This window comes from Urocampus carinirostris, chromosome 15, assembly GCF_059441175.1.
Source record: "Urocampus carinirostris isolate Australia breed hairy pipefish chromosome 15, RoL_Ucar_1.0, whole genome shotgun sequence".
Lineage (NCBI taxonomy): Eukaryota > Metazoa > Chordata > Actinopteri > Syngnathiformes > Syngnathidae > Urocampus > Urocampus carinirostris.
The window spans coordinates 9,853,655-9,997,833 of record NC_142363.1 but is presented as its reverse complement, the minus strand read 5'-3'; the positions used below and the strand labels follow the sequence as shown (position 1 = coordinate 9,997,833).

The 144,179-nt window shown below is 41.0% G+C and overlaps 3 protein-coding genes, 1 long non-coding RNA gene and 1 pseudogene across 5 annotated transcripts; 4 read left to right on the top strand and 1 right to left on the bottom strand.

Moving 5' to 3' along the window:
- Positions 1-67,289: 67,289 nt before the first annotated feature.
- On the top strand, positions 67,290-84,380 carry LOC148351515 (nardilysin-like). The gene is given in 29 exon segments (XM_088355247.1): positions 67,290-67,487; positions 68,296-68,518; positions 68,708-68,789; positions 69,123-69,276; positions 69,553-69,626; positions 69,706-69,801; positions 69,867-69,989; positions 70,630-70,687; positions 70,832-70,905; positions 70,993-71,062; positions 71,128-71,205; positions 71,335-71,577; positions 71,771-71,825; positions 71,898-72,002; positions 72,090-72,213; positions 72,286-72,372; positions 73,068-73,187; positions 73,261-73,312; positions 73,381-73,531; positions 74,400-74,527; positions 74,597-74,759; positions 74,893-74,924; positions 78,925-79,063; positions 79,134-79,181; positions 80,904-80,956; positions 81,046-81,129; positions 81,968-82,058; positions 83,342-83,458; positions 84,064-84,380. Coding segments are annotated over 29 exon segments (3,198 nt in total). The 5' UTR covers positions 67,290-67,368; the 3' UTR covers positions 84,319-84,380.
- On the bottom strand, positions 83,998-86,364 carry LOC148351514 (uncharacterized). Its single transcript, XR_015852961.1, has 2 exons — positions 86,265-86,364; positions 83,998-84,330 (listed from the first exon to the last, which is right to left on the bottom strand). It is a non-coding gene; the product is annotated as an uncharacterized LOC148351514 (long non-coding RNA).
- Positions 86,365-86,812: 448 nt separating this feature from the next.
- shprh (SNF2 histone linker PHD RING helicase) lies at positions 86,813-120,396 on the top strand. Of its 2 annotated transcripts, none has more exons than XM_088355246.1 (29): positions 86,813-88,017; positions 90,436-90,565; positions 91,953-92,171; positions 92,764-92,842; positions 93,921-94,071; positions 94,148-94,250; positions 95,836-96,098; positions 96,220-96,300; positions 97,756-98,136; positions 100,466-100,796; positions 100,908-101,071; positions 101,805-102,061; positions 102,581-102,702; positions 102,767-102,855; positions 103,741-103,833; positions 103,894-104,001; positions 105,754-105,896; positions 105,961-106,134; positions 106,198-106,260; positions 107,734-107,959; positions 108,027-108,164; positions 111,140-111,241; positions 111,311-111,376; positions 113,747-113,935; positions 114,008-114,100; positions 114,174-114,260; positions 116,874-117,052; positions 118,576-118,656; positions 120,082-120,396. In XM_088355246.1, exons 1-29 carry the CDS (start codon positions 87,508-87,510, stop codon positions 120,185-120,187), a joined length of 4,728 nt encoding a protein of 1,575 aa, XP_088211372.1. In that variant the 5' UTR covers positions 86,813-87,507; the 3' UTR covers positions 120,188-120,396. The 2 variants fall into 2 exon arrangements, with proteins under 2 accessions (XP_088211372.1, XP_088211371.1); XM_088355245.1 differs by having other exon boundaries at positions 111,305-111,376.
- On the top strand, positions 110,736-110,861 carry LOC148351513 (U2 spliceosomal RNA; annotated as a pseudogene).
- Positions 120,397-125,317: 4,921 nt separating the features above from the next.
- On the top strand, positions 125,318-139,499 carry LOC148351511 (pancreatic secretory granule membrane major glycoprotein GP2). Its single transcript, XM_088354435.1, has 8 exons — positions 125,318-125,401; positions 126,548-126,652; positions 127,430-127,590; positions 129,640-129,775; positions 131,084-131,178; positions 133,418-133,586; positions 133,658-133,760; positions 137,878-139,499. The coding sequence occupies exons 1-8, from the start codon at positions 125,327-125,329 to the stop codon at positions 138,057-138,059; spliced, it is 1,026 nt and encodes a 341-aa protein (XP_088210561.1). The 5' UTR covers positions 125,318-125,326; the 3' UTR covers positions 138,060-139,499.
- Positions 139,500-144,179: the final 4,680 nt, after the last annotated feature.

Genomic DNA, 144,179 nt, shown 5'->3' with positions numbered 1-144,179 from the left:
TCTATTCTAATTTTACTGACATTTTAAACTTTTTCCCAACTTCATTGGAATTGACTTTTGTAATATGTAAACAAATGTAGTAAAACTGAAGGACAAAAGACTAACAGTAATATAATTAAAATTTACAAAAATTAAGTCACTGTAATTAGTTATTTGTACTACCTCCAGATCTATGGCTGCCACAGATTACGAACTCTTCTCCTTACTTATTTGATCGGAACAACGTTTTATTTTACTTTTTTGTTTTTTTTTTAATATGTGGTGTTCCTAGAGTGTGCCCGGGATAAAAAATGCTGGATAAATACTGCATCGTATTATTCTAAAATATTTGTTTTAGAAAATCAGCTTTGCTCATTAAGGCAGGAAAAAAATGGTACCAACTATTTTTATTGTAAATTTGTGTAACGCACCCTATTGGAAAATCAGTGTTCCAAGAGTAGCAAGTTAGCATTAACTTGTTACCAGGATTTTAAACAACCCACAATTTTGGCGTAGTCAATTCAGGTATTTAAGCTTGAGCGAGCCCTCGTAAGGGGAAAGCTATCTTTATTGTTGCATTTCAGTACAAATCTCATCTCATCTCATCTCATTAGCCGTACCGCTTATCCTCATTAGGGTCGCGGGGGGGCTGGAGCCCATCCCAGCCATCTCCGGGCAGTGGGCAGGGGACACCCTGAACTGGTTGCCAGCCAATCGCAGGGCACACAGGGACAGACAACTCATTCGTTCATTCACACCTAGGGACAATTTTGGACCGGCCAATTCACCTGAAATGCATGTTTTTGGAACGTGGGAGGAAACCGGAGTGCCCGGAGGAAACCCACGCAAGCACGGGGAGAACATACAAACTCCGCACAGGAAGTCTGGAGCTGGATTTGAACCCACGACAGGTTCCCATGACATGAACTGTGCCGCGCAAGCGCTAACCACTGCGCCGCCGTGCTGTCAGTACAAATCATTACCGTTAAAATGAATACAAATGGTCTACAGCAGACAAGGTATAAAACAACATCACATGACACCCCATACATAGAGAATATTATCGGCCCACTCCATCAACCATCTATCCATCCATTATCTGCACTGCTTATCCTCAATAGGGTTGCGGGGGTGCTGGAGCCCATCCCAGCTGTCTTCGGGCAGCGGGCAGGGGACACCCTGATCTGGTTGCCAGCCAGTTGCAGGGCACACAGAGACATACAACTCACTCGCTCGTTCACACCAATTTGGACCAGCCAATTAACCTAGCATGCATGTTTCTGGTATGTGGAAGGAAACCGGAGAGGCTGGAGGAAACCCACACAGGCCTGGGGAGAACATGCAAACCCCACACGGGGAGGTTACGATAGCTGGACTTGAACCCTGAACCTCTGCACTGTAGGGCTGCGCGCTAACCACCCATCCGCCGTGTCGCTATTTCATCTAGCACTCGGCCAAAAATGTTCACATTTTGTGATAGAAGGTGAAAGTGAAAATGCCAAATTTGATTCCAGTTTAAAAAAATATCCTATTTGAGATGGTGCTAGCTCTATTGGATGGTGAAGGGTCACTGCGAAAAATATTTTCACACTTCGGTATTTTTTGTGTATTTGCAAATTGCTTAAGAATGTAGAATGCTCTTCTCGCTGAGATTCAATCTGCAACCTCAGTAGAACTGTTTAAATCTAGGCTAAAAACATATTTCCATTCTATAGCAGATGAATAACCTATATTTTGTGTTGAAAATATCTGTATATTATTTGTTATTGCAACATCCATTGCAGCCTGGTCCTCCTAGAAGGGGGATTACCTTATGTGCAGTCCCTTCTCAAGGTTTCCTCATGTTGAGGTTTTTGAGTTTTTCCTTGCACTCATGTAGATTTTAGATCAGGGGATGGTGTAATTATAGTCTGTGGTTTTCAATAATCAGTGGTCTGTACAGCCCTTTGAGACTCTTTATGATTAAGGGCTATGCAAATAAGCATGACTTGACTTGACTTGACTGAAGCAAGTCCCGGCATGTTCCGGGCTAGGTTTAACAGATTGATTTGCATATCTGTTGTGAATGAGCTATCAAATGTCAACACTCAACAGTTAAGGGTCCCGAAAAAGAAAATGGATCAGTGGTTTAGAGGGAAACAGATGGTTTATTTACTCAACTCTGACAATTTGAAAGCAGGGACTGACAAATGTTCCTTAGCTGCCTCTTTGCCAATTTTGACTTGTTGACCCCTCTTATCCCGCCCCGCCACTCGTATCTCCAGGCAGGAAGGAAACTGTTGTTGAGAAACGCTCGACCGTTTTCTCCTGTCCATCTTCTGGTGGGAGAACAGAAGTAACGATTTTTTTCCCCCTTCAAACTTCCCAAAAGTGTCCAATTTGATCAATAGAGAAATTAATTCATTTTCACAGCTTTTTAAGGTAATTACATTTTATAGTATTATATTCTGTACTTGTTTCCATTTCAATGAAAAACATATGAAAATCTTAAGGAATAGTTTTTGAATCACGATCACTTTGAAGCAATTATGTGTTTATGGCCTGGTGCCCAGGGGCTTGCTACTTTGAGCAAACATAAAGCAGTGGTGATCCTGAATGGCTGACATTTGATGCAGTTTGACTTTTTGGAGTGTCACTCTAACATGAACTTTCAAATAGCTGCTTTTGAGGACTTTTGGCGTGCCCGGCTCAAAGCCCGAGCTATGTGTGGCTCTAAACCCAAGGGGAACATTATCGCATTAATCACAAAAACAGACATTCAACATTTTTTGGTTTTCATTCAAAACCTTGTACCAACCTTGAAGAAACAGATTACTCTTTTGAGTAACAAAAATGACTTGACTTGACTTGACTAACATTTTCTTGAGTACCATCAGTAGCATAATTATGTACTTATTACAAGCGAAGCGCAATTACATTTATACATAAATAAACCTACATGTTATTCATCATTTTGTTTGGCAGCGCAATAAATATATAGACCGTTGCTTACAAACAACCATTTTTTGTCTTACCTTATCTTAAAAATGAATTCTATTTACTACTCATTTTAAAAAAAAGTATCACTAGACAGATAATCCCCATCAAAGAAAATAAGTCCATACGGAGAGAAATCAATGACTTAATTTATTTGCTTGCTGGTAGCACGCTAATACTATCACTAATTCTATTACTTGGGGCTGAGATGTGTGCCAAATTAGAATTCTCGCCCTCTGCTATGAAGCAAGAAACATGGTGCCTCACTCTGCATCTTCAGACACTTAGCGCAGTAATACATTACATACTAGTTTTGCTGATAATATTCATAACGTGAAAATTATGCGATTTTGAAAAAAAAAACCTAAAAATAAGTAAAGTTAATTGAGAAAAAACTTTAACACTGAATACTCTGAGGCAGGTGAGGCCGTTGGTCACTTAAGGCTCTGTAGTTTGTAATCTTCCTTGTTTTTAGTAGCACTTGTTTTTGGTTGCATAAAACAATACAGCGACATGCGTAGGTTAAGTACTACCCAGTGTCCCTCTAAGACCCTGTCAAATGAAACCAAAGTGTTGCTATAAGTAATTACTTGTATTGTTTGACATATCAGTTATTATACTTTTGTACGTCCGCCATTTTAAATATTCTGGGGTCTTATTAAAATTCAGGTTTGAAATACAAACTGAGACTGCGCATTCTCAGGCAACATTTCAGAGAACATTTTAACAAACCACTGTTAAAAATGTTGGTCTCCAGTTAATGGTTCTCTATTCACGCAGGTGACCAGACACAACAAGCAAAACACTCATGTTGAACACGTAGGAAATACAGACGCTAACCTACTTACGACCGTTCGACTTACGTAAAACGGTAGATACGATCATTTTTTTTCGGGATGTCGGGACATTGCTGTAATCTAAATATTATATTGTGTGCAACTTTTTCAGAGTAGAGGACAGTGCTGTAGTGCTTCTTTCGACCGTGTGGCGCTGTGAGAGGTCACCCAGCATCCACCCACTTCCTGGTTTGCGTGTAATCATACCAATGTGTACTGTATAGCTAGCGCGCTAACAATTTTGATGTTTTTATCGTTCAATATCTCGTGCGTCCATTCAATATGGTTGGTCTAAAGCACGGATGTCAAACAGGCGGCCTGCGGGCCAGATCAGACCCGTTAAAGGGATTGAATCTGGCCCGCGAGACAACACTCAGAGAAGCGCAAGGGAAAAACAAGCTGCAGGTTGAAATATGTCAACTTGATGTTGCCAAAGCCAGGTGCCTCTCACAAAGACACTGTACTTGTATTTATTTCTCTCTCTCTCTCTCTCTTTTTTCCACCCCTTTTTTACCACTCTATCTCTTTCACTCTCTGTGTCTCTCTTTTTCTCTTCCTTTGTTTCTTTTTCTCTCTCTGTCTTTTAACCGCTTTTGCTCTAACTTCCTTTTTTCCTTTTCTTTTCTTTTTCTCTCTTCATACCCTTTGCGCTTTCTTTTCTCCTTTCTCACCTTCTGTCTTTCTATTTCTCTTTGGATTTCTTTCTTCCTCTCCCTTTCTTTTCCCCCTCTCTCATTACTTTTTATTTTTTTGTTTCTCACGCTCTCTCCCTCTCTCTCTTTTTCTTATTTCTTTATCTCTTTTTCTTTCTCTTTAATCTACAAGTCCAGCCCCTGACAGAACGTTTGTTCTATCGTGTGGCCCCGGATTTAAAATGAGTTCGACACCCCTGGTCTAAAGTGTAAAGAAGAGGCGAGTAGTTTCTTTTGGGACGACAGTGGAATAAGAAAGCTTGATGTGGTTGGGAACGCTTTTTTGGGCCACTTTTTACCACGGAAGAGGACCTCTTGAAATGCATCTTTAACAAGTAAGTTAAACTTCATTTTATTTATCTTTATAGACCATATTATTTGATCAAATATTTATTTTTTTCGGACAAAACAATACAGGTTACTTTTACAAGCCTTAAAAATACTTATAAACCTTAAACATACAAAATATGGCACTGAAGCAACTTACGAACAAGTTCAATTTACAAACGATTGTCTGATCGTTCATAATTAGTGCAGCGTCTGTAGAATGTTTTATTAATTTGGAAAAAGCCTTTTACCTATCGTTAACTCCTATATTACTGTCCTGCTTCAATTAAAATGACCTGGAGGAAGACATTGATTCTGATAAACAGTTAATAGGTCTCCATTTTGTTTGCGTCACAGCTAGATTGAATTAGGGAAATTAAACTGAACTCTCAGCATAAGAATCCATATCTGAATAACTTAACGCAGAACTCACTGGTTAAATGTTATTTTGTCTTTCCTTGAGCCTGCAACCGGCAAGTGGTTCGACCGACTCGAGTGAAGATGTTCTCAATGCCAGCACGGAGTATTTTTAACTGCCAGCACTAAATGCCTCATTCAGTCCCAACATATCGAGCCCCCCGCTGCATTCCTCATAACCTCAACCAGAATATCTTCAAGTATGTGTGCACAGCACCTCAGGAAGGCTTGTCGACTGTTTACACGGAAACACACAGTGACACGAACTTGCATAAACACACACCACCACCACCCACACCTACTTTACATATGTATATATTGCTGTATTCCTGTATGTGTAAATATATAGACTTCATTGCTGGATTAGCTTTGCATTAAGTGAGCTGCCACCCTACATCTAATCCATTTCATTATATTTCATTTTTCCATATTTATTTTGAAGGGGACTCTCAGACAGGATGTGATGCCAGATTGGTTCAGTCTAGTGAGACATTCTCATTGATACGTGGGATCATCACCATCCACGCCATCTGCTTTCATTGCTGTGCCTGCGACCCCATTGTCTCTCACAGTTTTAAGTACAGTGGAACCTCGGTTCTCGACCATAATCCGTTCCAGAACCCTGTTCGAAAACCGATTTGTTCAATCACCAAAATCGTTTTTTCCCATTAAAAGTAATGTAAAATCGTTTTAATTCGTTCCAACACCCTCAATGTTTACCACGAACGTAAACATGAAGCTAACCCAGGCTAATCGTACGTTCGCGTTAGCGTAATCTTCCATACGAAAGATTACGCAAACATGAATGTGTAAAAATAAAAAAATCAGGTCGTTTACACGTCATTTAGCACCCGGGTCCCCACAACAAGTGGTGAGCGGTTAAAGAATAAAGAAAAGATGTATGAATAGGATTTCTTACCTTTGTGGTGGTCTGCAGAAGCCATGCTCTATTCCCTCGAAAGAAAGGAAACTCGCACATCTTCTTCATATTTTGCTATTATTTCTTTCTTAAATGCAATAGTTGTACGCACTACTCTTCTTTTTTCACCTGTAGCAACTTTGCTGCTTGCACCGACCTTCTTCCGAGGCATAATTAGGGGTTAAAACGCTCCGTTCACCGATATTAATAACGAAAGCAAAAAGGAGTGCGCGCTCACGTGACAACAGTTCTTCACGAGGGGTGGGGGCAATCTACACCCGTACGCCGCTCAGCATCGCCCCTAGCGTACCGGCGTTCGACTCCGATTTTTTGAACGAAAAGCGAAGCAAGAATTTCTCGAAATTTTGGGTCGAGAATCAATTTGTTCGAACCGGGAGGCGTTCAAAATCCGAGGTTCCACTGTATATCCTTTTGTTGTGTGGTGTCAGACTCACTGTATATTCATTGTATGTTTAAGTTTTACACCGTTTTGGAATAAAGTGGAGCTTGGATGCTAATCTTCACTCAGCGCGTTACTCTAAGATGGGTTTAGCTACTGGTTAATTGTTAATCACAGACACACACAAGGAGAGCAGGACATGGATCATGATGTAGCTATAATCATTACTTTTTAAAGTACTCAATTTAGAAAATAGATTTTAGCTGGCCCTTGAAGATCTTATCTTCTTAGTACTAGTTTACATTACATGAAATAATTTGAATTAGTATGGATTGTAAAATAATAATATTGTAGTTGTTTGAAATAGAGAAAAATGTAACTGTTTTTCCTTGTCAATATTCCTCTGCTGTTTCTTAGCATTATGTAAAGAATTGTTTGGGACATTTTCCGTAGCATGAAATACCTCTTGAAGACCCATGCCCTGAAATGTATCACAAGGGATGGGTCAATAACAAACATTGGGATCTGTGCTTCCATATGTCAACCCTTTTTAAGGTGTAGATTCTTACGATACTAAAATTGATCTGGCCTCTAGTGGTCGGTAAATGATCAGCAATAAGTGTCATAATTTGCGAGTGGACCCAAGTGAAGGGAAGCAGGAACAGAGGCAGGGGTGCTCCAAAAAGGATGACATTTAATTGGGGGATAAAAGGAACAAGTTAACAACAAATAGGGGGTCACAAAAATTAAGTTGTCCAAACAAAAACATAACCTGAAAATATTCAAACTGGAAAATAAAAAACAAATGTAAAAGCAGTGTGCTGCCCGAACAGTCAATATAAAGGCTTGGTGGGGATTGGGATCCAGTTCGTACAGTTCAGCAACCTCCCTCCATGTTGATGCCCGATCCTGAAATTTAGAAAAATATATTTATTTTCATTAAATTTAATTTTAATGAAATATTTTGACAATCACAATGGCAATTATTTAAAAACAGGAGCCATTTTTCCAGGTGAAGAGGAGTTTTACATGTCAATCGTATCTGTTCCTGGTTTTAGTATAGATGACCGCTTATTAGTTGAAAATATGTGGTATTGAGCATCCCTCGTTGTTACCATTTTTATCTGATATGAGATCATACATTATAGCATCATTGCTCCTTTTGTTAATATGTGTGTGTGTGTGTGTGTGTGTGTGTTCGTGTGGGTGCCCGTGTTTGTGTGTGTGTGTGTGTGTGTGTGTGTGTGTGTGTGTGTGTGTGTGTGTGTGTGTGTATTTATTTTCTCCAGGATATCTTTTCATAATACTCTGCCCATTCCTGCGCATCTTTGACTCCTAGATGATTCAGGTCGACCTGAAACCCAAAGAGATGAGTAGTAGATGTAGCATTGTGATACCTGACTTCATCCTCATCAACTGAGCATTCTGAAACAAAAAGCGATAAATATTTTGGGGGCTGAGGTGGTGGGTCTAACAAGCACATGGTCCTCCCCTGATTTGCCAGCTCCATTCTCAGGTTTACTTCCATCTAGACCAGTACCTATCTTCCGAAGAAAACTAGAGAAGGGATCGGAATCAAAATTAGCATAGGCAGATTGTTAGCTATAGATACCAGTATCATCTGAAAAATCTCAAAGGGGATTAGTGTCCCGAATCATGGTATGTGACATTAGAGCATAACATGCTAAAAAAAACACATTGTAGGGTGCACGGCCTAACATGGTAGTATCCCTTTCCACAGCCCCACCCAACCAACTCCCCAAAGCCTGAGTAGCACCCGGGTACGCCAATCCCACCCAAGGCAGCAGCACCCCCCAGAGAGCTGGCCCTTAAAACCTTAAGCTTTAAATTAAGCTAGAATGAGGTTTAAAAAGCAATTGACAGTACATGGAATGAAAGTCATTGTCGACTGATGTGCAAAATTAAAATAAGTGCGGCATTAAAAGTCACTCCAAAAACAATGCAAGTGCTGTCCTAAGTGCATTTCCGAATATAAATCTTCAAGTGGAATCTATGAAAACACAAACTTCCCCAGCACGCATGCAAACATGGTATGATTTGGCTGAGGCCTGTGAAGCCTGTTGACAAATCGGAGGAATGGAATGTCTAAGAAAGCGTGCCCACACATCGAGCTGCCGCCCAAAAAGTTTCAGTCGGCCTTGCACTCAAGAAAACAGCAGGGAGAGGAATGCAGACAAATAACTCATTAAACAACTTTGCTGCAATTAAAAGCGCATTTTCTCACCCACATGGCATTCAAACTCTCCAGTAAGCGCTCGAAGATGACGGCCAATAAATTTTGACAAGATAATGATTATCGCTACGAGCCATTGATGAGTCGATAATATTTATGACTTAATGAATTATTCTCTCACAAGCAGCCACCACACAAGATCTTGAATCTGGACCAGGAGAGTTGGGGTTTTTTTTTTGTCTCCAGGCATTTTTTCAATAGGCACAAACTCAAAGTTTCCCTCGGCTGCTTCAACTTTTCCAAAGGCTAAAATGAAATTTGAATTTGGTTGTCTCACGGAGCCATCAAGGTTTCACCAAGTCTCCTTTTTTGAGATTTTTCAGGGGAGCGTGTCCGTGTCTTGGGAATAATAAATGAGCAAGAGGAGCTTCAATGGGGCTGTTTTGTATTTTTAGCGCCACGCATCTGCGGTCGATCAGGCCCAGCCTATTCAGAGGAGCCACGTTTCCAGCCAAACTGTATTCAGGCCCACACACAACTGCTGACAGACACAGTCCAAGAAAAAGAATGATACTTTCCTTTTGGGAGAAAACCAAATTACGAAAGAACAATTACGTTAAGAGAAGAATCAACACATTTGGCAGATATGATGTTTAAATGTGTGAGTGTGTATATACATGGCGGCAAGAATAGCTGGTGAACTGTTTCAACATGTGTGTATGGGGCAAAGACCATCCATCCTCTTATCCTGAGTGGTTAGCACGTCTCTAGCACAGTTCTTAGGTCATGGGTTCAAATCCAGCTACCAGCCTTCCTGTGTGGAGTTTGCATGTTCTTCCCGTGCCTTCGTGGGTTTCCTCCGGGCACTCCGGTTTCCTCCCACATTCCATAGCAGGTTAATTGGTGACTCCGAAATTGTCCTTAGGTATGACTATGTGTATAAATGGTTGTTAGTCTCCATTTGCCCTGCGAATGGCTGGCAACCAGTTTAGGGTCCCCCCTGCCCACTGCCCAAAGATGACTGTGATGGGCTCCAGCAACCCCAATGACCCTAGTGAGGATAAGCGGGAAGATAAAGAATGATCTGAGACTATCAATTCTAAACATCTTGATTAAACAGGGGAAAAAAAACTAAGAAACTTTAGGATTGTGCATGTAGCAAGGATGTGCGGTAAGGTCATGTCTGGTGAGACACAGTTAGATCTATGATAAAGGGCATATATTTAGTCTTGGCATGAATGGGGACATAGCACATTTTTTGAATGCTCACATAATATTGGTGGAAACAAATCGATGATTGCATGACACGAGGGATTACTGCAGAGGGAGGTTCTCAGATACCTGCTAAGCCTTCTCTGCTGTACGAAAAATATGATCATAAACCATGTGATGTTAATTATATTTTGTCCATGAATACTTATTGAATGATTCCAAATTGTCTGTCAGCTTCCTTTCATTGCTTTTTCCCTGGTTGCACTGCTTCCAGATATCTGCTTTCATATTAAAGCATTTAGTCAATCACACATCAGCCATTACTTGTTGCCAGGGTGAGAGATCTACCGGAGGCCATCACAATCAGCTCTGCAGGCCTTGAGCCATAACATAAGTGACGAGAAAGGTATTGGTTCAGCCAATCAGATTCTGAGTTGGCGAGCCAACACCTGCAAAACGTTACCGGTTTCACAACCAATGATTGACTAATTGGCAGCAACAGAAGTATTACAACGAAATATGAAGAAAAAAAATCCTCGAGTCTATTGCTTCTGTCAAAAGGATTGTCCACCCTAAATCGAAAAAGTTATGTCAGAAACACGACAGGAGGGGTATGACTATAAGGCGCACCCCCCAAAAATCTGTGTTTCTGTACAATGTCACCAATCACTCAAATGCGTCATTACACATATCATTAGGAAGGTAAACTCTTGGGATTCAAGAAATTCCAACCATTTCTTAGTTTCTATTTTATTTTTCGCTGGCAACTGTGTGGACAGCAAAGTAAGAATTTAATTGTGCAGGTAAACATGGTTCTTTACTGTGCATATGACTACACTTTACAATGAATTGAATTAAAAGATGCACTCGTCACAGAAACATCAAGATCAGTCTGAAACAAGATTCCAGGAAAATATAAAGCCGGGGTAGCTCAACAAAGTCGTTTTGCAGCCATCAACTTCAGAAATAATACGCAACCATGGTCCTCTTACATCCGTGAATGTAGTAAATCCAACCGTGTAAAATATTTACTCACTCCAAAACATGGAACAATGACAACAAATATTAGAAATATCCGGGCAGTGGGCAGGGGACACCTTGAACTGGTTTCCAGCCAATCTTGCTAGCTTTCTGTTTAGCCCCAAATACAGACTACAGTAGTGAAAAATGTTTTCTCCAGGTCGTAGAGCAACCTAACTGTGATTCACATTCATCTTTTTCGGCCAATTGCAGGCTTTGTTCTGCCCCGCTTTAGCTTATGCGAGCGTGTAAATGCTAAAAAGAACCTGCCTCCTTTACTCCTTTTCAGACTGCCTGGCTGGTGGTAATACGAAGAAGAAAGACAATTTGAGATGAATCAGTGGACCAGCGTCTCACCTGAAGCATGTCAACGCCTGCACCGACCAGCCGGCAGAGATGGGAAGCTGCGTCGTTGCTGTTATGGAATTTTTGGAATAGTTTACAGGATTGAGGCGTCGTTGCTCTCGTACACTTTCCGGAAAAATTTCAACATGTTACCTAGTGTTCTCTTTTATTGATGTTTACTATGTTTGTGTACTGTGACTCAATGCTAAATCTATTCCACCCTGGTCATCCTGGAAGGGGGATTACCACTTGTGAGGCCCTTTCTCAAGGTTTCTTTTTTCCTCACACTGAGGTTTTGAGATTTTCCTTGCCCGCATGTTGGTTTAAGATCAGGCAATGGTGTCATTGTAATCCTCTGCAGTCCTTTGAGACATTTTTGTGATTAAGGGCTATATAAATAAATATGACTTGACTTGACTTGACCCCCGACTAACTTTAGCCAATAGTGATCGATTCAAATTATGATTGACACATTGGTTAGGAAATGAAACACCAGTACATTTGGCACAGCATACACCGCGAACTACTTCGCCTACGAGGGAAAGATTGATTCGAACATAGTACTACTGAAGGCCTAGTTGAGAAATTCACAGCCTGCCACTGAAAAATAATGTCATAAAAATTCTTACTGTGTCTTAAATATTCTGATAGTGGTTTGTGTCTGTATTAATAGCATTAAAGCTAACCGTTGTCTTATTTATACACCTGACGGGATACTTTTTCATTTGGCTCACCGATTGAGGCGATTTACATGCCCCATGTAACGTGGATACAGCTCTCCGGCTATGAATCCCCCATATTAATATTTAATTGCCATCAAAATGTGTTTTCAAAGTATAGGGTGACACTCGGATCTCCCGCTCCAGTCACAATAGAGCTGATTCCGGAGCGAGTGAGCAGTTCCAGAGAGACGACCCCTCGGTCATTGTATCCCTCCCTTCCCTAGCGGTGACACCTGTAGCGCCCCTGCACCGACAGTAAATCACGTGACCATTTCCTCACAAAGTAATCCTAATCCGTGTGACCAAGAAGCCTCGGGGCGTATTGAAATCCGAGGCGACGGCATTAAGAATTAAAAATGCGAGAAAGTGGTCCCCGCGCGCGCCTTGTTTTGTCATCAGTGTTCCATTAGTGTCACTTTATTCCGCACCTCCTCGCCTCCCTTGCTCGGCAGTATCGGGAATACCAGGAGGGTTTCTGCTCAAATGGTTACAATATATCTTCTTCACGCCTAAGGAGTTGCCCAAGGTTGCTTGAGTGACAGACACTGTGTTGCTATTCCTCTTAAGGGACAAAATTATAGGGATACGTAGATGTGACTGGAAAAAAGATCCTCTTTTAAACCAGTATTTGTGGGGCACATTAGTGTGTTGTGAGACCCTGTCTAGTGTGCTGCAGGTGTCCTGTTTGCGAGGTTGGACTTAAGTGCGGGGAAGCCAGAAGGGAGGCGGGTGCGTTCAACAAAGGATGTATTTATTGGCAAAAACCAGCAACAACAAACAAAAACAAACCAGGTGTTAAAACAACAAGCAAAGTGTACAAGTGTGTTTCATGTTCCTAATTTTTTGTCGATAAATACCATCCTTTTTTTAGCATACCTGCCTCCATTCTGGCTTTCCCGCATTTGGGTCCACCTCTGCAAACACGGCACTGATGGCAGAATGACCCAAACACCAAAGGACCCTTTGAAAATCTTGAAAAAGGATTCGGCCGCTTCTGTATTCTGTCCCCTTGGGAGAAGATCCCTTTACCAGCAGCTAGAAGTCAAGTCCTTGGCTGCTTTTGGCCCTGTTATGGCAGGGACCTCCAGCCATCCCCCCAATCCAGCTTCTCTGCATTTGGCGAAACGTGCCCAATTTTATCATTAAAAAAAAAGCCACAGCTCAATGCTGTGTAATACTGTTGTAGCTTTCATCCATATTGAAATTATAGTGATTAAAGCATGAAGAAATTCACTAAAGTAATTTCAAGTTCAGCACACAAATTGAGTCCTAACTTCATCCGGCAGAGTAGAAACCTATGATGACTGACATCCCACCTTATGACAAATAAATGATTACTTTAGTTTCCATGTTACCTCATCGTTGAACGCCTGTTTATATATCACCGTTGGTTCAAAAAGTTTCCTGGAAGTGACGATAATTACATGCTTTAATGAAAACACATCAGGATTTCCAGTTTGTTTGGAAGTCTAAAATGTACTTCTGAAATAAAAGGGAGCCATCTCATAAAGTGAGAGTCACTGTGGAGCACTATTTTGCAGGCGTTGAGTAAGTTAAAAACCGAATTTAGTATAAAGGAACTTTAAAGCTGTGGTTTTAAACTGGGGGTCAGCAACATGCAGCTCTAGAGCCGCATATGGCTCATTGGTGTTTCCCTAGCAACGACCTGGAGCTGTTTTACAAAATGCCCGGGAATAGAAAAGAAAGACAGAAGTAAATATATATTTTTAAATATGGCAGAAGGTCAAAAACAAAACAAAAATTCTTAAAAGGACACTGTAATATTTGACCACTAGATGTCGCTGTATTGTACTAAAAAGTGCTAGGAAAAATGCAATTACGGAGACTCAGTGTGACCATAAAGCAAAATTTAATGTGTTTTTTTTCTTATGTTTGATGCCTTCCACAGGGTTTTTGTTTTTGGTGGTAACCGTAACAGCAAGTTGGCCAACAATGCTGTCAGTTCCTGCTTAGTGAGCCTCGTGTTATGTCACATAAATATAAAATGGAGAAAAAAAAGAAATAAAAAGAAGAAGAAATGAAATAACAAGAAAAATGAGAGGAAGAAGAAAAAGGTGAATAGAAAGGGAAAGGGGAGAAGGAAAAGACAAAAACGAAAAAAGAAAGAGAAAAGTAGAAAAAGAAGGACAAAGTGGAAAAAAATAACAGAAAAAACTAAAGAAATGAAAAACGAAAGGGAAAAAAGGAAGAAAAAAACGTTCACGTATTTTTGCTTATGATTTAAATAAAAAAAAATTCAGATTTTGTTCTTACCATAAGGAGGCGCTAAGTAATACACAATGTCTCTGTAACATTTAAAAATGTCTCGAATAAATTACAAATTAGTTTTTTATGTATATATCAGCATTTTTATTTTAAAAGGTTTGCATAGGGTTTATTTTTCTATTTGATATTTTTTTCTGCAGCTCCAAAAAGCTTTGTTTTGCTGTTCCAGTCTGTTATGGCTCTTTTGGGTTGCTGGCCTTTTGTTTTACACAATAGAAAGGCTTGGTTTGATTGTAAGCTCAGCCCTGATGCTTGTTCAAAGACAGTGCAAAATTATATTTTTATGTGGCGTTAAAAGCTAACTCTACCTCAATCGTTTTTATTTCTAGTTCAGATTTAAGATTTCTCTAGCTGCTTCCGAGTTAATCCAGTAGTTTCTTTTCCTTTGTTGAGTAATACTTGAAGAAGGGAGTGGTTCTCCACAGCCGCCGCAGACAGCGTAGAACCGCACTGGTCCAGCAGCAGCTGTGCCTGGCCAAAAGACGGAAGGCTTAAACCACAAGTTGCGTTCGAATGTCAACGATCAATGCGTCCTGCAATTCAAATTAGTTATCTTGGCTGGCACAAGCAGAGGGGATATGCCACAATTGGTGGTGACAGTTTGGTTGGGTTGAGCCGGACGTTGCTCCCTTAGTCACCTAATTTTACTTAATTTTCGGGAGTAAAAAGCATGTGTACTATTTCCAATTTTTGTAGAGCGACACACGCTAACGTGTAGTATGTTATACAGTCGGAGTAGAATACAGTGAAAGTTAAAACAGTTCTCCATAAAGAGATGGTTTGGTCTGTGTTCTTTAATGGATGTGTCAAGTTTAATGTTTAGAAAGCACTCAGAATAATGAGAGAAAACATCAATGGATTTTGAAGTTACAAGGAGAACACGCGAGAGAGGTCAAACCTTAGACATGGAATTCACAGCTGTTCTAAAATCCTTTCCAATTCCATTTTTATGAATCGAATCTACTACATCACAAAATTCAGATCCGCCATAAAGGGCGTGGTCATCGAAGAACAGTAACTTGATGTGCCGAAGTGAGAATGATGTAAAGGTGCACCACCTTTTTTGCACGACCATGCAAAAAAGGTGGAGGTGTTGCTCTTATATCGGAAAATAAGTTGAAATTTACTTCTAATACCCCTACTAGTTTTAAAACGTTTGAAGCACTTGTTATGAGGTCCTTAATGTCAACACCAATTTATATAGTTGTTGTGTATCGCCCACCTGGACCATACTCAAATTTTTTGGAAGAATTTTCTGATTTGTTAACAGACTTAGTTACGTATGCGGACAATGTTGTAATTATTGGTGATTTTAATGTTCACATAAACTCCCCATCAAATTCACTTGCAATTGCATTTAAGTCACTGATGGATACATTTGGTTTCAATCAAATAGTTGATGTGCCAACTCATAAAGATGGGAACACTCTAGATCTTGTCCTGACCCGTGGCGTAGTAGCCTCAAATGTTACAGTGTTACCGTATCCTAATGCCATCTCTGATCACTATTTTGTTAAATGTGAGGTGTTGTTTAATGTTTACTGTGATAAGGAAAATATAGGCTTTAGCAGTCGCAATATCCGCCCTAAAACGGTGTTAGCCTTAAAAGAATTATTACCTACGGTAACTGCAGCCTTCCCTTCGTACACTGGGTCTGTTGACTCACTTACAAACAACTTCAATACTGCTTTGGTAAATGTTCTTGATTCTGTGGCGCCCCTAAAGTATAAATTCCGACCCAAGAAGAATACACCTTGGTTTACTGAAGAAACTAGGTTACTCAAACAAAGTTGCAGAAAAATTGAACGAAAATGGCGCACTACTAAGCTGGAGGTTTTTCGACTGGCCTGGTGTGACAGTTTGCTGAAATATAAAGTAGCTCTTGCCTCAGCTAAAGCTTCGTATTTCTCTAAGATTATTGTTGAACATAAGAATAATCCAAAATTTTTATTTGACACAGTGGCGAAACTTACCAGACAACAACTTAACCCAAATGGTTGCACTCATTCTGCTAATGACATTATGGAATTTTTTAATAAAAAGATTCAACTAATCAGGAATGAAATTTTAAAAGAACGCTCTGTTTCCTCCTCCTATATCAAAGATGTGGAGGTGCTAGGTATGGACTGTGTCAGCGGTTGTTTAGAAACATTCTCCAGTTTCAATGAATTGTCCCTTGATAATCTAACACAGATGGTCAGTAGGGCCAAGCAAACTACGTGCCTGCTTGATCCGTTTCCAGCTTCACTGGTGAAGGATCTGTTTGAGATCTTAGGACCATCAGTTTTAAATATTATTAATATATCGCTATCCTCGGGTATTGTTCCTATAGCCTTCAAGTCTGCCGTCATTAAACCCACGCTTAAGCGACCTAACCTTGACCCAGAAAGCCTAGGTAATTATAGGCCAGTGTCAAATCTGCCATTTCTTGCGAAATTACTTGAAAAGGTCGTTGCACAGCAGCTAAATGACTTCATGTCAGAAAATAACCTTTTTGAAACTGTCCAGTCAGCATTTAGAGCAAATCATTCTACAGAGACAGCCCTTGCAAAAGTAACCAATGATCTCCTTTTAACAATAGATTCTGGTGCCTCATCAATGTTACTGCTGCTGGATCTCAGCGCTGCTTTTGATACGGTCGACCACAACATATTATTGATTCGTCTAGAACGCATTGGTATCTCAGGAACTGTACTCTCGTGGTTTAGGTCCTACCTGTCAGACAGGATGCAATGTGTTAACTATGGCAATATGACCTCTAAACAATCTAATGTCCCTTGTGGTGTTCCTCAAGGCTCTGTACTTGGCCCCCTTCTTTTTAGTATTTATATGATCCCGCTTGGTGACATTATCCGCAAGTATAATATTAGTTTCCATTGCTATGCAGATGACACTCAACTGTATGTGCCACTGGAAAAAACTGGACATTTAAGTTTTAGAAATCTGGAGGATTGCCTTACTGAGATTCAAAGATGGATGTCAAATAATTTTTTACGCCTTAATCCAGAAAAAACTGAAATGTTGATTATTGGTCCAGCTCACTGTCGTCATTTGTTTTCAAACATTACCCTGAACCTAGACAAATGTAATATCACCCATAGTGACTCGGTCAAAAATCTAGTTGTTATATTTGATCCTAATCTGTCGTTTCAGTTACATGTGAAAAATATTACTAGAATAGCTTTCTACCACCTCCGTAATATTGCGAAGATTCGTTCAATGCTGTCCCAATCAGATGCAGAGATTTTAATTCATGCGTTTATTACTTCTCGGCTTGATTACTGTAATGTATTGCTTTCTGGTCTCCCGGTGTCTAGCATTAAAAGTTTGCAGCTGGTTCAGAATGCGGCAGCTAGACTTTTGACTAAGACTAAAAAGTTTGAGCATATTACACCTGTATTGGCCAACTTGCACTGGCTCCCAGTCCACTTAAGATGTGACTTTAAGGTTCTCTTATTAACATATAAATGTTTGCATGGGCTTGCACCCTCTTATCTCTCCGATTTGATTTCCCCCTATGTTCCTTCACGGAGTCTGCGCTCGGAAAATGCTGGTCTACTTGTGACTCCGAGAGCCAAGAAGTCTGCGGGCTCGAGAGCGTTCTCCATCCGGGCCCCGGTGTTGTGGAACGCCCTGCCTCTGGAGATAAGATCTGCAACCTCAACGGAAGTTTTTAAATTGAGGCTTAAGACACACTTCTATTCCAAAGCATATGATTGATGCCCACCTCGTATTCTGTTTTGTCCTGTCTTTTTCTGAGGCCTGCCTGGCTGATACGAAGGAGAAGGATGATTTGGGATGGGTCAGCGGACCGGGGTCTGACCTGCAGCATGTCAACCCCTGCATTTACCAGCTGGCGTCGTCGTTGATGTCATGCTCTTTCCGGACATTTTCAACATCTTACCTAGTGTTTACTATTCTGTGTACAGTAATGCTAATTGTAATTCACCCTGTTCAATCCTGGAAGGGGGATTACCACATGTGAGGTCCTTTCTCAAGGTTTCTCTTTTTTCCTCACACTGAGGTTTTTGAGTTTTTCCTTGCCCGCATGCTGGTTTGCTAGTTTAAGATCAGGTAATTGTGTAATTTTGTAACTGTAATCCTGTGCAGTCCTTTGAGACATTTTTGTGATTAAGGGCTATATAAATAAATTTGACTTGAATTTTGACTTGACTTAATAATCAAAACAACAAACAACAGTGGGCAATAATAGTCAAAATAAAGGACTGGCAATCTCAATTGCAGATGTCCAATATTTAAAACAGAATAAACTTATCACTTGGGCACACAAGTGTTCCGGGTGACCTTGTCTAGTGTACCTACCTTGTGTTTGTTCCCTCCGGTCTCGATTACTGTAATGTACTACTCTCCAGTCTCCCGTTGTCTAGCATCAAAATCTTTTACCTGGCCGAAAATATTGACTTTTGACTAAAACAAGAATGTTGATCACATTCCCCCGATTTTAGCTGACATGCACTGGCTCCCTGTCCATTTGAGATGTGATTGTAAGGTTCTGTTGGTATTATACAAAATTTTCCATGGAACTACTCCCTCATATCTTTCTGATTTAATTCCCCCCTATGTTCCTGGTCGGAAATCGCTCGGAAAATGCTGGGCTATCAGTGACACCAAGAGCCAAGAAGAATTCCACAGGGTGAAGAATGTTCTCGATTCGGGCCCTGGTGCTGAGATACAATCTTCAACCTCAGTGGAAGTGTTTAAATTTAGTCTTAAGATACACTTATACTCTATTTTTTATGAGTGACGTTGACCTCATAGGATGAGCCTGGTTGTTGCACGGCGCATGCATTTCGAGCCACCATACCGGCACTTAGACCTGATTTACTCTATCATCTAGAACGTGCTGCATTGGTCAAGATATTTGGGGCAGGTAGCTGTCAACTGGCCATTCTATTTTTAACGATATTTCATAAGGATGATCATTGTGTCTTGTCTGTTGTTTCCCGTAGAACATCCATTGCAGTCTGTGCAGCTCTTTGAGTTTTTTTGTGAATAAGGGCTACACAAATCAACATGACTTGACCTGACTTCAAACATTAGGCAAAAAATACCCGAAAAAGGACACATCTGAGGAAAGAGCTCAAATATATTCATCCATTATCTGCACTGCTTATCCTCAGTAGGGTCCCGGGGGTGCTGGAGCCCATCCCAGCTATCCTTGGGCAGTGGACACCCTGAACTGGTTGCCAGTCAGTCGCAGGGCAGCTGAAATATACAATATCTAAAAAACAAAGAAAACCTGAAACAACTAGTAAAGCTAGCTTATGAAGAGTAGGCACCCAAAAAACAGACAAAAAAACTGAGTTCAGCAGAAGTGAAAGATACATAAATCATTTGATTGCATCAAAAGATCATCTGACAGCAGCGCTTCGGAGCCTTTGGATCTGTATCAATAAATACAAGAAAATCACATTAGCAGTAAGTCCAGCTATACGTACAGCCGTGATCCGACGTGATAGAGTTAGTATCTGTGTTTTAAGGTTAGGCCATTTAGTTGAAATTCTAAGCCGGACGAGGAGTAATTTGGAAACAGGGAAAATTGATTTTGACCATCAGCACTTTCTCATTTTCAAACAGCGCCTGCGGCTAAAAGGGTTAGACTGTTAAACACATTACACAGGTAGCTTCTCCTTTCCTCCCCAATGATTATGTGTCCGACTTGAGCAATTGATATTTCTTGCAAATAAGAAAATTATCATATTCCATGACTGGAAAGTGAAATTAGGGCGTTAGAGAGGAAAGGCTCCGGACCGGAGAGAGAGTGAGTAACCTTTTTCCTTATTCTGTGTTTTTTTAAAGGGTGGGGTGCGTGTATCAGATGTCTTAAATTTTAAGGGAATAGTGGAGCTGTCAAGCTTCATTAAAGGAATAGTACAGCGACCTATCAGTCTGACAGGAGGAAGACTTTAACTCTACTAAAGGCACATAAGGAAAGTATTGTTTCAGCACCAAGGCATGCGTTGTACCCCTAAATCCAAACCAAAATCTCTGCTGATTTTTTTGCACACATCAGACTGATTTGAATAGCATTGTTTATCGCCTGCCAGCGATCGGAGGGTGGTGATGTTTTCCTTTGGGGTTTGAGTTTGTACATCTGTTTGTTTGTTTATTTGTCTACCAAAGAAAAGGGAGAGAGAGTTTAGATCTGACAACCATTTTCACAGGCCGTTAGGTTACCCCAGAAGCGGAGTTTGCCCGAAAAAAGCTCACTCAGCACTTTTGGTTTTGTTGACTAAGCATTTGTCCCAGAAAGACATTCCCAGCTCCAAGGCCAGAACGACATTGAATAAAAACACCATCTTTGTCAGGCAGTCAGGTAGGTAACCCCAGGTGTAAAAATGCTCCAAAAACCTGACTTGGCAATTTAAGGTATTGTTCACTCAGCATTTTCCCCAGAAAGACATTTCCATCTCCCAGGCCAGAACAACATTAACTATCAACACCATCTTTAGCAGGCATTCAGGTTGGTTACCCCAAAGGTAAGAATGCCCCAAAAAACTAACTTGGCATTTTTTTTGTTTTGTAGGCTCTGCATTTTTTTCCAGAAAAGACATTCCCATCTCCCAGGACAGAATAACATTGAATATATACATAACTTTTTACTGGCAGCCAGGTAAGTTACCCAATATGTAAAAATGCCCCAAAAAAGCTTACTTGGGCAGCGAGATGTTTGACTAAGACAAGAATGTTCTACCATATCACTCCTGTATAAGCTAACTTGTACTTGCTTGCAGTTCGCTTAAGATGCGACCTTAAGGTTCTCTTACTACTATACAAATGTTGCATGGACTTGCCGGCTCTTATCTCTCTGATTTGATTCCCCCTATGTTCCTGCATGGAGCCTTTGCTCGGAAAATGCTGATCTACTTGTGACTCCGAGAGCCAAGAAGAAATCTGCAAGTGTTAAAATGTTCTCTATCCAGGACCCGGTGCTGTGGAATGCTCTGCTTCCGGAACTAAGATCTACAACCATGCTGGAAGTGTTTAAATCTAGACTTAAGACACACTTCTATTTTATAGCCTATGATTGATGCCCACCGCATACTTTTCTTTGCCTATTTTTTCCCGCTGCCGGGCTGGTAATGAAATGAGGGAAGGACGTATTAAGATTAGTCAGCTGACCAGGGCCTGGACCTGAAGCTTGTCAACATCTGCATCGAGCACCCAGCAGGAATGTGAAGCTGCGCCATTGCTGTCATGGACTTATCAATTTTAAATATTACCTATGATTTTTTTATTGACTTTCAGTATATTTTGTGTATTGTTATCCAAACTGTTGCACCCTGGTCATCCTGGAAGGGGTAATACCACTTGTGAGGCCCCTTCTCAAGGTTTCTTAGTTTCCTCATTTTTAAGTTTTTGAGACTTGATTTAGCATTTTTCTGGGGGTTTTTTTTTTGACTCAGTAGTTTTTTTAGAATTACATTCCCCTCTTTCAGACCAGAACAACTTTCATTTTTTAACACAATGTCTTGCAAACAGTCAAAACCAGGGATGTCAAATATATGGTCCTTGGGGCGAATCCACCCTGTCAGATGATACAATCAGCCCGCAATTTCTGAGTGTGTAAAAAAAAGTGACTGTAGGTCATTTCTATGAAAAGCTATGATTTATTGAACAAATGCAAACAAAATGCTCTCTGCGGCTGCTAGACAGCAGTGTTGAGTTTATATAGCGTGTTGAGTTGGTTCAGGTGTAAAATCACAATCACTCAACGATTAAAATAAACCAGTTAACACATTTAATTTCTAACATATATTTTTACCTATTGTTTGTGAATAGATGTCAATCCGTGATTATAATACATAGCGTAGATTATTAAGTAGGCTGAATGATAAACCATAAAGCTAACAATTTGGAGTTGACATTTTCTACTGATCAGGCCCACCTGAGAAAAGAAAGTCTAGATACAGCCCCAGAACCAAACTGAGACTGACATCCCTGGTCCGAGGAGAACGCTTGGATTTGAACTAGCATTTTAAAATGCTACCAATCGGCCTAACCCTTCAGATGGCATTTCACTGGCTTCTTTGCAGGTAGTTTGGGTGGAGCATCCTTCTCACTTGTCCATCCTGTATCTTCCCTGGGGGTTTTTGCGGCCAGGGAGCCCTCAAGAGTGGCCGAACGATAAGGAGCATTTACTGCAGGCCTCGGTCGGCACGGGGAACGACGCCAAACACGCTAATGAGAGTGAGACAAAGCCACAGGCCACAAACATCCAGTAAACAGCAGACCGCAGTCCACATGATGGGAGCTCTCTCCTCCATTTGAACATGCAGGTATCGAACATCTAGGCACCACCTTTCTCTCAGAGTTTCTTAGTGCTTTCGCTCAGTTGCGTAATTGACGACAATGGGCTCATATTGGGCCAGTGATGAGTTTGCCCTGAAGGCGGGGGTTGCTGCTCTCTTTCTAATGCATGGAGTTGTAGAGTAGTGAACCCGCTGCATGGAATCTAAACACTTCCTGCTTCAGACAGGACGTCAAAACTTCTTGACTCATGTCCCTCGGATTTTTGGAGTCACTCTTATTGTATCACCTTAATTATTGTGTGTTCTCGACCAAATTAGCGCTTCCACTCAAATCAACGATCCACGAACCAACAAAGAAGTGGAGCAGCCTTTAGAAATAGAAAATCGATTTTTCATTGAGTTTCATCATCTCATACTCAAATGAGTAAAAAACTCAACCCACGAAGTGCCCCCTTTAGAAGTTTGAGAAAATGACATGTGGCACCTCAGATATTCCGATACCCGTGGTCAGCAACCTGCAGCTCTCTAGTCAAATGTGGCCTTTTAGTGCCACTCTAATGGCTCCCTGGCGCTTTTTCAAAAATGCTTGGAATCAGAAAAAGGGGAAGAAGAGAAACATATATTTTCAAAACGGGTTCCTGTATTAAGAAAAACACATAAACAAAAAAAAATAAACATTATTAACGTGTTTCAAGACTGTAAAAAAGTTTTGGAATAAATATAAAAATGATACCTCTTATGCATAAAAATAATGAAAAAGGGATTCTTATTTTGATGGCTCTTTCGGGGGCTCTAGACATTTTAGTTTTTTTTTTAGTCTTTTGTGGCTCTTTCAACATTTTTAATTGCCGATCACTGCCCTATACTATGATCAAATCCAGCTACCATCCTTCCTATATGGAGTTTGCATTTTCTCCCTGTGCTTGCGTGGGTTTCTTCCGGGCACTCCAATTTCCTCCTACATTCCAAAAGCATGCATGTCAGGTTAATTGGCCGGTCCAAAATTGTCCCGAGGTGTGAATGCGTGAGTTGTCTGTCTCTGTATGCTCTGTGACTTGCTGGTAACCAGTCCCGGGTGTCCCCTGCCCACTGCCTTAAGATAACTGGGATGGGCTCCAGCACCCCCGCAACCCAACTGAGAATAAGCGGTGCAGATAATGGATGGACGCCCTATACTATACAGTCATCCCTTCCTGTGTTGCAGTTTACTTATTGGGCTTTCACTACTTTGTAGATTTTCATTGTGCATTTTGTTCTGCATTCTGATTGGCTAAACAGTTGCCCCGCTGTGTTTCTGCCTATGTCTGCCTGTGTCTGCCTATACATTAATGATGTTGCTGTGTGAGTTGCACACACTCGTTAAACAGCTTGACAAACGTACATTACGTATGCAAAAAATATAGGGAGGCCGGGGCCAAAAGGTATAGAAAGATGATCCCATCGTTGACAAAGGTGGACCTCTCTACACACTAAACTTATTTGATAGCCGCATGCATCTGGCACTCCTGGCTGGTCCTTTTTCAAAAATGTTTGATAATGGAAGAATAAATGGTTTCTGGCTTTGGAAAACAGCAAACAAAAATTCTTAACATGTTCCAATACTAGATAGAAACAGGTCCAGAAATCACTGTGTGTGTTTTTGCTACTTTTTCCCTTTTTTATTTCCCTTGTTTTTGTATGCGTTTGTCTTGCTGTCGGTCACCCCTCTCGAGGGATAAGACCAGGCTAGATAGGTAGATATGTGATAGATAGATAGAAACAGCATGTGTTTCTTTTCTTGTAAACCTTATACAGGGCTTTTACTTTTTTTCAGTTACAGACATATTTTTGGGAGATTTTTTTATGTCCAATATGGCTCCTTCAAAATTTTGGGTTGCCAACTTCTGCCTGAAGGAATTTAAAGCAGTTTTCCATAATGTTGACATGATGGCGACAAATTATTATCTTAAGTAAAAACGTAGTGTCCTGAAATAATTTCTTTCTCTAAGGGTAATATATGAAGCAAGATTATTTTCGAAATTATAATTTGACAGTATAGAGGCTATTTATAAAATACAGTACTTGGATTTGTTAAATTAATGTTTCAGCCTGTAATATTTTTCCCTTTGGTTTCGATGTGTAATATGGTATTTAATTAATAGATGAATTAATAAAGTTTTCTGCTTTTTCACTTCCGGCTTCTTGGGCGTGGTGGGGATTTGCCATTACCTGATGTAGAAAAACAGGTTTTGGTTTTGTCATTGCCCGCCTTCCCTGTATAAAAGTGGTTGTCAGCCATACTGTGAATCCTTCAAGCCATTGTCCTGTAGTTCTTTTTGCCCGGAATATTCTGTAATGATAAAATTTCTTAGCTTCAGCGTTTTTGTTTTACCCGTCTAACAACATGGATGTAAATAAACATGAGGAGGAAGACAAAAGCCTACTTTCTTCATTATCTGATACAAGGAGTTTATAGTTGCTTAGATTCTCATATTTTTGACCGCTTGTATATGAGAAGAATAAATCAAATTTTAAACTTCAGACATGGAACAAATCAATTCGACTAAGATCATATCTTTTTGAAATCTTTATTTTTGAAGTTGAAATTTGGAAGTCAAACAGGTTCAGGGAACCAATTGTGATAATTACAGAGGCTCCACTGGGTTTTATATTTAAAACAGAACTGTGATTCAATTAGGAAATGAATGGGCAGTGATCGAGTTTGTGCCAGCTCTTTCTCCAAAGTCCCTGACACGTTTTTCTTTTAGACGACGTGCCTGGCATATGCAGATGTTTTCATTGGGCTTGGGGTCACAAATGTTTTCAGCACACAAATCCTGCCTAGCAATAAGCAGCTGGAATGAGAACAAGAAAATTCAATTGATTATTTATTTCTTTTCTGTGAGTTTTTGTGGTTCAATTTTGATTGCTTAAAATAATAAATCAAGTGGTGAGCCGTAAGGGCCCGCAAGGCCTTCTCTGCTGGCCTAGAACATATCTTAAATGTGATGTTAATCATATTTTGTTCATCAATACTTGTTAAATCATTCAAAATTGCTTTTAATATATCATATAGAGTCTTGTTTACTTTGATTTTGTTACAAAAGAGGGGCTTTTTATGCCTTCGCATGGCGTGGGGCCCTTTGCCACTGTACTGGGTCAGCCCAAATCACTTCTACTCCACCTGGGTCCTCACAAATAAAATAGGAAAATTAACTTCCAAGGGAGGGCTCACAGAGCCGGTTCGCTCGCAAATATCACATCACTAATTCCGACTGGTGTAGGTGTAAACTGTCTGCCACTGAATCAAGTACCATAATATAATAGTGATTTAACTTGATTACTTTCAATTACTCTCGTATTACTCTAATACTAAATATGCATGTACTGTAAAAGACAAAATAAACTAAATATACATAAAAATAAAACATTTTGTTTAAGAAAAATGAACAATGTACCCCTGAAAAAGAAATAGAGGAAACCAAAGTCAGGTAGTTGATTATTGTCCTACAAAGAAAGAGCACAAGTCTTAACCAAGTGGTATAGTCATTAAAATACGCCGTGTTTATGACCCTTATCTCCTTTTGTCTCTCAAATGTCACTGAAATTAGGATACACACAATTTGTCTATCGCTGGATTATGAATTTGAAAATACAGTATATTTTTAAATTAAAGTGTAATCCTGCAATATTGCTTATTTTTATTAACTATACCTGTCATTTGATGTAGTTTTTTTTGTAACTGTAACGGAATACAATTACTTTTTTTGTATCTCAGTTACTTAACGCTGCAACAAGCATTCCCCAAGCTTATTAGTACCCCATTAATTAAAGACACTGCCCTACTTACGAACGTTTCAGACGATCGTTCGTATGTTGAATTTGTTCGTAAGTTGCCTCAGTGCTATATTTTGTATGTTTAAGGTTTATAAAAGAATGTTTAAGGCTTGTATAGGTAACCTGTATTGGTTTTTACTAAAAAATAAACATTTAATAAAATGATATGCTTTAGAAAAATGTGTAAACTTGAGTTTAACTTAGTTCTGGGAGATGCGCTTCAAGCGGTCCTCCTCTGAGGTAAAAAGTGGCCGAAAAATAGCGTTCTGACCATTTTCTCAACCGCATAAAGCTTTCTAATTCCACTTTCATTTCAAAGGACACGGCTCTCCTCTTCTTTGATGCACGAGATATTAAACAAGAAAAATGTTAAAGTTCTAAGCGAGCTGGAGATACAGTATAGGATATTTACCCACGAATTAGGGAGAGGAAGCTGATTTTTTTTCTTCGGGGTGGATGCTGGGTGACCTCTCACAGCGCCACACGCCGGTAGTGGTGGAAAGGAGCACTACAGTACTGTCCTGTACTTGGAAAAAGGTTCACACGATACAAAATCTAACTTACAGCAATGTCCGGATATTTTTAGATATCCTGAAAAAAATGTTCGTATCTACCGTTTTCCGCAAGTCGAATGGTCGCAAGTAGGGGAACGTCTGTAATTTTAAAAAATGGGCAACAGTGGAATAACTTTGTCATTGGCTTCCATTTCCAAAAGTAAAAACTGATGACCAATATTTGATTGGTTAGTCAGGCAATAAGAATAATCCATCTCTGGCTTGTCTAACACGCAGTGCGGCCATGTGCTTCCAGTTACGTCAGTGCTCAGAGGTTAAGTGAAACTACCTGCTGCTTCGTGTTAGGCGATTATGTGCTTTATCCCTGGCGTTTTGAAGTCTTAAGACACTTTCACCCGTGTGTTCTCAAACCTTTGGGGTTAATTATTGTCACGCCCAAATGTGCAGAGGTAGGTAGAGTAAGCAAAAATCTTACTCTAGTAAAAGTACTGTTACTTCAGAATAATGTTACTCAAGTGAAAGTAAAAAGTTGTCAATCAAATAACTGCTTGAGTAGAAGTAAAAAAGTATCTGGTGAAAAAACTACTCATTTGCTTAGTAACTCACTTATTGATTTCAATCAGATCATTCAATCAGATCATTAAATGATCAAAATCCATCCAATCAACAATAAATAGCATCTAATTTAAAAGTAGATTAACATCATCAAAAGAAAATTCAAGTACTTTAATAAACAATTAAATAATAATAGTATAAATTGTAGAAATAAATTCAGAAATAGTAGCACATTTAGAACACCGGCTCTGCAGGTAGAACAACAAGCTAGCCCATGAACTCGAATAAATTGTGTGTGTTTGTGAGAAAAAAGTTGAAAAAGAAGAAAAAAGCTGGGGAGAAAACAACAGGTTTTGTGGGGGCATCTTAATCAGTATATTACCAATAATGATGTAGCATTATGCACAAAATGAAAAAAATGATTTAAAAAACATCTATTATTTTTCTAACTAAACCACAGCAGCATGCATTTCATCTTTTACCACAAGATGTCACTGTGTTGTGTAACTCACTTCAACTTTGAACTTTTTTAATACTAAGCAACTTTAATGTCAACAAAAGCAACTCGGAATCTCTGAAAAACAATTAATAATGCTAATTAAAAACATTGACTATTCAGTGTAACAACAAATATACTATGCTAATTGAGCTGGTTTGTTTGGAAACGGCACAGCACCAATGCACGCCACGAGAGGACTTAAATAATTAAGTAATGTTGCCTAATGAAGCGGAGTAAGAGTACAGTTTCTTCTTCACAAATTTACTCAGGTAAAAGTAAAAATTATAGTGAATTAAGAAATACTCTTAGAAGTACACAATTTCCCAAAACATCCTCAAGTAAATGTAACTCGTTACTACCCACCTCTGAAAACGTGTTTACCGCTTAAGCGCACCTTTTTAATGTAAAAACCCACAGTGGGTTTTTGCTAGCACCGGGCGCTAACATAACGAGCTAAATATCACAATGGCCCTTTTGTAAAACGATGTATTTTCAGCTAAGAAATGGGTTGTGAGTCTGCAAATGATATAGTGCCAAATGAAAAATGAGGGTTCTACTCACAAATGGGATGTGGCATGAAAGCGAACTGGAGGCCTGGATCTGGTTTCCTGTTCGAGCGATCGTTAATTAATGCAGCAGACGAAGGCCATCACTCATTTCTGGTCTGTGGATGCCACAAATAGTTATTGGGTGCTTGCTTGTCCACACACATTGCGTGTCTTCATCCTTCAAGAATCTTTGTCCGTAAGTGGATTTGTTAATCCGTCTAGCGGTCTATTAGGGCAGTGGTACACAAACTTTTTTTTACCACAGACTACGGCCAGGCAGATCCATCCAAATATAGCTTTTATCGAGACTAAGCAAGTACTTTGATAGGATCGATACTACTGTCCTGGGATCGGTACTTCACCCTTTCAACAATATCCTCAAAATGCCACTTCGATATATAGATAGCACAGTCCTTTTCTCTCTCACCAAGCGCCCTCTGACACTCTCACAGTTTATACCTGTTTGTGTGACTGAGAGGTACATTATTATTGCAGGATACAGGAGAACGGCGCTTGTATCAGGGATCGATATCAGATACAGGATACGGTAGAGACTGGATCGATAACGAGCAGGATACCGGATAGGACGGGACAGATGGGATCGATACAGGATACAGGATAACGAGGCTAGGATTAGGGATCAATACCGGATACAGGATACAGGATAACGGGGCTTGGATCAAGTATAGATACAGGATACAGGATACAGGATACGGGACAGACTGGATCGATACCGGATACAGGATACAGGGTGACAGGGTTTGGATCAGGGATAAATACAGGATACTGGACAGAGGGGATCGATACCGGATACCGGATACCAGATACCGGATACCAGATACCGGATACCGGATACCGGATACCGGATACCGGATACCGGATACCGGATACAGGACGTGTTGGGAACAGAACGGGAATCATGGTTAAAAATGCTTGCCTTGCAGGTGCAGAGGTTTGTTGACGGACTGATAAGGAGTGAATGGTTTAATTAGGAAGCAAACCAATCAGGCAACGAGCAACAGCTGGCGCCAAACTAGCGGGCACAAGTGAGGCCAATGGGCAATCATGACATTTTCATCGCAGTAATCAACAAGAAGTGGCTGTCAGAATCATGAAGGCTGTTGACTTCAATCCTAAAATTGTCGCGAGCCCTTTTTTCTACACCACACAGATGCACCAAGAAAACAATGAAGATCAAGGCTTTTTCACCCCCTATTAGTAAAGAGCGCTCGTCCATACTAAAAGGTTTCCAAAGCCGCAAATGATTACTCAACGTCTCTCCGCTTGACTTCATTCGCAAGATCGGCAGATCAAAAAGGCCATGCGGATCCTCTAAGATGATCTATAATCACTCCAGACTTCAGCAACATCATTAAAAACTGTAGCATGGGTGTCTTTGCCCCGGTGCCAGCTCTAAATTTCTGCTCCCTTCGACGGACGCCGCTCATGGGGAAACGTCGGCGCCTCCCAGAGACTGTGATTAAAGTAAATGAACGAAATAAGATACAAGGAAATTGAAATGATTGGTTTTTATAGTAACCGCGACGACTGGCACGGCCCCCAGCGCTTCGGAACAGGAACAGCTGAGCCAATACAGCCGTCGCGTTGGACCGTAAATCCGAGTCGACGAGCGATCGGAGAGGGCATTCACTAATGGCGACTCGGCAACATAAGACAAAAATTACATTCACTGTGCATTCCAGCCCGAGGGTTTCCGTCATGAAATACAGTCGGTTTTCAAACGCTCCGAAAACCCCCCAAACAATGTCTGGTTTTGATCACCGACAGATATTGACATTTCTGTCACGCAGGAATGTTATACCCAGCAAAACATCATTTTGACTTAGATTTCAGTCTGAGGCCGTATGTTTGAAATGAAACTGAAACGCTACTAAAGCTTTAACCCTTGACCATATTTACAGTGGAGAAAAACACACATACGCGCACTGATTGACTTCAGAGTTGTTGTAATTTCCATACGATTTAGTACTTTCCCTGGCAGAATGAAGACAGAACCTACCTGTATCGGAGAGTAAGTAAATGGAAACAGTATGTGAGGGGAAGCTGAAACTGTCTACAACATTGAACTAGCGTCAGGAGAAGTCGGAGATAAATTAAACTGAACGTTGAAACACTAATAATACATTTATTTATTTTTTGGGTGAAATAATTACATTAACTGGGCATCTTGACCAATGAAATGTTTTTATATAATGTGCCTGGTAGTATTTTAGCCTAAAAGGGGCCCTTTCCACTTTCAAACAAAAGCATCTACCCTTACATTTAGTTATATTTTGCATGTTTTGTTGTTTTGTCCACTGGATTGCCAATAAAAGCAAAAGTATGTGCATGTGATTTTACACAATCAAACCATAAAGTCCCAAAATGGGACACAATAGGCCAGGGATGTTAAACTCAGTTGGGCTCTGGGACCGGATCCAGATTTTCTGTTCTCTGGCGTGCAGTGAAAAAAAATTTAAACTCAAAAATCATTTGCTTTGTTTTTCAGTATTATTCTTTATTTTTCAGCCATTATTTGAAACCTACACTACATATTATAATCACTGACGACAACGGGATATTTTGTTAACACATTTATCCACAGACAATGGGGGAAAAAAAATCATGTTTTGGCATTGGGTTAACTGGTTTATTTTAACAGCTGAGTGTATGCCGTTTTACACCTGAACCAACTCACCACGCTATAAAAACTCAACACTGCCCTCCTACGACCATAAAGAGCAATTGGCATTTATTTAAAATCTATAGCGGGCCAAAGGAAATCCATTGGGCCAGATCCGGCCCGCGGGCTTTATGTTTGGCAATAGGCCATAAAGTTTACTATACTACCCTGGCCTTATCAACCTGGTCTCATCGAGAAAAGCCATTGGGATCATTCATGGTGTGTTGTATTGAAAGTTTTTTAAATTCTCGTTTAGTTAGTTAGTTAGTTAGTTAGTTAGTTAGTTAGTTAGTTAGTTAGTTAGTTAGTTAGTTAGTTAGTTAGTTAGTTAGTTAGTTAGTTAGTATATTTACATTCCAGTTTAACATTTTTTTATTTATATTGGATTACTATTGTTTGGTTTGATTTCTGATTTTGGAAAAATACATTTTATTTATTTATTTTTGTATCTATTTATGTGTTTATTTATTCATTTATTTATTTGTTTTTATTTATATTTTCTAAATTTTAATTTATAAATTTTATGTTAAATGTCATATTAATTTATATTTTTTATTGTTTATTTTATTTTTTTATTTTTTTCACATATTTTGGTTTTGCTCAATCTGAATTGTAATCGTGTAAAAAATTCACATAGTATATTTACTTATTGTTTGAATTATTTTTTTGGGGGGGGATCCAGGATTATTTTGACACAGAATTTTAATTACTTGTAGAAAAATATCTATTTAATTATTTAGCTTTTTAATGTATGTATTTGTTAAAGGGACAGTTCGTATTTGACCACTAGCTGACACTGTATTGTCTAGTACAACTGAAAATGAGTGCTAAAAAGCACAAGGAATGATACAAAAAAATGAGAGTTAAGATAATGAAACTGTTTCATTTTTCTTTTCATAATTAAACCTACGCAAGCTTTTTGTTTATTAGGGGAGTACGCGTTCCAGTTTGCATTTGTTTTTCAAATGATTTGAATAAACCCCATTTGACTTTATATCCAAGTATTTTTTATATTTTTCGCACTGCATCGGGTGATTTGTTCATCTGTGTAAGGAAGATAATGTTTCAATATTTACACTGTGTTTGAAATGTTCACAAGCAAAAAGTGTGCCGTGGCTCAAATAAAGTTGAAAAATATTGCTCTATATGGCCATTCTAGACACTTCTGGGCCATAGCTCCTTTTCCACCTTGCATCTGGACTACAAAAGCCGCACTCACACCGAACTACCGGAAGACGGCCTGTGGTGTGAAAGAAAAGTGGGTCCTTTCTGTTTGAATCACAAAAGGAAGAAATGTTAGCACGTGGCCCTCTGAACAGCAATCCAGTAAGTCAAAACATCTGCATGGATGTGCATCTTGCTGTGGGGGCTTTGTGGGATGAAGGAGAGGAAGAAGGAAGGGGTAGGGGGCCAAGCCATCATGGCCAGTTGCCAAGTTGGAAGCTTGAGAGATTCATAAAAGGGCACAAAATGTCGCACGCACTCGTGGCCAAACCAAAACCGCCATGACCGTAGGGGGGAAGTGACATCATTCTCTATGGTTTGGCAGCCAGCTATGATGGCATTATAATCAGAATGGCCTCACACTTGAAAAACCATCCGAAGGTTGGTTAACCGCTGAGGAAAAGACATTGGGCCACAATGAATAAGGTGAATATTGTTTAATCTCTTTGGAGACTGATAGGTCGGCGATCAATATCGGGAAAAGACCAGTTTGGATTATCGGCTCATTTGATGGAGATATTTACAATGGGAAAGCTGTAAACCCTCAATTTCCCTTGTGACACGTTTCATCATACTGGAACAGGATTGTGGTTGTTTCATGGGTTGCGTAAACCCAAATTATTTCGGTGGTCCTTTGGTGCCCACAGGACATCAGGATGAGTATTACTCAATACTGCACCCCAGTGATTAGACATTGTTATTTTCTAGGGAGATCAAACATCATAAAATGTCATATCTGTACTGTGTGTTGAGGAGTTTATTAAAAGGGGCAGGGTTCTCACATGAATGATCAATTCATTATAGTTACAGATGTTATTGTTGAGAGAGTTTTGTGAATATTAATATCAAATAATGGAATCAGGATACCACACATTGATAGTGGTATTAGAATCCCCTTTCGGGGCTTTAAACTTATGGACTAATGAACTGTTTGACTTGAAGGCCAATCAAGATGTCATTCTGTGCATTTTTGAATTACCATAATTTCATACCATTTTAAATTACAGGCTAGGTAGGTAGGTAGGTAGGTAGGTAGGTAGGTAGGTAGGTAGGTAAAACTACTATACTGACTAATACTAATAAGTAGGAAGGTAGGTAGGGTCCTAATACTACTATACTGACTAATACTTATGAGTAGGTAAGTAGGTAGGTAGGTAGGTAGGTAGGTTGGTAGGTAAGTAGGTAGGTAGATAGGTCGGTCGGTATGTAGGTAGGTAGGTAGGTTAGTCGGTATGTAAATGGGTAGGTAGGTAGGTAGGTAGGTAGGTTCCTAATACTACAATACTTTCTAATACTTATAGGTAGGTAGGTAGGTAGGTAGGTAGGTAGGTAGGTAGGTAGGTAGGTTCCTAATACTACAATACTTTCTAATACTTATAGGTAGGTAGGTAGGTAGGTAGGTAGGTAGGTAGGTAGGTAGGTAGGTAGGTAGGTAGGTAGGTAGGTAGGTAGGTAGGTAGGTAGGTATATTATACCTCAAACCACAAACATAGCCACCTCTCTATGTTTTGGAAGAAATAGTCTTAATCTAAAAACTGTGTAATTTCGAAATTTAGCTCTTAAAAATGTAGCTTTTTGAAAATGCTTAACTTTTAGAATTACACTGTTGATTACTGAGGAAATCGTGTGCCCCAATTTTTTCCAAAAGTAGAGCTGCTTTCACCACTAATGTAAGCAAAGTAATAACCAATTGATAAAGAGTTTATTTCAGAAAAATGTAACAATTTTTTTGCACTTGTCAGGTGTATTTTTAGTTGCGATTTTCTTGTGCTATCTTTCCTAATAACTTGCTGGTTCAGACTGCAAATTTCTAGTAGAGGAAGAAGAAAATAATTTAGAAAAATATATTCATCCAACACATCTGTACTCAACATTATTCGTGCAGTACCTAAGAAAGGGGTGAATAAAAAAACTTATCGAATGTTGAATCTTGAAACTGATATACAAAGTCAAGTGAACCGAATTGAACCTACTGAAAAAAAGCAAAAATATATTTCAGCATGATAAGATAAATAAAACAATATTTTCTTTGGCTCTGTCAGTAATTCGGAATTTTCAACAGGCAAAAAATACATTAAAATCCCCATTTTATATTTTAGCAAAAGTGGGCTAATATCTTTTTATAGAAAAAAAAACATAGCAATTTATCATTGTTGTTTGAACCAATGTTTATTGACACTGGGACCCAAAAGTGGGTCGCGTAACTGTTTTCAGTGGTTCGTAGGCCTTGGCAAAAATTTCCTATAAAGAAGAAATATTGTTGATAATAACCTACTCAATCTCTTCTAATTTAACAGTCAATTGGCGCATTTGAGAGGGACCACATTTCATTTTATTGTGAATTTGTTGGTTTTATTTCCTTTTTCTGCCCATAATAATGGGTCCCAAGAAAATTAGTCAGGAGAAGAAAAATTGGAAAACAGTGACAAAAAGAATCGAGTCAAAAAAAGAAACAATTGCAGAAAATTAAAAAAATGTGTTTGAGTGTCTGCCATTGGAACTGCAAATGGTTGGAAAATATTATTATATATTTTATATATATATATATATATATATATATATATATATATATATATATATATATATATATATATATATATATATATATATTTATTATATTTCAAGGCGCGGACAATTTTTTCTGTTTAAAAAAAAAATCCATCTTTCAAATGTCTACCTCTTTTGCTTTGCTGCAACACGTAACATCCATTGCTGGGGTTTTCAAACAAATGCATCTCCTGAAGTATCCCAAATGTGTGTTTACATCCAAGATTCAATATTATTGAGAAGGCAGAGCTCAATCCGATAGATTCCTCCTTTTTCACTTGCGCCTTGGCTGCAACCTGATATGACGATAGGAGACGGGCATAGATCCTTCTTCCTGGAGCAGACTCTTCTAACTTCATCACGGACGTTCAACGGGGCCCGCCAGGGGCCTCCAGAGTCTGAAAACAGCCCGCTCCATTACTCAGGCCGAGCGGCTAACCTGGAGATGGGGTGTTCCCTGGGAGGCTTTTGGCTTTAATGGACTCTGTTAAACACATTCTCTCGCTATATTACTTTTAGGCTTGACCCGTATCTGGTTTCTGGATACTCAAGCTTGCTATGACCCATTATGGGTGTTTTTCTGGTCTTGCCTTAAATAAAATTAATGTATTTTTTTATTTTGTTTCTTATTTTTTGTTTTGTTTTAAAAAGTAGAAAAAAACAGCCAACAACTATGGCCAAGGGTGTTCAAATCATAATAGTGGAAAACTTACTTGTTACATTAGAGCACAAGGTCTTTGCGGATATTTTTTATTTGTATAATTACAATTAAAAGATCAATAATGACGTATAGGAATAATTACACGAGCTGGCTTGGGCTGGAGAGCAGCACCTACATTTTGGGCAAAAGCAACACAAAAGGGAAGGAATGATATGGTGAATAAAGAGGTGGTTAGGCAGAAGGAGGAGCAATATAAGATCAAGGTGCTCAGTAAGGCCAAACAAAGGCATTGAACAACCTGGGAAGGAGTGATCAACAGGACAATCAAATGGTTCGACGTAAAATATTGTATATACATGCATATACATAAAAATATTGTAACATATGCCTCGTTTTTTTATGTTGTGTTGCGAATACAGTTTTTCATATCCTTTCAAAATAATGATTGTTTTTGTTGGTGGGGATAGTAAATTAAGTGTTGTTGCTCAAATTCATAATGCAATTTGTTAATGTATTTGTGAATTCAAATATGATCTGTTTCAATTTTTATTTTATAATTAGAATCATTTTCCAAAATCGTGATCAATGATTTCTGTATGTAAAACCAGTGGCAGGCCGTGCATTTCACACCTAGGCCTTCAATAGGCGGAATCAGTCCAACTTATATACTTTAGTACCTCATATGCAGTAAATTTCCCATTTTTTCATAATTTTTTTACATCATTTTCAACATTTTTATGTTGTTTTTTTTACTATTTTTACATTATGAGATTATTATTTTTTTAAATACTATTATTAATTGAAAGTATGGTATGCGTGAAAATATTGTTACATTTGTAAATATTGTTACATTACAATAATTTATTGTGCATTATTTTTTAAAGCTAATACAGTTTGTTATATCCTGGCAGAAAATTAATGATTGTGGGGGTAGTAAATGAAGTATTTAGGCGCACCTAAAAGCCTTTATTTTTTTCAAAAGCTGACCATGCGCCTTATAATACAATGCGCCTTATTTATTGGATCAACATTAAGTTTTCCAACTAACTTGCAGCCGCCGACTCGATTTTCCCCCGAACGCCAAGTAGTACGCGGTGGACGGTGGGATTTATTTACCGGCGTTTCATTGGCTAACCAATGTGTCAATCATCAGTTGAATCGATCACTATTGGCTAAAGTTATTCGGAGGTCAAGAGGCGGATCCTTCTTATCATTTACAGACTGCCATTGGCTCAAACGGCAAACAAAGCCTGCAATTGGCCGAAAAAGATGTGTCAATCATCAGTTGAATCGATCACTATTGGCTAAAGTTATTCGGAGGTCAAGAGGTGGATCCTTTTTATCATTTACAGACTGCCATTGGCTCAAACGGCAAACAAAGCCTGCAATTGGCCGAAAAAGATGTGTCAATCATCAGTTGAATCGATCACTATTGGCTAAAGTTATTCGGAGGTCAAGAGGCGGATCCTTTTTATCATTTACAGACTGCCATTGGCTCAAACGGCAAACAAAGCCTGCAATTGGCCGAAAAAGATGTGTCAATCATCAGTTGAATCGATCACTATTGGCTAAAGTTATTCGGAGGTCAAGAGGTGGATCCTTTTTATAATGTACAGGCTGCCATTGGCTTAAACAGCGAAACAAAGCCTGCAATTGGCCGAAAAAGATGAATGCGTATAGCATGTGGCCGATGGCATAGAGAAAGCATTTTTTTCTATTCTGTATTTGTAAATATTGTATTCTCCTGGATTTACTACCCTCACGGATATAAGAGGACATTGCCTGCACATTATTATGAACACAATGACTTCGGTGAGCTATTCCCGGTTTTATATTGTCTTGTTTCAGACTGAACTCGATGTTTCTGTGATAAGCGGTGCAGATAATGGATGGAATGGAGTGTCTATTTTTAAATTAAACTCAATTCCAAGTGTTTATTGTCATATGCACAGTAAAGTTGCGAGCGAAAAAGAAAATAGATACGAAGGAATGGTTATCATTTCTTGAATCCCAAGACTTTAACCTTCCGAATGATGGAACGATGCATTTGAGTGACATCTTACGGACACCGCATTCGCACGTGTACTCGACACGTATTTGCGTCTTTGCAAGCTTTGGGAATGTTAAGGGGGTAATCAGTTTGACTGGATCATCTGACTGTTTTGTCCACGTTCCCATTGTAGCGCCTTATAATCCGGTGCGTCTTATATATGTCAAAAATAGGACCAAAAACTATTTTTTCGGGGTGCGCCCTATAACCCGGTGCGCCTTATAGTGCGGAAAATACGGTACATACAAATTGTTGTACAGCTTTATATGATACATTTCTGTGTTTAGTCAAATGTTTAGGTGCTTTCTGATTATCTAAACATTTTAGATGCATTCAGATGTATTTCTTCTCAAGATCATCCTTGCAAGTACACTATGTTTGCCAGAAGCAGTACATTCAAAGTTGATTTCCAGGTTGCCTACAGAATATATTTATAAGTGTTTTACAATTTATAAATCATACTTGACATTATTCCTTAGGTATAAATCCCTCCACCTGGAAAACGGTTGAACATAAATGTTGCGCATCACATAATGTCTTTCTGAAAGGATATAGAAGATCTTTTGAAATCTGAAATAGCTGCAGAGGTCGACCATGCTAACCGCAAAGAAAGGCCTCATTTATCACCGAGACGCTTGGACAGTAATGTTGTTGTTGACGCTTGTTTAAGATGTTTGGCATCGGCTTCCTCATCATCACATTTCAACTCGGAATGTCAGCACCTTAAATTGAACATGAAAGGAGGCTGTATTTATGATCCTTTTTCTTTTTTTTTTACACCAAACAATTCAGTTCTCATCAGACCAGAGTGCTTGCCTTCGGGTATGATTCACTTTTGCGAGTTTTCCTTTTAAGCCACATTTGTTTGAATCGGCTCGTGATAGTTTTTTTTTTTATATATATATACGGAGTCATTTAGCGGGCACTTTGTAGAAGACTGTTGTATTATGCAGCTGTTTGTCCCGGGGTTTTTCAACATTTTTCACCTCCATCAACGGTCTATTGTTTTTTCAACTGACAAAGTCAGCCTAGCAATGGAGGTCATTTAATATTTGACTTCAATTTTGCTTAAGGGAAGTCTGGTGGTTATCATGGGTAATGTTTTGTTTAGTTATTTTGAAGTGCAAAATGCTCAAAGCGTATTTGGATGGTGACTGTTACTTAAGACTTCTGAATTCAAGTCTCAACCATGGTTTGAAGAATTACTTTTTGTACAAGACCTTCCCACGGTTAAACTGTCCAAAACATTATGAGAAGGTCTCCCTCTTGTGGTTCATTTTGTGACTGACCAGCTTAGGTTACTGCTGAGGTTGCTGCTAACTTAGGTTGGTCTCAACTGCACAGGGCACTTCATCGGGTACGTTACATGGACAGTGTGTGTTATTGAATTTTCTAGAGGTAGAAAAAAATTTCGATCATTAAAATGTATATATTTTGATTTAAATAAGATGCAAAATAACATGCACTATCATACTGTATATGGCTTATTACATAATAGTCAAGTCTCCTACTCATGCCGATTCAAGTCATGTTTATTTGTGTAGCCCTTGATCACAAGGAGTCTCAAAGGGCTTTACGGATTACATACTACCATACACCAGCCCTGATCTCAAATCTACATGAGGGCAAGGAAAGACTCAAAAACCTCAGGATGAGGAAAATTAAAAACCTTGAGAGGGGGCCCAGAACAGGAGGTAGTCCCCCTTCCAGGATGACCAGTCCGCAATGGATGTTGCCAGAACATCAACAGACAATCACCGGCATCATCCAAATGAAATATAGGTAATAAAAGAAAGTCGAGTTGACAGCTTCCTGTTCCAACATCTTGACGAATACAGCAGGTTCTAGAATCTAGATGATGGTGTACATCAGGTCTTAATGCCAGTATGATGGACAACCAGAGTCATCCTTTTCCCTCAGAAAGACAAGTGTATAAGGTCAACATCCGTCCTAAGCTATAGAATGTAAGTGTGTTTTAAGCCTAGATTTAAACGCTTCAATTGAGGTTGTAGATCGAATTTCAGAGAGCAGAGCATTTTTCAGTACCAGGGCCAAAATGGAGAATGCTTTTGAACCTGTGGATACCTTGTAAATCATTTGGCTATTAATCCAACATTTTTTTTAAATCTTATTTTTGTCTTTTAATTTTTCATTATGTGCTTATCCTGGTGTGCCAAGTCTAATCTCGCAAACAATGTTCACTATGTTGTCATTAATGACCATAAATACAATTCAAACGTGCATAATTTCAAAATTCTCGAAGGTCAATAAATTTGCATTTATTTTGCATAACATTAGCCTCACCTTGTCAGAACCAGAACAGGAGGAGGACCCAAACGCGTAACGTTTACTCAGAAGTTTATCGAGATCTAGAGGAAAACAAACGCCAGCGATCCGGTGCTCGCTGGACGAGGGAAGCAAGCCGCTCACGGGATCTGAGCGTGTTCGGAATGCCGAAGTGGATCTTGTGGAGCGGGAGATCGTAGCGGTCTCAAACAGGCAAAATGGGTTGTTAGCCGGAGCAGGAGATCAGAGCGTGGTCAAAAGGACAAAACGGGTCGATGCCGGAGACAAACTGAGAATCAGGAACAGACGAGTGGTATACGAATGAAAACGGGACCGATGGGAGCCAGAGTCAAAGTGCTTGCTTTGCGTACCCAGAGGTCCGCTGACGGATTGACAGGGAGAGATTGGCGTACTGGGTATAAATCGGAGAGGAATTAATCAGGCCACAAGCAACAGCTGGCGCCAAATGTGCCGGCACAGGTGAGGGCAATGAGTAATCATGACACACCTAGAGAGAGCTGACATAATTGTCTGTGCTGCAAACCCAACCAAAAAAAACAGAGAAAAACATCACACAAGCCTCGTCAAAAAATTAGACAAGTTTGTATTCTTGTTTGTGCTCTTTAGCACTCGTTTTCGGTTGCAAAATACAATAGAGGGACATATAGTGGTCAAATAATACACAGTAATTCTTTAATTATTACAATTTTTTTCAAATCATAAAGGAATAGATGTGGTAAATGACCCGGTTAATAACAACAACAGCTACAATAATAAATAATAAAACTTGCAATAAAAAGTGCACGTTCCTTTAACAGTCACACATGGCCACCCACGCATAGGAATCATTGAAACTTTTTATTACTGTTCCTAAAGTTAATAATAATAATATTCTGAAGCACGGCGGCAGGGTGGTTAGCCTGCAGCCCCATGGTGCAGAGGTTAAGGGTTTAAGTCCAGGTTCCGCAGCGTCCCTCGTGTGGAGTTTGCATGTTCTCCCAGTGCCTGCGTGGGTTTCCGGCGGGTACTTTTTTTCCCACATTCCAAAAACATGCACGTTAGGTTGATTGGCCAGTTCAAATTGTCCCTAGGTGTGAATGAGTGAGTGAATGGTTGTCTGTCTCTATGTGCCCTGCGTCTGGCTGGCAACCAGTTGGGGGTGTTCCCTGCCCACTGCCCGAAGATGGCTGGGATGGGCTCCCGCGACCCTACTGAGGATAATAGGTGCAGATAATGGATGGAATAATAATACTCAAATGTTTCCCCAAGGATTGTCCCACTGGACCACTCGCTTATTATCGTTCTTTCTTAATTTTTTATCGCTGTCCTTTGAGTTGAAATTGTTGTTGTACTTTTGTTTTGATCAGTAATTATGATCATAAAGTTGGTGGATCATTCCATCAGACGACAACTCAGGAGACATGGATGTGCCCGCAATGTACTAGCTACGTCCCTGCGGTCGCTGCTAGAGGAGAAGCCATAATGGCCTTTAATTGGATGCTTAATTGAGTGCGGTAGAAGAGAAGCATTGGCTACGAAACGTGTGGTATTTGAGTGCATGGATACGTCCATACGAGTGTAATAGGTGTACTTGACGCTCACTGATTTTGACTTCTCCTCTTGAATGGTGATCAGCATTCCTCATTCTAAAAGCACTGTTTTTGAATATCAGAATTGGATCGAATGGTCTTGATTGTCATTGATATCAACATTGTGTAACTGTATGCAACAATATTAGACATGGCACCTGTGTGAGATTTTAAGGAGAAAAAGAAAGAGAAAAAGACTGCCAGCACCCATTTTTAAAGAGATAGTGTGAATAAATAGACCACTATATGTCATTGTATGGTGTAGCCCAAAGGTCGGCAATTCAAAATGTTAAAAGCGCCATATTGGCGCAAAAAACAGGAAATAAATTTGTGTGACGCTGCAAAAAATCTAAAAGCCTTACATAAGTCTTATAATGAATGCACCACCTGCTGCTTTATGTGATTTCATATTACGCTATATTACCCTACTATCCAAATGACTAAGATGCCCCATTTGACTGCTATGTTGTAGTATACCGCCTCAAGTTTAACTTTATTACAATATTGATGCATTACAGTATGTTTCATTACTTTTTTTAAATTAAAGAAATTCAATAAAGGAAACACATTTTGATGTCTTTTTTTTATTTTGAAGATTTGAAAAAGCAAAAACAAAATGGAATGTCCATAAAGTGGCTCTTATTTAGGTAACAAAATGAGTGCTATGAAACACAGCATGCATTTATGAAAATAAAATAGCAGTTTTTTGAAAAGGTAAACTTAATTAAATCACATTAATAATGTTTAAATTTAATCTATTTACAGTTATTGTTCTCTTTTTACCTTCGGGTTTTATGGCCAATCATATAAACTGCCTTGCTTGTGACGCTTACCCTTAAAAAGCAAAGCTTTTTTAAAACGGGACAGCCGAGAAAGTGGAAAACAAATAATAGAAAACAGCCCCGGGGTTTTGCATAGCAGCTAGGTTTCCTAGACAGGAGATCAAGCCTGAAAACCATGATTTCACATCACAATGTGTGGCTTCGCCGTGTTAGAGGTGACAACCAGTATCCCATGTTTTTACAACTCAATACCAGTAAGAAAGCAGCAGTCAAACCTATCACTTCCCACCCGTGAACTTATACCAGCTGATCTTCCTTCCCGTCTCATAGTTACACCTCTAGTTGAAATGCAATATTTCTTCTAAATATTTTTACATCTAAAAACTACTGTCATGTTTGTCCTCCTACTGAAACTATACAAAAATAATAATATATTTCCCTCTTTATCTTTTTTCAATTTGAAAATATTTTTGGAAACGCTCTAGGAAGCCACTCGGTAGCGCATGCGACTATCTCCAACCTCTGGTGCAATAGAAAACAAGTGCTAAAAAGTACAAGGAAGAATACAAACTACAGAGTCTCAAACTTATCAAACTGCACCATTCTTATTTTTTTATTTTTTTAGCCCAGCCTTTTTGAGTATTTTGTGTACCTGTAGAAGAAAGATAGTGGATATTATGTTAACTCCTTTTAGGTGAGGCTCATGTTATGTAAAATAATGATATATATTATTTTTTTTATATATATATAATAGTTCATGTATTTTGCTTATTATTTAAATCAATATAGTTTTTTTTAATTTCATGAATGAAGTCTTTTCACCTCTGGCAGGTTTTACATAATACAAACTGTCTCTTTAGGTGTGAAAATGAGTTAGTTAAGGAGACAGGATCAAGCATACATCAGATTAGTGTTGACACAAAGACGTGTTTGGTGTGAGTCTGTGAGAAGCTAAATGTGGATTACTTTCCTAGTAACTCAGTGATCGTTCTGTGCCCTCTGGAAATGTAGTAGACCAACAGCATCTCACACATCAATAGGATGCATTTGGAATGTAGTAATGTGCTGTGAAAAACGCTTCCAGAAGAAAATGTCTCGGGTGAAAATGAACCACAGATAAGACGATTTCCACTTTCAGTTTTTAACAAATATGTAAACTTAACAATATTAGGCTTTTGAGAGTATTCCACATTTTTCAGACCAAGAACAGCACAAACAGTCAACCTTGTGTCTTCACCAATACTAAACAGAAGTACTACTAGGTGCACCTATCCATATCATTATTGATTTTTTTTAAACTGCAAAAAAAAAAGAGGAATTACATTGTTCCTCTCCTTGCATTTGTGGTCCCTTTTGGTCACAATTATGGACCGCTATCAGAAATCCCAATGGCTTGTTATAGGCTGGTATCGGTACCAATGCCTGGTAGCATTGCTCAATTAACCCTAACTAAGATTTTAATTTGAAGCTAATTGTTGTAGCCTTACAGCAAGCCCAAACAATGTGAAGGTGTTGTCATGATATAATTTGTAAAAAGTGAGTATTGATAGCACATTTTAAATATTCTTAGCACTATACCTGTAGAGATGGTTTTTGGGTGGGAAGTGGGAATGGATGTATTTTCTGAAATCAGTATCTTCTATTAGTAATAATGATGACTCAAGGGCACTTTTGTGAATAACTCCGTCATAAATAATGTGTTATTTTTTTTAGTAACAGGGGCACAAGTTGTGCGTTACTTTGAATACACTGAGACAAGGAGTGTTGGCGTGGACGTGTCACATGCAAGTAAATCATAACATACAGCAGTTAATACATGGCCATTCATAACCCTGCCCCTCCCTAACTCTCCGACCTCCTTCACATTGCCACGCCATCCCGCACCCTCAGATCATCTTCCTCCCTCCATCCCACTATACCCCCTGCCCGCCTCAGCTCCATGAGGAGCAGAGCTTTCAGCCGCTCTGCCCCCCAGGTTTGGAACTCATTGCCAGCTGACCTACGAAATATGGCAACCCTGTCCACCTTCAAATCCGGACTCAAAACTCACCTCTTCAGACTTGCCTTTTCTTGACCATATACCTCACACACCGGCCCTTTTAACTATAATGTGTTTTATTGTCTATTTATTACTTTCTTGTTTTACTCGTTTTAATCTTTGTTTATTGTTGTGTCCTACTCATATGTAGAGCGAGCTTGGGAGTCCTAAAAGGCGCTTCAAAATACAAAGTATTACTATTATCAATAATATTAGGCGACACGCAGAAAATAGCACAGATTTCAACCCAATTGAAAAGTTGTGGTGGAAATTGAAAAAAAATGTCCACAGCAAGGATCAGACCTGCAAAGATGATTTGGCAACTGCAATTAAAGAGAGTTGGCACCAGAATGATGATGAAATGTCACTCATCAAGGCCATGCCTCAGAGACTGCAAGCTGTCATAAAAGCCAAAGGTTGTGCAACTAAATACTAGTAATATGTTTAATTGTTATTTCTTTGTCTGTTTTTCCATCCATTATCTGCACCGCATATCATCAGTAGGGTTGTTGGACTGAGTACTTCATCGCTGCTTGGCCCTGTGGCTAGGACCTTGACTCAGCCTCTTGGCTGTGAGCAAGTGTCTCGGCCTCTTGGCTTTGTAGTATGTTATGATTTGACTGATAACGGATAATGGACAATTGATAAAGAATATAGAACAATAAACCTCTACAAAAAAAAACCTCAGTAGGGGGTTTTATCAACACTTTTAACAGCAATTAAATACATTCACAATTTCATTATATCATATTCTAACAATATGAGGTTTGAACAATTTTTATTGACACTTTTAACAGCAGTTAACCGATGTGTAAAGGGCAGTACTGTTATGCAGGGGCATAGCTCTGTCTTCTCAAGTGGGATTTCTTCCCACCCTCTCAAGAGTCGATAAAAACTCATATTGTTGGGATATGATGCAATGAAATTGTGAATGTGTTGTTCAAACGTCATATATTTAGATATAACGAAATTGTGAATATGCTTAATTGCTGTTAAAAGTGTCGAGAAAAAATGTTCTGGACATTGTTTATTTGCTGTTAATAGTGTCAATAAAATTGTTCAAACCAAAAAAAAAAAATCCTCAGTAGGGGGTCCTAGAGCCCATCCTGGCTATCTTCGGGCAGTGGGCACGGGACACAATGAACTGGTTGCCAGCCAGTCGCATGTCTGTTTTTAATGATTCCATATTTTTTCCTCAGAATGGAGTGATTCCATATTTATTTCCACGCACTTGCACTATAAAAGTAATATTTACTGACCATCGCAATGTTTTGCTTAATTTATTTTAGTGTTTCTGAATGCAAGCATGTTACACTTTGGAATGACCTTACGATTGTTTCATGTTTGTGATTTGATTTTTTTCTACAGAATAAAATGTCTGAGTGAGGGCTTGCCTAAGGGCCCGGTCACACAGCCGTTTGCGTCTGTATCGCGGCTGAATCACGACCAGAAATTTCTGCCCGTGAAGCAGACGCTGTTGCCCGCGTTGAGATCGTGATACAGACGAGATACAGCCGTGCTTTACACGCGGCAAGAAATAAACACGCAGTTTTGCGCTGCTCAAAACTTTTGCGCTGCTCAAAACTTTAGACCACGGGTAACCGCAGGCGGCACACGTGGTACACACGAGGTAATGACGCGGTACGGACGCGGAACGACGTACTACGGCCGCGGCCAGGGCGTGGTTACACGCGGGTAGGAGGCGAAATTTTAGCGGGTAATCGCGGGTGGAGCACGGTCATAGCACGTTTGTTTTGCGTCTGTATCGCGGCTGAATCACGTGAATTAGCGTGTGTAACGCGTGTGACGGTCAAACGCCTTTCTCCGCGTATATTCAGCGCAATTTGCCGAGCACACGTCAGTTGTGCTCGAGACGTCAAGGGGTGAACATGGATCCCCGTCACCGTAGTGACCTCGTCTTAATCCATTTTTATTTCTTGACATTTCTTTTCATTTCATAACAAGATAATAAAGTAAAAATGAAAAACTATTACAATAATAACATATTGGCTTCTTCTTCGGTGCCATAGCTTAAATCTTGATCTTCCCGGGACTGTGTCTTGAGCGGTTATGATTTCTACAGCCCGGCTCGGCAGCTTTTATACCCGTGGTCCACACGCGGAAAGGACCACGTGTGACGCGATGAGGAAGTGGAACAGCCGCCGGCGTCTGTTTCGCGGGCATACCACGGATGAACAGCGGGTTGGCCAATTTTGCGCATTTTCCACCGCGGGCAACAGCGTCTGCTTCACGGGCAGAAAATTTCTGGCCGTGATTCAACCGCGATACAGACGCAAACGGCTGTGTGACCGGGCCCTAAGACTGATGATTCCATTCTTTTTGCCAGGGGTTGTAGGTGAGCTGAATGTTATCTGTTATGTATAAATATCTTGACTTAAGAAGTAATTTAAAATGTGCATGTTTATTTCATAGTTTGTGATGTTTTTGTGCAGTATTCAAACATGTTTTTAATGAATGTGTTTTTTTACCTTTAGGAGGCGCAAATCATCTCCTTTTAAACTAGAAGTCATTGAATGTTGAAACGTAGTGTGAATCTTAATCTGGATATTTTGTTTTTCCTTAAGGTTGTCATTTTGTGAAAAATTGAATTCAAATGTATCACATTTCATGCAACCCTTTCTGTACCACAGATCGGTTTATTATTATCATATATTTTCAGCTCCAAGCCGGGCAGCATTGAACATGTTTTTCCTTTTTCTAAAATGATGAAAACAATAATAGTAACAGCAATCGTTTTAAAAACAGTAATAACAAAATAATGAGCGTGAATCCACAGTGTAGTCATGTGGAAAATATAGATGTCCTCGTATTATCACATCGAAATCACATTTTATTTTCTGAACTGTTTATCCTAACAAGAGTCACCGGGGCGCTGGGCCCATCCCAGCCATGTTTTGAAAGGTGAAAGGAAACTCGAGGGCCCGAGGGCACAGGGAGAACATACAAACTCCACACAAGGAGGTCACTAGCTGGAATTGTACTTTGGACCTCTGAACTGTGAGGCGGACGTGCTAATAGTGACAACGTTTTGGTCACTATCATAACGTTTAACGCAAGACATCATGTCGATCCGCATGCCAAGTCATTAAAAATACAAACTCATTAAATTAACTCAGCGAAAAGCTTTTTGGTGTTATGTGGTCTCTGTGCTGTTCTTCACTTAGAAATCCATGCAGCCTTCAATTCATGTGTAAAAAGATTTTCCATGGAAGCAAGTTTGTTTACATACTAGCATGACGGAGTTGACCACTCACCATACTAATTCGCGTTATGCACAAAAAGTTGGTTTTAATTTATTCTTCACTGTTATCTTTGGTGGATATCCCTGTTTCCAACGTGTCAAATAACTGCGCCCGCCTGTGCAAACCACACTGATTTAAGTTCAAACATACACCCTCAAAGCCAAGGTTAAAAATCAGTCTGAAACATAGCCGTGTCAGTAAAACAACAACGGGTAAAATATAATGGAATTTTTCATCCTGTGTGGCCTGGTACCAAATTACCTACGGCCCGATATTGGACCGTGGCCCAGTGGTTGCCGACCACTTCTGTAAAGTATGTTGCAAGTTACAGTAGCACCTCGTCATAGTAGTCTTTATCAATCCAAGGTTGCCGTTTAGCAGAAAGAGGATGCCAGGTGAAAGATAAACAAATCAACTCGTTCATGCTCCTGATGAAGTTGGTACCATTAGAGGAAAATTCTGGCGTGTTGGAAAACAAGACAGCATCTTTCCGTTCCATTCTCATCTGCTGTGCCTCAGCACCGGTCCCCAAGACTCCCACGCTCACTTTGACAAGTTCACACAAAAGTACGCTGACACAAAGGTACGTTCACACAAAAATACACTCACGCAGCCCCGGCGAGAACTTGTGGTTCCGCTCCAGTGACAAGAGGCTGCAGCCAGGGTGGCGACACTTTGGAGAAGCGTGTTTGCCTTGGCCTGGAATTAATAACTTTTCATTTAGTGCGGAAATGACAGGAATAGTAATTAAGGAAATGGAATGATTTTATTGGCCATGATGTTTATATTAACTTCCAGATGTGAAGCAGCTGCTTGTGCACTAAACAGCCTTAACCCAAACCCCCAGTGTACAATCTGGATCAACTTTTATTGGAGGTTACATATCACTAGGTGCACATTAATTTATATCATTTAAATAGAATTTGATATTATCTATCATGTATTTCCATTTATATTACCAAGTAAAGTCTAGATGGCACCATGGCGTCAGTTTCAAATTCATAAATGTGCCCCTCAAGTGATTTATTTGCAGATATACAGTTACTCTATTTTAGGTGTGTTTTGCTTGACTGGTAAAGTTAATATTGAGAAATGGCTAGTCAGCAATTATGGGTGGCCGCCCCACGCACATGTGAGATGCGTATTATATTGCACTCAAGTTCAGGCAACACTAAACGGCACTGACATTATTGCCGGAGTCCTTACGTTGCCCTGGCACGGAGCCTCTGTGATTTTCTAATTATTATCAAGCCCCTCTCGGCTATGACTTTGGAAGATGTTGTGATATGTTCAAGCTGTAGCTGCAAACGACAGACTGTTTTCACCACAATGTAAATGCCATAGTTGATATTGGATGAAGTCAATCTATACATAAATGTTGTGAGAGTGAGTGAGTGAGTGAGTGAGTGAGTGAGTGAGTGAGTGAGTGAGTGAGTGAGTGAGTGAGTGAGTGAGTGAGTGAGTGAGTGAGTGAGTGAGTGAGTAGCTTCCTAATACTACTATACCGATTAGTATTAATCGGTATAGTAGGTCCCTAATACAACTATACCAACTTATAATAATAGAAGTAGGTAGGTAGGTAAGTGGGTAGGTAGGTAGGTAGGTAGGTAGGTAGGTAGGTAGGTAGGTAGGTAGGTAGGCAGGCTGGTTCCTAATACTAATATACCGACTAATACTAATAGGTACGTAGGTCCCTAATACAACTATACCAACTTATACTAATAGGTAGGTAGGTAGGTAGGTAGGTAGGTAGGTAGGTAGGTAGGTAGGTAGGTAGGTAGGTAGGTAGGTAGGTAGGTAGGTGGGTAGGTTGGTCCAAGTGCTACTTTACTGCCTATACTATTAGGTAGGTAGGTAGGTAGGTAGGTAAGTTCCTAATACTACTATACCGACTTATACTAATAATAATAATAATAATAATAATTTCCTTCGTATTGTCATTCTTTGTAACAATGTACACAGAACGAAATGTCGATACACCTGACCCGTTGTAGCGAGTCGATGCAGCCGCAGCCAACAGAGGGCGCCGCCATTATACCAATTAGGTATGTCTCGGCCGAAGGTAGCTAGGTTGCTAATACAACTATATCGACTAATACTAATAGGTACGTAGGTCCCTAATACAACTATACCAACTTATACTAATAGGTAGGTAGGTAGGTAGGTAGGTAGGTAGGTAGGTAGGTAGGTAGGTAGGTAGGTAGGTAGGTAGGTAGGTAGGTAGGTAGGTAGGTAGGTAGGTAGGTGGGTAGGTAGGTAGGTAGGTAGGTAGGTAGGTAAAAGTTAAACTAAAATTTTTTTACAATCAAAATAAATGCAAATTATAATAATACAACTGGAGATGATTAAAAATTAAATACAAATTATATCTTAAAGAATAAATTCTAATCTTGCATGTTTATAGTATGTGATATTTCATGTTTTTTTTTGGTTACTATTTAAATCAGTATTGTTTTTTTTTTAAAAATATATTTTTTACGACTAAGAAGTGCTGCATAATACACAACGTCTATTTTAATACAGTGGGACCTCGGTTAATGGGGACCTAAACCACCCGCGATAAGTGAAAATCCCCGAAGTAGCGGCGCACATTAAAAAAAACAAAAAAACAAAAACAATGTTTATGTATTAAAAAAAAAAATATTTTTTTGTTTGGGTTTTTTTGGGGGGGTTTTTGTTTTTTTATTTTATTATTATTATTTTCTAGACCCGGTTAATGGTCCCTGGTTAATGGGGACCAAAACCAAAACCACCCGAAAAAAGTGAAAATCTGCGAAGTAGCGACACCCCTTCAAAAATGCTTAAAAAATATATATATATTATTATTTTTCAGGCCTGCAAAGCTCTGAACCCGCAAACATCGAAACGCGAAGTAGCGAGGTCCCACTGTAAAACAATAATAATAATAGTAATAATAATAATAATAATAATTGTAAATACGCCACAGTAAGTGAATAAACTGCTAGTTTTTTCCTAAGTTTTGAATGGAGTGGTTTTTCCTATGATGCAACCAGTTTTTAGATTTTCTTCCAAACCCCGGCAAGGGTACTGGTGTGAAAAAGGTACGAGTGGAATAACTGCACCCGTAGGGAAAAGGCTACTTCGGACACTTCAAAATGCTAGAAGAAATGCATATGATGCAGCTTTTTGGAGGCCTGCCTCACTGAGATAAAAGAGTGGATGTCACTCAATTTCTTGCGTCTTAACTCTGAAAAGACCGAAATGTTAGTCATTGGTCCATCTAAATGCCGTGACTTATTCTCAAAAACTGCTGTGAACATTGACAAATGTCACATCACACAGAGTGACTCAGTTAAAAATTTAGGTGTCATATTTGACCCTAATCTAACCTTTGAGAAGCATGTAAAGAAAATTACTAGAACCGCTTTCTTCCATCTTCGTAACATTGCCAAAATCCGTTCAATACTGTCTCAGTCTGATGCGGAAACTATAATTCATGCATTTGTTACCTCCCGTCTCGATTACTGTAATGCACTACTCTCCGGTCTCCCGAAGTCCAGAATCAAGTCTCTTCAGCTAGTACAAAATGCCGCAGCGAGGCTTTTAACTAGGACAAAAAAGTACGATCACATAACACCGATTTTGGCTAACTTGCACTGGCTCCCAGTTAGCCAAAGATGTGACTTCAAGGTTCTCTTAGTATTGTACAAAATCATACATGGACTTGCTCCCTCTTATCTTTCAGATCTGATCTGCCCCTATGTCCCGGTCCGAAGCCTACGATCTGAGAGTGCCGATCTTCTGGTGATCCCGAGAGCAAAGAAGTGTTCTGCTGGTTCGAGAGCGTTCTCCATCCGGGCACCGGTGCTGTGGAATGCTCTTCCCCCTGAGATCCGATCTGCAACCTCAGTGGAAATGTTTAAATCTAAACTTAAAACTCACTTCTACTCCATTGCATATGAATAATAACCTACTCTTCTTGTCGGCTGAAAAATAGTCTGTGTAACATAGTGTACTAATCTGTGAAGCCCTTAGAGACTTATTGTGATTAAGGGCTATACAAATAAAAATGACTTGACTTGACTTTTCTGTTATTGTTGTGTTACTGCCAAGTAACTGGCCCTTTTGGAAAAAAAAGGGAAAGTATGTTGTCAAAATCTTGGAAACTTTATGTGTTGCGTTTTTATTCTCAATCTCATTTTACAACGTGGGAACCTTGGGGCAGGTAAAGTTCATTTTGTTTGTGTCAAAATGCTTTTTTGTTTACAAAACCCGAGGTACAACTTGTAGTCAAGTGTTTTTAAAAAATTAAACAGTAGTTTTCATTACTTTATTATGATCTCAACTCACAGTTAAGTAAATCTAGCTGTGTTTATCATTTCTAAAGGAATATTTAAATTAAGTTCAGTCTCTTTGTTTTTCACAGTTTTTTCTGAGCGGAAAAGATGGTTGTGATATGCCGCGCATCTGGTTTCCAGGGAAAATGCATCACTCCATTAACGACGCCTCTGATCTCGAAGATGCTTTAATCTAGGACGATAAACTAAATTTAATTACATCCTGCAAAAGAGCTCTAGCAGTGCAAGGTAATCAAAAGCAAATCGCGTCCGTTTGGGAACTTGAATATGATCAAATGGCTTTTGAACGTGTTTACATTCATCAGATTTAAATGTTAGTTGTGTTTTTCAGGCTTTAAGGTACATTGTGTATTATTTGGCACTTCCTACTAGTTAAAATAACATCAGTCATTAAAAAAAACTAGATTGGTTTGAATGACAAGAAAAAATACACAAACTACTATATAACCGTGCTTTTTTATAATACTAGTCAAGAAACAATATTTCATGTTATTTTTATTCAATTTTCATTTACTACACTCATCATTCAAGAAGAAGTATCCATTTTATAACACATCGAGCACACAGAGCAGTGTGTTGAGGATACCATGCCTTGCTCAAGGATACCACAACTCCAGTTAGAAAACAGCTATCATTCTTGCAACAAGTAGTTGACATCATTTTGTGTACTGCCTTCCCAAAGGCCAAGATCTTAAGAGCTGCTGCCAGTCAGTTCACATGTCCAACCAACAATTTACAGCTGGGGGGGTCACATGTTCACGGGCACTAGGCAGCATCCAAAGAGCACATGATGAGCAGGCGTGCTCTAAAAATATATATCATGTTCTAAGTTCTGTAAATAACATGCGGTAGGAAGTAATCATTTGAAATGAGATTTATGGAAGAGTTCCATATGGAGGTTTTTCTAACTTGTGCAATGCAACAGTGGTCGGCAACCGTTTCTTTACCTTGGACAAGTCTAATGCCCAGCCATATAATAATATTAGTAATAATAGCAATATTAATGATTTTAATAAAAACTCCAATGAATCCACTGTGTGTCACGGTTGCACATTGCCCTCACTTGGCCCCGCCCGTTTGGCGCCAGCTGCGGCTCGTTTCCTTATTGGCTACCCTCCTATTTAAACCCAGTGCCCTCATTCCCCCCTTGTCAGCCCGTCAACGAACCTCTGCACCTACAAGACTTGTGTTTTGCTCGTGTATCCAGTATACGATATCAATTTTGTCTGTCTCATCCTGCCCGGTATCTTGCTGCAGCCTCCAGTATCCGGCATTGATCCTGTCTTTCTCCTCCTGTCCTGTATCTTGCTCCAGTCTCAAGTATCCAATATTAATCCGGCGGTCTCGTCCTGTCCGGTATCTTGCTCCAGTCTCCAGTATCCGGTATTGATCCCGTCTGTCTCGTCCTGTCCGGTATCTTGCTCCAGTCTTCTGTATCCGGTATCGGTCCCGTATCTTGCCCCAGTATGCGGTATCGATCCCGTCTGTCCCATCCGGTATCTACCCGTGTGTCCTGTATCGATTCCATCTGCTCTGTCCGGCCTCGATCTTGTCTGCCTCTAACTTCTCTGTCTCACTCCTTCCGCCCAGCGAATGTCGCATCCTTGGCGTTTGTGTTCACGTGCATGACAGCCCCATTCCTGCAAAATAAAGCTTGTGTGAAAACGTTCCGCGTCTGGGTCCTCCGTCTGTGTGGGTTCTGACACTGTGTAAACCCTTCACCATTGGGAAACTATATCATTGGTCCTTAACTGGACTAACTTGAAGAACCACCATCCCACCCTAATGACAAATTGCAAACCAAATCAAGAAAAAAAGTCCACTTCTCAAATTAATCAAATGTAAGAATTCTGCAGTCTATAGCAGATACAGTAAAGGTTATTCCTATATATGCTAACCCAACCCCAAACCAAAACAACTTCAAGTACCCTATGTACTCGCATATATGCATACATTGTATGTCCAGCTCGAAAACTGCTTTAACGTAGCCACACACTAATAGAAATACGTTCCCAAAAGTATTAATGAAAAGAGTAATTACACAATGATACATTTCTAAATAGATAACAGATTGGTATAAAAATATATATTTTTAAAAACTACTTTAAGTACCCAATTACTCCCACATAAGCTCCCTCCCATTGCACACTGTGAAGAACCCGAAACCGAATTTCGGGCTGCGTTCGGCTGCACTTCGGCATTAAACCGTTCATTTAGGGGCTGCGCTTGCAGTGCAAACTTGAATTAAGGTACTCAGCCCCAAGTAAACCCCAAGCTGCTTACTTTCGCGCAGTTAGGTGCTGAAGTTTGTTTACTTTGGCAGCACTTATGGCTCGTTTATCAAATCAAGTTAATCCGTCGGGTTTGGGCGGGTTCGGGTTTTTATACCCACAACTCAGTTTGGGTCGAGCTGAATGTTTTAGGACCGATCTTACCTCCAACACTGTGTAAGCCAAGCCCATATAACTGCTTAAACATAGCCACACGCGAATAGAATTACATACCCAAAAATATGTAGAAAACGTGTAATTAGACAACGATAATTAATGCATTAATGTATCGGTTAAAACAATTATTTTTAAATAAACAAAATGAAACCACTTCAACTCTCTCTCCAACTGTATTCAACATCTTCATGGAGAGGATAATGTCCAAAGCTCTGGAACAACATGAAGGTACATTCAGTATTGGGGGACACAATATTACTACCCTCCGTTTTGCTGATGATATTGCCAGATTGGCAGGAGACGAACAGGAACTTAGAGATCTGGTCAATCGCCTGGACAAAGCATAAACCCAGTATACAGGGAGTGCAGAATTATTAGGCAAGTTGTATTTTTGAGGATTAATTTTATTATTGAACAACAACCATGTTCTTAATGAACCCAAAAGTCTCATTAATATCAAAGCTGAATATTTTGGAAGTTGGAGTGGGGCTTTTTTAGTTTTAGCTATTTTAGGAGGATATCTGTGTGTGCAGGTGACTATTACTGTGCATAATTATTAGGCAACTTAACAAAAAACAAATGTATACCCATTTCAATTATTTATTTTCATCAGGGAAACCAATATAACAGCTCAACATTCACAAATATACATTTCTGACATTCAAAAACAAAACAAAAACAAATCAGTGACCAATATAGCCACCTTTCTTTGCAAGGACACTCAAAAGCCTGCCATCCATGGATTCTGTCAGTGGTTTGATCTGTTCATGATCAACATTGCGTGCAGCAGCAACCACAGCCTCCCAGACACTGTTCAGAGAGGTGTACTGTTTTCCCTCCTTGTAAATCTCACATTTGATGAGGGACCACAGGTTCTCCAAGGGGTTCAGATCAGGTGAACAAGGAGGCCATGTCATTAGTTTTTCTTCTTTTAGACCCTTTCTTGCCAGCCACGCTGTGGAGTACTTGGATGCGTGTGATGGAGCGTTGTCCTGCATGAAAATCATGTTTTTCTTGAAGGATGCGGACTTCTTCCTGTACCACTGCTTGAAGAAAGTGTCTTCCAGAAACTGGCAGTAGGACTGGGAGTTGAGCTTGAGTCCATCCTCAACCCGAAAAGGCCCCACAAGCTCATCTTTGATGATACCAGCCCATACCAGTACCCCACCTCCACCTTGCTGGCGTCTGAGGCGGACTGGAGCTCTCTGCCCTTTACCGATCCAGCCACGGGCCCATCCATCTGGCCCATCAAGACTCACTCTCATTTCATCAGTCCATAAAACCTTAGAAAAATCCGTCTTGAGATTTTTCTTGGCCCAGTCTTGACGTTTCAGCTTGTGTGTCTTGTTCAGTGGTGGTCGTTTTTCAGCCTTTCTTACCTTGGCCATGTCTCTGAGTATTGCACATCTTGTGCTTTTGGGCACTCCAGTGATGTTGCAGCTCTGAAATATGGCAAAACTGGTGGCAAGTGGCATCTTGGCAGCTGTACGCTTGACTTTTCTCAGTTCACGGGCAGTTATTTTGCGCCTTGGTTTTTCTACACGCTTCTTGCGACCTTGTTGACTATTTTGAATGTAACGCTTGATTGTTCGATGATCACGCTTCAGAAGCTTGGCAATTTTAAGAGTGCTGCATCCCTCTGCAAGATATCTCACTATTTTTGACTTTTCAGAGCCTGTCAAGTCCCTGTTCTGACCCATTTTGCCAAAGGAAAGGAAGTTGCCTAATAATTATGCACACCTGATATAGGGTGTTGATGTCATTAGACCACACCCCTTCTCATTACAGAGATGCACATCACCTGATATGCTTAATTGGTAGTAGGCTTTCGAGCCTATACAGCTTGGAGTAAGACAACATGCATAAAGAGGATGATGTGGTCAAAATACTCATTTGCCTAATAATTCTGCACTCCCTGTAGGATGAAATTCAGTACAGAAAAAACAAAAGAAATGACTAACAATCCCCAAGGTATCACCAGAAACATTGCCATCAACCACAGAAAGCTATAACCTGTCACCAAATTTAAATATCTTGAAGCTGTCATATCAGAAAAGTAGTCAGAACCAGAAATCATGGCCAGGATAGCTCGAACCACAGCCGCACTTGCCAGACAAGAACGTAGCAGTGAAATCAAAGATCAGACTCATGCAAGCGCTGGTTACTTCCATCTTCCTTTAGGCTTATGGAGACATGGACTCTCACAGCAAAACCGGAAAAAAATCCAGCCCTTGGAGATGCGAAAACCTCTAGGAAACCTCAGGAAACTTGTAGGCATCATCTTATTGACATATCTGGCAAACGAAACGGGGTGCAACACCATCAGAGGGCACATTGGACCCTACGGAGAACTGTTGTCAACTGTGCGCAAACTTCAGTGGTATGGTCCTGTCACAAGATCATCAGGACTTCCCAAGATAATTCTCCAGGGGACAGTCCAAAGGGGCAAGAGGAAAGGACGACTGAAAAAGAACTTGGCCTGACAACATTGAGCAATGAACTGGTGCCCAATTTGCCACGACCCAACAAAACGCTAGGGACCGACAACAGTGGAGAAGGCTGTCCAGAGTCGCCCACTCATTGGTGCCCCGACGACCCATGTGTTTAAAGGATCCATGAACCGTGATATCGGAAAAAAAGATATTTTTTCAAACATTTTACGACCATTCACCATACCTTTAAGCAGTGCTTCATCGGCGAAACTCCAGTACACCAGTTTAGTATTTATTACTTTTCCACTATTCCTTCCCTTTATCCCTGACTTTCTTGGGACCCATCATTATGGGAATAAAATAAAATAAAATAAAACAAACAAGATCACAATAAAATGTAATATTGTCCCTTTCAAAGACTGTTAGGATTGCGGTGATTGACTGAAGAGAAAAGAGATCAAACAGGGCATTATCTCCATCTACTTTTAAAGAATGTAACTGACCCTCCATTATTTCTTCATTTTAGCATTAATTCCTCAAGGCAAAGGCCCGCAACCCATCAAAAACGGGTTTGCAACCCACCAGTTGAGAAACACTGTACTAGACCATTAGAGATCTATATGATTTAGGAAAAGGCATTCGATTTTATCTAATCATCACACTCGTTTTACTCACAGTACCACATTGGCTGAACTTTTTCACGTAACACGCCATTACAACGTTGTACAACATGGCACCGCGGGTAAAAAGTAGTGTGAGATCAAATCTAATGCCTGTTCCTTTATCCTCTACAATCCTAGTGACCAGGTGGCCGGAATTCGATGGCTTCACCGCTGCAATCCTGGTACGATTCCCACTGCATCCAATGTGAGCAAATTAAGTCAGCGGAGTTTGTCAACTGATCATTCCTTGCTCAAATATGGTGATATACAACCACAAAACCTCGGTTACTGTAATACAAGATAAATACTCCAAGTAACATTTTGTCTTGACATTTAAGTCAACTTTTAAAAAAAGATTATTGATCTAATAATTTTGCTGCATGTCTACGGTAAGCTAACAAAATGAAAGTTATCAGTGAAAGAGCAAAAACCAAATGAATTACCTGTAAAAGCGTACAGACGCTGCCCGACCTACGAACGAGTTAGGTTCCGGATGATCGTTCGTAAGTTGAATTTGTTCGTAAGTTGCTTCAGTGCTATATTTTGTATGTTTAAGATTTATATAAATATTTTTTAAGGCTTGTATGAGTAACCTGTATTGTTTTGTACTAAAAAATAAACATTTCATAAAATGATATGCTCTATAAAAATAAATAAAGTGAATTATTACTTTTGGGAAATGCGCATCAAGATGTCCTCCTCCGTGGTAAAAAGTGGTCGAAAAAAAAGCGTTCAGACCGTTTTCTCAACCGCATCAAGCTTTCTTATTCCACTTTCGTTTCAAAAGAAACGGCTCAGCTCTTCCTTACACTTTACACCAACCATATTGAATGGATGCACGAGGTATTAAATGATAAAAATGTCAAAGTTTTTAGCGCACTGGAGATACAGTACACGTTGTTATGTTTACACATGAACCAGGAAATAGAAGCCGGATTTCTTCTTCTGTGTGGATGCTGGGTGACCTCTCAGAGCGCCACGCAGCGAAAAGAAGCACTAAAGTACTGTCCTCTACTCGGAAAAAAGTGCACACAATATAAAATATATATATACATAGAAAATTATTGTATCTACCGTTTTGCGTAAGTCGGATGTTCGTAAATAGGGGAGCGTCTGTATTAGGATCCAACATTAGGATTTAAATTGAACATATTTTTACTGAGTGGCTTCCAAATAGTTTAAACAGTTCGAATTTTATAATTACGTTAAAATAATTGACAATGATTCTAATTTAAAAATGGATACCATAGTGTGTTCCAAATGTGACTGGAGGAGTTACCATAGAGCTACTATTTCCTACATTTTAAACACTGCGACTTTAAATACATGGCGGCTTGTTAATTCTTTTGGGGTCAGGCGGATGGTGGCAAGGGTGTCAGCAGCGACTTTGCAGGCGCCCAGTGCCCTTCCACAGCTGCGGTGCTAGTCGGGGCCCTTAGCTGGTGCCTAGCAGCTGGCTTAGAACTGGTGCGGACCAGGAAAAAAATCCTCTCCTGTAATATCTTCCTGCATAAATACTTAAAATAAAAACAGCGAGCATACAATTAAGCATAGTATACACCACGGTGACGTCTGTAAATTTTTGTTTAAGAGAAATAGTTCCTTGTTTTCCAACATTATTTCTATAATACTTTATTCAATATTTACATGTAATAAAGATAATGTATTTGAATAGACCTTATGTTTAAGATGACAGAACCCGAACAGACGGTGGACCTAGATGCATAAGGTTTTCTCACAAGCTTTATTTTACGGGAACGGGGCAGTCATGCGCGGGAACACAAACTCAAGCGATTCGGCGATCGCTGGGCAGAAGAGATCGAAACCGGGCAGGACAGACAGGATCGATACCAGATACAGGATACATGAGCAGATACCGGATAAGGCAGGACAGACGGGATCGATATCGGATACTGGAGCAAGATACCGGACAGGCTGAGACAGGCGGGATCGATACCGGATACTGGATATCCGAGCAGGATACCGGACAGGACGGGATGAACAGGATTGATACTGGATACTGGAGCAAGATACCGGACAGGCCGAGACAGACGGGATCGATACCGGCTACTGAAGACTGGAGAAAGAAACCGGAAAGGACGAAAGAGGCGGGATCGATGCCGGATACTGGATACACGAGCAGGATACCGGACAGAGACAAGATACAAGTCTTGCAAGTACAGAGGTTCGTTGACGGACTGATAAGGAGTGAATGAGAGCACTGAGTTTAAACAGGAGGGAAGCCAATCAGGCAACGAGCAGCAGCTGGCGCCAAACGGGCAGGCCCAAGTGAGGGCAATGGGCAACCGTGACATATGAGGCTTTGGCAACTATTATACCTCGAATACTTGTGACAAAATCTACAGGAGAACTTATGATAATGTATCCCATCTAGCTAAGGTTATGCTGAGCCCAGGTAGGCAGTTTTAAAGGCTGACCAAGCAGAAGTAGCCATACATGCAAAACTATAAACAAAACCAAGAAGAACGGTGAGTAAATGTCCAATATTTGCATTTGTTTGATTAAAAAAAGTGAGGGAAATGACCTGTGGCCATTGTTGTTGTTTTTTTTGTATAAAAAAAGGCTCATGAGAATGATATACGAGCACATATCTGCAATTACGACCATATCTAGTCCAACAAAATCAATCTTAAGCACTTTGCTCGCAACCAATCGCCTTAACATTCATCCCATCACATGTGCACAAAGTACATCTTATACATGAACCCCAAATTTGCCTTGCGGACAGTTTCAACCAAATCGTGCTCTGTCATTTCAAGAATGTAAACTCAGAATCTCTGGTAAGCACACAAAGGTCAAGCAAGCGCCCGCAGGGTTGCCTTGCCTTGAAATGTTGCAGCGAGCAAGCGTGAAGGATGCACCGGCACATTTCGCCCTGAGCCGCGCTCTTGTCTTTCACAGAAATGACCAAATTCACAATAGCGGTACAAAGAAGTCGGTTGTAGTATGCTAAAATGCTGATTGGCTACAGTTACGGATGTCCAATTCCATACACTCTTTCCCCCGCAGCGGTGAGGAACTCTACCCGATATCCAATAGCCTGATCCACGGCACCCACGTCCCTTCCGAGGTGGGCATCGATCGCATGGTGGAAGATGTCGAGAGACAGTAAGCGAGAAGATGACGAGATAGAGACATCCTCTAAAACGACAGGGAAGTCAGTTAACTAATCAACTAATTCGATTCACTTAAATCAATCTTTGTTCTCTTTTGGGACTGTCTCCTGGATCAGACACTCCTGGGGGATAAATGAAGCTTCATGAAGCACTTGAGAATATCGTTTGACTTTTTTGTGATGTGTAAAATAAATTATGCATCTAACTAACCCAATAACACAACACTTTTTGGATATCAAAACAAAAAGTACTGTATTTTCCGGACTATAGTGGACTGGATTATAAAGCGCACCTTCAAAAGATAGCCTATTGATAAGAAATTGTCATGAACCAGAACTGGATCAGGACCCAGACGCGTGACATTCTCACACAAGACATCTATTTTACGGGAAATGGGGAGTCATACACGTTAGGCAGTGGTCTGGCGCGGAAAGACAGGAAGCCAGAGATCGACAAGCTTGATACCAATTGTCCGACCAGATATCAGACGGATGGGGTCGATACCGGACAGGACGGGACAGACAGGATAGATGTTGGAACAGGATTTCCAAATTAAAAAGGCAAACTAGACGGGAACGAAACCTAGAGAGAATAATAAACTGGACAAAAATAGACGGGAACGAAACTGAAAACCGATATTAAACAGGACAAAATATCCATACCAGACAGGAAATACCAACAGGAAAACAGGACCGAGTCAGAACCCACGTCTTGCGGGGCAGAGGTACGTTGACGGACCGACAAAGTAAGAGAAACCGCATTGAGCTTAAAAAGATGGAAAGCCAATCTGTAAATGAGCCGCAGCTGGCGCCACACGGGCGGGGCCAATTGGGCGCCATGGCAACTGTGACAAAAATATTTCACATATAAGCATGCATGAAAATCTATTACCTTTAAGAGAGAGGTATTGAAGTCAACTATGGTGACCTACATAAATTGTATGGCTCCGAGGAAAATAGGTTTTGAGGTGAACAACACGGTATTGCAAGATATCCCAGAGTGTATCGGGCATTTGAGGTGGTGCCTTCGGTTGTATTTTGAGAAGGCAAAAATACTGTAATTATTCAGGTGAAACACCTATTCATTTTATCTTATGATCACACTATTTTTATTTATGGTACTACAGACAAATGCTAGAGAATGAAGAAAGTCATTCTGAAAAATAGAAATGGAAAAAAGCACGATGAGGTAAAAAACTCTTAGGTGTATCTGATGATGAAGATTTCAATTAATTTCATCTGAATCTTGTTTTAAACATAGCATAGAAATTCATAGCGTTATCCAAGCAAGTGGCCAAAAATGTGCGCGAGGGTGAAACTTTGCAATTACTTTAAAAATACGTCAGTGGCTTTTTGCTTCGGTTAGCCACACACCAAATTGCATAACACTCTTTCCAGATTGATTAGTTCAGTATTTACTTTGTTTGGGTGGGGGTCATGCAACCTTGCACAACCACTGTACAGGCTATCCAAACATAACGAAGACTGTTCAATTGAGTTTACAGGAAAACTTTTGAAGTGATGTTCAAGAGAGTTTGCTTGATTCAGTTAGCGCGCTAAACTACCCTGTGAACAAGATCACAGAGTGATTTGTGGGCTAAACCGCTAAAGCTGCTGTCTTTTTAATCGCACAGGATCAAAATTCTGGCCAAATACAGCCGACGGAGGGCCTACAACAACGACGTGGAACTCAATTTCTTTAACGAGAGAAATGCCAAGTTTAACAAAAAGGCCGAGCGCTTCTCTGCAAATATACAGCTGAGATCAAACAGAACTTGGAAAGAGTTATCGCTGTCTGAGTTCATTTTTCATTCATCAATCTTTTTTATCTATGAATTGTTTAGGAATAAAATGTCATGATTACTGATTAGCATCACCTGTGCCCGCTCATTTGGCGCCAGCCGCTGCGGGCTACCTGATTGGTTCCCTGCCCCTTTTTAAACCCAGTCGTTTCCCTCTCCGGTTGTCAGTCTGTCAGCGAACCTCTGTTGTTACAAAGCAAGCATTTTTTACCCTGACTCCCGCCTGTCCCGTTTTTGCTCCCGTTTTTCTACCTGTCCGTTCTGATCTCCCCGTTTGTCGCCAGCTTGAACCCGTTTTTGATCCCGACCACGTCTGCTTTCCCGTCCCAGCTTCCGACCCATTTTTGATCCTGACCACATTTTTGCTCTCCTGTGCCGGCTTTCGACCTGTTTTTCCGTCCTTGACTCCGCCGTCTCCTGCTACGGAAGATCCACTTCCGTATTCGGATCACGATTTGATTGCATGAGCGGCTTGCTTCCCGCGTCCATTGCGCACCAGATCGCGGGCGCTGCCCTTCCTCTTTCTATCAACGAACTTGTGGTTAATGCTACATAGTGACATAGAATGTTTGTATGGTTTATAGAGACATTTAGTGTCACCTGTGGCGTTACGCAGGGCTCCGTACTTGGTCCCCTTCTTTTTAGTTTTTATATGGTTCCGCTAAGTGATATTATTTGGAAGCATAATCTCAGTTTCTGTTGCCATGCAGAAGACACTCAACTGTATCTGCCAATGGAAGGAACTTGTGCATGTACTTGCCCCCTCATATCATTCTAACAGCATTGCCTTGTGTGTTCCTGTTTGGAGCCTCTCAGAAAATGTGCGTCTCCTATTGATTCCAAGAGCCAAAAAGAAATTCACAGTTTGAATAGCATTCCTCATTTGGGCCCTGGTGCTGTGGAATGCCCTTCCCTCTGAGATACAAACTGCAACCTCAGTTGAAGCGTGTAAAGCGATGCGTAAGACACACTTATGTTCTATAGCTTAAGAGTTGGTTCTTCTTGACCTTGAGGGAGAAGGACGAGCCTGGATGTTGCAGGGTGCATGCATTCTGAGTCATCGTACTGGTATTTAGGCCTGATGTATGCCATTATCTAGAACCTGTTGCATCAGTCAAGATGTTCAGGTAGGAAGATGTCAACTGGACATTCTGTTATTACCTATATTGAATGTTAATGATGTCTGGGTATATTCTGTTGATGCCCTTGCAACATCCATTGCACCCTGGTCATCTTGGAAGGGGGATTACCTCATGTGTACCCCCTTCTCAAGGTTTTTCATTTTCTTCATTCCGAGGTTTTTGAGTTTTACCATGCCCTTATGTTGGTTTCAGATTGTGGGATGTTGTAGTGGTGGTCTCTGCAGACCCTTGAGACTTTTTTGTGATGAAGAGCTATACAAATAAACATGACTTGATTTTAAGAATATCTCTTTGAGTAATCTCGGCCTTATTTTTAAATAAACCCCTTTTAGTGATGCTTGGAGAACACAAGTTGGTTGTTTCGTTTTTTTGCCAGTGCGTGTAGGTGGTCTCATGACAGTGACATTTTGGAGCGTGAGAATTAACGATCATCAAGAAACTTGGAGCCTCGAGGATGCTTGGCCGGCAAACGCGGTCTGACAAATGTGTTTGATGTAGGTGCACAGTGGTACGGAGCAACAAGAGCATAATTCAATTCATTATTATCTAGCCCATCTCTGTCTCACCAACTTGCCTGAAGCAGCATCAGAGAAGAGGAGCCTTGTGACTGGCGAGGAGATTAATTGCAGGCCATTCCCATGCACAACACTTCCCTTTTCTCCTCTGAGTTTGAGCGATGGTGCAGTGCCCTCTACAGGAGTGCAGTATAATTGCCTGAAATCAGGTTATATTATGAGGTTATATGCGGTTATAATTACATTATTAATCCGCCCTCAGACATCTATTATGTACTTCAATCCCCCTGCTAACTTTGAATGAGACACTGTGTATACCGTAATTATTATAAGCGCCTCCTGGTGGTAAAATTACGTCATTTTATATCAATTTTGATAATAAGCAAAAGTCAAGTCAAGTCATTTTTATTTGTATAGCCCTAAATCACGAAGAGTCTCAAAGGGCTTCACAGATTATTACACTATATTACACAGACTATTTTCCAGCCGACAATGAACCCATAATAAAAAAAAAAATATATTGCATGTAAAAAAATGTAACTTCTTCATGTACAGTAAATTATATGTTATCCATTATTTAAGTCATAAACATTACAATAGCTTTGAAAAAAAGTCGCTATGCATACATAATACGTTATGCTGTTTATACTCAGTGACACCTCTACATAAAGGCTACTTGAGCTACGAGAAATTCGACGTACAAGATGTCTTTTAAGTAAATGTTTTGCCCGATCTATGAGAGAAAATGCAAGTTACGAGAATTTCCAGACGTTACCGCGAGAGACCGGGGCTTTAAAGTCATTAATTCTTTTATGGCTGTATTTTTATGTGTAATTGACATTTAATTACGTCTTTACTATCAGGAAGATGTGTTTTATGACTATTTGGGATGCTTTTTGAAAGGCCATAAATCAATGATTGTTTTTTATTTGTTTTTGAATCCTGAAAAAGTGTGACAGTGAAGTTTAGATACGAGTGTGATTTGGAAATCAAATTCATCTCTTATAGATTTAGCACTGTATAACAAAATAAAATCTTCTTGGACATTTTTAAGATAAATTATCTATTAATTCCACTCATTGGCATCAATATGGAATCACAGCATTGTATCTGCCGCCGAGCAGTCAAATTGCGCTTGCCGTAGTCGACAGACATTGTTTTTGTTGTAGCTCAGACCTTTTAAGCTCTCGCGGGCCACAAAAAATGATGTGGCGGGCCACATTTGGCCCAGGAGTCCTAAGTTTGACACATTTGATTTAACCAATTCAGCATTTTTGCCTTTGTGAGATTTCCATTCTTTTTGTGTCAACCTGATCCTTGGATTCTTCTCTTTTTGTTGGTTTTTCCATGTTTCCTTTCACAAATGTAACGCACAAATTTGACTTAAATACATAGAAACGGATATAGGGTGACACGCATGCGTATATCACGCTTTATCGACAAGGGCGCAATACACACGAAAAATGAATTGATCAAATGTAACATTTGCTATTGTACCGCGACAATATTTGCAATCTATAACGATGGTTGCCGTCTGCTACCAGTGACCGAGACCGGATTAGAGCTGGAATGGACAAGACTAGTCAACAAAAAACGCACAAAAAGTGTTATATGTCGAAGATAATTTGAAATGATGATAAAACGTATCAAATATGCGGGAAACATGTAATTTGACAGGTATGCTTACTCATAGGAGTAAGATGGCGGACAATTATGTGGGCTCCCTCCAAGTGAGGATCATGTTATGTATAATAAATGCAAATGTCTCGACTTAGTATTTTAGAAAACGCACGTTTATATGATAGTTTTTACTTATTATCTAAGTAAATAACATTTTATACCTCTATGAGGCACTAGGTAATAAACGAAGTTCTTTGGAACGTGTGGTCAGGTGCTCTGCTTGGGCACATATCTTATGAAGTGCCTATTTTACGCAAAAGTACAGTAATTAGACCAGTATGTAGTATAGGTTGGTCTCCTTTGTTTTCAGATACCTGGAAGAGCAAATAATGATGTGGCACCGCCACCTGAATCTTTGTTGTAATTTTAATGTTGTCCACCTTTCTCATATACAGTATACACCATGTTTAGTGAGCACTCACATACCACTATTGTTAGGCAGAAAACATATTACTACAAAAGCACAGCATGGTAACTCAAATATTGTTACAAAGTGCATTGTAAAAGTGACTTTTCGTGAATTCATAAAAACGTGCAACAATGTCTTCCCAATCAATTCCTAAAGTGACTGTGTGTATTTTTTAGCCCCTCCTATTCGTAATTACATCCATCCATTATCTGCATCGCTTATCCTCAGTAGGGTCACGGGGGTGCTGGAGCCCATCACAGCTACCCTCGGGCAGTGGGCAGGGGACACCCTAAACCGGTTGTAGCCAGTAGCAGGGCACACAGAGACAGACAACTCACTTGCTCATTCACACCTAGGGACAATTTTGGACCGACCAATTAACCTGACATGCATGTTTTTGGAATGTGGGAGGAAAGCAGAGTGTCCGGAGGAAACCCACACAAGTACAGGGAGAACATGCAAACTCCACACAGGAAGGTTCGATCTCATGACCTCAGAATTGTGCCGCACACGCGCTAACCACTGCCCTCGTAAATACATGTCATTCATAAAAACTAAACAATATTGAGTTGAGTAAAAAGCACTAATACATGAACCATCACATCATTAGCATTTTACCAACCATTTATCTTTTGAATGCTGAACAGAAAAATCATTCCCGTCAGTTAAACGATTCATTGTCATTCTGTTATTGTCTGCTATCGTTCTGTTTAGTTCACCAATCTGAAATGCCCCACATCTAAACATGGTGACTATTGTTGGTTGATCTGTACCTCATCACGTTATGAAACATGTCAGGCCAGATCCGTGTCTGGGCTCGGACTCCAAACTTAGCCTTAGAGGTCCAAACGTCCTTTTAGCTATTACTTTGGCAGTGTCGGCTCCAGTGGCTTTGGACAACACTTCTCTCCTCCTTTGTGCTCGCGTAGCGGCTGGCAAACCAGACATTCGCCGGCTCGCATTCTTTTTGTTTGCTTTGCTTTTGTTTCAGCGGATGTAAAGCTTAGTCGGCGAAAATGCCACAGAGCTGTAAACGCATTGTGGAGCAGACCGCTGCCCATTTGGGCTTTTCAGTTGTTACGAGCCATCACCCAAGCTTTTGTCTAAACACACACGGCAACAGCTTCCCTTGCCTCTCGTTTTTCTTCCAACGGCAAGGAAGACCACATCATGCCCGCCAAATCACGAGCGGCAATGTCGCCACCCAAGAGGGATGAGCGAGATGCCGGACGGGACAATCAAGGTGATCCTGACATCGTCAAATCTCCCAGTGACCACAAACAATACCGGTAAGATCCTATCAATCTCATTCCGGGTTTGCCCCCGTACACACCATATCCTATCCAGCAACGGGCCTGAACAACCAAAAGCTTATCACTAGCGCAGTGACGTTACCGTAAGGCCCCTGCCCTGGAACCGGGGAGTTTCGGGTTTGATTCTTGACCAGGTCATCCCTGAAACCTACATCATTGGCACACATTGCCTCCCTGCTTGGTGCTCGGCATTGGGAGTTGGAATTCAGTAGGGATGGTCCATATTCAGAGAAACAATGGCATTGCGTGCTGTGATGTGTACTACAGAATTTATATGCCACCAGACAGGCCTCAGCTCTCCGTCCCACGTGGGCCATGTGCCCCTGGGTTGAGTCCTGGATGTTGTAATGAGTGAATGAATGCATGCTTGCGTTGGAGTTGTCCATTGATTTTGGTCAGCCATGGTGCAACCTGGTCAGGTCAGGCCACCATTTCAAGGTCAACTCCAGTTGCCATTTAAATAGAGTTTCGCAAACGGTTCTCTCTGCCCCTGTCAGGGGTACCCACATACCATCCACAGCATCTGTATCTAGGACGGTTCAGACCAAAATGACTGCATTGGAAAAAAACAGAACTGTGACATAAAAATGTAACAGCTTTTCGGGGGGTTCTACTAACATGGGTTGACAGCGAGGGTTATTCTTATCTGCGCCTCACACTTCAACCTGTATTCTTTATCCTCTCCTGCTAAAACAGAGGAATGAATTTGAGGTGAATTGTCAGAGGTGCCCCTGCCGAACTTCACTGATAGCTCCTAGTCCTAAATGAACTTTTCTCTCTTCAGCTACGTGGTACTGGAAAATGGCCTGCGCGCTCTACTCATCTCAGACTGGGAAGGCGAGGAGGACGAGGAAGAAGAGGAGGAGGACGACCAAATGGAGGACGAAGAAGAGGAGGAGGAAGACGAGAACGCTGGCAATGATTCGACAGACAAGTCAGAAGAAGGTAGCATTGACGAGGACGACGACCGTGAGGAAACTAAGAAGAGGTCCAGCGTAGACAAGCAGGTGCGCTGACTTTTATTGGATCTTTTCTATTTCCGGTTTTATGGCACACACAGAGGAAAAATGGGGGCCTGCGATCCGACCCTGCGGCAGTCGAAAAACGGCCAGGGAAGTAGTCGAATAGGAAGCTCACCAAAATAAGGTTGGGGCTGGCTGTGATCCGAGCTCTGTGGCTGTGTCGGTGTTTGTCAGTCTGCAGCTGGCCTGTGTGTGGGTGTGGGCAGCTTCAGTGACCCAGAAGACCTTCCTGGCCTCGCCCATTTTCTGGAACACAGTGAGTAATGACGCTCATTTCAGGCAAAAGATGGGAGTGACTGCCTTTGTGTGCCGTGGGTCGCATTTCGAAAGGTAATTGAGGAGACTTCTCTGTGATTGGTCATCACAGATTAATCGTTCACAACACGTTGACATCCCAGGTTCCTGAAAAGCATCTTAAGGGACTTCCTCAGGTTTCACCGTGAAGCAAGCAGTCGCGAAAAAAAAAACAATAATTTTTGTTCAGGAAAACCATTATTCCGCAAAAAAATAATTTCAGAGAAAGGCGGTGCACCGAGGGGTGTGGGGAGGTTGACGAGCCTTATCTGTCTTTGTTCCCACACCACTTCAGTGGTCTTCATGGGCAGCGAGAAGTACCCCGCAGAGAACGGCTTTGACGCATTCCTCAAAAAGCACGGTGGCAGCGACAATGCCTCTACTGACTGCGAGAGGACTGTCTTTCAGTTTGACGTGCAGAGGAAACACTTCCATGAGGCGCTCGACAGGTAAGCGCTTGGGGGATGGTCTTTATCAACAGGGGCAACCACTTCCGATGCACATTATTACACTTCCTGGGTAATGTTGGCTGCTCCAAAGAGAAACATGCGGCAAACCCTGGATTTGGCTTGGAAATGATGTAAGAAGAGTGGGAGCTCTTCAACTCGCAGTTCAAGTGGGAGCAGTGTTCGCGTTTTAAAGCCTGATAGAAAAATGCACAGATGGACGTCAAGCAATTGGATGACAGGCATCACCAACGGCAATATTTTTTACCTCTGTTTTAGGTGGGCCCAGTTCTTCATCTGCCCTCTGATGATCCCAGACGCTATGGACAGGGAAGTAGAGGCAATTGACGGCGGTGAGTGGGACGGGGCGATTGTCGTTACTACTGCCGGCGCCCTGGTCCTTCTTGAGCTGGTCCTTCTGTTGCCCGGCAGAATTCGAGTTGGCCAGGCCGTCTGATTCGCACAGAAAGGAGATGCTGTTCGGCAGCCTGGCCAAAGCAGGACACCCTATGGGCAAGTTCTGCTGGGGTGAGTTCTGCTGCCTATCTCTCCCTCAATTTGCCAATGCCTCTATCCTCATAACCACTCGGCAGGAAACGCGGAGACTCTTAAGCGAGAGCCCGAGAAGCTGAAGATCAGTGTCCATCAGCGGCTGCGAGCCTTCTGGAAGCGTCACTACTCAGCGCATTATATGACCCTGGCCGTCCAGTCCAGAGGTGAGTCAAGCTTGACTTCCTGCCACTCAGGTGATGGGCAGGGGCCTGTTCTCATCTCGTCCCCAGACTTCTCCCAATATTTTCAGAAGGTACAGTAAATAACAGCTGACTGTCTTGAAGGGGGGGCAGCACGGCAGCGCAGTGGTTAGCGCTTGTGCGGCACAGTTCATGTCATGGGAACCTGTCGTGGGTTCAAATCCAGCTCCAGACTTCCTGTGCGTAGTTTGTATGTTCTCCCCGTGCTTGCGTGGGTTTCCTCCGGGCACTCCGGTTTCCTCCCACATTCCAAAGACATGCATTTCAGGTGAATTGGCCGGTCTAAATTGTCCCTAGGTGTGACTGAGCGAGTGAGTTGTCTGTCCCCGTGTGCCCTGCGATTGGCTGGCAAACAGTTCAGGGTGTCCCCTGCCCACTGCCTGGAGATGGCTGGGATGGGCTCCAGCCCCCCGCGACCCTACTGAGGATAAGCGGTACGGCTAATGAGATGAGATGAGATGTCTTGAAGGGGTTTCCATCTATTCAAAACAATTCTGTGAATGATGACTCCGTACGAATATGGACAGCATGCAAAGTCAGCCTGCCGCTGAGCTTAATGTCCTCGAGCCAAAGTCCTGACTAGTTGGCTTTTGCGTGCCCGCAGAGAAACTGGACACACTGGAGACATGGGTCCGAGAGATTTTCTGCAAGGTGCCCAACAAGTAAGTACCAATTTCACCAATGAGGCAGTAGGCCTCCAAGGGTCAGCAGGCCGCCTGGGGTCAGTGGGCTCCCAGAACCTCGTGCTCAAACCTTGAGTCACTTGTTGCCTTCATCTCCTGATCTTTCGCATACGACATTGGCAGCGGCCTTCCTCAGCCGAACTTTTCAGACCTCCCCGCTCCCTTCGACACAATGTCTTTCAACAAACTCTACCGAGGTAGGTGAACAGGGACGTTTGCATATTTTGCGTGGAATAGTTTCCGTCACCAAACTACCATGTGGCCTGCTGTTTTGTGTGCCGCAGTGGTCCCCGTTGGGAAGGTCCACGCTTTGACCATTACCTGGGCGCTCCCTACTCAAGAAAAGCACTATAGGTGAGCATGCAGGGCAGAAGTAAGGCACCCGGTCCTGCTGACCAGCTTTTTGTGGGGAGGGGCAGAGTCAAACCTCTTCACTACATCTCATGGCTGATTGGCCACGAGGGCCCAGGAAGCATCCTCTCCATGCTCAGGAGCAAGTGAGTATTTTTCCCAAGTGAACCAGTTCCAATAAAAAAGTCAATCAAAGGTTAATAAATGCCCTGAAGACGAACATCCTCAATAGTTTGTGGGCAGGGCTCATTCTCACCGGACATGTTCAACGGCAGGTGCTGGGCCCTGGATCTAATTGGAGGCAACAGCGAAAGCGGCTTCGATCAAAACTCCACCTACTCCATCTTTTCAGTTTCTGTCACGCTCACCGACGAAGGCTTCCGCAACTTCTACCAGGGAAGCCACCCCCTCCACTCACCTATCTTTGTTGAAAAAGTTAATTAAGTGCTGTTTCTGCAGGTAACCCACCTGGTGTTTCAGTATCTCAAGATGTTGCAGACACTTGGACCCCAGAGAAGGCACAAACAAACACACGCACACAAACATAGACAAGTTGTAGATAGAGGCTGTTTTTTTTACTTTGGTTCCAGCCTTAGTACAGTATGGAGCTAACCTTGCTAGTCTTTCTGACTGAGCAGGTGCATGGAATCACGTGTGTTTTTTGTGGAAGGATGGAGGGCAGGCCCTCAATATATTTGTCAACACTCTCAGGATCTATGAAGAGATTCAGAGGATCGAGGCCAACGAGTTTCGCTATCAGGAGGAGGTACATGAGCCGGGTTTTAAGGCTGAGCGGCTCAGGCGTCTGTGCCTCACTCTTGCCCACCCTTCTTCGCAGAGTGACCCGCTGGAATTAGTGGAAGATGTTTGTGAAAACATGCAGCTGTTCCCAAAGGAAGACCTTCTAACGGGGGACCAGCTGCTATTTGACTTCAGTCCCCAGGTAGTTTAGGCTTGTATGCAAGATGGGAACCACCTTTAACGCGATTGGCAGTGGGCATCACATGTCAGCATCTTCCCCTCCTTGTAGGTGATTGGCGCGGCGCTGTCTCTGCTCACGCCAGAAAAAGCTAACCTAATGCTGTTGTCACCGGAGCACGAGGGCCGCTGTCCGATCAGAGAGAAGTGGTTCGGGACACAATACAGCGTGGAGGGTGAGCTCGGCCTTCCATCCTATACCCCTTTCCCTCGCAGCTGATGTGTGGCCATCCCCCACTTGATCACAGACATCCCATCCGAGTGGACGCAGCGCTGGACATCTGATTTGGAGCTGGGCCACCAGTTTTTCCTCCCTGCAGAGAATAAGTTCATCGGTGGGTTTGAGCCAAAAGCTGCTGGTAGGTTAGGCAATTGAGGCTCCCGTGACAAGGCTTTTAGCACGGTTGGGTAGGGTTACTTTAACTTGATTACTTTCAATTACTTTTGGATTACTACAATCCCAAATATGCTAATAAAAGACAAAAGAAACCAAATATTAATGAGATTACTAATTTTTGTGCAGGCTTGGGGAGTAACGGAATACATGGAACGGCAAAAATGATGTTGGCAAGCTGCTTGGATTTATTTTCATTTTATTTCTGTCACATTTTATGTTAGTTTTGCCAGAGATCAGAGAGATCAAAGCCAGGAGAGAAAGCTTACCACGTGTTGTGAGTCATAATTGTATTCATATTTAGTTTCTTTTGTCTTTTATTAGCATATTTGGTATTGGAGTAATCCAAAAGTAATTGAAAGTAATCAAGTTAAAGTAACCCAACCCAACCCTGGCTTTTAGGGAGCGTAGAGTGGTATTGCAACAAGTTGCATTAAGCATTTAGGACAACGTTAATATTTTTTCCTTGATTTACATGGTGTACATTTTCAGATGCTGATAAAAGTGCCTAACCAGTGTGCCAGGACCAATAATGATTTAAATGACATTTACAAAAAATAAAAACAAAAGCCAAGGCCTTGGAGCACCAAAATCAGATATTTGATGCGTTTTGAACTTTTTGGGTGTTTTGTAAAGCCTCTGACTTCACAACGAAGCCCCCGGACTTCCCAGACACTGAGTTCCCGGTCCGCATCAGCGATGGCGACACGGGTTGCCTGTGGTACAAGAAGGACAACAGATTCCAAACGTTCAAAGGTGCGACCGGACGTACAAACCGGCATTGGCCAGAATGGCCCTTGACGCTCTCTGGGGACTTTCGATTCTGCAGCCTACATCCGCTTTCACTTGATTTCGCCCGTCGTCCAGCAGTCAGCGAAGGAGTAAGTGCAATGCTTGGATTGTACCACACAGAGATTTTTCTGCACTCGACTGCTTTTTGGGGTTGCAGTGTGGTGCTGTTGGACCTCCTGGTCAACATCCTGGGCCACAACCTGGCCGAGCCTGCCTACGAGGCCGAAGTGGCCCAGTTGGAGTATAAAGTCAGCGCCGGCGAGCACGGGCTGCTCATCAAGGTCCAAGGATTTGACCACAAGCTGCCTGTGAGTGACCGAATCTGAATTTTTCCTTTGATAGAATGCAACTGACTCCTGGCCCATCTAAGCACCTCCGTTCACTTGTATTCAAATGGAAGCACAAATTAACCGTGTGATCATCAAAAGTTACTGGTGAAGATGTTGTCTGCTGCGCAACTGATATAGCCAACGGGAGTCAGCCTCACTTATGGAAGGCTAGCTATTCCATGGCATTCAATGATCCACAATAACGCATATTCATAAGCTTTGGCATAGAAAATGGGCAATCCTCAGCCATTTTGCTTTGATTAAACTGCAATTTTAGTAGGCAGCCAGCAGCCAACAAACAGTTACCCAGAAACAACTTGAAAATGAAAGATAGGACTTATGGCTTATTGGCTTGTATTTTTAAGTTGTCACTGGGAAGTCCAACTGGGCCCCCGTGCCCCTCTTGCCGCTGATGTTGAAGGAGTTATTCTTTACCGCACGTTCTAGTCTAACTCCTTGTTGGTGAAAAAAAAAAAAGACTAGAGTAGTTCCTTTGAGATTTTTTTACAGTAAAACCAAGAACAACAAAAAGACAAATAAAACAAATAGGAGCATGTCTACAAAAAAATATTAGGAGACCCATGGGCAGTATTTCATAAGACACAGGCATGGTTCGAAAGATTGGAGTTTACAAGGACTGCACAATGACCGGACAAGACGTCAAATAAACATATCCAGAAGTAATTACTTCACTCAGATACATAAATAATCACGAAAAGTATTAACTACAACCAAATGAGGAATGTGATGATTTAAATTGTCGAAAGAATTTAACTGGGAAAATTACAAATATTGCTATGCTTGCAGTGACATTTTACAGTATTCTCACATTGTCGTGGGTTGGCAGCTATTGTTCCGCCTGATCGTGGACCGGATAGCCGACTTTTGGACACCAGAAGATGTCTTTGACATGTTCTTAGAGCAGCTGAAGAAGACCTACTTCAACATCCTCCTCAAGCCCGCCAAGCTTAACAAGTAGGTGCTCCCCGCTGCAATCGGTCCTCCAACGGCCAACAGTCAATGTGCTTTCCTATGGCCAATCAGGGACGTGCGCTTACTGATACTGGAGCACGGCCGGTGGTCCACGCTGGACAGGTACCGGGCATTAGCGGCTGGCATCGCCTGCCCGGAGCTGGCTGACTTTGCCAGGCAGTTCAAGGCTGAGCTGTATGCTGAGGGCCTGGTGCAGGGCAACTTCAGTGCCAGGGTAAGTGTGGCCAGCTGGATACTTTCCGGCGCTCCCTTCGGTTTCAGCTGGTGGCATTTATTTTATGTTTTCACACGTGGATCTGTTTGAGTTGCTCACTGTTAACTTGTCTTCCTTTGTTTTTGCGCCACAGGAGTCGCGAGGCTTTCTGCACTACGTGATAGGGTGAGGGGTCTCTCTCTCTCTCACACACACACACACACGCACGCACACACACACGCACGCACACACACACACACACACACACACACACACACACACACACTTTTATTTTTCTAGATAGTATTGACCAGGGGTCTCAGACTCAAACTACTTGGGGCCAGCTAGAGCTAGGGTCTGGGTGGGATGGGGCCAAAACAGTTGCAAAAAAGGCATTACTTAAAGAAAATTGGTTTTCGGGAAAAGGCTAAAAACAACTAGTCTTATTTTTTAAATCACCGGTGAATTAGTATTGATAACACATAATGAGTGCAAAACAATAAATAACAAATAAATAATTAATGAAAGCATTTTTCCTAGGGAAGTGGCCTTTCTGTTTACCGATTTTCTTATGCAATAATGGCCTTATGAAAATCAGAATTTGTAAGAATCATTAAGGAAGAAATACTGGATCTCCAAATGATATTGTATGCAATAATGGTTAGTAGGCCATTATCGCATACTAGGTATGTGTTTGTTTTATTTTGTTTTTAATATTGTACAATGGCAAAGTATATTACACAGGATGCCAGTTCGTTGTTTGACTATTAAATAATTGTTGATAACGGCCAATCATGTTGCTGTTCTTTGATTAACACACCCCTTAGCGCTGATTTGCTTTTTGTAACATTGAAGAGATAATAAAAAGAAAGGGGTCAGAGAAGGGCTTTAGGACGGGCTGGAATTCTGTTATCTGATAGCTCCTCTCCAGGTCCTACTAGAGTGTTTGAACCCCTTTCATATTCTTTCTCCTTCTTTTAAGTGGAGGCAGTAGCTCGGGAGGTAAAGCGCTTATCTAGGGATCAATAGGTCACAAGTTCAATTTCCGGCTCCTCCGTGTTAGATGTCGAAGTGTAGTTGCATTGCATGACTGACGCTGCTATCGGTGTGTGAGTGTATGTGAATGGGTACGTGTGAAGCACATTGTAAAAAGCTTTGGGAGGTCTTCAGTGATTTGAAAAGCACTATATAAATGCTGACCATTTACTGAAGTTCAAATCTAACAGTATGTAAGTATTTAAGGCCATTATCACAGGCCAAAAGTTTAATTATGGATCATTGATGATCTAATGGGCAGCACAGCGGCGCAGTGGTTAGCGCGTGTGCAGCACAGTTCTGAGGTCATGAGATCGAACCTTCCTGTGTGGAGTTTGCATGTTCTCCCTGTGCTTGCGTGGGTTTCCTCCAGGCACTCCGATTTCCTCCCACATTCTAAAAACATGCATGTCAGGTTGATTGGCCAGTTCAAATTGTCCCTAGATGTGAATGAGCAAGTGAGTTGTAGGTCTCTGTGTGTCCTGTGACTGGCGACAGTTCAGGGTGTCCCCTGCCCACTGCCCGAAGATAGCTGGGATGGGCTCCAGGACCCCCGCGACCGTACTGAGGATAAGCGGTTCAGATAATGAATAATGATCTAAAATATTGATAATTCCAATAACGAAATGTTAATAAAATCATCAATAACTGAGGCCTTTGACAAAAAAAAATCAGTAGTGCTATTTTTTAAAACGCTTTGCTTAAACATTCCACTGTTTTCATATATCTTGTTTTTTTGTTCTATACGAATTAAGATCTTCTAATACATACAAAAACAATGAGAATTTAGATAAAATTCCATCAGTCAAAAATGAATCCATTATTGGCTATCCATTATTGGCTGCATTTGGCCCTCGGGCCATGAGTTTGGAATCCCTGGTATAGACCTTCTTTTGACATGATGCATTTTCTAGTACTGAGTTGGGCAAACGTTTTCAATCGTTGGCCACATTAGGGTAAAAAAATGGCAGAAGGGCAGGAAAAAAAAAATCTTACTGTATCTGATACTTCAGCGATACATAGGAGAAAAGAATCATGTAGTTGTAGACCTATCCATTTCTTCTCATTTCATCGCAGCTATTTCAAAAAGTTGTACGGATTTGTATTTTTCAGACTCAAATCCAATACACATGGAAAAACCGTTAATGTAATCGTATTCAATTTTTTTCTCATATTGTTGCTGAATTTTAAAACAACTTGTGAGATTTTTTTCAGTTTTTTTACACATTGTATTACACCTAATCATTTGGTTTTGAAACCCTCTGAACTAAAGTAAAGTAAAATATGAAGTTTTTTTAAAGCATTAAATTTAAATTCCAAATGCTCTATGGATAGAGTATTGCCGGCGTTGAGACGCGAAACCATTTTTGGGTGGCACTTTTGGCAGATTCATTTTCACCTCTAGAGTGACCTACTTGATTGCTTGTGAAATATTTTGATCCTGGCCAAACTTGGTTTGCCTGAGAGGGTAAAATGTCACCAAAACCAAAAGTGCTGAGTCAGCTTTTTTGGTATTTTTCACATCGACTGCAACCTACCTTACTGCCTGTAAAAAAATTGGAGTTGATATTTAATGTCATTCTGGCCTGGGAGAGAGGAATGTCTTTCTCTAGAAAAGTCAACAAAAGCAAATGTAAAAAGTCATCTTTGTCAGCAGTTTTCACATCTGAAGAAACTTACCTGACCACTTGTAAAAAAAAATTGTGTTTATATTCAATTTTGTTCCGGCCTGGGAGGGTGTAATTCATTCCTGGGAAAAAAATACTGATATTACGGGCCCGGTCACACAGCCGTTTGCGTCTGTATCGCGGGTAAAATTTTGCGTTTTTTTTTTTGCCCGTGGTTGCCCGCGATGGAAAATGCGCAAAATTGGCCAACCCGCTGTTCATCGGTGGTATGCCCGCAAAACAGACGCCGGCGACTGTTCCGCTTCATTTTCTCGTGTGGACCACGGGTATGAAAGCTCCCGAGCCGGTGTTGTGCCCAAATCTGACTCCTACGCACGGCAAATCGTGCTGTATATACGCGGAGAAAGGCGTTTGACCGTCACACGCGTAATGGTTTGAACAAATTTATTGACACTAATAACAGAAAACAATCTTGTCAATCTCAAGAGCAATCAAGCACATTCACAACATTATATTTCAATATGACGTTTAACAACACGCTAATTTCACGTAATAACACCGCGATACAGGCGCAGAACATGCTATTACCATGCTCCACCCACGATTACCCGCTGAAATTTCCCGTCCTACCCATGTGTAACCACGCCCTGGCCGCGGCCAGAGCACGTCGTTCCGCGTCATTTCCGCGTCATTACATCGTGTGCCGCCCGCGGTTAACACGTGCTCAAAGTTTTGAGCAGCTCAAAACGTTTTCGCGCGGCCAACCGCGTGTGAATTTCCGACCGCGAGTAAAGCACTGCTGTATCTCGTCTATATGGCGGTCTCAAAGCGTTCAACAGCGCCCGACGGCATCTGCTTCACGGCCAGAAATTTCTGCCTCGATATGCCCGTGTAAAGCTGTGTACCGGGCGATGCCAGCCGAATTTCCGACCTTCCGACGGCGTGTAAAGCACTGCTGTATCTCGTCTGTATGGCGATCTCAAAGCGTCCAACAGCGTCTGCTTCACAGGCAGAAATTTCTGGCCGTGATTCAGCCTCGATACGCCCGTGAAAGGATGTGTGACCGGGCCCTAAAGTTTTGAGCAGCGCAAAACTTTTTGGCGCGGCCAACCGCGTGTGAATTTCCGACCGCACTGCTGTATCTCGTCTGTATGGCGATCTCAAAGCGTCCAATAGCGTCCGCCTCACAGGCAGAAATTTCTGGCCGTGATTCAGCCGCAAACGGCTGTGTGACCGGGCCCTATAAAAACATTATCACCACCATCACTTTATTCTACGGTGATAAAAATTATCAACTAAAGAAAAACATAGCCAGCTATCTGAATTTTAGCATTATTTTTTTCACCATTACATACATATTATCATTATGTATTTTATACTTTCTTTTGACGGGCCGGATTTGAAAGCCGCATGCGGCCCGCGGTCCATAGTGTACCCACCCTTGTTTCCTTCTTACACACACAATGCTCTTGGTCAGACTGGCATATGCACGCAATTCCTCATCCAGTTTTCCTCCGATGTAGCAAGCTGCAGTTCTCCAAGCTGTCAGTGGCGGTGCCGCTGATGTTCCCAGTGGTAGAGCTACCACGTGGGCGTAACATCTGCAAAGTCAAGTCTCTGAACAAGGGAGACGCAAACTCCGAGGTCACTGTCTACTACCAGGTAGGCCTGAATTCACGTGTTTGGTTATCAACCAGATTAGCAGGAAACCCATCGTCTACTGCGTCTTCAGTGCGGATCCAAAGACTTCAGGGAGCATGCCCTGGTGGAGCTATTGGTGGTGAGTCCTCGTTCCAGTCTTCCTATTTTTTACCCTTTTTTGTTGTCTCAAAGTCAAAGTTCTAGAATCTAGGTCCTGCATAGTGAGCCGGAACAGGAAGGTCGTGGCCTTCTTTGCTCAGGTTGCTGCTGCTTAAGCCCTGACCGCTCTTAACGCCATTAGCCCGGGGAATTTGTTCACATTGGCTGTAGAACGGCAACGGCACCCTCCCCTACATACCAGAAGCTGACCATTCAAGATGGCGACAACCATAGAGTCAGATAGTGATTATGAAGAAGAGCACAAATGTAAGGTTTGGCAGTTAGACCCAAACATGGAAATGCGACCAGTGTTGACAGGTATACTGGGGGGTAAAGGGAGTTAACAGATAGCGCTTCCAATAGGGAATGGGGAATAAAATGGGCAGGCATTATGACTAAGGAACTTGGTCAGGAACTGCTTGTGGAGCAATGATCCACTAAAGTAGGCTGTCGGCGCAGTGAATTTACCCAAAGCCCTTGATGAGCAGATGTGGATAATTGGATGCTGTTGTGGTGTTTCTCCAGGGAGCAGTGGCGCACTGGATGATGACAAAGTATTTATTACTAGATAAATAAGGGCTGCAAGGTGTAAATTGTGTCCTATATTTTGAGACGACAGTCACAGGGCAACCATACTATGGAGAACAGTGCCAGATTGCAACAAAGATGTGAGAAATTGTCTTTTGTGTTGCCACGGTAACAGGCAAAATTGCATTGATTTGTCATCGTTTCTTGGGGGAACTACAAGGACTAGACAATGATAATTTTTGATGACTCTGTGGATGAAAAGTTGAAATATTGTCTGTAAATAAGTAATCAAGTAGCGTCTAACCTCCCATCTTGCTCACGTTATCTATTATATAAATAAAGTTGGCAAAAACATTGACTAGAAGTAAGATCTTAAGCCCAAGCCTACCTAAACCCGACCAGATATTTGGGTTGGGCCTAAATAGTCAAGCAATATGTTCGGAGCGGGCTGCGCTTTGATCAAACTGACATTTTTTTAATCCACCTCTCTTTCTTATTATTTGCCTTTCTGCCTCTCTAAGTGCTGCACGTCTTAAGGACGTACTGCTGCTGTGGTTTATGGTCCAATTTACAACCCATCACAATGACAGACTACCTTAAATTTTTCCTGTCAACTCTTAAAAAAATTTGTCAATGATGGAAAATTGTTGGTTAATGTAATGTATATGCAATCTTGTTTACCTTAGATTTGTTACAAAAGACGAACTTACGTGTCGCTCGTCCATGCAAAGCGGTATCCTACGCGCCGCGGCTGGCGTTGCTGGTCCCGTTCCCCTCGTGCAGAGAACTGGGCGCACGCCGGGGGACGGAGTTGGCCTAAATCACCTCCACCTCCTCCCGAGTCCTCACAAGAAAAAAACAAATATGGCTTGGTCCTGCAAATCAAGTTAATTGGTCGGGCTCGGGCTAGGTTGGGCTTTAATACCCGCAGGCCTGTGTCGGGTATGGATGGATTTTTTTAGGCCCGATCCTACCTCTAACATCGACCAAGCCCTTTCAAAGGACATCTGAATTGTTTTCAGTAGTCATCTCCAACCAGGCACCAGAAGCACAATGCCCATGGCCAGCGGGTGGCGCCAGGGTTATGTGGAGCTTAAGCTAACATAAGGCAAAGACCAAGATGAGGGCGAGGGCGAAGGAGTCGGCAGGTCTCACGTCTTTGTCCTTGTTGCAGATGCTGATGGAGGAGCCGTGTTTTGACTTCCTTCGCACCAAAGAGATGCTGGGGTGTGTCCTTTCATCTGCCAGCCACTCGCCTCTTGCCACTTCTTGCCCCATTGATCTTTTGGTGTGCTCTTTTTGGTGTTGCCGGGCAGGTATCACGCGTACCCCGCTTGCAGAAACACTTCGGGCATTATCGGGTTCTCTGTCACCGTGCAAACACTGGCATCCAAGTTCAAGTGAGTCCTTAGCCTAATGCCTTTTCATCTTCACAGTGGCGAGACAAGAAACACGGATATTGATAAACCCAAATCACTAGACCACTAGAGTTCTAGATGAGGATAAGAGGCATTCAATTGTATATCAGCATCACACTATTTTAACTCGCGGTAACACGTTGTACATTGTTGTTTTGCTTTAACTCTTTCCCATAATGCTCCATTACAGTAAAAATAATCTTATGATGCAATCAAATGTAATGCCTTATTCTCTGTCTTAGAGGCCTAGTGGTGAATCCAATGTTGAGCAAATGAGGTCAGCAAGATTTGTGGACTGATCAATTGTTGCTATATTATGGTGATATACTACCATAAAACCTCAGCCTAACGCGCACCCAAACTTTGATTTTTAGGGGAGTGGAAAAAAAACACAAATAAATCAATACATGCAAAAAATAAGGGATTTATTTTTCTTTCTATGCAGCCTGGTACCAAACGACCCACGGTCAAGTACCGGTTTTGGGGCACTGGTTTAGTAGACATAAGAAGAATCAGCAAAAGACTTTGAGCTTGCAAGCAGAGCACATGAGATCTTCAGACAAGAAATTCCGACCTGTTCTAAAATCACTTCCCTTAACCCTTTCGTTTTATAAAATCTTCTTGGTTACATAATCCAGATCTGCTCTAAAGGTTTTGGAAATCAAAGGACAGCAATATGATTGGCCAATTACGACAATGATGTAAATGGTGCATAATAGTCAAGACATTTGACTGATCTTCTGCATTTCATAACGTAAAAATATCTGGAAGCAAAGCGAGCTAGCAGCTCCTAACAGCAAATGTCACTGTGTGCTCACAGCAGCGAAATAGCTGAGCTGAAAATCGAAGAGTTCCTGGCTTGGTTCAACGAGACGCTGGACACGCTGACAGACCGGGCTTTCCAGGCACAGGTGTTTGTGCGCCGACGTGCGATCGCATACTTGCTTAAGCGCCTTTAGCGTCCCTTCCGCTTTAGGACTGATAACAACTCATGCTTAAAATGAGATTAGTTCTTGACATGTTTTAAGCTGGTAAAAGGATGGATTATGTAGCATTCTCCCAATATAAGGAGTACAGTGAGGCACAATCAGATTTAAAAATAAATGAAGATACATCTAAATCATCATTTTATTGGTGGAGCAGGAAAGCAATATAGAAACTGAAAAAAGGTTTTATTGTCTTGTTATAAATTAAGTCTATACACTGTTCCTTTAAACAATAGCATCAATAGATAGGTAAACCCCCATTATGAAAATAAGAAAAACAATTATAGATTAATTGACTTGCTGTTAGCTTGATCATACTATCACTAATTTTATTTTTTGGGGCTGTGTTGTGCACCAAATCAGAACCCGTGGCCTCACTATTGCCCTCTACCATGAGGCAAGAGAATTGCGGGCCTTACTTTACATCTGTATTTGCATGGTGGTTTTGTTGCGATACCTACACAGGTGTGTAGCCCATTTTCAACAACCAGCACTCCAGTGTTAAAACACTATTTTGTGTTTGCTAATTGTGCTAAAGGGCTAATGGACGGTTTAAAACTGTTTAGCTGGTCAAAGAAGCTATAAAACTGACCTTCCTTTAAGTAAGTCGAGTATATGGAGCATCACATTTGTGGGAGTTATTGAGATTCCAGAATGGCCAGAAAAAGAAGACTAAAGTGTGAACCCGGACAGTCTATTCTCGTTCTAAGAAATTAAGGCCATTCCATGCAAGAAATTGCTAAGAAACTGAAGATCTCCTAGAATGGTCTGTACTACCCCCTTCATATAACAGCACAAACAGACCAGAGTAGAACCACAGTAGAAAGAGAAGCTAGAGGTAAAGCCAAACAAGAGGATAAGTGCATTAGAATCTCTAGTTTAAGAAATAGACACCTTACAGGTCCTCGACTAGCTTTGTTAAATAGTACCTGCAAAACAACAGCGTCAACATCTACAGTGAGGAGGTGACTGGGAGATGCTGGCCTTCAAGGCAGAGTTGCAATTAAAAAGCAGTGACTGAGACTAGCCAACAAAAGGAAAAGACTAATTTCAATAAAAAATACAGACATTGGACAACTTATTTCATATTATAAAGTGTGACTTTTTAAAAAAACAATTATCTGGATGACCCCAAACTTATAAATGGTAATGTACCTCCTATATAAATACCCCCCACAAAAGTGTGTTTATTTAAAAATGTGTTTCAGGTGAAGACGATGGTGAAGCTGAAGGGCAGCGAGGATGCTCACCTGGGAGACGAGGTGGACAGAAACTGGAGCGAGGTCCTTACCCAACAATACGTCTTTGACCGACTACAAAGAGAGGTGACCAACACTTTTTCACCTCGAGCCCGGAAATATAGCAAGGGACCAAGGGTGAAGGTTTGGTCTTTGCATTGGTGGCCACCAAATCAGCATTTTAGTGATAAATGCCTCATTAATCCCTTAACATTCCGATGGAACCGTGATAAACAAAGTCGTGTCTTCACAATGTCACCAGTCACTGACATTTGTCCTGCCACGTATCATTGGAAAGCTTAAACTCTTGGGATTAAAGGCACGCTTTCAAAATGCACTCATACAAAAAAATCATGATCCGTCTGAAACGAAATACCTGAAAATGATAAAAACGTGCAAGCTCACCCAAAAGTGCTGGGAACTTCTACTCATGAAACGACTCCCCGCCAATATGGTGTGGTGACATTCACGAAAGTCCAGTGAATCGAACCGTGCCTTTTGGTCTGGAAAATACGGTAATGAGCTATAGTCCGACTTTAAGCTTTTTCACTCAAAGAACAGAATCGTCCAAACCTTGAATATATCTAGGCAAATTTGAGTTTGAGAAAAAGAATCACACCAGTATCTAATGGGATAGTATCGCTGTGGATATCTTTATTGTATAGTGCTCATTTCTCAACTGGTATGTTCAGATGGTGGCGTTGAAGCAAACAAGCCGCAGTCAGCTGTTGTCCTGGTTCCGCCGCCACCGAGGTCCCAAGGGCCGCAGACTCAGCGTTCACGTGGTGGGCTTCGGGGCCCAGGAGGGGGACGACCCTTCCTACGGCGGCTCGGCCTACGGGGACGCCTCGAGGCTGACCTTCCTACCGCCCTCGGCCAGGATGTCAGGCGCCGCCGCCATCTTGGACATCGAAGCCTTTGTGCGGACCCTGCCGCTGTTCCCCTGACTTCCCGGTGGCCTAAATGTGGACGGATGATAACGAGTGACGAAATAAAATGCTTGAAGCTACACTCGAATCTTTCTTATGTCTGTGATGCACATTAAAATAACAAGAGAATCAACCCAGAATAAATAAATCAAATAATAATTATGCAGTATATAAACAACTAAGGAAGTGTAGCATTATTGGGTGGTTGATAAATTATTCGAACATACAGTCAATTAATTGATTACACACATTCTTTTCAAAACACGGCTCGCCCTTTGGAACACCAACGTTTTTAGATCGCTATATCGGGGAAAACGAATGAAAAACCTTTTTTAGGTATTCCGAAGGGTGGCCTATTTTTACCGTTTTTGATAGTTCAATATACTTTAATCAAGACACACACTGTTTACTAACCATCTACAGAATCATCTTGAATAGAACACAAAACAAAACAAGAATATGACAATAAAACAATGAAAGACAAAAGATGAAATCTCAATTGGCACCATTTAAATAGAAAACAATGATGGCTTGATTATTACGTTATTGTAACTTGATAGAATTTCCCCTTAACGTCACACCTATGCCAATACCTAGCACCATGAGATTCAGGTTCTGGTTCGATGAGGGTGAATATAATATCAAAAGGTACTGCCAGACGAAACATGTTAACTCCAAAAAGTTAACTGGAAACAAACGCTTTGAAAAGGTGAAGCAACTGGAAGCTGTCACGAGACCCTGAGAGGAAAATGAAAATGCAAGTCGCAGCGCTGATTGCGAAGCACTGCAAACCTAACACGGAGGGTAAACATGTCGTCCTCCAGGCTGTGTGCTTGAGACCCCTGATGGCGCTCTTCCCCAGGCCTCCCACCGACCTCACTGAGGACTGATGGTGACGAGTGACCAAATCTCAAATCAATTCTCACGTCTGCTTCGATGGTAGTATTATTTTAGTATTTCTGTAGTATTTCTGTAGAACTTGTTTTGTAGTAATACTGTATTAGTATTTTTGTTGTACCTATGTAAAAGTATTTTGTAAAATTCTGTAGAATAATTTTTGTAGCATGATTTTTGTAGTATTTCCATAGTAGTTTTTTTGTACTATTTAGTACTATTTCTGTATTATTGTTACGTAGTATTTCCATTTTAGTATTTTTTGTTGTATTTCTGATCTATTTTTATAGTATTTTTGTACTAGTATATATGTAGCGGTATTGATGTGCTATAGTATTTTTGTTGTAGTATTTGTATACTATTTTATAGTAGTATATTGTGGTAGACACACATTTTTTTATAAATAGTAGATAATATATTGTGAAATGTATAGTCATTAAATTTTGACCAATTTCGTCCGTCATGCAAGATTGAAAAGTCTGCCGAACCTGCGGCCGTAGTTTGCCTATTCCTACAATAGGTGAATACAGTAATGAAGTGAACTGTAGTTCAACTCGTTAGATGTTACAACCAACACAGTGGGACAGACTTTGCAAGCATAAAAAAAGTTTATGTATCATGGATGGATTTTATGACCACAGAAAAATTGGAGCTTCGTTTTGCAAACAAGTGCTTCAATTTTAACGTCTGGGAAGTACTACAGAATAATTCTTACAAGGATATCCACTTTCCTCATTCTGAAGTTTTTGAGTTTTTCCTTGCCCTCGTGTAGGTTTTAGATCAGGGATGGTGGAATAATAGTCGGTAGTTTGCAATAATCTGTGGTCTGTGCAGCCCTTTAAGACTCTTTGTGATTAAGGGCTATCCAAATAAACATCACTTGACTTGACTTGTGGTTCTTTCTTTGCACCGTTATGATTGCTCCGACTGCATGAGAGGTCTTTGAACACGCCTCGAGTTCATACTGCAGAACGCGAGTTTGACCATATTGGTTTCTTGTTACAAGAAAAAGTTTGGGAAAATGAAAAAAGAAATCACCCCTTTATTAAAAAAAATATGCACACGCCTACCAGTATGATGGAAACATTTTTTCCAAGTGGTCAATTTCCTTCTGTTGTCAAACCAAACCTAGCATACTTAAACGAGATTGCGTCATATGTGACTTTGTACATTTTTATTTTTTATTTTCACGCTATTCGAAACTTACAAAAGAAACAATGTTTTGAATTAAGGATTGGGAGACAATTTATGAAATTTAAAACTTATTTAATTCGCAATCCATATTGATGACGACATCAAAAAGCGACAGATTAGGTAAAAACCAAAAAAATATACAATGTATACTTTTTTGCTTTTTATTGTATATTGTAATATAAAAAACAAAATTGGCATTCAATATCGGAACAAAAATACAAATGACAATTTTAGTGGGAACAATAAATGATTTAGAAATACGTAGAAAATAAAGAAAATGTAATATCAATGAAATGATTAATTTAACACAAGGGTAATTTATTCACGTGAGATTTATTCATCCAAAACAAAATACAGATAGTGGAATGAAAAGCCGTCGAAGCCGTCGCTGTTGCATCTCGTCACATCCGGTAAAAATGGCAAACAGAAACAAACACAGCACCTTATGTCAGTCTCAAAGACATAAAGAGAGGGGTTGGTAACTTTTCACATCCTTTTCTGGCAGTGTAGTTACAGCGTAAATAAAACCTTTTGGTTTCCGTATAGGAACGTTTTAATACGTAGTCATTTGTGTATTTAAGTCCCTGGTTGTATAATATGGTCTAACATTAAGATCCTCAACATTAAGGTTGTGCGAAATGGCTCCTAAAAAGTTTTCATTTAAAACTGTTGGAATAATGTCGTCTCTGTGTTTAGATATTTGTAACATTCTGTTGCTAATCGAATAAGCAATCAAGTTCATTGAAATAATAATCGTTTGTGTAGTGGCCGTGTTGTGCTCATTTAAAGGGGCATCTTTGTACTTTTATATATATTTTCCATGGGAATGTGAATAAAAATAACTTTTCTACTGTCGGGACCAATCTAGGAAAACTCTTAACTTTTAACGTTTGATAAAATATCATTTAGGGGATTTTTTTCTGTTTTTTTTAATAACATCTGAAGACAGCAGTAGGGTTATAGACGTCTGGATGGAAAAATACACAACCTGTCAAAAGCTCTAACGTTTTGGGGCATTTTGTGTGTTCATGCACAATTTGCAATTGTTTACATCTCTCCATATTTTATTTGTTTCCGTTTGCTTGTAACATTTGATGACTACTTAGTCTTGTTGCCGCCATGAGTAGTCGTCGAAAGAAGGCAGCCCCTGTGAGGGTGGACCAAGAAACCAAAGAAAGGTTGAGCTGGAACATGCTGGATGACATTCAGGCCAAACCATCTTGCTCGAGTCTTCCAGCTTGCCCATCCTTTGGCGCCTCCTTCAACGTCTCGCCTGCGCCCGCTTCCGAGGATCTTCCAGGAACATCGTCGGACTCTTCCGGCGCCTCTTTGGCACTCCATGTGATGCCTGTCGCCCAGCTCGGCAACGTCTGGAAGGCCCTAATTGGGGAGTTCCACGTCCAGACGTCTCGACGACTGTCGGACAGTGGAAACGGAGCTTTTGCCATCTGCAAGATGGGTGACCGACTTTGTGTCCGCTTTGACGGCGCCAAAGAGCCCGGCTCGGATGGTGACACCTGCGTCGCTGAGTGTAGCCTTGTTGGCTTCTTGATGGAAGACCTGGACTGGCTCCAGAAGAGACGAGTGCTACAGCTGGCCTACCGGGAAAAACAAGATGAATCCTTCCAGGTAAGATTAGTGAGAACTCGTGGTCGACTTTGCAGAATCAATCAGTGCCGACTGTGTCATTTGCAGTGTTGAACATGTTACTGGAAAAAAAATAATTCGATAAATTTACTAGTTAATTTAAAAAGTCACTGCAGTACCACCCCCTGATACTAACACCCAAAAGTAGCACGTTACTCTGAAAGTAACGATACTTTTACAAATTATCTTATATACTCACATTGAAGCCGATCCCCTAATCTTACCAAAAAAAAAATAGCCAAATGGTAAACAGAATAGAAGAAAACGTGTTCACCAACCTGTGGAAGTGGTGAACCCTTCATATTTATTTGCTTGTGTAATCTTGAGAGCTTGCAAACTGACACAGCTGAGACCCTCCAAATCGATTTTCGCTCAGGGCTTCAAACCACAAGAGTTCCTTCATTTCTGGGTATTCTGCAAGATGTATTCTTTTTTCTCCAGGCATGGTGTATTGCGTTGCAAAAATAATTTTATGAATGAAATGATCAAAATTCAGCACTCTTTAACTGTAAATGATGTGCTTAAGTTTGCCTATTGATGTCGTTTGTATTGATGTCTGAGTAAGCTTCGCACCCCCCCCATGCACTGACTATTATTCGCAATTGGTGACACACAACAAAATATGTGCATATAAACTGACCCCTTATTTCAGTATTTTATTGTATAGTTGTAAACACGGCTGAGAAGTCAATATATACGGTAGGGAAAATATCTTATTATCAATAGGGATCAATTACGGCTAAAAAGACCAAAATGCATCACCGTAAATCATTTGCTCATTTTGGCTCATAGACATCTCACTAGTTTGTTGTTCCTGTATAAGACCCTTGTGCTGTGTGCCATTTATTACTGGTGAAACACAACCAAATACGCACATATAAACTGAATGGGGAACGCTCTAGAACCTGTGGATCTCTTCTTTGCTCTTGGGATACCGTCATAGATTTGAAAACATTAAATTCCACAACTTGTTTTTAAAAGGTAGCAGAGTAACTCACAGTGTGGTAACAATTGGTAAGTTCTAAAATGTAATTTATAAAGCATTACAGTACTCATTACAGTGAAAAGTGATTGGTCTACTACACTGGTCGTGTAAAGCTTTCTTGGCTCCCACAAATGGGGCAGAAGACCTCTTTCATTTTAATGTAACTATGTACCGTAAATTCCGGACTATAGAGCGCACCTGATTATAAGCCGCACCCATCACATTTTAAGAGGAAAACCGATTTTTTACTTACACAAGCCGCACCTGTATATAAGCCGCATGCGCCCACAATAAAAAATGTAACACAAACACAAAATTAACCCAAACCCGACTTTAAGTCCCGCGATTAAAACTGAATGTCCTTCATTAACGTACACAGTCCAAAAATCACAGCCGGCAAAATGAATGGAAAATGATACCGGTACTTAAGGTTTGATGCAGACCTGCAGAGTCCGGGTCCCGTTGAAAGTAATCCAAGGAAAAAGTGTATATTTCCAAAGGTAAGGGTGGGACAAATATATATCCACTATTGTCCGCCGCGTCCACAAACATGTCTCACCTTTACTCCACTTCCCGTCAGCCCCCTTTTTTTTCGCCCCTTCTTTTTGATTCGCCTGTGCAGAACATATCAGAATAAGTCTCCAAAATAAATACATTACAAAAATATACAGTTGCAAATACATATTATACATGGTTACACATATTTACAAAGAAAGACGGTACACCGAGAGAGTTTTCAAATCTTTAATAAACATAATATAACTTTCATCCCAAACGGTTTCTGTGACAGGGCAGTTGATGGTAGCAACACGCTAGCAACACGCTCGCAACACAGTAAACGCGTCTGTTAAAAAAACATACCATACTTGTAAAAATCACGGTAAATCGTCCTCATCTTCCTCCTTAGAACTGAAGCCATCAAAGTCGTCTTCCTCAGTGTCTGAAAGAAACTTAGTCATATAGACGTCGTCCCATGCTCCCGCAGCCGGACTCGCGCTGTCACTGTCGCTTGAACTCTAATCCACTCCTGATTCTGTGCCCTCCTCTCCGTCACGCAGCAGACCGGCTTTTTGGAACCTGTTGGTGATGGTGCCTTTCTTTTTGCATTTTGCATGATAAGGGTATGTTTACGCTAATTTAATTTGTGCACAAGCCAAGAAATTGCAGTTTTCTTCGGCGCATATATTTCACCGGTCTAAATCTTACCTTTTGTACTCGAGCGCCGCTGGCGGCCAATAGAAAAATTACACAAATTGCCCGCATCACTGAATAAGCCGCAGGGTTGAACGATTGGGAAAAAAGTAGCGGCTTATAGTCCGGAATTTACAGTAATTGACGGGTCTTGGTTTGGCCCCAACGACTAAAGAGCAGGATGTGAGGTCCGATATAGTAAGTTTCTTTTTTATCTCCACCAGGTTGGAATCTACCTGCTGGAAAACGGACTCGGCAAGCCTGAGTTCCTGAGCGAGGGACACGCTCGCATGAAGAAAGCCAATCAGCTCATGCAAAAGATGATGGAGTTTTTTTACGACTTCATCATTCCTGGTTAGTCATCGTGTGCCACCTTTGAGTTGGCTTTAAAGATTTACGTACAATTCTTTAAACGGCAATACATTTGGCAAAAGGGCTAAGCCTGAAGAAAATGTTGAAAATGATTTAATGTTATTTTGTATCTACCAATACAGTTTGCAAGCCGATACCTCGGCAATGCATGGGGGGGAGTAATGCAGGCGTATCTGTTTTTTTCTATTATCATCGCTCCTATTTCAAACATATGGATCTCTGTTTTGGGCTTTTTTTTTTGTAAACATCCATTCCAAAAAAAAGACAGAAAATGGACATCATCTTGTTAGAACAGCAGCATTCGATAAACATGCAGACATTCACGTGTGCATATTTCATTTTTTTATCCAAGAATTTAATCAAATTGATTTTTAAACACTCAAAATATGGCAAAGTAATCAAGGAAGCTCTAAATTTAAGAGGCATTAAAAAGCTCCAAATGCAATAAAGCTAGCTCAGAAGTATTTTTTCTTTCAATAAATTTCATAAAATGTTAAATAAAATAAATACATGATTAAAAAAATGTAGCCATTTTGGGGACCCTGTGGACAAGAATGGCACCAAATCAACACATTTCCATTAGTAGTAGTTGTTTCACTTTTTTTACAGATTATTATTACATTTTTACCATTTAACATAAAGTAAATAATCTTTTAAGCAATGAATTCGATCATATGTGTCCGAAAACTCCGAAATGTTTTGTCTTTAATTCTATGTGATAAATGCCTAAATGAAAAAAAAATATTTTATCTAAATCTAATATCTAATCTAAATCTTGAATTGTCCGTGCGTGCGTGTGTATTTGTGTGTGTGTATGTACGTGACTAATAGGCTAAACTAATTTTCGTGAAAATATACACAGTTGAAATTTAGGCCTCTTTAGCTAAGTGTGTCTTTAGCTGGGTTTCGTGTCAAGGCACCCCAATCAATACCAACAGAATTGATAAACATCTGCTTTCATGTACAAACGGTTCTGGATCTGCTTTTGGCGCTCCCGTGGACTCCTTGGCACTTTTTAAACAAACCAAAGCCTAAACAACCTCACCCAAGTAGATGCTCAGCAATGCTGGGCCATTATGCTTGTACATAATAAAAATGAAAATGTTGCCAGTCATTTGAATGTTGGAAACACTGGGGACAATAGTGGCACGAAATCACATAATTTTCATCAGTACTAAAAAAATGTCAACCATTTAATACATTTTCTCATTTTACAGTATTTTAACATCTGATGGCCCTGATGAAAAAGCCTCTAGTCTGCCCACCCGTGCCCTAGAATAATATATGGGTTATTTTGTGTGCTAGAATGCTCAAAACGCAGCCAATGAGTGGGCAGATACATTTTACGTATTTTTTTGTTGTTGTTTAGAAGTGGACAGCGAGGAGGAGCAATGTGACACGGACCTAGAAAGGCAGAATGTGGAGGAGCTCTACGATTACGTCAGGCGGGCGCACCAGAGCCGAGGCGCCCGGGAAGGCGCCGCTGACTTCCAGCACCAAGCCCTGCTGCCGGTGCTTCGCCCCTACCAGAGCCAGGCAGTCCGCTGGATGCTGATGCGAGAAAAATGCCAAACTTCTCTTGCTAAAGGTGGGAGAGAAATAAAGCCACAATCAGGAATTAGAATGATCATTTTCCAAACTATAAGGCGCACCGGATTATAAATAGTATTTTGTCATTTATGTTTTATTCATGAGGAGCACCAAAGTACTGAACTTAACCTCTACTAAGTGTATCATGAGGAAAATACTTAAATGTAAGTTCTTTGAAGTAAACAAAGCAGGACATATTTTCACATCCGCTGTAAAACTAACTAACTAAGATTTTAGAGGCGAATTAGGCTTAATTTTGCTCCTGCTGACGACTTTCATGTGCCAGCACCTCACTGCACATAACATACTGAGGTTTTTGTACTCATTTGTTTTGAACATAATAAAATCCATATCTAAAATATTTTTGATGTATCTGCATTTCACCATGCTCAACATGAGAAACAAAACGTTTCCAGTCTTTCTGTTGTGTGAAATGGCGGTTGTCCATTGTCATTTACAGGGCCTTATAGCCATCTACTGTTATGGAGTGTGATTGGCAATTTTCTTAGTTTTATTTTGTGAAGGCAAAGCCCCACCAGTTGAGAAACAATACACTAAAGTCACTAATGGATCCCTTCTCATTTGTGCAGAACAATCCCTGCATTTCTTATGGCGGGAGTTGGTCACCTTGTGTGGGAAGAAATTGTTCTACAACCCTTTTACTGGATGGTGAGTAGATCTAGAAGCACAAATAGAAAAAGAATACGTCTTTATTGTCATTGAAAGCAATGTAGTAAACATTGTTCGCAGGAGGCACGACATGGCACTCCAGGGAAAAACACGATAAACAAGAAACAGGATAAATTGGCAATATTATGTACAAGGTGGTGCTCGGAGACTGGCCCAAGTTGGGGCAATAAACAGTGCAATGAAAAGTAGTGCAAAATCATTTGGCAGCAACAATTACAACGTTCCATAAAAGCCGCAAGATATATATTTTTTCACAGTTTAACTCACTCTAGTAGGTAACTTTCTTTTCTTTTGTTGTTCCTTTTTTCCTTTTATTTCATTTTTGTCCTTAAAAAAATAAATAAATAAAACAAAAGGGGGAACCCTTTTGTTTTATTTCTTTCACTTTCTTTTTTTCTTTTTTCTTTCCCTTTTCTTTTCATTTTTTTATTTCCCATTTTCTTTTTTCAGATTTTTTTTTCCTTAGATTTTTCCTCTTTTCCTTTTTCGTTTTTCCTTTTTTACTTTATTTTTCCTTTTTGTTTGCCTTATTCTTTTTGTTCTTTCCTTTTCATTTCATTCATTTTTTTCTTTCCCTTTTTATTGTCTTCTTTTTCATTTATTTTTATTGTTTGTTTTTTTCCATTCTTTTTTCTTTCTTTTTTCATATTTTTTTACTTGCCTAGTCAGGTTTTGTTGTACTGCCCAAGAACACTGTAATATTAGGGTTCTTATATTATATTAGAAGCCTTGAGCCACTAGGTTGCTTTGACCTCTCTTTGCTTGGCACATTCCTATCTTGAGGCATTCTCACACATAATCTAGTATGAATCATTTAAATCCATTGGGTCACACATTGACACATTACTGAGACTGAGTCGGCTCCGCCACCCTTATTCCTATTATAGCAACCATTTTAAAAGAAAGAACTGAGCTGAAGTTCAAGCAGAACCTTACAACTCCAACATCCATTTACAACGGGCAGCCTGTTTTAGCCATTAAAATTCAGATTCCCAGGTCGTTTATGGTTACAACAGAAGCAAAAAACGTTCATGTTGAACTTTGTAATTTCCCTCAGTGTCATCCGCGAAGTTCCACTTGCTAGTGCGGAGCGGCCTGGTGGTATCCTGGCGGACGAGATGGGCCTGGGCAAGACAGTGGAAGTCCTCGCGCTCATTCTGTCACACAACCGGCAGGACCTGCAGAAAGAGGCCCTCACCTTACCTGTGGTGAGGACATCAAAGACCGGCTTCTGACTTGGCATGTAGCTAAAACGATTGTTGACTTTGGTTTTGTTTTGTTCAGGGAACGTCCGTGAATTATTTTGTGCCCTCGCCGCCACAAGAGTGCAAACAGGATGCCCGGCGCCAGCCGCGAGTGCAGCCCAAGACAAAACTATCACACCCTGGTACAGTAATCCCTAATTTTTTGCAAGGGTTGTGTTCCAAAAAGTTCCAGCAATAGTGAAAACCCCTTAAGTACATTTTTTTTTTTTTTAATTGTAAAACTACTCCCATTTATTGAAACAATATAACAAATCCTATTTACAGGCTTAAGCATTTGTTTAACAAACAAAGTTACAATATTTTACAAACTTTTACCAACCAAAAAACGTACTGTACTGTCAAATTATAATTTTAAAAACAATCTGCTATATTGCATGGCAGAATAAAAGGACTTTATGAATGTTTTTTTTTTTAATTAAGTAACTTCTCTACTGTAAAAGTACATTTTCAATCAGTGAGTAATTACATTAAACAAGAGAAAATAAAAAAAATGTGAAAAAAATACAAAGCACATTTGAACAAATATAAACTTCATTTAACAGCTTTGTAATGAGCCAATGGATCCTGACTGCTCTTCAGTTTCCTCCTCTGAAGTCCCCCTTCTTTAATGATGGTTTTGAATTTATTGTTCGCAATTGCTTCTGCATCAAAAGTATTCGTGGAGGCACCCTCTTCATGCAGAGAAACATTTTTTTCTTCTTTTTTTTCCCTCCTTCTTGTTGTTGCGAACAGAAGATTAATTCATTCAGTGATACGGCCCCACAGCCGCATAGCTTTTACCTTCCTTGAACATGTCATGAAGTCAAACTTTTTGTCAGGTTCAAAATGATGTCAGGATGAAATAAGAGACTCTTTTTGAGTTACAAACAAACGTATTTATTCAAGAAAAGTAAGCACAACGGACAAGGTGACCGCACTCTTAGATTGCCAAGAAATAAATCCCACGGATTGAAGCATGAGCTCCTTTCTCATTCCGTTACATGGATTCTGATTGTAGGATAAAAAAAATCATGTGCGCGTAAGAGTTTTCTGATTGGTTTAGACAGGAATTACATCTTAAAATGCAGTGTATAATATTGGTAGCTAGATGGCGTGCGAGTATAATAAATTATCAATGAGGATGACTTGGAATGTGGGAGACAAGCTCTCGAGTGCGCTTCCCGGCACCAAAAACAAAACTTGTGTGTCTCTGTTCGAAGAAAGTAATGTGGGAGGCAAGGCGTTCTTTTGATCTTGAAGGCGTTTGCCTATGAACACCAAGTGAACACGTAAAACCACACACTTGTTGAGTATACTGTAAAATAAAGATATAAGAGTACAAAAGTTTAAGGGTATGTAAAACTACAAAAGTATAGAAGGCACATTTAAACCATAATTTCCCTTACACTTTTGTCGGCGATCCGAAGCATCTTCCTCTGCCTTTTTTGCCTAGCCGCTGGAGCGTTTGTTGACATGATGGCTTTTAGTGAAAATTATTTGAAAGATGTGCGCATAATGTAGGCCACAATGTTATTGAAACACAGGTAAACACAGGCAGAAAAGGACAGGCTACTTTTTAGCAAAACAGAATGCAGAACAAATGCATGATGAAAATCCACGACGTATTAAAACCATGATAAGTAAGAGATTACTGTGTACTGCTCTCCTTCTTTGAACCAACATAAAGTGAATTCCCCAAGAAGTTTACCATTTATTTTGTCTTTGCAGCGCTGCGTGTGATGCTGCTAACAGCTGTCCGGGAGACGCGCTCGGGCAAAGGGGCTTCGGTCAATGCCGCACTGACTTACGTGCGTGCTACATACGGCTGCGATCTGCTGAAGAAGCGCAACCACGTCAAAAAGACATTCACTAAGCTGATCAATGAAGGCCTGCTGGAACGGGTCAAGGGACGCGGCCTGGCCGGTTCCTTCCGCTTGGGCAAGAACTACAAGGATGCCCATAAGATGGCCGCCGCTGGGCTTCCATCTGCTGTAAGATCGCTGTTGGCCTCCGATCCACACGTCACTGAAGATCTTTTATAGCAATCACCTCGATATTCTTTTTGGATGATACACACTAGGGCTTGACTCATTGTTATTTCATTTCCACAAGGTGAAATTATGCGAGGGATCGCCCAGGAAAACCTCCCACAGACGTGCAAAGGAAAAGGCTGAGGCAGCGCTTCACAACTTTGTGAGTGCATGGCATAAATACCAACGTGAGAAATAAAGGAATTATTTTAAGAAGATTCTGACTTTTGCAAGTGAAATTAAACTTTCATGTAAAAAAACGAATTGCAATTTTGAGCTTAACTAAAAATTGAACTTTTTTAACTAAAAATTACAGTGGTACCACTACATACATGCTTAATTCATTCCAGGATCGTGCTTGTAGCTCCAATTGCTTGTCTAACAAGTGAATTTTGCCCAAATAAAAAAAAAACTAATCGGCCCGTTCCCAACCTCCCACAACGATCAAAGTGAACTCCAAAGAGCTATAAAACATCTTCCTAAACACTAAATAAAACATTAAAATCACAATTAAACATATAAAATGCAGTATTTACATATTATTAACAAAGTAGAATGAGGTCTTATGATAAGCACTTACCATGGAGGGACTCTAGTCGCCGTAATGAAGGTGTATGTTGTGCAGAAGTGTGAGTATAGGAGGAAGAGCGTAAGACTTTTGAGGATATGTAAGAACCTACTGGACCCTTAAAATAAAAGTTGCTGTAACTTTGAATGAATGTAACCAACATAATTTTTTTACAGCTACATTTTTTTGCCCGTTTCATTCATCACTGTCTTGTCCTTTTATCTGCACTCATAACGCTATCACTTTTAGAGCTCTTTGGAAAACAAAAATCATCCAAGGAGATTTGTCTTTGCGTGAGGCAAGTGTCATTAAAAAGAGGTGTCGCACGATCAGTTGCTACTTTTTTAGATTATTCTTTTCAACAAAAGCAGCAACTCCCTCTCACTTAGCAAGCACCTCTCTAATCTCCTTTGTAGACGCCAGCTATTCTGGTGCATCCTTCTCTTTGCTGTTTTTTGACAGAATAAATCCTCGCTTGAAAATTATTGCAGCAAAGCACTGTGTAAAATTGTCTGTGGCTTTGTGACCAGCTCTTGCTGCTTCCCAATTATACAACTTGGCTTGGTTACTCACACAAACATCGCACTCATGTTTTTCTATTATTTTTTGCTTCGTTTCAATTGTCATCATTCTCATTTTTTCTCATACACCTGACTGTTTCCCTTTCCAGATCTCATGGCTAAGGTCACAAAAAAGGTCACAAAAAGGAGATGCTATTAAATGCGATTAAAGTGAAGCTGTCAAAACGAATTTGTCGCAGATTACAGGAGGTATAACCAAGGACAAGGAATTAGGTGCCTAATGAGCTGGTGGCAATGAGCGGTCTTTAGCGATCTGTAGTGGTAGCCTTTGGGAATGCTCGTGAACTCGATTTTACTTCTTATAGGAAGCAAGATTTGTGTTAAAAAAATAATAGTACTGAAACTTTCGCATTTAGAGGTGCTCGTATAAAGAAGTACAGCTGTATGCTTAAACCACATGACAAAACAAATTCTAATCTGGCCTTATGTAGTTTACAGTGAAATGAAGACCCAGATGTTTTTTTTTCAGTGTGAAGATCTGGGCGAGGCCACCTTCCCAGCAGTAGCGCAAGATCCAGAGGAAGAGGCGGCACCGGCAGCACACGCCCGGCCGTGGGCGCTGCCTTTTAATGCGGCCGACTACCGCTTCGAGTGCATCTGCGGCCAACTGGGCCTTGTGGACTACAAGGCGCGTGTGCAGTGCCTGGAGTGCCAGCTGTGGCAGCACGCCTCATGCGTGGGCTACAAGGAAGAGAACCTGGGCACAACGCCCTTCTACTGCCCGCACTGCCTGGTGGCCATGACGCCCGTCCCAAGTGGCGCTACGCTCATCATCTCGCCTAGCTCCATCTGCCACCAGTGGCTGGACGAGATCAAGCGTCACGTCCGGTCGGCCTCGCTGCGCGTGATGGTGAGTTGGTTGTTGGCAGACTTAACGGCTCTTTGAGCTGGCTCTTTGAAGTGAAGGATGATGAGGACCCGGTTTCCCACTAGTCAGGAGCCGGCTCCTTTGTAGATAATGATGTGTTGTTGGCAAACATAACTGCTTTATGAGCTGGCTCCTTGAATTGAATGACAGGAGCTGTTTCCCAACCAATCAAGACCAGTCTCGCTTTCAGATAGTGATGTGTTTTTGTGCAATGGCTCTTTTACCCGGCTTTATGAAGTTAACAATGGAAGCGTCTCTGTTCGAGATAGCGATGTGAAATTGGTAAACGTGATGGCTCAATGAGTCCGCTCTTTGAATTAAACAACCAGATATAGCCCCATTTCAGAGAGTGATGTGTTGTTTGAAAGAACAACTGCTCTATGAGCTGGCTCTTTGAATTACATATGTCTGCTCCTATTTGAGATAGTGATGTGTCGTTGGCAGACGTAGCGGCTCTATGGGCCGGCTCCCCACCCATCGCTAATGTATCGTTGGCGTACATAACGGATTTATGAGCCTGTTCTTTGAAGTGAACGACAGAAGCTGTCTCTGTCTGAGATAGTGATGTGTCATTGGTGAAGGTAATGACTATAAGCTGGCTCTTAATGCTAAACGATGGGAACCGACTAAATTTGTTATATTGATGTGTAGTTGGCAAACGTAACGACTCTATAAGACGGATCTTTGGAGTGAACAAAAAGGGCCAGCTTCCACCGTTCAGGAGTCGGCTACCTTAGAGACGCTTTTTTCCTGTGATTGGTTACTTAAATTTGTTGAGTGTATAAAAAGTTCAAGTTGGTTTATATTTTATTATAAATATATGTCAATATGTACATATTTGAATTTATATTTCCTGTGTTTTTAGGGAAGCGGTCCAGAATTAGCTTTTTAAAAAGAATTGTAATGCAACAAATTCAAAGGGACAGTATGTAATATTTAGTACCTAGTGGTCAAATAAAAATATTTCTGTAAAAATAAAAACATTGATTTGAATACCAGGCTAAAATGCATAAAAAAATGTCATTAAAAAAAATCATAGGTTGAGAAATTTGAATTAAGAATCCCATGCGCAAGTCAACGCCATGTTACTCCCAGGTCGCACTTCTACGGGTGAAACAAAAAAGGCTATGTGTCTTGAATTTTACCCGAAGCTCCCCTTGTCTGAGGCTTAGCGCGACTTTGACATATATAACATTATGCATTACGTTTGGCCGAATCCTACCAATGGCAAGACAAAGACAACAGATGAAATGACGCTGCCTTCGCCAGCCATTTACTTTACTTTGTGCAATGCCACTGTAATGCCCAAGCATCACGTCCTCTCCCTCTACCGCCCCTTCGTGTTGCCCTGCCTCTTCTCTGCCCTCTATGGCTTGGTGTTTCAAAAGTCTACACAAAATAATGTACAGGGTAATTTTCTTAAGCGTAGTTAAGTTGCATGTACAAATGTAAATGTAGATTTTAACTTTTAGCACCAGTAGTATTGATTGTGGCACTACAGTATTGTCTTGCAATGTGTCATGATGCTATTAATTTAAATATCTATTAACAAGTCTGAAAGTATATCAGTCGCACTTCCTATGAAAAATGACAACCAAGTTGTTGAAAAGATGTAACTGTACTTCATCACTTGAGTGAATGCTAGAAGTTGTTCGAGAGGACCTCTTGCTCGTGTGCTTGAAAGCTGACAACAATGGCCAGGTACATTTGAGGAAAGCATAGTGCTGTTTGTCCATCTGGAGTTTCCATAGTGCTGGCACTGCCCCTCACTGGCACCAGACAACACAGTTCCAACTAGACCACTAGGAGCCACTAAATATTACATGCTGTCCCTTTAAAGTTTATTCTTATATTTCAGTTTATCTGTTGTCACACTGATTAGAAAATATTTCTTATTTACATTCTATTGTGTGTCTGTAGGTGTACCGTGTTGCTTGGCTTTAACATTGCTTGGTATAATAAATAAGTTTAAGTAAGTCGAAACTTCCCTGAAAAATGAAAAAAAAAAGAATTGCTATAATAATTTAGTAGAATAATACATTTGTTTTTAATTTAGGTTATTTTGTGCATAATGTTAAATAATAATTGGTATTATATGGAGTAAAGCCACAACAAAAATCTCGAGAGCCGAAAGAGACTACTTTTTAGTGAGTTGAGCCGGAAAAGTCTGTTCTCAAAAAAGAGAAGTAATCCTCATCACTACTGGTATGGAGCCTGCTTTGTCATTTTTAAAATTCAGCAGCCTTGCTCCTAAATTGACTGCTTCACGCCATCATGGCGTCATCACAATTTTGCTCAACTTCCCGGCCAGGTGTACCAGGGGGTAAAAAGGCACGGCTTCGTGCAGCCACACCAGCTGGCCGAGCAGGACGTGGTTATTACCACCTATGATGTGCTGCGCTCGGAGCTCAACTATGTGGACATTCCTCACGGCGATGGTGCTGGTGGGCGCCGCCTGCGACAGCAAAAGCGATACATGGCTGTGCCCAGCCCCCTAGTGGCCGTGGAGTGGTGGCGCGTTTGTCTGGACGAGGCGCAAATGGTAGAATGTCCTACCGCCAAAGCGGCCGAGATGGCGCTGCGCCTGGCCTCCGTCAACCGCTGGTGTGTTAGCGGCACGCCCGTGCAGCGGGGTTTGGAGGGTAAGAGGAATGCTGGTCCGGCCGTCTGGTCTGCTTTCTAAGATTCCACCAAGTGTTGCTTTCGTCCGGCTCAAATCCAACACACGCATGACCTTCCTTTCGTCTTTGCAGACCTTTACGGCCTGGTCCTCTTCCTGGGCGTGGAGCCGTACTGGGTCAAGCACTGGTGGGACCAGCTGCTCTATCGGCCATATCGTCGTGGCGACACGGAGCCTCTCTACAGTGTGGCGGCTCAGCTCTTGTGGCGCTCGGCCAAGAAGGACGTCATTGATCAGGTCAGTTTTTACGACGATGGTTCACAAATGGCACGATCCGTTCACCAACTTTTGCTGCCCAAAGTAGGGCCAAAAAAAGTTGATTACGTGGCCATGCAAGGGCCAGGAACCTTTTTGAATCAAATTTTTGAAGCTTTTTTTTTTTTTTTTCAACAAAACCGCTATACCCGCTCTCCAGACAAAAGCCAATTCCTCACCGCATTTTATTTCACTGTTTGACATTTGAGATTTTGAGAAAAATGTCTTATTTTATTTCACTGAGTGACTTTTAAGATTTAATAAGATTAATGAAATACTAATAATGCCAGAGCCTGTGTCCCATATCCCAAAATATACCACTTAAAATGTGTCCACTTGAGATTGTTGAGGCTTATTTTGTCATTTTTTTGTTTTTTTTTTCCTTATTCATATCATGAATAATGGTTTCAAAACAAGGTGCGAGCAGAGTTCTCATGTAATTCGTCACAAAAAAACTGAAAACGAGTAGGGTACACATGTATTTAGGGGAATGCGCTGTGTGTACAGAGATCCGCCCACCCTGACCCTTCAACCAATCAATTGCTCTGGGTGCTTGGCTGGCGTTTTCAGGTGTTTACAGTTTGTTCTGTGAATTTTCCTCATAAAGTGATCTCACAATAAACAGATTGATTCCATATGCAGGATTAAATAAAGACGTATTGCCAAAACAGGGTTTGTTGGTGTAACACCATGAGTGTAAACTGCTGCGTTCCAGATCCAGATCCCATCTCAGATGGAGGAGGTGCACTGGTTGCGCTTCTCCCCGGTGGAAGGCCACTTCTACCACCGCCAGCACGAAGTCTGCTCCCAGGACGCCCTGCTCAAGCTGCGCCAGCTCTCCGACTGGAGCCTGAAACTGGCCAGCCTAGATCGCCGCACCGTGGCTACCGTCCTCTGCCCGCTGCTGCGCCTGCGCCAGGCCTGCTGTCATCCCCAGGCCGTTCGCGGGCACTTCCTGCCCTTGCAGAAGAGGTGATGAACGAAAGCTTGCTGTAAATTTTTTTTTTGCTTCCGCTGCATGAGCTGGCTTATCCCTAGCATTACAGCTTTAGAGTGGAACTCGTATGAAGAAATGTTATTCCACATGCAGAATAGCCCATTATTTGATGGGTTCTACTTTTAAATCTACTAATACAGTCTAGAATCGGATACATAGTTTATACCTCAATAAAAAAATATAGGTTTATCCAATTTTCCTCATATAGTCTCTGCTACTTCAAAAATATGTTAAAATGAGATCAAAGAATCACACCGTGAGTAAATTGAGAAATGTCTTTAAACGAATTGGCTCTAATCCCGCTGGCAGGCGACAAGTGGGAAGCAATGTCTAAAGATGGGTCTTTGAGTCGATGCCGAAGGGGCCCTTGGCCCCATATTTAGCAGAAGGCTGAAAAAGCTGGAAAAAGGCCCTTTTGCGATATGTGGTTAGACACTGCTTCCAAAAAGCTGTCTTCTGGACCATGAGCATTGTGTCTTGTCCGGTGGGAGCAGCACGATGACGATGGAGGAGCTCCTCAAGTCCCTGCAGAAGAAATGTCGAGTGGAGTGCGAAGAGGCCCACAGACAATTGGTGTGCGCTCTCAACGGCCTGGCGGGAATCCATATCATCAGAGGTAGTCCCGTGAGAACGGCGACCCTGCTTTGTGCACTATTGAAGGATGCTTGGCCTCTTTGCAGACGAGTTTGAGCAAGCGGCGGACATGTACAGAGAAGTGCTGCGCTCATCCGAGGAGCACAAAGGACGTCTGAAAACTGATTCTTTGCAGGTAATAGAGCCGATGCCGTACGTGGCCTCCATTTGTGTAACAAGCGGTCAGCATGCCTGAGGCTCCTCTCACCAGACAATGACTTGACACTCAAAGTGCCGTATAAAAACATTAAGTGTACAATTGGGAAATAAAATCCCCTCCCGTTTCCCCACGCAACAGCCCGGAACACCAAATCCAAAGACATACACAATGGTTAAAATCAAAACAAATTCATTAAAAAAAGGTAATAATAATTAAACAAATATAATTATGTAAAGTCACGGACTAACTAAAGAAAAGGACCTTAGGGAGGCTTCTCCACACCGATAGGGATTGCATCAGATTGCAGCCGGCGGTCTACGCCCTAAATTAATTGAAAAAAAAAAAAAGTATATATTTTTTTTAAATCAATGACAGCATTAATAAATGAAAATGGAAAGACAAACGGGGGGGAACAAAAAGAAGAAAACTAAGAAAAGAAAAAGACGGAAAGGCAAGAGAAATGGAAAAAAGGAAGAAAAAAACAATAAAAAAGCAGGAAAGGGAAAAAAGAAGAAGAGAAAAAAATACATAACTATGACATAAAAATCTGAAATTGAAAGTCAAATGTACTACAATAAAAGGATAGGATTTAAACAAATCAAACTAAATGAGTACATTTTCAGCCATCAATCTGCACCCTACCTATTAAAAACTACAGAATTACAGAATAAAAAGGTGAACTAAAAGATCAAATATATCACAATAAAACGTTTAAAGTATAACAATTCAAACTACATAGAAATGATGAATTAAAAGCCATATTAAAAAAAGTTAACAATGAATCCAGTGTGCTGACACAGCAAGCGGGTGTCCGCCATTGTTTTTTTAAGGCTGTTAACAAAATGCCTTTATCCTGAACAGAGACTTCACGCCACTCACAATCTGATGGAGCTGCTGAACGCCAAGCACCCCGGGATTCCTCCCACGCTGCGAGACGATCGCCTCGGCGAGGAGGTGACCTTACGCTGTTCCCTTTCGAAGCGGCTCCCATTCTCAATGTCTTGCCGCTTCCAGGCAGAGCAGCTGCGTCAGCACTACATGACCAAATACGACTCGGAGGTGGCCGATGCCCACCAGGCCCTGCAGCCTGTCTTGACCAGCATCAAGGAGCTCAAGCGCAAAGTGAGCCCTCCATTGTTAAACACACAACACAGCAAACACACACACAAAAATACAGTAATCCCTCGGCTATCACAGTAAATAGGGACCAAACAAAATGAATCCGAATTGCAGTATAATGTCCTCTCTTGTACAACGAAATCGGAGGGCCTTTCCGAATAAGAAAGAAATTCAGAGGCTAGCTAGTGGCTGGCTAGCTGCACGCTAGGATCAGGTATCTTTGAATTGAGATCTGAATTGAGGTCAGGTCTGATCGATGATTAGAATTCAACCGTCTTCAATGTAGCGGTTTCCCATGATTTGTAACTCCAGGTCATCATGTGTAATGGACCTGGCGTTGGTGAGATAAAAGCTCGGCAGGAGTAGCTTGTGAGATTTGTTACGTAGCCTAGCCGCAGTAGACCGGACCTGCTGCCTCAGTCTCATCCCGAAAACAATCCACAGAGCACCCGCTGGTGAGCACTACTTCTTCGCGCTCTCTGACTTTACTCAGAGTCCGATTTAATTGATGAATTCATTTTTAATGTAACAAGTCTCTTAAAGCTAGCTGTCACCATTTGTTTTGGGTGGACCCATTGATTTATGCTCCAGCCCGTCTCTTTGACTAACAGCATACACCAGCCTATAACAGTAACACACACAGGCGGTCACGCCCATCCAACAGACACACAGCTCTTTGCCTCCGTAACAGCATTTGCTGTGTGCTGTCTGCTCCGAACACATTGCTCAATACTTTAACATCAATGGAAATAGAGACAATTCAATTCAAAATCCACAAAGCAGTGAACCTGCCATAACCGAATCGCAAAGTAGTGATGGATTACTGTATTTACTTTTAGTGAAACAACAAACATGATAAGAATATACTTCAAATTTGTAATGTTAAAAATAGTTAATCATGAAACACATCCCTGAAAAACACGGGAAATCTAAATTAAAATATGTACGAAGGTGCAAATAAATATGAGGAAATACAAACTTTTTATGCAGCCAACAAATTTAAAGTCAAACGACAACACAGAATCCCTGAAAAAAAAAGCATATTGTTCTCTCAAGAGAAAAAAGTGTGTCCGAGAGCCGTTTTAACCTTCTTCTTCTATCCATGAATTCAATGGGAAAGTCGTTTTGGTACGAGGTCATTCAGAAGAAAAAAAAATTTGCCCTATGATTACACGCATGAAGTTTGGTCTGCATTATACCGGGGTTTAACGTTAGTATATCGCAGAAATTGAGCTACTATTGATCAGTTGACAAATATTGCTGATCTAATTTGCTCAGCATTTGATGCAACAGGAATCGAACCCGAATCGTGGAGGTAAGAGCGCCAAATCCTGACCACTTGGCTACTAGAATAAATGTCAAAGGAAAAGGCATTGCATTTTATCTTACTGTCACTCTATTTTTACTCACAGTGCCACATTGTACATTGTTGTAATAAAGTTGTTTGTTAAAGACTTCAGCCACAATAAAGTTGTACAACAAGATACCGTGAGTAAAGAATAGTGTGATAATAAGATAAAACCAAATGCCTTTTCCTATGTTACCTAGATCCCTGTGGTCTAGTGATAACACAGTTGATTTGGGCTTATGATTATTATTGTTATTATTACTAGTATTATTGGACCGGACCGCGAGAATGTCGTCACATACTAAACCGGTTAATTGTACAGAAAAGGGTGCCGACCCCTGATTGACGGAACCCGGAATGTAGCCGCAAAATGAATGCATCAGAACTGCCCTCTTGTCTCTATCAAGGTCAAGCTAAAGGCCCCCTGGTGGCCGGAGGTTATCCAACGGGCGCTAGGTGGCGCCGGTGACGACGAGCTGGTGGGCCGTGTCAAGAACGAGCTGACGCCCGGCTACAAGCAGCAAAGCCACAAGCTCTCCATGGCTGACAAGTAAAGTCTGGAAAAATCTGAGCTCTCCCACCCGGAACCACCCAACCCGCCGTCTCCTCCGCAGGTTCAGAGACTCTCGAGGACTCCTGTTCCTGCTGACCACCCAGATGGAAGAGCTGATGCGGTCCCAGGAGACGGTGCGGGATTCCGTCAAGAGCCTGGAGGGGCCCGCCTCCCAGAAAGTGATTGACGAGGCCACAGCCTGTCACCTCAGGCCACTGAGACTGCCGCTCAACAAGTGAGACTTGCAGACCGAAAGGCTTCAACCTTCTCTGAGCGGCCTTCTCTTCTTCTCTCCTAGTTGCGTGTTTTGTAAAGCCGATGAACTCTTCACCGCCTATGAGTCCAAACTCTTCTCGCACACGTAAGTGACAGGCACTTTTCTCCGAGTTTTATTTTTTGTCAAAAAAGGCTTGAATATAGTCTGAAACCATGAGAAACCACTTCCTGTGAAGTTTCACATCAATCAGAGATCTTTAACCTTATGTAGGGTTCGCATCTCCAGTGACCTGTTTCAAGGTTACAAATTGTAATAGTTGTTGTGTCTCTGGGACCATGAAATGAAATTGGAATGGAAATATTCGGCCATGGCTGCATATTAGGTTTTTAGGAGGTGTATTAGTTATATTGAACAATACTCCTTTCTTTTTGGTGGTCAGGACTGAGTTAGACCGCGGGGCAAGCGTGACTGGATTATCAGCAAGCCGAACCCCCAGCCGATGATGGGGAAGCAGCTGCCCTCAAGTCAGTTGAGTCAGTTGTTTTGCTCCCACAATCAAGAAAAAAAGCTGGTCAAGGATGCAGCTGGCTTAGTGAGGGAGGAGATGTTCTTGTTTTGGGAGAGGGTCAATATCCCCACAAAGGCCAAACAGCCAGACGCTTTCTTTGTTGAATTTGCAGAAGCCATACTTTTCATTTGAATTCTTGCCTTTGCCCAAATAACATCTGAAACTGAGTTGGAACAAAAATAGCTATAGAATATGTTACTAAAATAGAGTTTACCACACAAATAGACATGCATTTTTCTTTCAATGTTTTACACTCTATGTGAGTCTTTTGAAACCACATTTCGAATGCACTTTTGAAAGAAATATTTTCAAAACACAGCTGTTTCCTTGTAAGTTAAAATAAGTCCTTCAAGAAACCTCTTAAATATGTCAGATCAATCTGAAACTTCACAAGGTGTGTTTTCTCATGGTTCCACACCTTACTCTGGCCTTCGCTCTTTGGACAAAGTATTTTTGAAATTCTCCCTATCCAGTAATCCCTCGTTTTTTGTGGGGGTTGTATTCCAAAAACGTCCAGTAATAGCCAAACCCTGCAAAGTAGAAATCTTTGTTTCTCCATTTTTTATTACTCAAGAACAAACCCAATTTACAGGCTTGAGTATTTAACTTTCTGAAAATATTTTACAAATGACTTCTGTACTGTTTAATAATTTCAAAAATCATGCATGTTTTATTACATTTATGGATTTAGGATACAATCCGCTTGATTTTTTTATAATAGTTTGCCGCCATCATGTGGATGTTATGGAAAATTGCATTTACCTTTGGATTCTGTCCTACAGAAAACATATTTTTGTCTATCATCAAACATCCTTGAAAAAGCGTCAGGGAGTCATTAGGGAGCGCTAAAGATCTGCATGTGGCTCCGGAGCAAGTATAGCGGGTTAGGAAGTTCAAGTTTGTTGGCGATAGAAAGCTTCTTCCTCTGATTAGCCAATCAGAATGCAAAACACAGTGCACGATTAAAATCTGCAAAGTAGCGAAACCGCGATAAGTAAACCGCAACACAGCAAGTGATTACTGTATATAAGGACCACCCTACCCTGCAGGGTGAGAGGCCAGACGGCCATCTTTGAGGAGATGATCGAGGAAGAGGAGGGTCTCCTGGATGAGCGACTGCCGGCCACTGGCCGAGGACTGCGGGCTGCGAGCGAGACAGAGCGCGCCCTCAAGGCCGTCCTGGCCTTTGCCAAGGCCAAGCGTCTTGATGCCGCCCTGGTGGAAGAAGGCACTGCCTTCATGGAGCTCTTCGACGCCTGGAAGAAGGAGTATAAGGTGGGTTGGTACATAAACAGAGCCAGGGCCTCGGTGATCGAGTTGACCAGCCAGCCGCCTCCGTCAGGTGCTGCACGAGTACTGGATGGTGTTGCGCAATCACGTGTCCGCCATCGACGAGCTAGGAATGGCCACCGAGAGGCTTCGCATTAGACTCCCGGATGAGCCCAAGCCAAAACTGCTGCACATCATCGAGCCGCACGAGGTGGGTTAGGTGTTCCTTTTTGTTGTTGTTGTTATAATCAATCAACAGTCATACCTCAATAGTATGACATCACGCGCATAACACTATGTAGACCGTTAGTCGGCCATACTGAATGAGTCCGACAGATGTGGTTGATTGTATCATGGTTTTACACTGTCATGTTATCGGCTGTTTTAATGAAAGTGGTAGTTGTAAGGCATCATTTTTGCGTCTCTCTTCTATAATTACCTCTCAGGGCACGAGAACGGTAAGGAATTGTCGACGAAGAGGTGACAAACGTGGTTTTCGGGGCTTAGCAGAGCAGACCTAACACCCAAATTGTATGCATATTTGAGTGTTTTAAACATTTTGTAAACCGTAGGTGATCAGGAACACAAAGTTGTATGAGAATGAATATAGGAAACCTTGGTCGTACATCTTGTTGACTGTCTTTTGTTAAACAGTTAACTTAACTTGTCAGGCCAGGCATTTGTATTTCCTGTCGAGTGCGTTCTATAGCATTAGAAGCACTTGGTGTCTTCCTGACGCTAGTTACCAACTATCTCTCTTTATGCAGATTTTCTCCCTATAAGTCAAAAACAGAAACCTTTATTTACATATTGTAAATATACAGCCTCACATTGAACTAGTTTATAACTTTTTACTGAACTTATATTGAACAGGCAAACCATCTGCCTTGTACTCTGTGAAATATCTTTCAGACATCGAAGAGTGTAATTTCAAAAAAGCATGAAAGTACAAAAACTACAGAGCATGACAATTTGTGAACATTGTCTCGAAACGTAGTCTGCAAAATTTGTCTAACAAAACAACAATGTAAACATACACATACCCATCCAACATGGTTGCCACCAATTGAGTTGCGTAAACCACGTGACAAGGAACCATCTATATTCAATTATCTCTAGACAAGAGAGTTTCACTATACGAGATTGGAACAAAAACTTTGCTCAACATTCAACGTAAATCCAAGTTTGGATCATTCCTAGAGGCTACCAGTAGAGACTGCTCGAGACCGCTCACTGCCACAATCAGCTCGTCCCAGTTAGCGCGTCGGCTTCTTGCCATCAGACACTTGATCTTGCGCACTTACTTTTATCTTTATTCCTGTATTCAAATTTCATCGCTGAAAGATGTTGAAAGGTTCGATCTCCAAACAGAGTCTGACGTGGTGTTGGACGAGTTTCTCTCGTAAAATCCATGAGGCTGGGGTTATATAAGGGGGATATCAACAGAAAAAAAAATGTTTGCAGCACAATTTTTAAACTTCCTTCTTTTTGTGCGTATGTTTTTTTAAAGTTACTGTAATGTCAAATATAACTACAGTAAGTTCTTACATATCAACAGTCTCTCTTGCTTCGTCAATCCTCCCTCTTCTTTCACAAGCTATTCGAGATATGACTGCAATTTTGGTATGAATGAGCTCGTGTAAAGAGGTGCAACTGTGTTTTCTCTTTGTCTTTCGTTTTGAACTCCACCCCTCTGTGCTTCGCACAGAGCTGATAACCACCCATATTTGCCAATCGTACGCTTTCAAAATAAAAACAAAGGCGAAAGAGAAAGAAAATCATCTCGAAGGGAGTCGACTCCATAACGGTGGGGAGCCAACTTCCGTCGTTCACTTCAAACAGTCGGCTTATTGAGCCATTTTGTAAAAGGGAGACAGCAGCTCCCGTGTTATTTTCGATTGTTCTCGATTGTTCTCAGCTCAGGGATGCTGCTGGAAATGTGAATTTCCCTTCGGGGATGAACAAAGTATCTATCTATCTATCTATCTATCTAGAAATAAATTATTTTAAAGTTTTTTTTTCAGAAAATACATCAAAGAGATCATAGACATCATTGCAAGAAACAATGTATTTTTTAATTTCCACTGTGGCCAGAACAAGCATGTAATTGTAGACAACAGATAAGACCAAATATTATCAATAGCAACTGTTTACAAAACATTGCTTGGAAAAAACAAATCTCTCCACCCAGTGACTGTGTGGGTCACAAAGGACGAGGAACTCGAACGAAACAAATTTTGGCTGGGTTCATCTCCCTCCTGGGAAACTTCCTCGATCCCTTGGACGATTGGAAATCTCAGTGATCTGAGTGGTGAGCTACCCCAGACCAAGAATTCAAGAAAGATCTGATTTAATAGAGCTTCACATCACAGTCACGCTAGGAATTGGATTATCCCTTTGATCTTGACTGTGGATTCATGAACTTTGAGAAACCAGTGATACCAATATTTGTGGAATCCCCGTGAATTGGAAAACATCAGTATTGTGTTATTTTTTTCTTGTCATTCATTTCAATTTCCATTGAAATTTGAAGTGTATGACTTTAAGTTCCGACACGGAGCAGATTTAGGTTGATTCTTAACCCCTATTGGTGCGCATAACAGTACATTTTGTGACTAATAATAGGTTGTCAACAGCAATTAGAGTATAGGACTTTTCATCAAATTGAAATAGAAATAAAAACAGAGTTAGGTTTGGTTAATCTTGGTTTACTATCTAGTCTAACACCGTAAACCAAATAAGTGTTATTTTACTATAATTTATGTTAAAAGTTGTCCATTGTCTTGCTTATTGATCATTCAATTTTGAATCTGGCGTTTCCTCAATCAGGAGATGGAATAAGAGCTTGCTCTGTCCACTCCACGCACCGGCCCGGTATTGCAGTACCTCCGGGAACGGTGCATTCGCAATGATCGCAGCAAGGCTTTAAGGCTAGGACCTTAGCTCGGCCTTTTGGCTGAGAGTAAGAGTCCCGGCTCCTAGGCTTTGTAGCGTATTATGTACTGACCGATAATGGATAATGAATAACGAAGATAGAATAATAATCCTTAAAAAATCCCCCCCCTATTCATTTTACCACTCTTCAAACCTATAACTAGTCCAGGAGATTTGGTTAGTTCTGTCTAACAACATACGTGCTAAAGTTACGTTCGAGAACGACACACATATTTCTTTTTTTCTCGGCAGGTGGAGCAGAACCGAGCCAAACTTCTCAATGATCAAGCCGTGGCCAAGTCTCAGCTGCAAAAGAAGCTGGGACAGTGTCTATACCTGAGCAACCTGGAGAAGGTGTGTGTGTTCATCCCTCCTGTCTAGCGCTGCCCCCTGCAACTGCCCTAATCTCTGTTCCAGTCACAGGACAAGTCAACTGGCGGCCTCAACCCAGAGCCATGTCCCATATGCGCTCGGCTTCTCGGACAGGAGGTGAGGCCGGGTGTTATGCTCTAGGGCTACAAGTAACATTATTTCAATAGTCGACCAGTTACCGACTATTGAAACGATGAAATAGTCAGATATATATAGATTTTCCTTAAATTTAGTATGAAGTTTGATTTGATTATGTAAGGAAAAGGGGGTATGAAGAAAAATACTTTTGTATTTTACATACTGCAGATTCGTACAGAAATTAAATAAAAATCTAAAACCAATTAGGCGCAGTGCTTGGTGAGTAGGAACATAAATCCTCTAATAAACCTTTGTTGATTTTTTTTAGGGACGTGCGAATAAATAATACATTAAAATTGAATATTTATATCTCTGGTATCCAAGAACAGGCTCATTATTAGCAGTAAAACAATAAATAAAACTAATATTGTGTTTTTTTTGTCAAGTACATTTGGTGGTCAACTTCTAAGTCTGTGACAAAAGTGAAGTCAAGTCGTGTTTATTTGTATAGCCCTTAATCACAAAGAGTCTCAAAGGGCTGCACAGACCACAGATTATTGCAAACCACAGACTATTATTAGACCATCCCCTGATCTAAAACCTACATAATGGGTTAGGGTTAGGTATATGGGAAATTAGATAGATAGATAGATAGATAGATAGATAGATAGATACTTTATTCATCCCCTAAGGGAAATTCACATTTCCAGCAGCATCCCTGAGCTGAGAACAGTACAATAATAAAGCCAAAAGAATACAATATACAAATACCCAGTGTGACGTGCAAATGCAATTATATAGAGTGAGCAAGTCCATGATGATTTTGTATACCACCCACAGAACATTAAAATCACATTTTAAGCTAACAAGGAGCCAATGCAGGTTAGCTAAAATCGGGGTAATATGATCAAACTTTCTTGTCTTAGTTAAAAACCTCGCTGCAGCATTTTGTACCAGCTGAAGGCTCTTGATTTTGGACTTTGAATTATAATCCCCGCATCCGACTGATACAGCACAGGGCGGATTTTAGCAAAGTTGTGAAGATGGAAAAAAGCCGTTCTAGTAATATTCTTAACGTGTGTTTGAAAAGACAGATTTGGGTCAAATATGGCACCTACATTTTTGACTGAGTCACTCTGGGTGATATTACATGTGTCATTGATCAGAGCTGTTTTTGAGAACAAGTCGTGGCATTTAGATTGACTCATCTGCGGAGCAATAAAATCGGATATTATACTTGAGAATAATATCACCTAATGGAAGCATGTAAATGCTGAAAAGAAGGGGGCCAAGTACTGAACCCTGCGGAACACCACAGGTAACACTAAAGGGCTCAGATGTCATTTCACCATATTTAACACAGTGCGTCCTATCTGATAGGTAGGATCTGAACCATAAGAGGACGGTTTCTGAGAGACCAATCAAAAGAACTTAACTATTCTCAACAGAAATCAAATAGTTTTAACAACTGACGTTTGACGTTTTTCACGTTTTAACAACTCATGTTCTTAAGACTGCATGCATTTAATTTCAAATACGTTTGTCAGGCACAGTTTATCATACTGTTTCTGCTCTCTTTTATAGCAAAATATATGCGTATTAAATGTACAAGTACACTTATGTCATAAAAAAACATATCGGCTTAAATGTTTCTTAAATCATAGCGAGTCAGTCTGCATTTTGCTCAACTGTCTGACGTGCTCCTCAAACGCTAGTGCGTCACCGAGATACTACCATGATACACTAGGTCGGTTTTATAAACTTTGCAAGTAGTTTTTTGGGGGGGCGTATTCAGGTTAATAATGCTCCCAACTTGTAGATGTTTTGGTCTGCATATTTGATGTTGACATTGCCATTTCTATTTGTTATCGCTCAAGACAGAGTCACTGTTGCGCATGTGCGACCCTAAGCAGATATTAAAATTATGTGTAGAAAATGTACAATCATGTCATCAAAACCGCATTGGCTTCAATGTTACTTAAGTATTACCGAGGTGAGTCAGACTCCGTTTCGATTAACTGTCCCGACTTGCTCTTTGAATGTTCATGTGTCATCGAGCTACTGCCGTAAAACGCAGTGTCTGCTTTGCAAACTTTGTAAGTAGTCTTTAAATTTGCGATATCCAAGCCTAAAATGTCTCAAAATTTAGAAATCCTGGTCGCCGTACTTGATGTTGATGCCGCCATTTCTGTTTGTTTCTGTTCAAGACAAAGACACCATTTCTTTCAGAAAAGGTTATATTCATGCAGAGATGCTTCAGTCTGTTGGAAAAGCGTGTTTGGCGACAAAAGTCGACAATAAATACCATTGGCGTCTATTTCTTTTGTTTTTTTTGTCGACAGTATCAACTAATAGTTGCAGCCCTATCGTGCTCTGATGGCATTTCATGTTCTGCCCCTTTGTCCGCAGTGGGCGGTGCTGACGTGCGGCCACTGCTTCTGCAACCAATGCATGGCCATCCTCCTAGAGCAGTACAGCGTGGGCTCACGCCGGAGGGCCATCAACTGCGCCATCTGCAGGCAGACCACCTCGCATGCCGAAATTTCCTATGTTTTCACCACCCAGGATGCCAGCCAAGACCAGGAAACTCCAGTCAAGGTCTGGCAAGCAAAAGCCCATCTCTGATTCTGGAGTCAATTGATTTGCACAATTCGGCTTTATGTCGTGCAGGGAAGTCACTCCACCAAAGTGGAGGCGGTGGTGAGATGCCTGCTAAATATCAACGCCAGCGACCCGGGCGCTAAGTGTTTGGTCTTTTCCACAGTGAGGCCTCGCCATCTCCTTTTTTTTTTTGCATTCAGCACTAAGTACATTTGGCTTTCTTCTCACTTGTCAGTGGCAAAGCGTGTTGGACATCATCGCCAAAGCACTCTTTGACAACAACATGGAGTTTGCACAAATCAACGGAATACACAAATTCCAGGTGGGTCAAGGCTGCTGCCTTTTATTTTCAGGCAAGGGCATAGCTTTGGTCTTGGCATTGGTGGGAACAAAATCATAATGTAACACGTTGACACAACTGCCACAAATTATGAACTCTCATATAAGCCAATATCACATCGAAACCAACACCTTAAAACTACTTTAAGATTGTAACAATGTTCTATACATTTTCTGTACGACTAAAACCCACAATACGAATCTCCATGATTATTAACACATCCGAGCTTGTCGGCATCTGAAAACATACTTATTCTGGGAATGGGTCCCTTAATGGGATGGTACGGAATATTTTACCACTGTATCTCACTGTATTTTGTAGTGCAAACGAAAAAGTATGCTTAAATCTAATCAAAAATCTTAAATATGCATAATGTGAGGAAACAGTAAATGTTTTTTTGCATAAAATATATACATATATATATATATATATATATATATATACATACCCGGTACATTTCAATTATTTTCTAAGATAGTGCATTTTGAAGACACTCTGTCTTTGTCATCCTGAGCTGTGACATCAACAGAGGAACATCAGGTGCCTCGCCAACCCAATTACGGGTCTTTTTTGCAAAGTTTTGGCAGTTTTTGTGGAGAATGCCTTGGCGTTCTATCACTGGTGGATGCAGTATAGTTCAGATCTTGGCCATACTATGTCAATGATGGGGGCTGACTGGCAAAAAAAACACTCAGAGAAGGGGGCCCAACTGGGACCAGTCAATGAAAGGCAGCAGCAACCTCAGCAGAGAAACGTGAGGCTGGCCCACCCAAAAACACGGGGTGAGCAGCCAGGCTAACCATAAACCGACAGCAAAAAGCGGAAATGGTGACAAACACAAAGCCGGCCGGAATAAACAAACCAAGGGACACAGAAAAACTGGCGCTCAAGCCAGGCTAGCCAGTTAAAATACAGGAAGTGTGCAGCAATGGCTACGGTGATAAACACGAAGGCAGCTGAGAATAAACCAAGAGACACGGAAAAAACAGCTTTATTGCCAGGCTAGTCAGCCAAAGAGCACACTGTGGGCAACCACAGAGCACCAAAAAAACAGCAAAGCCTTCAGCAGCCCTGAAGCCAAGCCAAGCAGAAATGGGCTGTATGCAATCGCTGTTTACTAGAACAGTCTGTTTCAGAGAAGGCCTCACGAGTTGTGTTAATGGGATTCACCATTTTGAAATCGATGTGTTCCTTCAATTACACCATAGCTCTACCGCAACATACAGTATTTGCATAATTTTAGGGAGGAACTACACAACTTGTTATGTGCCTACTAAAAAAACATTTCAAAACACAAAGAAGAATACAAAATTCAGAGACTCAAAGTGACCATATATTTTTTTTCCGAGAGGGGGGGAGGATGAGAGACTCAGGAGGACGGATTCAATGGCATTGGCTATGGCACGAATACAGACGACAAGACTGCTTACCCAAACCACACTACCGGGGGCTGTGTTAGAAGCAAAGTGCCACTGCGGGAAAATCAGCAAAAATGCAAGGAGCCTCAAGGTACATCAACCCAGGACTATCTGTGTTAAAGGGGAAAGCACATGCAGCGCATGGTGGAAACACTCAGTGAGACGTAGGACTCCAGTCAGGAAGCACCCCACAGTACAGGAGACCTCTCCGCATCTGCCGCAATCCTCAACCACAGAGTCCCATGTTACACAACCCTGGTGGAGTAAGCCGGCTCTGGATTAGGAGGGACATATTTAGCTGGGGACCAGGAGAAGATGGGCAGTGACTGGCCATCACTGCCGGCCCGCAAACTTGAGGGCGTTGTGGCTCGGGGTGGAAACGCCCAGTGACGGTTGGACACCACCTGATGACATCTTCTCCTGGTTGAAAGCTTCAGTCACTTTTTTGGGTGACTGTTAAGAGTGGCACTATTTTGTGTATGTTTTAATTTGCCCAGCCTTTAACAAAGAAAAAAAATGAAAATATTGTTTCCTGGTTAGCCTTGCTGCACACTGCCTGTATTCTAATTGGCTAGCCTGGCTTGAGCGCCCATTTTTCTGTGTCCCTTGGTTTGTTTATTTGGAAGGAGAAAAGGGAATAGAAAGGAAAAATCAAAAAAGGGAAAAAGCTATCATGCGCACGCGCGCTTCAGCAAAGATCCTGATTTAACCCTTTCTACGCTGCTCGGTGAACAAGACGCTGCTTGATCCATTTTGGAGGGGATGAGCACATAACATAGGTGGGGACAAAACAATATTAGTGGGGACACATCACCTTAATGCCGCAGGCTGGAGACGACCACGAGGGAAACCCCGCACTCGATGGCTCGACGTCGTTGCGGGCGACCTCCAACAACACAGAGTTGCTGTAGAGGATGCAGAACAGCTGGCACAAGACCGCCAGCATTGGAAAAACCTGGTTCATCTGATCGGCTCAACGCACAGGGACGGGACCCCCCGACCTTCGCTGGAGCAATAATCAATCAATAATCATCACCTTAATCCATGCCAAAATGACATCAAAGTTGTCAGCAAAGTGCCAGTTGCCTAAAACCGTCGGGGCTTCGACTTAGGGGGCTGGGATTTGCCTGTGCTGCATAAGCTAACGCATCTTTCTGCCTTTCTTTGGCGCCGGCAGGAGAACTTGAGCGCCTTCAAGTACGACGAAAAGATCAACATCCTGCTGCTGCCCCTGCACACTGGCTCCAACGGGCTCAACATCATCGAGGCCACCCATGTCCTGCTGGTGGAGCCCATCCTCAACCCTGCCCACGAGCTGCAGGCTATCGGACGCGTGCACCGCATCGGGCAGACAAAGTCAGTTTGCTCCGCTCTCATTTTCTATTGGACGAAAACGGACAGGTTTAGCGAGTTTGTCCAACAAAAGGGAAGTGTAGGAAAATAGTTTTTTTGGGCATGTTCGATTCTACTATTTTGAAATGAATGTGTCTTTCTCCTCCGTGCGTCCCCCACCTACTTCAGTTTTGGTAAAAACACGCTGGAACAGAGTACTTCTATTGAGGTTTTTTATTACGATAAAACAAACAACATAAACAAATAAAACAAAATGGACAAAATATATTCTCGGCTTGTTCCAAATACCATGTCCACTAAAAAAAGCATCTGCAGTATTTAAGACATAGGCATGCTTTGAAAGAAGAGTCTTTGTGCATAATGGAAGTTTACCAAGTGACCTTATTTTTAACCGTGTGCAGATGGGTTACTTAATTGGAATTTGAGAGTGTCTTGGCATGGTTCAGCCTTAAACAACATCACCCAAAAAGTGCAATGAATGCACAATGACTAGACGAGACATTGACTTAACACAACCAAAAATAAATGCTTCACTCAGGTAATCGTGAAATATATTAACTACTACTAAATGAACAGCGTTGGGTGCGTTACTGAAAAGTTATTAGTCACAATTACTAGTTAATTCATTTAAAAAGTCATTTTTACCCCCCAGATTTCTGACACCCAAAAGTACCAGATTACTCTGAAAGTAACTATCTAGTTACAAGTTACTATATATATTCTCATTGAAGCTGACCTGATAAAACTGCTTTAAAATAACCACATAATAAAGAAAATAGAAGAAAGGGTGTACACCAACCTGTGGAACTCTGAACCCTTCATATTTCTTGGCTAGTGAAATCTCGAAAGCTTGCAAAAAGACAATTAGCTGAAACAGTCTATATCCAATTTTTCTTCCTGTAAATGATGTGCTCATATTTTCCCCATTGCTTCATTGTTCCTGTATAAGCGCCTCCCCTCCCCAACCGCTGCCTACCATTCGCTACTGGTGACACTCAAACAAATTTGTGCAAATAAACGGACCCCCTGATTTCAGTATATTATTTTAATAGTTGTGAATACGGCTTAGATGTGAGTATTTATATTAGGGAGGATATCAGTCGGAAAAAGTTCAGCGTTCTCATACTCTGCTTGAGATGGCATCACCGTATCTGTATCCATTTGGACTTTGTAGGTCAAAATAAACACACCCACCCTTCTTGGATGTTGCTACTGGATTGAGAGCTGTATGTTAAACTCAAGCGCGAAGGGGGAAAAGTTGGCAACCGTAGGACGTTGAAATCTGTGATCTGCTTTTAATAAGTAGCGTTGTAACGCACCATGTTCTGACAACAGTTGAGTAACCAAATTTTATTAATGCTGCAGCACAGTACTTGTTACTGTTCTTTTGTAACGCGTAAATGAATACTGTGATTTAAATGGATCCAAATGGATAGAACTGCACTGAACTGTTGCAGAATGTGTGAGGATTGTTGTGGCCTATCAGCATCACCACTTCATGCTTTGTCTCCCTCCCTGCCCCCAAGGCCCACCTTTGTGCACCGCTTCCTGATCAAGTCCACCATCGAGGAGAGGATGCAGGCTATGCTCAAAACTGCCGACAAGAGGTAAGAAGAAAATATTTCACTTTTTGAAAACATACGTTAGGTCGCAGCTCCGCTAATTCCAAGAGGGTCTGTGAGCTGCCGATGTTGCTACCAGCCAGGGCCAAAGCATCTGTGCCTCCATTTTTGTTGTTGTTGTGCTTACAATGTAAGCTGATTGGTTTATAGTCTAACAGATAGTCAAAGTAGGAAGAGAAGACATCAATGGATTTTGAACGTGCAAGAAGAACAGGAGAAGACTGTACAAACTCTTAAGATGTACCATATCCGACTCAAAGGGTCAATTGTTAGGTTTGTAGTTTAAAAGACACTCAAAATGCAAAGAGAGCAGGAGAGGACAATACAAACCCTCAACATATACACTATGTGGCTTGAAGGACCAATTGTTTAGGTTATGGATTAGTAGACACTCAACATAAGTAGAGAAGACATCAATGAATTTTAAACTTGCGAGGAAAACAGGAGATGGCCGTACAAAACCCCCAATATGTACAATTTTCAGCTTGAAGGACCAATTGCTTAGTTAATAGTTTAGTAGACACTAAAAACAAGAAGAGAATACATTCATGAATTTCAAATTTGCAAGGAAAACAGCAGAGCTGCACAAATATCCTAAAGAAATCCAACCTGTTCTAATGGTTGATGGTTCGGATCTGGCTCAAACAACCAAATTATAAGTTTATGGTTTAACAGACACCCAAAATAAGATGAAAGAGATAAGTACCTCATGTGCACCCCCTTAGCAAGGTTATTTTCATTTTCCTCACCCTGAGGTTTTTGACTTTTTTCCTTGCCCTCGTGTCGGTTTTAAATCAGAGCATGTTGTATGGTGCTCTGTGCAGCCCTTTGAGACTTTTTGTGATTAATGGCTATACAAATAAACATGACTTGACTTGAACTTACAAGCAGAACAGGAGATTACTATACAAAAAACCCTCTAGATGTACAATGCCCCGCTCAAAGGACCAAATGATAAGTTTATAGTTTAACAGACACTCAAAATAAGGACAGAAGACCTCAATTAATTTTATACCTGTAAGGAGAACAGAAGAGAATCGTACAAAAACCCTCAAGATGCAAAAAATCCAACCTGTTTTAAAGGTCGCTGGTTCTGCTCTGTCTCAAAGGACAAAATGATAAGTTTATAGCTCTACAGACACTCAAAATAATGAGAGAGACATCAATGGATTCTGAATACACCTCCCCCCCACACACACCTTTAGCCTCTCATCGATATTTAGGTAAAAATAGCAGATCTGCCCTAAAGGTTGTGAAAAGCAGAGAAAAGATACACGATTGGCCAATAGTGACAATGATGTAAACTGTGCATAATAGTCAAAATAATGAACTGCCTCCTCTGCAATATTTATATTCCAATAATAAAGACGTTATCAACTCATGCACTGGAACTGTCTTTGTGGTCCACAGCCCCGGCAGGGCGGCCATGAAGCACTCAGAGGCCGCCGTGCTCACCGTGGCCGACTTGGCCGAGCTCTTCGGCCACGACGACGACAACCGGCGGCAAACGCTTTAGCCCGGACCAAGGCGGACATTTTGTTTCGACTCGTATGTCCTCGGTTTGCCCAATAAAAGGCGCTCGTAAAGCAGCGACGCACATGAGCCGCCGGCTTCTGTTTTCTTTCTCCCTATGAAGCCGGCAAGACAATGACAGCACCAGACGGCTTCTCCTGGCAACTCATCCTGTAAAAGTGGTCAACATTATATAAAAAAGTGTTGAAGGCTTTTGGATTTTGTTTTTATTGTGCTGATTCTCAGCCCCTTGCATGAGCTGGCCTAGCTTTTGCCTGCCGTCATTTACCAGGTTTGCTTTTTTTTCTAAATTGGTGCAGACGCTGCCGATGTTTTTCTTTTCTAGCTGTAACTCTTTTGTTCTGCATGAAACTATTTCTTTTGTGGCTATTCTTTTTTGCACCCTTAAGGGTATTCAAAAGACCATTTTTGGGGGGCAATTAGGCACAAAACATTTATTGTTCCTCCACACAATTATGCAGATATGTTGCAAAACAGTCCATGCACTGGAGGACTCGAGAAATTTTGTCTCACAGTTTGACCGATCCAGCTATAATCCTCTAGAGCTGTGAGGTTATTGAAGGAAGACATCACTTTCAATATGGCAAATCCTGTTAACAAAAAAATTGAGGCAGCTCCTAAACAGACGGTGATTTCATACCGCTCATTTCCACTTGGAGAAATTGGAATTTTGCTTACTGTGTCACAGGCAGCCCTGTGACTGCTTTTTCCTATTTGTGTGCTTTGACTTCCAAAAACTATGTAGGGTTTACCTGCTGATGTCACAAAAACTAAAAAAAGTTTGCTTAAAGCACTTATAACTTATTTGGCTATTTAACACATTAAAAAATATGGTGACTGGCTTGTTAGGGTGCCGTTGTTATTCTGTTGACGTCACAGCTCAGAAGGTCAAAATCCATTATCTCGAAAAATAATAGGATTATACCATTTAATTGTATATGTATTTTATGCAAAAACTATTCCCTATTTTCTCATAATTTTCCTCTTCTAGAATTTTGATCGAGCCTCAACTGTTACCCACTTTTGGCACTGCTTTTCTGCTTCCGTCCTAACATCCGATTACCGTCACCGTGTCAGTCTTTTTTATGCTCTTTATTTGTCTAAGTGCCTTTTGTTTCGCAATCTGCTTTTTGGTTGGGGTGAGCGATTCTCTGACTTCTGGTATCAGTCCGGTCCAAGTAAATAAAGGATAGTATCGATCGATAGTGATACTATTTCCCATGGAATGTCATGATCGTTAAAAAAATTGAAGCACCCCTGAGGCAGTTTATAATCACGATAAACACAACAAAAATATTTTAGGCACAGAAAATGTTCAATGTTTTGGAATTCAATAACTACAATGATAACTTTAGCAGTCCAATAAACGTAAATATTTCTGTTACAAAAGTTTCAGAATAAAAGTTAAGAGATCAAACAAAAAAAGAAACAATGTAAGGAAAATCCAAATACTGTTCAACAATGTTAATCAGACAACTAAAATACCCCTCATTATACCAGATTTTAGAAATTAGGTCAAAGTGCAAATAGTGTAAACAATGCAACATTTTGCAGCATAAAAACATACTTTGACTATAAAAACTGTTTCAGAACAAAAGTCACGAAAGTGAAACTCCAAAAAAGCAATGTAACCAAAATACACATTTAACATAGTCAACTTGAAAAACTATAGTACGGTACCTTTTATTGCAAAAAAATTTGAAAATGAAGTCAAAGTGGAATTTGTGTAAACAATACAATGTAAAAACTTGTAACAATATAAAGAACACTTCAACTACCACAACCGTTTCAGAACCAGAGATACAATGTAAAAAACTGTTAAAAATTTAATAAATAGAAAAAATATCTGCCAATTAACTGTTACAAACAAAAGTCAAGCCAGTCAAAGGAAGAAAAGCAGGAATGTATCCAAAATACAAATACTGTATGGCAATGTCAACTGGACAACTAAAATATTTTCTATTGCACAATATTTTGCAAATAAAATCAGTCGACCAAATAACACAAAACACAATTGGATCCAATTTAAAAGGTATAAAGAATGTATAATCTCACAACGTATTGACAGTTTTATTATAGTAATAGTTAAAATTGGAAGTCAGTATCAATCCCAAGACAATAGTATCAATCTAGTCCAAGTACTTGCTCGGTATCGTTAATATAGATGATTGGATCAATCCGCAGACCATTACTTTTTGGAGTGTCTTTGCCATTGTTACACTTCGTTTTTGTGAAGCCATTTTGCATCAATTTGGTGCGGGGGTGTAATAGGGCCTAAACAATTTTTCATTATTTATGGATATTTTTAAGAGCTGGCGGGAACATTTGGAGGTAGTCGGTCATTTTGACAGGTTGGAAATTGGGCCATATATCACATTAGCAGTTCGGGTCAGACTTGAGCTTGGGCTTAAGATCTTATCCCTAGTTTGATAGCTGTCGGTCGCCTGGAGTGGCGCCTGTCTTTCCGCTGGCGGGCTAGTGGGGACCACTTGTGGGGGGCCACTCGTGGCCCCAAGCGCACTCCCGGCCCATTGGGCGTCCCTCGCCAGAGGTTCCCGCAAAGCCATAAAGATGTCCGTCTTTTGTGTCCGGGCGTCGTGGCTGGTTACCGTGGCAGCGGCGGCGGTTCTCGAGGGAGGCGTTACCTGGGACTCCCGGGGGCCGCCCCATTCACGCGCGGAATCTCATTGTTGGCCCCTGGAACATCATTCAAGCTGCCGCTTCGGGGGGCCGGGGGAGGTGCCCGCCTCCTTGGAAGGAGACGCGACGTCCCGTGGCGGCAGACGTTCCCAGGAGAGGCGAGATGGCGAGCGTGCGCTTGGCTTGGCTGCTGCTGCTGGCGTTGGCGGCCGCCGTGGCGGAAAACGACACTACCATCCAAGAAGGTGAGTGTGCCACCTCCGGAACTTTTTACAGCACTAACACTCGCCTCGCTAAAACGAGACAAACAAGTGAGCCCTGGCGTTTCTCCGCCTCATTTGACCTTTTGGTCATTCAGAGAAGGCCCGCCTCAAACGCTGAAGATGGAGAAACATTTATCATATGCGGCCTGCCAGTAATGCCGACCGCTGTATAAAATGAATTTGCACCAAAAAATAAAAATATTTCACCATATTTTAGCCCACCCCATTTCTGACGTTACGACTGTAAATTAAAAAAAGGAAAGTTGATAGTGAGGGCCACCTCCTCCAGGAGTATTTTTTTCTCCAAAATCCGAAACAATTGCTTCAGCCTAATTCGCAAAGAAAGTGTGGCTGTTTTCAAAGATATAACATATCAAGAGACACTGCCAGACGAAACATGCTGACCACAAAAAGCTAACTGGGAACAACCGCTGTGAAAAGGTGAAGCGACTGAAAGCTGTTTCTACAGCACAGCAGCGCTTTTCACAAGACCCTGGGGGTCAAATGAAAACGCTACAAAGGCGAGCTACAAGGCCGTGACGCTGATCACCAAGCACTGCAAACCTTTCACTGAAGATGAATTTACTATAGACTTTTCATAGAATGCCAGGCTGTAAATTCCGCCTTTACACATTTTTAGTTGACTAAATCTTGCCCGCTTTCTGAAAAGTTTGGACACCCCAGCAGGAATTGCTTATTTATTTCAGGGGTTGCATTCCCAAAACGTTCCACCATAGTAAGAATCTGCAAGTAGAAACTTTTATCTATTTATTTTTTCGTTCATTACTCAAAAACATAATTTACAGGCTCGAGTATTTTTTTTAATAAATACAAGTACTGTTCTGTATTAAGGTTTTTTTTCTACGAATACATTTTGTACTGTCAAATTATAATTTTAAAAATAATTAACATTACACCACTGTATGGATTTAGGAAACAATCCAATTTACATCATGTGGAAGTTATGGAAAACAGCATTTACCTTCCAGTTCTGTCCTACAGGAATCATATATTTTTCCCTTATCAAACTTTTTAAAATTTAGTAAGTAGCATCTCTTATTCTTCATTCTCGTTTTTTCTTTATTTTTTCTTTTTGCATTTGTCTTTATTTATTCCCTTTTTACTTTTTCTCTATGTTTTCCATTTTTTTACTCCCTTTTATTTTGTGGTCTTTTTAGTATTTTGTTCTCTTTATTTTGTTTTCTTTCTCTTTTTTTCCAAACCCGTTCATTCTTGTTTATGAGACCTGTAGCACTTTTAAGAGGGCAGCAGGTCAAAAGAGATGGTGGCCGGTGTGAAAAAAAAACAGTATTAATTGTAAAATCTTCTTTTATTTGCATGTAACAATGCTGACTTCTACAAATAGAAAACAGAATTTAAAGGTACAAGTTACTTTTGCACCAAATTTACCTTCATACAAAATGTTTTTTTTTTTTTTAATTTCGGTAACAGCCTTGTCCCACAACAATACTACTACAGCAATACTGCAAACCTATATATCAAATGTTGTGCTTAGAAATTGGGACCTAAAAATACCACAAAAACAATAATAAAATAGTAAATATCAAATTAACTTCTTTAAACGGAGACTTAATATATTATATTTAATTCTGAAAAGAAAGAAATACTTTATAATTATGTAATATAGAGATACTATGACACAGATAGTGTACTAACTACAGTCATACTACAAAACTAATTCTCAAATCTAGTGCTTCAAAACAGTGACCTAATATATAATTTTGCTTTCATTCCAAAAAGAAAGTACTTCAAAAATACTACGACGACAATTACTTTAGAAAAGCTAATGGTAGTGATACCACAAATATATTACTGAAATACTACAAAAATTAACATCAAATTAACTGCTTAAAACAGGGATAAGATACATTATTTTGCTTTAATTCTGAAATGAAAAGAATTCTACAAATATACTACTACAGTAATACTACAAATGTAAATATCAAAACTGAGGTCCAATATATTATTTCTTTAATCCTGAGTGCCTTCAAATCAATCTGATGAGAATAATTTTAATAAAATCGAGTATTTAAAAAAAAGAAGATTGTATAACCCTCCACTCCAAAAAATCTGGCCACTTCAGCATTCGACCCTGACTATTTCCCATTAAGTCTGTCCACTTTGTAGAGGACAAATCAGTCTTGTAATAGGTTTTAATTCATGTGTTTGTGCTTTTTTCTTCAGGACTCAACCAAACAATGATTTGCAGCAACGACTTGATGCAAGTGCTTATTCCGAGCGCTTACTTTCTGGAAAGAGTCCCCCCCGTCTACGTAAGCAGCCGCCTCCTCCCTCCAGTTTTATTGATAGTTTCATGTCATCTACATCCGGGCAACTTTACTAGCGGCGGCCATATTAGATGAGGTGTGTGCGTTGATTTACCTTGTTTTTGTGATTTGAACTCAGAAGGTGGTCGTGAGACGGATGTTCCAGGTTACATTAAGACGACAAAAAAATCACTGATCGATAAACAACACCCGCACTAGCCAGAGATAAACAAGTAGAAGAGGGGCTAGGGTTGAATTAAGGCTTTCTGGGACTCGTTTTTAGCCGGCGAACCGCTTACCATCATCGGCCAGGCATTTTGGTGGGCTGGGAGACACCTCACACCTAACACTTACATTTGAACATCCAACAAACCTAGGATGGCTGTGAGTCATTTTGGAGCATCAGCCACATTGAGATGCAAAACCATTTTTAGGTGGCATTTCCCTTTTTGGCCGGGTAATTTCTCTTTCAGAGTGACCTACCTACAGTAAATGCTTAAAAAAGCTTGTGTTCTTGGCAAAACGTATTCTGGCCTAAGAGATTAGAATGTCTTTCTGGGAAAGCTGCTGAGTCAGCAAAGCCAAAATGCAGAGTAAGCTTTTTGAGGGTACTTCTAACTGTCAGTAAGACATTGTGTTTATATTAAATGATGTTCTAATTCAAAAGAGGGTTATGCCTCTCTGGAGTCAGAAAACCAAAAGTGCTACGTCAGTTTTTTGGGGGCACATTTTGACTTCTAGAGTGACCTACCCGATTGCTTGTGACAGATTGTGATCCTGGCCAAACTTGTTCTGGAAGAGTGGAATGTCTTAATGGGAAAGCTGGTGAGTCAAAAAAATGCAAAGTCAGCCTTTTTGGGCAGTTTTCACATTTGGGTGACCTACCTGCCTACCTGTGAAAGATGGTTGTCATACTTAAACTCCTTCTCCCTTTTTTGGGTGGACACACAACAAATAGACAAGCAAACTTACTTAGATCCCATACTAAAACATTATCACCACTTTGTTCGGGGGTGATAATTAGTGCAGACCTGCAACAACATCGAACTGCATCCGGTCGACCCATCCAATATGGCCATCTGTTTACATTTGGGGATGCACACACAAAAACTATCAATTGCGCAAAATGATAGAGGTTGCACCTGGACACAGGTATGGGACTTGCACCTGAACGACCCCGACTGCCGGGGAGAGCAAGTGGGCGACGACTACGTCTTCAGCATCAGGACCAACCTGACACACTGCGGCAGTGTCACGGTAAGCCCCGCGCTCTCCGACCACCGGACTGGAAGCCGAAAACAACTCAGAAACCGGTTCCAGCTTTCTTGACCGCTCTATTTCAGTCTTTTAAAATTGTGAACGTACAGCACGCTATTATTAAATAGAACGATTTTGACTGATTTGTTGCTTTCTCAGAAAGCCATCTCAAACATAGGGCCCGGCGGCCGGATCCGCCGACAAAATAGTTTGATGTGGTGTCCGCAACATTTCGCTACTCTCTGCCGTCATCTCCTGGCTTAAAGTCATTCTGCTCATTTCTCAAGTAGTAATAAACTCTTCTTTTTAATTTTATGGGGTTTCTGTTGGCGTGTGGACTGTATTTGAAACGGGCCTTTTTTTACTTCTATCATTTTCCGGCTACACTAACCAAAAAAAACCTGGTAACGAGCATGAAATTAAGCAAACTGTACACAGTTATACTTAAGGCCTCCACGAGTGTCTTAAGCTAGCTTTCGTGTCAAGGCGCTCCCAAAAAAATACCAACAAAATCGGTAAACATCTGCTTTCATGGGGTCTCTAACGCACTCTGATGGCCAAATTGGGTACTGCAGTTCCCGACCACTCCAAGGAGCAGAATGCAGTCTTCTATCAGACACGCAACGCTGAGCCATTTTAGTAATATTTTTGGGCCGGGCCACAGTATATAGTCAGACATTAAATCGGTCCATGGTACAGAAAAGGTTGCGGACCCCTAGTGTGAATGACTTCAATTCTACCAAAGAAAACAATCTTCTGTGTGTTTCCGCTATTCAGAAGTTGGATGCCACACACATCCTGTTTGTCAACTCCATCCACAACAACCGCAGTGACATCATCACCAGGAATTACGTCAACATTACCTTTGTGTGCCGATACCCCGTCAGTTACACCGTGCGCCAACCTGACGGGCAGAGCGGCATCCGGGTCGACGTCAGGTAGGCCAGCTGCCGCCATCTTGTTGTCATCAAATCGTCAAATAAAAGTGCTGTATCAAAACATTCAGTGTACAATAAGACAATAAATCATTTCCTTTGTCCCAGCCAAACAATCCAGAACACGTATTACACAAACACACAATTGTTAGAATAAAATAAAATAAAAAATAAACTGAAATGACTGTGCACCATTTGAGAATCAGTCGCGTTGAGACGCGAAACAATTTTTGGGTAGCATTCCCCTTTTTTCAGATTCAGATTCAGATTTACTTTATTGTCATTCGTGTACACGTGTATACAGAACAAAATGTCGATACATCTGACCCGCACAGTTTCCTTGAGCGTAAGCCGGGATAGATAAGATTAACCATGTCTTCGTCAGAATTTTAGCACAGCAGTTCGTCATCTCCCGGTTCGATGTTACTTCCAGTTGTTAAATGGTCCAGTTTATTGTCCAGAGAGCAAACGTTGGAGAGGAAAATGGATGGGAGAGGCGTTTTGAAGGGCTTAGCCTTTAGCCTAGCGGTTAGCCCGGCCCGACAACCTCGCTTTCTCCTCCGGTCACGCCGCTCTCTTGCCACTCTGCTTCGCTGCTTTGTAGGCCACTGGGTCTTGTTGACATAGCAGTCCGTGGCTAATAAACTCTCCCGAGTGGTCGTAGCACCGAGCGCTTGATGTCTGGATGATCGCATATCCAGTAAAAAAAAATGCGATCGTATATTAATCTGCAGTTTGAGTTGACTTTGTGCGCCGTCAAAACTGAGTCGAAGACTGGGTCTTATGGCGGAAGTGTAAAAAACTGTAGCGAGCCGATGTAGCTGCAGCCGAACAGGGGCGCCGCCATCTTGATTTTTGGCAGGTCATTCACCTCTAGAGTTACCTATTTGATTGCTTGTGACCGTGGCCAATTTTTTTCTGGCCTGAGAGAGTAGAACGTCTTTCTGCTTCCTGGGAAAGCTGCTAAGTTAGCAAAACAAAAATTGTGGTGTCTGGTTTCTTTTGGCAGTTTTCACTTCTAGTGTAACTTACCTGACTGCCTGTAAAAGATGGTGTTTTTATTCAATGTAGTTCTGTCAGGAAGATTATAATGTCTTTCTGGGAACCAATTATGAGATGTGCTAAGAAGGCTTTTTATGTGCCTTTTTCGTATCCAAGGTAAACTTCCTGACTACCTGTAAAAAATGGTGTAGATATTTAATGTTGTTCTGGACTGGGAGAGTCCAATGTCATATCTAAACTCCTTCCCCCTATTCTTGGGTCGAGGGACACACAAACAGACAAAAAACAAATATATATACTAAGATCCCAAACGAAATCGTCATCACCACCCTCGCTTGGTTGCGCCTGATAAACACAAAAAAAACAAAAATGTGAAATAAAAAACTATGTTACAGTAACAGGTTAGAAGTTAAACGAGGTTAAACTAAATAAAAATTATCAATTAAGAGCCATAATAAAAAAGTGGGCCTTTACCCTCATCTTAAAAATATGAAGGGTACCTACAAACCTGATATCCTCCGGCAGTCCGTTTCATAGGCGAGTACCAAAGTGGTTGAATGCTACTTCAACATGGGTTTTGGTCCTAGCCCTAGGAACAGTTAACAAGGATACTGCAAGGGCTGATATAATAAAATCAGACAGATATGACCTAAGACAAGGTGGTATAAAAGCACACTCCAGCACCATCAGAGAGACATGGGTGGACTCTGTCTGTATTCTTCAGATGATAAACCCATAGTAGTTATTTTTGATGTGTGGGATGAAATTGAGCTCAGAGTAAAAATAATGCCCAAGGTTTTAACACAATATGAAGGTCTAGAATCTTGTAGTTTTGGTAAAAGTTTCCCTCTGACTTTCAGGACCAAAGACAAAGACCTCTGTTTTATCCCGGTTGAGCTGTAGGAAATTCTCTGCCATCCATGACTTAATATCTGAAATGCATTTTAAAAGGATAGCTCTAGGATTTGTGTTATCGAGGGACACGGCAATGGGTGTCATCTGCGTAACCGTGGAAACTGATGCCGTGTCTCCGATTCCCGCCCTCTTCAGGGGCATCATGCTGAACACGGAGGACGGCAACTTCTCGGTGGCCATGTTGCTCTTCAAGGACCAGAACTTCCGGGACCAGTGGACGACAGTGCCCTCGCTGGCCTTGGACGAGCACGTTTTCGTCAAAATTTTTATGGTTGGAATTGCCGAGCCCGAAATATTTGCCCTTGATTCACCACGTAATTTATAAATGGTGGACAGACAAAAGAAGGAGAGAAGACATCAGTGATTTTGGAACTTGTAGGAAGAACAGGAGAGGACTGGACAAAACCCTCAAGGTGTACAATATCCAGCTCAAAGGACCAATTGTTTAAGTTTGTTGTTTAAAATAAAGAGAGAAGACATCCAAACCTCAGATAAGAAATTCCTACCTGTTCTAAAAGCCCTCCCCTGAGTACTTTCTTTTTATTAAATCTCCTAGTTTACAAAAAGAAAATACGCACTAAAGGGTGTGAGAATCATAGAAAAGCAACATGATTGGCTGATAGTGACAATGATGTTAACGGTGCATGATAGTTAAAATGAACTGGCATTTTAGGCGATCTCCTTTGTAGGTTTCCCATTAATAAACATTTCTGTTTAAAGGGACTGTGTGTAAATATTTGATCCCATCATGTCGTGTCAAACTGAAAAGGAGTGCTGAAAAGCAAAAGGAAGAATACCAACAACGCAGACTTAAACTTTTCAAAACACATCATTACCAAGAAAAAAAGGAAGAAACGATGAAAAAAAGTAAAAAGTAGGGAAAACCACAAAAAGAGAACAATATTTGAAAAGGAGGAGAGCAAGTCAAAGGAGTGAAAAAAAAAATCAAGTTTAAAAAAAATGCAAGAAAAAGTCCCAAAAGAAAAAGTGGAAAAGGAAGAAAAAAATAAAAGAAAAATAATTATGTTTATTCTCTGTTAAAACTGAACATCTGGGAAGGAGATTTTATTCGATGGCAGTTTGTTATTTTGACTATTATTGCACACTGTTGTTTTAACTATTACATCATTGACGCTATCAGCCAATCATGTTGCTGTTCTTTGATACCCACACCCTTTAGGATGGATCAGCTTTCGTAAACCATCTAATAAAAAGGTTTCAGGGGAGGGCCTCAGAACGGGGGGAATTCCATATATGAAGGCTTCCCTCCACTCCCTCCATGCACGTTCAAAATCTATTGATGTCTTCTCTCTTTGTTCTGAGTGTCTACTAGAGTTGAAACTTATCAGAAAGGGAGACCAAATACAAGAAAAAAATAAAGGGAAAAGGGAAAGGAGAAAAGAAAAAAGCAACAAAGAAAAGTGGTTAGAAAATAAGGAGGGGATATTCGTAGCGTTGTTTTTTTTCAATTATGTTTTTTACCACTAGGAGGTGCTAAATAATACACACTTTACCTTCAAAAAATACCTTAAAATGTGATTTCCTGGATTTACGGAAACGTTCCGTGTCACCCCGGCAGGTTCCAGCTCACCTGCCGCTTCGCCTGGAGCGGTGCTGGGCAACGCCCACCAAGGATCCCGACGGACACGTTCAGTACACCTTCATCCGGGACAGGTGAGAACAAATCCTACAGATAATGGATTTAGTTTGGCTTTTATGTAAAGTTGTACCTTTTTTTTACCAGCACCTCTAAACACGAGAATTTTGGGATACCGTTTTTATCAGAGCCATAATGCACAAAAGAAAACACAAATGCAGATATGTTGTGAGCTGCAAAAAGAGAAAAAGCCTCACATAAACCTTTTTTTTTAATTTAAACCAAAATTAATATTTTAGTATTGATCTAAATGTTTATTAATGCATCGGAAAACATTAGGAATGTCTCATCTCATTAGCCGTACCGCTTATCCTTATTAGGGTCGCGGGGACATTAGGAATGTTTGTGTCTTATATGTCCTCTCACAGAGAACCACAAAATGAAAAAATATACATACCCCCTCATCTTTTCCCACTTTCAACATTCCAGAAATAGCTCAAGGGAGCCACTAGGGCAGCGCTAAAGAGCTACATGAGCGACATGTGACCTCTGTGCTATCTAAAAGAAAATGCAGTTTAAGAGCAGTCCCAGAGGCTACCTCCACAGACTGCTCCCTGACAGTACCAGCTGGTTCCAGGGTGCACATGCAAACTACTACAGCCCCCCGAAAAATGAAACATTGTACTGTATGGCGGCGCCCTCTGTTGGCTGCGGCTGCATCGGCTCGCTACAACGGGTCAGGTGTATCGACATTTCGTTCTGTGTACATTGTTACAAAGAATGACAATACAAAGGAAATTATTATTATTATTATTACATGTATGCTGTGTACATTCAGTTAAAGTAACAGTAACTTTAATCTTAACTGTACAGTAAGTGCTTACGTATCATGAACGGTATTTTGATCTCATCCCTGTCAACCTCTGCCAATTGTTGCTTTTAATCATCCTCTTCATTAAGCAATAATAAACCTTACAAATATAACGCAGCACCTATTTACTCACAGCAAAACGGACCAAGTAGAATACCGTAACAATATTAACAGTCTACGATGGTATTGTCGTCTGCTATCAGTGACTTAGACAATCCGGATTAGAGTTGAAATGGGCGAGCATAGATTGGTCTTTATTTTATTTTTTTTCTCGTACGAAATTGTTACACAGATGCTGCCCAACTTACGAACGACATAGGTTCCCAACGATCGTAAGTTGAATTTGTTCACAAGTTGCTACAATGCTATATTTTGTATGGAATGTATGTTTAAGGTTTGGATAAGTATGTTTAAGGCTTGTATAAGTAACCTGTTTGGTTTTGTACTAAAAAAATAAACATTTGAAAAATAATATGCTCTATAAAGATAAATAAAGTTAAGTGTAACTTACTTTTGGAAGATAAACTTCAAAAGGTCCTCCTCCGTGTTAGAGAGTCGCCGAAAAAAAGCGATCCAACCATTTTCTGAACCGCATCAAGCTTTCTCATTCCACTTCTGTTTCAAAAGAAACAGCTCGCCTCTTCTTTACACTTTACACCAACCATATTGAATAGATGCCCAATATATTAAACAATAAAAATGTCAAAGTTCTTAGTGCGCTAGAGATACAGTGCAGTGTGTTTTCACATTAACTAGGAAGTAGAAGCCAAATTTCTTCCTCGGGTTGGATGCTGGGTGACCTCTCACAGCGCCATCACACGCCGGTAGTGGCAGAAAGAAGCACTACAGTAATATCCTGTGCTCGGAAAAAAGTGCACACAACACAAAATCTAAGTTTCAGTAAAGTCCGGATATTTTTCGAAGTCTCGAAAAAAGTGTTTGTATCTACCGTTTTGCATAAGTCAAATGGTCATAAGTAGGGGAGCGTATGTATTGCATATATATTTTGAAAAGATCAAAAAACGTAAAAAATAAGGGTAGATCGTATAAGTTGACAAGTATGCATTTTCCATGACTCCTCCTTGCACCTACCTCCTTCATCTGGATCCATGGTAGTGCATATAATAAACTCACATTTTATTTCGTTAATATCATCTTATTTAACTCAATAGTGTATTTTTTGATGCAAATTATTATTTCAATGTAATTTTAATGTTCAGGAAAATGTGTTTTGTAGCTTTTTAGGCTGCACTTGGATGCATTTGGGAGGATGGGAGCAGACCAATTAGTTTTTAATCATTTCATATCCGTCTCATTTTTTAGCAATTTGGGCTCTGAGCATGATCCTGGAACGTATATCACTTGTTTGAAGAGGCACCACTCTATTCATATATTTGGCCTAAAAAAAGGATTTACGTGCTGTGCCTCCCCCCACCCCACCTCAGCTGCCCGGTGCCGGCAGACCCGCGGACCCTGAAGGTGCTGCAGAACGGGCTCGGGGCCGAGGCCGCCTTCGGGATCCAGATGTTCAAGTTTGTGGGCGGCTCCTACACTGATGTCTTCCTGCACTGCGACGTGCACGTCTGCCACCGCGGCCCCGACGTCTGCCAGCCCGTCAGTGGACCAGCACCTCCCCAAAACGTCCTCAATATCCCTTCATGCTTTGACTCTTGTTTTCCCTCCAGAACTGCTCCTCAGAAGACGTCCCGACCAGGCAACGGAGAGACGTCCCACTGTCCCACACAGTATCCTACGGCCCTATCAGACTCCGGCCGGGCCACGGCACGGGTGAGTCTCTGAACCTGCATGACGTCGTCTGGTTCTCCTAACGCAGGGGTAGGGAACCTATGGCTCGGGAGCCATATATGGCTCTTTTCATGCGTACAAATGGCTCCGAAATAAATTGTAACTATCGCACATCACTCTGTGGAGTTCCAAAGTCAAGTGATTTCATCCCGATTTTGGTCCATATAAAGCCGAAGCAACTTAATGCAGAAGTTCGATAAGAAACCATTTAAACTGATAAATAAAAACGCTGGCAAACGACTTTGATTGGGTGAGCAGTACAGGTGGGCGGATCCCTGCACACAGCGCAAGACACTTCCTTCTCTCTCTCTCGCTCAGTGCAGTCTACACCGAAAGTGAATATGACGTTATGCTTATCGTTTGCTGTAATTTGTGACATTTTTACAAAAGAACTTTGCATGCACATTGTTCTGAAACTGTTATTTAGGACAAATTTCATGGAAAAAAATGCCTCAACACTCCTAACCTAAAGTGGAAGACAAATTGTAAATGGCATATTTACATTGATTTCATACATTTGATTTAATCATCAAATGACACTTAGTGAAATAAAATGTGCTGAAGAATTAGCTTTTGTCTAGAGAGCGTGTTTGGCAGTTTTTTTTTTTCAATTTTGTCTGAAAATATATGATGTGGCTCTCTCAATTTCTTTTTAAAACATTTTTTGCTTTTATGGCTCTTCGGTCAAAAAGGTTCCTGACCCTTGTCCTAACGACTAGGGCTGCAACAATTAGACGACATTGTCGACAAAAATTGATAATAGAAAAAAGTAAAAATCATTGTTGACTATCGTCGCCAGACATGTCTTCTGCACAGAGTGAGGCATTTCTACATGAATATAATCTCCACAAAAGATCGCACATGCACAATGGCGTCTCTGTCCCGTTTGGTAACAAAAACATACAGAAATGACATCGTTAACATGAAGTACGCGTACCAAAACCTCTAAAGCACATATGTCAGAGTCAAGGCCCGCGGGCCACATTAGGCCCGCGAGAGGGTTTTACCTGGCCCGCGTGACGATATCAATATATTATTAGATCCGGCCCGCAGGCCGCTGCAAGCCAGCAGCCCGCAGTACGCATGAATACTACATTTCCCACAATGCAACGGGGACGCGCCGAGCGGGAGCAAAGCGGGAGGCGGTTTGATTTATTCAGCAGTCGATCAGCAGCAGTCATTAGCATAACAGCAAAAATTAGCCCACAGATACCCATCAACAATGGCTAAACGGAAGGTGGACACTGAAAACCGGGGCTTTCAAACAAGGTGGGAGTTGGAGTACATGTTCACGGAGGTAGCTGGAAAACCTGTGTGTCTGCTATGTGGAGAAAGTGTGGCGGTGATGAAAGAGTATAATATTAGACGGCATCATGAAACAAAACACACGCCTCAAACAAGTAATGTAGAGTTGTAGTAATACAGTACTGTATATAAATGTATGTAAATACAGTAATAATACAGTAATGTTTCCTGTGCAATTACACATTTGAAGTTTTTACTCCGTTCAAGTTTAAAAGTTAAATATGCACATAAAGAAGGTCTTGTTTTTTGTTGTTCCCCTCGGGAATTTTAAAGCTTTATTGTCTATGTTGACTATGTTGTTTTTGTTTGCCGACTCTGTCCTGGGAGTGTTTCTTGTTTTTCGGCTTTTCATGGAAAATAGATCTTGATGTGGACAACAGTCTTTTGATAAAATTGTCTCCTATTTAGCAGAGAAAATGACTTTTGATTGTTATTATTTGTTAATCAGTAATTCCTTTTTTTTCACACTAACCCAGAGAAAGCCCAGAAAGGAAAGTCAATGTACATTTGAGCAGGACAGATGAGGTCCAGTGTGTTGATTGCTATTGGTTTTAAGTAACAAGAGATTTTTGCACTTTATGAAATGAAATGAAATGATCTGCATTTATATAGCGCTTTTCAAGTCAATGACTTCCCAAAGCGCTTTACATTGTGCTTCACATTTCCCAATAGCGGCCGTGATCTGTGCAGCCATGTAAGGCGCTAACCTGCTTATTGGGGGTAATTGGGGGTTCAATGTCTTACCCAAGGACACTTCGACATGTAACACGGACAAGCCGGGATTCGAACTGGGATCCCTTAATCCTAAGACGATCGCTCTACCTCCTGAGCTACTGCCGCCCCCTTTATTTTATTGTATTTCGAGGCAATATTTCTTTTTAATAATTTCAGATGATTGAATGATAGAAAATGGTTATGAGTTGTTGTTATGAGATATGTTATGAGTTTTTTTTATAAAGGACATTTGTATTTTGTGCCTGCTGAAATTAAAAATGACTGACAGAGTCATAAGAAAATATTGCTTTATTTATCCAATCATATTGTAATATATTTATTGTGTTTTCAGTAGGTTAAATCTTGGTTTCAGTAAAGATTGGACAGTCCGGCCCTCGGCTTGTAGCCAAATGTTTTATTTGGCCCTCCGTCCATTTGACTTTGACACCCCTGCTCTAAAGCTTTAAAGTATTTTAGCCCTGACACTGCCGTAAAAGATACTATAGTAATCCCTCGCTATATCGCAGTCTAGTTTTCGCGGTTTCAATACTTAGCTTATTTTCATCGTGCAATGTTCGACGTGTATTGTGTACTGCAGCAGACAACACACAGCAAATGCTATCACAGGGACAAGTGTCCAAGGGTTCTCTGTGTGTGTGTGTTATTTGGGTGGGCTTGACCGTTTGTGTGCGCGACTCTGATAGGTTGATGTGTTCTTTCAGTCAAAGAGCAGGGAGGAGGTACAAGGCAACCTGTCCGCCCAAAGCAATTTGCAAAGCAGGGAAACCACTAGTATTTCAGTGGCTCATTCCATTGAAAATAGATTAATCAATTACATCTCGAGAAAGGCAGCAGAGAGCAAAAAAAGGTTAATAACCACCTTGCTCCGTGGAATGTCGAATCCGGAAGAGACTGAGGCTGCGTCAGGAGCGAAAGCAGGCCTGGCCTACGGCTAAATCTAGGCTACATAACAACTTTGTTTAGCTACCGCTGCCGAGCCTGTATCTCAACGCCATATCAATTATGCACGAAACGGATGACCTGGAGCTACAACTCATGGGAAACTGCGACTTTTGTGACTTTTGTATTTTAATCAACTCAGAGACCTGGCTCAACCTTAGTATCCACGATGCTAGCATGTAACTAGCCATCGGCTCTCTGCATCGCTTTCTGAAAGGAGAAGCCCTCTAGTGACGTACAATTGGATAAAGGCATTCATTCAACTGGCGTTATCATTAGAACTATAATTATTGTGTTGCAGTGGTATATATTATGTTACTGATATCTAAAAGATAAATGTTTCTACTTAGCAGGTTTTGACCTTCATGAGACTTTTGGATCCCCGCAAAATGCAAAGGTTTACTCTGCTTGCAAAATTTGTAAAACAGACCTTGCGTATCAAGGTAGTAGCTCGGTGTCGCACAAACATTTAAGAAGCACGTCGGCCAGTTGAACAATTTTGCTATATAAGAGAGCTTGATCTTTATGCCAGACTGTGCCCGACACTCAGATTTGAAATTAAAACCTTGCAGTCTGTAAACAAATATCAGTTGTTAAAACTTTAAAACCAAACAAACGTCAGTCGGTAAAAACGTTTGATTTCAAACTGTTAGAATTGTTAGTTTCTTTTGTTACAGATTTTAAAGTTGACCACTAAACGTACTTAACAAAATGTTCATCATATTTGTTTTATTTAGTGTTCTATGGCTACTAATGAGCATATTCTTGGTTACAAGAATTTGACTATTATTTATTTGCCTGTCTCAAAAAATAGATGTTTATTTATGTATTTATGTCTCTACTGACCAAACACTGCAACTACTGTAATTGGTTTTAGATTTGTGTTCAGTTTTTGAAAAATACCACAGTATGTTCAATAAAGAATGTATTTTTCACTGTACCCATTTTTCTTGTGTTTATTATCATTTTCCGCATACTTAAATAAACCTGACGGTAAATTTAAGAGAAAAATAATAATTATTCGATTATTCGACTTATGGTTTCAATAGTCTGCGACTAGACGACTATTAAGATAGTTTTGTTGCAGCCCTACTAACGACGTTTTTCTTTTGGGCTCCAGCAGGTTCTGTTCAGCTCCCTCCAGTGGAGACGGTCCTTTTGGGGGGTTTCCTCGTGATCTTGCTGCTTGTGTTTGGGGTCTTGGGGAGACTATGGATCCGCTCCAGGCGCTTCTACCCAGTGGTGCAGGGAGCTCAGCTCACCCTGGCCAACATTCAGCACATCTCCCATGTGGCCTCTTAAACAGGGCTTGAACCAGAACCCAGGATTGGAACTTGTTTCTACGGACGATATCTACGATTCTCTGCTCAGCTTCTCTACTCAGGTTCTACAGATAAATGCCTTGGTACCACACACTGTATCTACCTTCTGTTGAACTTGACAAGGGCATAGTTTAGGTGTGTCCCCACCAATGTTAAGCAATCATTGTTTTGTCCCCACCAATATAGTAGTACCTCTTTATACGAGCTTAATTTGTTCTAGGATTGTGTTCCTAGCACAAATTTCTCGTCCAACGAAGCGTATTTCCCGATATGAAATCATTAAGAACTAATTGTCCCTTTTCCGACCTTCCTAGCGATCCAAGTGAACTCTAAACAGCTATAAAAACACTTGTCGGTCACAAAAACTCCTTTAAATATTAATTAAACATCAAATATACAATTAAAAAAACAAATTCAATTATGATAATGTAATAAAATGTGAGATTATTATGTGCACTTACCGTGGGGAACAAAGGTTTGTGTATGATGCAGGAGTCGAGGGGGGTTTTTTTGCAAGGAAGAGTGACGGAAATTGCATACATGTAAACCTATATGTTCCCCATATTTTATAACATTTTTTGATTATTCCCCATTGTGTACGCTATATGACAATATTTAAAGAGGATTTTTTTTTTCTTAAAAGACCGATCTCGTATTGACAATTTCTCTAATCGATTTACTGGTAACAAACGACAACGTCATCATAGATTGCTATTTTTGTTGCAGAATTCTATAGTCTTTCTTGCTATGAGTAAATAGGTGCCGCATTGTGTTTGTAAGGTTTATCATCACTTAATAAGGAGATTGGCCGGTGTGAGATCTTTTGATGATACGTAAGCACTTACTGTAACTTAAAGTTAACGCACACACTAAAAATTTTATTTTTGATTTTTTTTTCCCGTCGTAGCTAGCATGTGCAAAATGGACGGAGCTGGTGGTGAGCAGTCACGAGAGCTCTCTAGTGGTAGCCTCTGGGACTGCTCACGATCTGGATTGTCCTTTGTATAGTACGCATATTAATAAAATTCATAGAGCGGAATTATCATGTTAAGAGGTTCTCGTATAAAGCGGTTCCACTGTATTATGTGCCCACCAATGCCAAGACCAAACCTACGCCCTTGGTACTGGATCTCATCATAGGATCCAGCCAACAAGTTTCCATTCTACCCGGCTACGAAAAAGGTATCCCTGCCAGAACGGGCAATGATTGTTCCGCAATAAATACCATTATGGCCGCACAAATCACGCCTCCGGGAAAACGGACCTCTCGGAGGGGGTCCAAGGGGGGCTTCCTGGAACGAGGCCTCCGGTGACATCAGCCTGTTGCAGGGAAGAGCTTGTTTCCACTGAATTCTTCGGCCTTCTTCCCTTCCAGAAAGTCACGCTTCGTTTTTAAGATTACAAAACAACGACACGGATCATTTTCAAAATGACCAAACTTGCCTTTGACAACGGGACAATATTTGCCAGCGTCTTTTCTTACTTTGCCAAAGTACTAAAAGGTCATCAGTTTTGTTTAACTGTCTTTGTTTCCTTCGTTGAGCCGTGCTCAGTCAATACCTCTTGCTGATACCGAGCAATATCTCCATGTCATAAGAAAAAAAATAATGAATTGATCACTCTAGGGATGTTATGTCGATTTCTAAAATGAATAAAACATGAGATAAAGAGCATTGTCACTTTTATTGTTCCCCTGTGTCGTCATCTGTCAAGTTCCCGCTCTGGGTGGTGTGGAAGCAAAGTGCAGGAACACAGATTAGTACAGTAAACGGTGGTCTTTGATTCGAGCAGGGTTCGGTACAATGTCGGGTAGCAAGGCAACAGTATCCAGAACACCAATGACAACAATCATGGTCTAAGAGGCAGGCGAAGGGTCAAAGAAAATTAAAATTCATAAAAAGGTGTGACACAACTTTGCAGATTTTAACTTTTCACGAGTGGTTCTGGTCCCCATTAACCGCAAAAACCGAAGGAGTTTTTTATATTCGTTGGAAACCTTTAACATTCATATGAACTCCCCACTCAGTTCACTTACTGTTGGGTTTCGGTCTCTAATTGATACATTTGGTTTTAATCAACTGGTTGATTTGCCAATTCATAAAGATAGGAACACGCTAGACTTGGTTCTGACTCGAGGAGTTTCAACCTCAAACATGATGGTGTTACCGTGTACTACTGTTATTTCTGAACATTAGTCATATTGGAGGTGCTAGCTAAATGTAGTACTAAAAAAGCTGAAGGACTTAGCGGACGCAATATAAGCACTGGCACAGTTTCTGAGCTCTCTGATCTTCTTTCAGGAGCAGTTGCGTCCTTTCCTTCATACAAAGGCTCTATCGACTCACTCATGAATAAGTTTAATGCTACCCTGACTAGTGTCCTGGATTCAGTAGCGCCCATATGGCTTAAATCACGACCTAAAAGACGCACGTCTTGGTTTACTGATGAGACTAGGTCCCTTAAACTAGAATGCAGGAAATCTGAAAGAAAATGGCGCGCTCCCAAGCTTTAGGTTTTCAATCAAACCTGGTGTGACAGCCTGTTAAAGTTTAAAGCGGCCCTTGCCTCTGCAACATCAGCCTACCTTTTGAAGGTGATTGCATCACAAAAGAACAATCCCAAAATCCTTTATGACACTGTAGCATCGCTTACAAGGCAACAGATTATCCCATATAGTTCCACCCATTCAGCCCATGACTTAATGGTCTTCTTTACTAAGAAGATTAAATGCATACAAGAAGAAATTACTAAAGACAGTGTTAATACATCACATAGTGAAGGGCTGAAATCTATAGATGCAGGACATGGTGACTGTCCAGGGAATTTGTCACCCGATAATCTTAAACAGGTGGTGAACACGGCCAAACCGACGACTTGTCTGTTCGACCCGCTTCCGGGTCCGCTTATTAAAGGTCTTTTTGGGGTCCTTGGACCTTCAGTTCTAAATATTATAAACATATCACTCTCCTCAGGTGTAGTTTCGGTGGCTTTTAAGTCCGCTGTTATTAAACCTACACTGAAACGACCCAGCCTTGATCCAGAAAGCTTATGTAATTATAGACCTGTGTCAAACCTACCATTTCTTTCTAAAGTACTTGAAAAAGTAGTGGCACAGCAGCTGAATGATTTTATATCCGAGAACAATCTTTTTGAATCCATGCAATCAGGATTCAGGGCTAACCACTCTACTGAGACAGTTCTGATCAAGGTAACAAATGATCTCCTAATGTCAATGGATTCTGGCGCTTCATCACTTTTGCTGCTGCTGGGCCTTAGTGCTGCTTTTGAAACAGTGGACCATAATGTCTTACTAGAACGGTAGGAAATATGGATTGGTCTCTCAGGAACCGTCCTCTCATGGCTCAGATCCTACCTCTCAGATAGGACGCACTGTGTTAAATATGGCGTAATGACATCTGAGCGTGTTAGTGTTACCTGTGGTGTTCCGCAGGGTTCAGTACTTGGCCCCCTTCTTTTCAGCATTTACATGCTTCCATTAGGTGATATTATTCGCAAGTATAATATCAGTTTCCACTGCTATGCAGATGACACTCTACTATATCTCCCGTTGGAGGAAAGTGCCACACTAAATTGTGGAAATTTGGAGGCCTGCCTCATTGAGATAAAAGAGTGGATGTCACTCAATTTCTTGCGTCTTAACTCTGAAAAGACCGAAATGTTAGTTATTGGTCCATCTAAATGCCGTGACTTATTCTCAAAAACTGCTGTGAACATTGACAAATGTCACATCACACAGAGTGACTTACTTAAAAATTTAGGTGTCATATTTGACCCCGGTCTGTCCTTTCAAACACATGTGAAGAAAATTACTAGAACCGCTTTCTTCCATCTTCGCAACATTGCTAAAATTCGTCCTATGCTGTCTTAGTCGGATGCGGAGATTATAATTCACGCGTTTGTTACCTCCCGTCTTGATTACTGTAATGCACTACTCCAGAATCAAGAGTCTTCAGCTTGTACAAAATGCTGCAGCGAGGCTTTTAACTAGGACCGAAAAGTCCGATCACACCACACCGATTTTGGCTAACCTGCATTGGCTCCCTGTAAGCCTAAGATGTGATTTCAAGGTTCTCTTAGTATTATACAAAATCATACATGGACTTGCTCCCTCATATCTTTGAGATCTGATTTCCCCCTATGTTTCGGTCCGAAGTCTTCATTCTGAGAGCGCCGGTCTTCTGGTGATCCCAAGAGCCAAGAAGTGTTCCGCTGGTTCGAGAGCGTTCTCCATCCGGGCACCAGTACTGTGGAATGCTCTTCCCCCTAAGATCCGTTCTGCAACCTCAGTGGAAATGTTTAAATCTAAGCTTAAAACACACTTCTACTCAATAGCATATGAATAACCTATACTTTTTGTGGACAATATCTCTGTATTATTTGTAATTGCAACATCTTGCCTGGTAATCTTGAAAGGGGGATACCACATGTGCGGTCCCTTCTCAAGGTTTCTTCATTTTCCTCATGTTGAGGTTATTGAGTTTTTACTTGCCCTCATGTTGTTTCCAGATCAGGGGATGGTGTAATAATAGTCTGTGCAATAACCTGTGCAACCCTTTGAGACTCTTTGTGATTAAGGGCTATACAAATAAAAATGACTTGACTTGACAAGAATGTTTGTGTCATGTTTGCCCTACAGAACCATATCCATCCATCCATTATCTGCACCGCTTATCCTCAGTAGGGTCGCGGGGGTACTGGAGCACATCCCAGCGATCTTCGGGCAGTGGGCAGGGGATACTCTGAACTGGTTGCCAGCCAGTCCCAGGGCACACAGGGACAGAAGATTCGCTCGCTCAGTCACACCTAGGGACAATTTGGACCGGCCAATTAACCACAAATGCATGTTTTGGGAATGTGGGAGGAAACCGGAGTGCCCGGAGGAAACCCACGCAAGCACGGGGAGAACATACAAACTCCACACAGGAGTTTTGATCTCACGACCTCAGAACTGTGCCGCACCACATCATTTTGCGTTATCCAGGAAGCCACCAGGGAGCGCCAAAAAACCGCATGAGGCTCCAGAGCTGCCTGTTGCAGACGTCCGGTCTAGCTACTTCCTGCAGAGCGTAAAAGTTTTTTTCCATTTAAAAATTGGACACCTGCTTGGAAGATTGCGAAGAATGTCAGTTCGTTATTGTGACTAACTTGCAGACTATTGTTTGGACTTTTATGAACCGTTAACATTATTCCTCCTGTTGGCCAAATCATGTTCCTGTTGTTCGATTTCCACACCTTTTAGGCCGCATCTATTTTTGTAAGCTAGATGATTTGTAAAAAAGGAAGGGCACGACATTTTCTGTTTTTTCTTGCGTTGGTCAAAAAGAAGGAACACGTGCTGATACTTTGGATTCAGTTTCATCTAAATAAATTGGGATTGTTTGAGACTGACTGACGGGTCCTTTGGCCAATAGGAGCTCAATATCACGCAAGGCCCACTCCTTCGTTTAAGTTCACTTCATGCTGACGTCATCATCTACTGCGTGTTCCATACAAATTAATACGAAAGCAATTTTTGCTCTATTTTGCAATTCATTTTTCAAGATGCGTAGTTTGCATTTTAAAAAAATATTTCGATTCATTTTTCTTCCCTTTTTACGTTTGAGTCCTTTCTGATATTGACATTATTACTTGACAAGTGTGCCAGGCGTCTTAAGAGGAGCAAAACTCATCTGAAGTCACGTTCCAGAACATGTATTTTATTGCATTTGTTGCTTTTGGTGTCATTTGATTCGTCACTTTCACTTTTAGGAATGTTCCCTGTGAATGCCGCACGCAAGTGACACAGTTAAAATACTGCTACAGAAATACTGCAGAATATTCCTGCATTGTGACTACGAAAATACTACAAAAACACGACAACAATAATACTGTAATACAGAAATACTGCTACAAAAATACTACTACGGAAATACTGAAAAATATATTTACATTAATACTACGAAAATACAACAAAAAACGCTACAACAATAATAATGTAATACAGCAATACTGTTACAAAAATACTATTACAGAAATTGTACATAATTACGACAAATCTAAATATGAAATTTAGTGCTTAAAAACAAGGACTGCTTTCAAT

Coding starts and splice junctions, on each gene's coding strand:
- LOC148351511 (XM_088354435.1), top strand. CDS start 125,327: ATGATTTGCAGCAACGACTTGATGCAAGTGCTTATTCCGAGCGCTTAC. Junction 129,776..131,083: donor TTTTCGTCAAAATTTTTATG/GTTGGAATTGCC, acceptor TCACCCCGGCAG/GTTCCAGCTCACCTGCCGCT. Junction 131,179..133,417: donor TACACCTTCATCCGGGACAG/GTGAGAACAAAT, acceptor ACCCCACCTCAG/CTGCCCGGTGCCGGCAGACC.
- shprh (XM_088355245.1), top strand. CDS start 87,508: ATGAGTAGTCGTCGAAAGAAGGCAGCCCCTGTGAGGGTGGACCAAGAA. Junction 88,018..90,435: donor AACAAGATGAATCCTTCCAG/GTAAGATTAGTG, acceptor TATCTCCACCAG/GTTGGAATCTACCTGCTGGA. Junction 92,843..93,920: donor TACAACCCTTTTACTGGATG/GTGAGTAGATCT, acceptor AATTTCCCTCAG/TGTCATCCGCGAAGTTCCAC.